The sequence below is a fragment of the Drosophila mojavensis genome, unplaced genomic scaffold (genome assembly GCF_018153725.1).
Source record: "Drosophila mojavensis isolate 15081-1352.22 unplaced genomic scaffold, ASM1815372v1 contig_81, whole genome shotgun sequence".
Taxonomy (NCBI): Eukaryota; Metazoa; Arthropoda; class Insecta; order Diptera; family Drosophilidae; genus Drosophila; species Drosophila mojavensis.
This window is the reverse complement of record NW_025318907.1, coordinates 3,885,671-4,029,304: the sequence shown is the minus strand read 5'-3', so window position 1 is coordinate 4,029,304 and position 143,634 is coordinate 3,885,671. Positions and strand designations below refer to the sequence as shown.

General features: G+C 35.7%; 13 protein-coding genes, 2 long non-coding RNA genes and 9 other non-coding genes across 24 annotated transcripts; 10 read left to right on the top strand and 14 right to left on the bottom strand.

Annotated features, from left to right (window-relative positions):
• Window positions 1-1,823: 1,823 nt before the first annotated feature.
• On the bottom strand, window positions 1,824-8,044 carry LOC6580702 (general odorant-binding protein 56h). The gene is made up of 4 exons (XM_044011235.1): window positions 8,027-8,044; window positions 7,103-7,130; window positions 2,331-2,521; window positions 1,824-2,255 (listed from the first exon to the last, which is right to left on the bottom strand). The coding sequence occupies exons 1-4, from the start codon at window positions 8,042-8,044 to the stop codon at window positions 1,905-1,907; spliced, it is 588 nt and encodes a 195-aa protein (XP_043867170.1). The 3' UTR covers window positions 1,824-1,904.
• A 15,975-nt stretch (window positions 8,045-24,019) lies between these two features.
• Window positions 24,020-24,092, top strand: Trnar-acg. The gene has a single exon. It is a non-coding gene; the product is annotated as a tRNA-Arg (tRNA).
• Window positions 24,093-24,383: 291 nt separating this feature from the next.
• Window positions 24,384-24,456, bottom strand: Trnak-cuu. The gene has a single exon. It is a non-coding gene; the product is annotated as a tRNA-Lys (tRNA).
• A 3,292-nt stretch (window positions 24,457-27,748) lies between these two features.
• Window positions 27,749-28,191, bottom strand: LOC26527714. The gene is made up of 2 exons (XM_032730193.2): window positions 28,063-28,191; window positions 27,749-28,004 (listed from the first exon to the last, which is right to left on the bottom strand). Exons 1-2 carry the CDS (start codon window positions 28,162-28,164, stop codon window positions 27,795-27,797), a joined length of 312 nt encoding a protein of 103 aa, XP_032586084.1. The 5' UTR covers window positions 28,165-28,191; the 3' UTR covers window positions 27,749-27,794.
• A 130-nt stretch (window positions 28,192-28,321) lies between these two features.
• On the bottom strand, window positions 28,322-35,458 carry LOC116804144. Its single transcript, XM_044011273.1, has 3 exons — window positions 35,283-35,458; window positions 28,707-28,825; window positions 28,322-28,647 (listed from the first exon to the last, which is right to left on the bottom strand). The coding sequence occupies exons 1-3, from the start codon at window positions 35,308-35,310 to the stop codon at window positions 28,456-28,458; spliced, it is 339 nt and encodes a 112-aa protein (XP_043867208.1). The 5' UTR covers window positions 35,311-35,458; the 3' UTR covers window positions 28,322-28,455.
• LOC122757804 lies at window positions 28,938-29,462 on the bottom strand. The gene is made up of 2 exons (XR_006357975.1): window positions 29,362-29,462; window positions 28,938-29,300 (listed from the first exon to the last, which is right to left on the bottom strand). It is a non-coding gene; the product is annotated as an uncharacterized LOC122757804 (long non-coding RNA).
• A 23,554-nt stretch (window positions 35,459-59,012) lies between the features above and the next one.
• On the top strand, window positions 59,013-59,683 carry LOC6580699 (general odorant-binding protein 56h). The gene is made up of 2 exons (XM_002006468.4): window positions 59,013-59,122; window positions 59,181-59,683. Exons 1-2 carry the CDS (start codon window positions 59,066-59,068, stop codon window positions 59,529-59,531), a joined length of 408 nt encoding a protein of 135 aa, XP_002006504.1. The 5' UTR covers window positions 59,013-59,065; the 3' UTR covers window positions 59,532-59,683.
• Window positions 59,684-75,940: 16,257 nt separating this feature from the next.
• On the top strand, window positions 75,941-78,838 carry LOC6580698 (odorant receptor 56a). Its single transcript, XM_002006467.3, has 6 exons — window positions 75,941-76,253; window positions 76,828-77,258; window positions 77,309-77,524; window positions 77,639-77,740; window positions 78,522-78,674; window positions 78,736-78,838. The coding sequence occupies exons 1-6, from the start codon at window positions 75,947-75,949 to the stop codon at window positions 78,790-78,792; spliced, it is 1,266 nt and encodes a 421-aa protein (XP_002006503.3). The 5' UTR covers window positions 75,941-75,946; the 3' UTR covers window positions 78,793-78,838.
• Window positions 78,839-80,695: 1,857 nt separating this feature from the next.
• Window positions 80,696-80,767, bottom strand: Trnad-guc. Its single transcript has one exon. It is a non-coding gene; the product is annotated as a tRNA-Asp (tRNA).
• A 4,965-nt stretch (window positions 80,768-85,732) lies between these two features.
• Window positions 85,733-85,804, bottom strand: Trnae-uuc. Its single transcript has one exon. It is a non-coding gene; the product is annotated as a tRNA-Glu (tRNA).
• Window positions 85,805-86,161: 357 nt separating this feature from the next.
• On the bottom strand, window positions 86,162-86,233 carry Trnae-cuc. Its single transcript has one exon. It is a non-coding gene; the product is annotated as a tRNA-Glu (tRNA).
• A 409-nt stretch (window positions 86,234-86,642) lies between these two features.
• Trnae-cuc lies at window positions 86,643-86,714 on the top strand. Its single transcript has one exon. It is a non-coding gene; the product is annotated as a tRNA-Glu (tRNA).
• Window positions 86,715-86,940: 226 nt separating this feature from the next.
• Window positions 86,941-87,012, top strand: Trnae-uuc. The gene has a single exon. It is a non-coding gene; the product is annotated as a tRNA-Glu (tRNA).
• Window positions 87,013-87,173: 161 nt separating this feature from the next.
• On the bottom strand, window positions 87,174-87,245 carry Trnam-cau. The gene has a single exon. It is a non-coding gene; the product is annotated as a tRNA-Met (tRNA).
• A 4,600-nt stretch (window positions 87,246-91,845) lies between these two features.
• Window positions 91,846-91,919, bottom strand: Trnai-aau. Its single transcript has one exon. It is a non-coding gene; the product is annotated as a tRNA-Ile (tRNA).
• Window positions 91,920-92,954: 1,035 nt separating this feature from the next.
• LOC6580690 (thioredoxin, mitochondrial) lies at window positions 92,955-93,670 on the bottom strand. Its single transcript, XM_002006466.4, has 2 exons — window positions 93,356-93,670; window positions 92,955-93,286 (listed from the first exon to the last, which is right to left on the bottom strand). Exons 1-2 carry the CDS (start codon window positions 93,517-93,519, stop codon window positions 93,016-93,018), a joined length of 435 nt encoding a protein of 144 aa, XP_002006502.1. The 5' UTR covers window positions 93,520-93,670; the 3' UTR covers window positions 92,955-93,015.
• A 77-nt stretch (window positions 93,671-93,747) lies between these two features.
• On the bottom strand, window positions 93,748-94,400 carry LOC6580689 (general odorant-binding protein 56d). Its single transcript, XM_002006465.3, has 2 exons — window positions 94,297-94,400; window positions 93,748-94,099 (listed from the first exon to the last, which is right to left on the bottom strand). Exons 1-2 carry the CDS (start codon window positions 94,348-94,350, stop codon window positions 93,761-93,763), a joined length of 393 nt encoding a protein of 130 aa, XP_002006501.1. The 5' UTR covers window positions 94,351-94,400; the 3' UTR covers window positions 93,748-93,760.
• Window positions 94,401-110,142: 15,742 nt separating this feature from the next.
• Window positions 110,143-110,781, top strand: LOC6580688 (general odorant-binding protein 56d). The gene is made up of 2 exons (XM_002006464.4): window positions 110,143-110,245; window positions 110,305-110,781. The coding sequence occupies exons 1-2, from the start codon at window positions 110,195-110,197 to the stop codon at window positions 110,650-110,652; spliced, it is 399 nt and encodes a 132-aa protein (XP_002006500.1). The 5' UTR covers window positions 110,143-110,194; the 3' UTR covers window positions 110,653-110,781.
• A 3,685-nt stretch (window positions 110,782-114,466) lies between these two features.
• Window positions 114,467-115,438, top strand: LOC6580687. Its single transcript, XM_002006463.4, has 2 exons — window positions 114,467-114,595; window positions 114,662-115,438. Exons 1-2 carry the CDS (start codon window positions 114,530-114,532, stop codon window positions 115,397-115,399), a joined length of 804 nt encoding a protein of 267 aa, XP_002006499.2. The 5' UTR covers window positions 114,467-114,529; the 3' UTR covers window positions 115,400-115,438.
• An 862-nt stretch (window positions 115,439-116,300) lies between these two features.
• Window positions 116,301-116,923, top strand: LOC6580686 (general odorant-binding protein 56a). Its single transcript, XM_002006462.4, has 2 exons — window positions 116,301-116,403; window positions 116,462-116,923. Exons 1-2 carry the CDS (start codon window positions 116,344-116,346, stop codon window positions 116,816-116,818), a joined length of 417 nt encoding a protein of 138 aa, XP_002006498.1. The 5' UTR covers window positions 116,301-116,343; the 3' UTR covers window positions 116,819-116,923.
• An 839-nt stretch (window positions 116,924-117,762) lies between these two features.
• On the bottom strand, window positions 117,763-118,762 carry LOC6580685 (general odorant-binding protein 56a). Its single transcript, XM_002006461.4, has 2 exons — window positions 118,649-118,762; window positions 117,763-118,211 (listed from the first exon to the last, which is right to left on the bottom strand). The coding sequence occupies exons 1-2, from the start codon at window positions 118,706-118,708 to the stop codon at window positions 117,855-117,857; spliced, it is 417 nt and encodes a 138-aa protein (XP_002006497.1). The 5' UTR covers window positions 118,709-118,762; the 3' UTR covers window positions 117,763-117,854.
• Window positions 118,763-134,926: 16,164 nt separating this feature from the next.
• On the top strand, window positions 134,927-137,482 carry LOC6580682. Its single transcript, XM_002006458.4, has 9 exons — window positions 134,927-135,056; window positions 135,252-135,553; window positions 135,611-135,774; window positions 135,839-136,021; window positions 136,092-136,301; window positions 136,362-136,538; window positions 136,594-136,880; window positions 136,944-137,089; window positions 137,159-137,482. The coding sequence occupies exons 2-9, from the start codon at window positions 135,277-135,279 to the stop codon at window positions 137,431-137,433; spliced, it is 1,719 nt and encodes a 572-aa protein (XP_002006494.2). The 5' UTR covers window positions 134,927-135,056; window positions 135,252-135,276; the 3' UTR covers window positions 137,434-137,482.
• A 758-nt stretch (window positions 137,483-138,240) lies between these two features.
• On the top strand, window positions 138,241-140,916 carry LOC6580681. Its single transcript, XM_002006457.4, has 9 exons — window positions 138,241-138,647; window positions 138,714-138,877; window positions 138,935-139,117; window positions 139,177-139,386; window positions 139,446-139,622; window positions 139,716-139,999; window positions 140,061-140,206; window positions 140,271-140,533; window positions 140,596-140,916. Exons 1-9 carry the CDS (start codon window positions 138,371-138,373, stop codon window positions 140,608-140,610), a joined length of 1,719 nt encoding a protein of 572 aa, XP_002006493.2. The 5' UTR covers window positions 138,241-138,370; the 3' UTR covers window positions 140,611-140,916.
• LOC122757796 lies at window positions 140,915-141,973 on the bottom strand. Its single transcript, XR_006357953.1, has 2 exons — window positions 141,607-141,973; window positions 140,915-141,124 (listed from the first exon to the last, which is right to left on the bottom strand). It is a non-coding gene; the product is annotated as an uncharacterized LOC122757796 (long non-coding RNA).
• Window positions 141,974-143,634: the final 1,661 nt, after the last annotated feature.

The following is a 143,634-nucleotide window of genomic DNA, read 5'->3' as shown; positions in this document are numbered from 1 at the left end:
ATAACTGATATACTATATGATTCAGTTAATAGTAACTGAACATACTATTTACGTTTCCTTCTGCATAAAGCTTCTCTGTAGAGTATAGCTTCTTCAGATCGGCTTGAGTATATCCTCCTCAGAGAGTATATCAACAGCACCATCTCTACGCCAACAGCTTTATCTTTCGCTCTTTTTTTGCGTCTTGTTTTCAGTTTCAACAATATTCAAATTGAGTTTTCCAGTGCAGGCAACGACTGGAGTCATCCATCGTCAAAGTTTCTTTTTGTTCCTGTTGTCATTGTTGTTGTTGCCTGTATTTGTTAGTTGATAAAAGGCCAAGCCATTATATGCATGGCCAAGCTGCACAATTTCAAGTGCCGCCTCTGTCCAGGTTCCAAGTCGAAGGCAAAGTCGAAGGTGGTAGATGGGGGCAGGGGCTGGGGGGAGGGGTTCTTCACAACAAATTTCGTATGCATACGGCTGCTATGGCTACCGCCTGATGCGGGGTTTGGGCTTGTTCTTGGGTCGAACTTCAACTCCAACTACGACCCGGCCTTTCCTTTCAATTCTAAGTAGCTCAGCTCAGCTCGGCTCAGCCCAGCTCGAACTCTGCTCGAATCTCTTTTTTCTTTCAAATTGGAAACGCGCGTTCACTGTCCTTCAAAGAATTTCTTTTCTTCTTCAATTTTGCTGTTGTTGTTTTTGTTTTATTTCTTGTTTTTTTTTTTTCTTTTTTCTTTACACATACTACAAAATTTCGTTGTCTCATGTCGCCAGGGCTTGTCAACCTGCACCTTCCACAGCATCTCAACCCCATTGCAAGTGCAATGAACTGCTGCGCGCTCGCAGGCTGGCGGCGTTGATTTATGTTACATCTTCTATGATGACATTGGTCCAAGAGTTTCCCCACTCATTGCCTCTCTGCCTTTCAATCCAGTGCAGTCGCTTGTAACCATAAGCGCAGCTCATATGTTACGAACAGAGAGAGCGAGAGAGAGAGAGAGTGATAGGGAGAGAGAGGGGAGTGGCGCGCACACACGCACATGTGAAAATGATTTATTAGCGGTAATTGGTGTCACAATGTTCCAAAGAAGCTGAAAAGGATTGCCAGCCATATCCCATTGCCCATGGCCATGACCAGCTTCTTCAGCTACAGCTACAGCTACAGCTACGGCTACGGCTACAGCATCCCGCATTCCCACTTGGCTGCCTCCCCCACTCCACTCGCTGCGTTGTTTTAATTATCTTGATTTTAAACTTATTAAAATTGACAAATGATATTCGTAGACAACATCGCGCTGCTCTCTTGCAGGAAACAGGTTGTCAATGGCTGTTTCCTAGAACTCTCTGACTCTTGATAAATCACATTGAGCTATATGACATTGGGGACCATCATCATCTCAACTGTTCTGTATTCTGTGGGGCATTTTCCAAGAGCATTGGTCAGTGGAATTCATTGTGCTGTCATCTGACTAGGATGATGGAACACACCTTGTGCATCGAGCTGCCATGGTTGTTGCCCTGTCTCATAGCGATTTCAGATAATCAAATGCAAGATTAGAATCGGGTATGCCAAGCTATTCAGTTACAGATAGATCGTTATCTAACTTATTATTTTTCAAATTCTTTTCAAGGAAAGGCTCCACTAGAAAGAAAGAATGATTTCTTCTTAATAAAATGTTAATAAAAATTAAAATGATATATTAAGTTAACTTCTATTTCCATTCTAGTATCCAATTATGCCCAATCGTTCACTTTCACTTTGCATTCAAATTGCTTTCATAATTAATAAAATTAATTTTTCTACCCAACACCGAAATATTTAATGCCGCATACAAAAATCCAAATAACGAACATTTATTGAACATTTATAAAAGACCTCAGAGCAGGAGTGAATGTTTTGCATAGGGACAACTCCCTTTTTATTGGCCGCCCATGACGGCCTTGTGCTCCTTGAGGCACATGAAGACCTTGAATGCGGTGTCGCAATCGTTGGTGCCCTTCATGTCCTTGCAGGCGTTCACGCCGGATGTGATTTCGGCCATTTTGTCCTTCATTTGCGGCACATTCTTCAAGGTGTTCAGCAGGGCCTCCGAATTGAATTGGCCATTGACCAGGTGACCCTGTTTTTCCATCAGGCACTTGGAATAGCACTTGAGATTCTCATTGGCATTGCCGTTCATGCCGCTGCCCATGAACTCCTTCAGCTCGGCCTCCGTTAACTTCGTCTCATCCATGCACTGTTTCATTAGCTGCTGGAAATTCGGATTGCACTGCAAACAGAAAACAGCAAACAGCAGAAATCAAATGAAAGCTTCCACTGAACTCTGTTTGCCAGCTGGAATTACCTGGACAGCCGATATAGCGATGACTAGTAGAGTTGCTGCACACAGGATTGCCTTCATTTTGATCGAATGTGTTGCTCTAGCTGCGACGGTTCTGGATAAACTGACAGAACTCCGCTCTGCTTTTATAGGGCCCCATGAACAACAACTGAGCGCAATTAAGGCAATTAGAGTTTTTGCAACTAGTTCGCAATTTGATTACGCACAATGCATCACTTATGTCATAATCGAATTTAGCCATCAAACACCCTGTTGCTCGACATGTTAACAGGTATATCCATTGCACAGGTCATACAGTGCATTATATATTTATTTATTTATATATTTATATATTTGTATATATACATATATGTATATTCCTATCTTTACTATTTAATTTGGGTTGGGTTTTCTTATAATCCAAACTTTCTCTTAATAATAATAATGTATTTTACAAAAAAAATGAAAAAGTTTAGCGATTCATCAAATTTATTATTATTATAATTGTATTAATATTAATATTAATATTAATATTAATATTAATATTAATATTAATATTAATATTAATATTATTATTATTATTATTATTATTAGGAAAGCCTGCTGTAATAAAAATATATTTACAATGTGTGTATTAATATACTTATTATTATTTTATATTTTGCATTTGACATTAAGAATTGTTTGTCAATTGTATATTTAAAATTAACTCAAATCAAAAATTTATTTTAAATTATATATGTATATTTATAAAATATTGAAAATAAAAATATATTAGATATATAAAAAAAACCTTTTTATATTATTAAGTATATTTTTTCACATATTTAATTCATATATATTTAAAAATTTAATTTATTAAATTAAAACATATTTTTCAAATTATTTATTTTATTTTCTTAAATTTTTTATTTACATTTGTGAATAAGACTAAATGTATTTATATTTATGAATAAAATATTATAGTAAATATGTATATTATATATATGTATGATAATATGTTAGGATTTACAGGGTATTCTTTATCCCATATCATCCAAGTTAGTTATTTAACTTTGTAATTAGATTTTAGTTAAAACTAACAGCTGTATCTATCACGCAATGCATTTGTCGCCGACTGAAATTATAAAGCACAGGGTACACTCACACACACTCACACACACGCGCGCAACACATTAGCAAATCAATTATTTATTTATTGTTCTGTATTCGAGTGTCTGTGTGTAATTGTTGCTTTTGTTTAAGCCTTTGTCTGAATTATTCAACTAGACGAAAATTACAAATTTGTTGTGCGCGTTTTACACTTGACCAACAAATCCGCAGATAATTTCTAACCAACTGACAATTGCAGATTTTTCGGCCAAGGCCCTAATTAAATAATCACCAAATTATCAACGCCGCCCACCCCTCTCCGTCTGCCCCACCGTTATATAAAATGTGAATGAATTAACGAATTATTAGTTATGGTCAATTGTTGTGCCATAATTTGACAGCCATCAATATAAAAAGTCGATTTGCATTAAATTTTCGAGAGCAATTTTTTTAGGGTGACATTGTTATTAGTCTGACAATGAATAGAGTAAAATTAGAAAAAAAAATGCGCGAAGTTCTCAATCGACACGTGTCGATAATATTGGGTAGTCTAAAAAGTTTTTTCGTATTTTGCCAATAGATGTCGTTGGCGTCGTATATCTCCAGTGCTACCAATCACATTGTGTACACATTGTGGTGTTCGATTGGTAGCACTTTAAGCTTCGATTGCCAAAAAAAAAAAATGTAATTCAAAGAATTTGAAAAAAGTTACAGCTGTTCAAAAATGAGTGAAAATAAAGAAGAAATTCGCTATATTTTGAAATTTTTGTATAAAAAAGGGAAGAATGCCACGCAAGCCACTAATGAAATTTGTGATGTTTACGGTGACGATGCTCTATCAGTTCGTGTAGCACAACAATGGTTCGCACGCTTCCGTTCAGGAAATTTCGATGTGAAAGATGCACCTCGCTCTGGTCGACCAATCTTTGAAAAAGTCGATGAAATTATGGAAAGGATTGACCAAGACCGTCACATAAGCAGCCATGACATCGCAAATGAACTAAACATTCATCATCAAACGGTTCTGAACCATTTAGAAAAGGCTGGCTACAAAAAAAAGCTCGATGTATGGATACCACATGAATTGTCTGTGAAAAATTTATTGGACAGAATTAACATTTGCGATTCTTTGCTGAAACGAAATGAAATCGAACCATTTCTGAAGAGAATGGTAACAGGAGACGAAAAATGGATCAAATACGACAATAATGTGCGAAAAAGATCATGGTGCAAGAGTGGTGAAGCTCAACAAATGGTCGCAAAGCCAGGATTGACGGCTCGAAAGGTAATGCTGTGTGTTTGGTGGGATTGGAAAGGAATAATCCACTATGAGCTGCTTCAGCCTGGTCAAACGATTGATTCGACACTTTACTGTGGACAACTGATGAGATTGAAGCAAGCAATCGAAAAAAAACGGCCAGAACTGATCAACAGAAAGGGCATCGTATTCCATCAGGACAACGCCAGACCACACACATCTTTGATGACCCGGCAAACACTGAGAGAGCTTGGCTGGGAAGTTTTAATGCATCCACCATATAGCCCTGACCTTGCACCTTCGGACTACCATTTATTTCGGTCAATGCAGAACTCCCTTAACGGAGTAAAGTTGGCTTCAAGAGAAGCCTGTGAAAATCACTTGAAGCAGTTTTTCAAAGAGAAACCACGAAAGTTTTACACGAATGGAATTATGTCTCTAGTGGAAAAATGGCAAAAGGTGGTCGACCAAAATGGTGCATATTTGATTTAATAAAGTTTATTATAAATATTTAAAAATATGATTTGAAGTTTCATTACAAATACGAAAAGACTTTTTAGACTACCCAATATATCCAACAATATTTGTACATGTATAGAAATATTATGATATAATATAAAATCTACAATATGAAATATGTTTCTAATTTGGGTCGGGTATTACCGAATAGAGAATACTCATTAATAGCATTTTCCAATTTCCCACGACAGATCGAGATACTTTATACATATAAAAGAGTAAGTGGACGTCAAAACCAATCAACTCATTTCCTACTCTATTAAGGAGTATTATAAATTCAAGCATTTAATGTTTAATATATTTGCAACACATATATCTTTTAAGCATCTCAATAAATATTGTGTACATAATCTTTTATTCTGAATAAAACGATATTTATGCTTTTAATCTACGTCAATAAATCGCATCAAAGTGTTTTTGCCATGACAACCAAAAATTATCAATTAAATAGACAAAAAGTCGTAGGTCCCCCCTGAACTCTTGCATCGATAGCTATTGAATGAATACATAAATTGTCTAATACTTTTGGCCACATTCAAATCAATAGGCCAAACAATAAGTCGAGCCAAGTGCCTTTTGCAGGCGCCGATACGTTCGAAGTTCGAACTATGGCTGCGAAAGCAATGCTGACAGTGAAAATAATTTATGCCTTTGTTATAAAATGCGCACCTGCTCTGGGCTCTGTACTCTGGGCTCTGTACTCTTTACTCGGGGCTGTGGTCTGTGGCCCTTGCCACTTGTCACGCCCATTTGGCCGAAACTGGGGTGCAGCCCCTCTGCAGTTGTTGCTGCCGCCTGTAAGTTGGCTTTTTACCAGGCAGCAATAAGACAAACGCCATTAAAGCCAAGGAACTGGAACTGAAATGGAGCGGAGGAATGGAGGCAGAGCGGGAGGGAGAGCGAGAGACATGGACGTAGAGCAAGTTGGTTAAGCTGGCCAATGACTATGAGTAAGAGTCGTTGACAAAAAGGAGCAGAAGCTGAAGACAGGATGCGGCAGGAATTGGCAAAGTGCTACTGCTGCCTGGCTGCCAGGCTGACTGGCTGGCTGGCTGGCTGCTTGTCATTAGTCAGCCAAGGATAAGCAAAAGGACATGGCCATAAAAAGGGCAATGCGAACCGAGTGAGGCAACTAAAGGTGTGTCCTCTGAATGAATTGCTGAGTAACCAATAATGAAGTAAACTCTGCTCCAGCGTCCTGAATGTGTCATTGTGGCCAGAACGAAACTCAACCGAAGCACAATTCACTGTCAGTTGCATTGTTTTGACCTGATTTACATGCCGAACCCAGCTACAGGCCAATAGAACAGCCAAGAGACCGTTCAACGCAGAGCGAGAGCGAGAGCGCGAATGAGAGAGGCAAGGAGAAAAAGAGACATAGATAGGATAGTCTTGTGGACATTTATAAATTACAAAAGGACAACTGCTGCTACTGCTGCTTCTGTTTCTGCTGCCAGCCAGAGCTCACAGACGCCGATGACAGGGCCAAAACAAAGGCCAACGTTAATGAGCCAAGAGAATGGCGCGAGCCGTAACAAACGCTCCAGCTACAGCTCCAGTTCCAGCTAGAGCGTCAAATAGAAACGGTCGCAAATTGTAAGAAAGCAGAAACTGTGTCACAATGTTTTGACACAGAGCTAAAGGAAGCACAAGGATAAAGCCAGCGGGAGACGGGGGAACAGCCAACAGACGGCAGACGGCAGCAGCAGGACTAGCTAGTTAAGGCAACAGACAAAGTTGATAAAATTAGATTTGTATGGTAAATAGTTTCGTGGCTTGGCAGCAGTTGCTGTCGCTTCCTGTTCTATTCTATTCTGTTCTCTTCCTTTCTCTTCTCCTCTGTCCTGTTCTGTTCCACTTCCTCGACCCAGGCCCGAAGAGTTTAATAAATGTATAAAATTAATTAGCCAGTTGAATGTTCATTAACAGCTGGCTAGACAACAAACAACTGACAACTGTATTAAGCTCCGCCCCTGCCCTAACCCCACGCCAAGCTCTTCTTTCACTCTTCTTCCAGTCGGCGCTTTTTGATGCTCGCAACGGGCTCTGCCAGCTGAAACCAAATTCCCCACTTAACACTCATAATTCAATTTTAATGTAAAAGTGTACAGAATAAAAACAAAAACAAAAACAAAATTAACCTCTCTCTGCTCTCCTTTTCCGACTGTATTTTTCACACCTATCGCGGCCTCGCCAGCCACCCGCTGTGTGTGTTTTAACCATAAAGTGAAAAAAATGGAAATAAAAACGGAAAGTGAAAAACTCCCTAAATGTTGACCTTTAACAAACGTCACTGTAGGAGCCTCATGTTGTGAGGGTTGCGTATTCATTTCTTCTTTCTTTCATTGTTATTATTATTATCATTGTTGCATTGGCTGGCTGCATTGGCAGCAAACAGCGCTGACCACAAAAGTGCCGGACAGCAGGAAATGAAATCAAAATTATTTTTGGGCATTGTGGTAGAGTAATTGGTTTTTCAGTCAAATTCCATTAAATACAGAAGACCAAATGCTGTTGCTGCTGCTGCTAGGAGGTGAGGGGAGGGGAGTGTGACGATGAAGGATATTGAACGGAAATAATATTAAAGCAGCATAGCTAATAGATTACAGAAGATGGGACCAGCTGAGAAGGAAGCGGCGACTGAATCAAAAATATTTGCGGTTTCTTCTGGAGAAGCTTAGTTTGTGCTTCGAATCTGAAAATAAATAAAGATGCATTTGTATGAAAATATGTATATGGAAGTAATTAAAATTATAATCAATATATTATAAAGCTATATAACATTCTTGATTAAATGAGGTGAATTTAATATTTATAATTACTTTATTTTATTTTAGATAATTTCATATACAAGAATATATATTTGCATAATTCAGTCAGTTAACAAATCTGATAGTAGACAAAAATCAGCAGCTTTTTTATAAGATTTCTAATAAATGTAAATATTTAAAAATAATGTTTTTTATAAATGTTATATATATATTTACAATTAATTTTAAGGAAATCATATATAGCCATCAGTATGTTTTCCTTAAAAGTGAGCCTATCCAATATCTAATATCTGATACCAAAATATTAGGGATTATCACAAAGGTTATGTTTATGTATGAGAGATCTGGACGTGCTCTCTTCACAAAATTTCCTATCCGAAATAAAGTATATAAATGCTTTAGTAAAAATGTTTTAAAAATGTTATAAATTATTTGTATAAATTAAATTTTTACATCATTAATTGTAAATTAAATTGTCTTTCTATACAGAAAATAGTCATTAGATTTTCCAATGACAACTGAGCTCAAAGTTCTAGTAAAAATGCTGATAAAAATTTAATTTATATAATTCACTGCCAACACTTTTCGCTATTGGCAGCTGTAATTGAAATTGGTTGATGGAATGGGTGTGCGTATGTATGTGTGCGTGTGTGTGCGCGTGTATGAGCATTTCACAGCACTTGAAGCTATTTGGCAGTCAAAGACACAAATACTCAAGAGGGCGCAAAAAGTACATATATATATATCGAGAAAGATTAAAAAGCGAACGAGCAGAGTTATTGAAATTAAACATCAAATGTCAGTAGCAGGCAAAGAGAAAAAAAAAATGAGGGAAGGCCAAGGCACGCACAAAAGCGCAAAAGTCCTGCCACATGCAACACAGCGAGATGGCGATAGTAAGAGAGATAGAGAGAGAGAGAGAGGGTGAGAGAGTAAAAGAGAGGGCGAGAGGAAAAAATGAAGAAAATGGCTGCCACTTGGCTGACAAGTTGCAAAAGAGCAAGCAATTTGAATTTGTGTGGAAATGGAGCGCTGCGAGAAGAGATGCTTCTTCTTCTTCTTCACTTTTTGCCAAAAATAAAGTCGATGCAAGGCGCCAGTATCGAAGACAATTGCCACAGCAAATGAAATCAAGCACGAGCAGCAGCAGCAGCAGCAGCAGCACGAGCAGGAGCAGGAGCTGTGGCTCCAAGGGGAGCAACTAAATACGACGACAAGGGCTGCGCGCACAAATACAATTTACATGCGTACGTGTGACAGGGCTGGCTGGCTGTCGGTCTGTCCGTCTGTCCGACTGTCTGACTGGCAGGCAACGCTCTATAACATGTCCTTAGGATATTTGTATGCAAACAGGCACAATGCTGCGCTGAAATCGATATGCGGGCGATGTCTGGAAAGAAGCTCAAGCCGTAGCTGCAGCTGGCTGCCGCGGCGCGTCGGCTCAAGCCGCATCCACTGATGCTCGCTGCCAGGCAGTTGACAGCCCTGTGCAGCGGCGCAATAAAATGAAAAATAGTGCGAAGACGAACGACAGGACGACGACGACGATGACGCCGCCGCCGCCGCCTGCAGCTAAAGGCCTGCGGCCAGAGCAATGAGGGCAGCAGGAGGCAGATTTCTGATATATCGATGCTAGGGTTGGGCAACTAAACTCTGATTTTCGGCCTGCTGTACATATATCAAATGCAAGATCTTTATTAGACAAGAGTAGTTCCAAACATCTTTTCATTGCCGAAATTTCGCAGTATGTGGGCAGGATTTATGAGTATGATATTTGATGCAATTCTAATGACGTGACAGTCCAGTGTTGCTAAACGAAAAACAAATATACGAATAGTTTTTAGAAATTGGTGATTGAATGGAGAGGTGTTTCGGATGTATTTTAAATTATTCTGTTAAAACAGTGATGGTAAAGGGATTACTATAGTGAAAGATAGTAAAAAATATATAGGACTATTTAATTAATTTAAACATTTTATGTATTTAGCCTGTAAAAAATATTTACAAGTACGACAAGCTACTGTTGGTTTTTAAATACAAAAAATATATATGAAATAAATATGTGCTATATTTGATAAAAATGTAAAATATATTACAAATGCATAAATTTAAATACTATAAAAACTACATTTATTTTCCAACATATTTTTCTGAATTAAGGAAACGAAGCGCCGAAGATAAATTATGTTTACCAACTCAAGAGAGTTTTTGCAAGACAATAGAGCTTTTGAGTATGCAGAATCAGTCCTTACAGCCTTAAATTGACAGCTAGAAATTTTGTTTTCATTCTTCCTAAATATCACATTTTTTAAAAATAAATTGTTTAATAAAATTTTATAAATACTTTATTAAAATTTTTAATGTCGAATTGAAACCAAATGATCTTATGTCTACTGCAAAATACTACATTATATTTGTACATTCACTCTCTGGCATTTGCTTCATATTACTGTTTAAACATATTTTATGATTATATATATTACTATACTACTGATGTTAAAAATTTTAGACATAAATCAAGATGTGGCCAAGTTTACACAGCTTTTACTAACATTTAGAGTAAGCAGTTTATGTGATTTTGTGCATCCAGCCCTGGTTACGCTCTACTGTTATTGCTGCATGGCAGTGTGTCGCGTTTGATTATATCCGAGCGCTGTTGCTTGATTTGTTTTGCACACATTACCAAAACTGGATTGTCTATGCCACGTACTGGCATATGCCTCGAGCCCCACTCGCCGGCAGTCAACAGTTGCCCCGCTGCAGGATGAGCGCGCACTCGAATATTCAATACCCAGTATATCGTAATACCCATTACCCTAAAATCTTGCCTCATTTTATGCTGGTGCGTCATGCGTTGCCTTTACTTGCCTTGTTCTTTTCAGTTTTCTTCTTCTTCTTTTTTTTTTTTTTTTTTTTTTTTTTTTTTTTGATTGTGCAACTTTGATAAGCAATCCTCCCCACAATTTGTGCGTGTGTCACCAGCAGCAGCAGGCAGATGTCTCTCCCGCCTAGTCCTCTCTTTCTCTATCTATTTCTATCTCTTTCTGTGTGCCTCTTTAGATAGTCATCAAATTAAGGACGAAGCAAATCAATGCATTGTAGTTGCCTCAGGGTCTGCTGCTCATTGTTTAGCCAAGCTAATTGCCAGTTTTTACCTTTATGGACAGGTGAAAATTGTTATGAAACTCCTTTGGCTGCTTGTCATCTTAACCCTTACGAGTGCACACACGCACACACACACACACTCGCACACACACACACGCATGTTCTTTAAATGCAAACGAAAAACTTTTAAAATATGCCAAAAGCCGAGCTGCCTGCGCACTTACATGTGCTGTAAAATATGTGGGGCTTGATCTCTCTGTGTCCGTGTGAGTGTGTGTGTGTGTGTGGATGTTTTCTTTTTTTACGGTAGCAAATTGGTTACAAACACAGCTGTCGACCCTTACGGGCCATAAACTAAAAGACAAAAGGTATTTGCTTCTTCATCTCCTTTTTTTTTTGTTCTTCATGTTCTACCTTGCCCCCAAAAATTACATTAGAGAGAGAACAGCAGAACACGTGACCCAGAGGTAAAAGAGGAAGCACAAACCGACAGAGTTTAAATAATGCGGCTTCGAAGTTATAAAATGTTTAGGTTTTTTTTTTTTTTTTTTTTTTTTCTTTCATGGGTGGTCAAAAGGTTCAAGTGGAATGCCAATGCAAATATCGTTGCCGGCCGTTACAAAAAGTTGTATAAATATTTACGTCTTACTGTCGCTATTGTTGCTGTTGTTGTTGTTGTTCTTGTTGCTGCTGACTGTTGACCACAAAAAGAACTGTAACTATGTGCGGTTGCCAATTGGAAGAGAGGAAGGGCGGGAGAGAGAGAGAGAGAGACAAGTTTGGGAGAGCTCTTGAGTATAGCTATCATTGAATTGTTTCTAGTTTATGCATAATTCAAGTGCAGGCTTGACCTACACAGAAGTGTCCGAGTTGTTTGTTGTTTCAAAAATATTTCCAAGACATATTTAAATGTTTGAGTATCCACAACAGCCTTTCAAAGTGTCTTTGAATATTCAAATATTCAGAAATACCTGCACAGAAAACTAAAATGAAACACTTGGGACTATTTTTGTTCTTTTAATATTTTAAGTTACTAAAAATGTGTAAGAGGAATAAGGGAAATTAAATAATTGATTACAAGATAAATAAATTGATTATAAATAATTTATACACATTGAACTATTTTCAAAAAAAAAAAAAAAAAAATGTTTTGAATATCAAAATAAATAAATATATTACTTTTAATTTATAATTTATGAATATTTTTTAAATTTTTATTTACAATTTTTTTTATTTTATTTTTTTTTAATATTTATCCTCAATTCCTTTAAATCCTTTGTACAATTCAAACATATTTTACTTAATTTAAACTGTTTATGTGATTTATCCAGTCTATTAAAAAGTTTTTAAAAATAATATTATTTTACCCAATAAATTCTTTAAAATATTTGTATAGGTATATCTTTAAAATTTAAAAAATATATATATAATTATGAACCCATTTTTCTCAAAATTTGGAGTTCATTTAAAAAACAAATATAATAAACTCATTATTATCATATGGGACTCCATTTAAAGTTGATATTCACTGATATTTTTGCACCTTTATTTCGAGTGCACTTCAGCTATAAATTGAGCTCTCTAAATCTCTGACAATATGCTGAATGTTTTGTAAGAATCCTTTTCAGGCAAAACATCAACATATTTCCTTAAATCTTGTCTTAATTTATAGCTCCAGCTTGCATTTCATGCACCACTCTTGATTGTCTGCTGTTGTATGCCTCTTGCTTCTTCTTTTTTCTCTCCAAAAACCAAACAAAACATAAATATTCACCATCAGCTGTAGAAAACTGGCACAACAAACTACACACACGCACACACACACACACACACACACACACACACACACACACAATAAACATTTATTTGTGCTGGGAACCGCCTCTTTGTCTGCCTGAATAAATATCTATATATATATATATATATACGGAACAGCAAGATATATTCCACTATATATATATGTATGTATGTATGTATATATGTACAAATATTCCACTGTTGAGCTGCCTTGAAGCTGATTACGATTGCGAATTGCAAATCGATGCCGAAGATATAAACGTAAAAACCGCACGGTAGGAAATTTGAATAAAATGCAATAAGACAAAGAAATCAAGACAAACACACTCACCCAGAGTCACACACACACACACACACACACACACACACACACTACACATACACATGCATGATAATTTGTAAACGTCGTCGCTGTTGTGTTGTCGGCACTTTGGGCATCTCAACCTGCCTTTCCTCGATACTACGATATATACATACATACATACATACATATATGCAAAGCTAGCAGACGCAGCTCGTGCGTGCAACTCGTGATGATGATACAGTAAAAATAACAACGAGCGCTAAACAACCTCAGCCACAAAATACATCAAAATGATGCGGTTAAAAACCAATGCAAAAAAACAAGTTCTCAAGTGGTTAAGAGGTGTCTGAGCTCTATTTGTGTGTGTGAGTGCATGTAGTTTTCCTCACACACACACACACACATATAGACGAACCTAGTCAGTGAGCTGTGCATCGTACAATGAACTACTATCGAAGTGCTTCGACTATTTTAAGTGGAGCCGTGTTCGTGGCAAAAAGTCAGACAAATGTGTTTAAAAATCAAAACAGAAAACTTGATTGGGAGCTTTGAAAGCTGGTAGGGAAATGCCAAGGGTTTACCAGGTTCATGGCAAGTGTGTGTGCGGGTGAGTGTGGATCTATGTATGTATGTAGTATTTATTTAAATCCTTGAATTGTGCTAATGTCTTAAAGACGTGGGTAAAATAAATTAGTAATAATTATTAGTGATATGAAATATTTGAGATATTCTTATATTGAATATATTCCATTACCAAAAATTAAAAAAAATCAATTTAGGTAATAAGAACTTCTTATTAAGAAGCATAAAAATTTAAAAGGGTATTTTAAATATTTCCATTAAGTTACGGCAAGTTAATAAACTTAATATTCGTATTCGTAGACAGCTTTAACATATAGCCAAATTGATTTAGGGAACTACGAAAAATTCCATATCATATGCACCCTCGCTCTCTCTATCTCTCTCTCTGCCCCACACTGTCTCTCACTCATCCTAACCCTCCCAGTCTCCTGCTCATCAGAGTACTAGACTACTACTTCACAAGAGTGGGCGTTACGAAACTTGGGAACATTAGGTTTATTACCACAATTGCAAGGGTGTATGCACAACTAATGGCAGTAGTTGTGCAGCGGTCCTTGAGGATGGGCAGGCGGTGCTCGAGGCTCGGGACTCGGGAACTGTTGGCAAATGCAACTGTCTGACCTTACGAGCTGTAAATTATGCATCTATGCATAATTTATAACTGGGACCCAAACCCCCCGAAACCCATATATAGACAGATGCACAGACAGACAATGATTAGAGCCCACACACACACACACACACACACACATAAAGGCACACACACATAGACAGACACATACCTATTATTAATATTGTAGTCCGGGTTGCACTGCCCAGTCGTGTGGACAATTGCAATTGCTTGGCAGTAATTTTCAATTTAATTATAGTAATACACACACACTCTCACACACACTTACTCATACACACACACACACTGTATAGCAGACACAGTCACTTGTCTAAGTGCAGATTTGAGCCCTTTTGCACTTAAGCCAAAGTTTTATGGCTTGACTTTGCCTTAAGGGCGAGCCGACGGCCCTCGTGCCTTAGAGGCTGAGCTGTGCTTAGTAATGAGCGCGTGACACGAACAACTAAAAGTTGCCACGATGGATTAGTGTTAAGGTTTATTAATAGATGATTCTTAAAACTAATTATATGCTTTGATTAAGTGTAGCTTGGCAGGACTTACTGCAATCTAAAAATCACTCTGAGTTAGATTATAGCGATTCTACAGTGCTAATAAGCGACTCGTTGGTTACATAATATAAAGTTCAGCAAAGTTTAGTATAACGTACGATAATTTTGAGGAATTAAATTATATATTTTTTTTAATCGAATATATAGAGCATAACTTATGAAATCTATATAAGTAACATAATATGTATATATGAGTTATATCAGAAGAATATTCTTTTCAAGTATTTACAATTGTAGTTATGGTAATCACCTCCATTAGTAAATAAAATAGAGTTAAATTCTAATTACCGTAAGCCAAGTAGATCCCCAAAAAATTCAAAATATATTTGTCTATACATGCTATATATAAATGCAAGTTGACTCGACCCAGTACAAGTTTTTCAGACACATCTGAGATATTTTTTATGTAATTCCATAGACTTGCAGAAGCGCTGAGAAGTTCGGTAGTAAAAGAAAATACGAGCAATACTCAACAAACCAACACGAATATATATCAATTGAGCTCTTACGAATCATGCAACAGTCCTTTCAGTTACCCACTCACGCGCCCATCTCTAATGGAATACGTTTGTGCGTTCTGAGGGACTGACCAGTGCGTAAATCAAATGCAAATGTCGTGTGCGTGTAACAGCATTGACAGCACTGTTCTGGCCATCCCCTCGAGCCAGCCTGTTGTTCTGTTTGTCCTGTCCGCCTGTCTGTCCGTCCGTCCGTTCGTCCGTTCGTCTAGCTGTCCGGCTTGCATTTCGCCATATTAATTATGCGGTAAGTGCGGTAGCTGCCACTTAAACGCTTGCATTCACAGTTATCTCTCATTACAGCCACCCGAAAACCCCCCAACCAATTGACTTTGATTGTAGTTTTTGACCTGGCCAAGTTTTCGTAGTTTTCATTTTCGCACGTAGCCCTAGACCCAGCACACACACACTCACATATACATACATCGCAAATGAGTAATCAAGCGGTTATAGAAGAAGAAGAAGCGGACAGTACATTGGTTTCTCTATCTCTCTCTCTCTGTCTCGCAAAATGATGATCACGTAGGCTGTACGTGCTGTTGATTTGATGGTCAGTTAATTATTATTTTTTCGTGTTTATAGAGCTCAGGCTCTGTACCTGGTCTGTATGTTGGCCATAATATGCATGCGATATACATCGCAAATCAGAGAGCGGGTTCGGGTTCGGGCTCGGGTTTGGCTTTTGGGTGAGTCAAGAATAGATTATGACTGGGCAAGCTTTATGAAGTGTCCCATAAAAGCGACATGGAGTGACTAACCAGATATAAGGCAGAGTGGAAACTATGCAATACAATAAAGCAGAAGATATATGACTAGTACGATGATGCGTGTGCGCATAAAAAACACCGAGTGAAGGAATATGATAAATAACAGTAACTATAAATTGCGCAGCAAATGAGATTCTTAGCGCTTCAGCTATTCAGTAGTTGTGGAACCTCAGAACTAACAGAAAATATTGTTTGCGAAAGTTTTTGTAAAACTTATTTAGTAAAAGGTTCTAAAGTTATCAATAAAATATCAGTATAAGATAGATTTGAATATACCCAATCGTATATAATATATTGAGAGCTAGTATATATAATTCTACCTAATCGACTATCCATCCAGATTAATGAATGTACAATATTGAAACGTATTATGTTATTTATCACAACATTTATTCTATTTCAATTCATATAAAACACCAAGAAATTGAAATATGTCACAAATTTAATTTTTTTGCAGATCATATTTCTCAACGAATTACGAATTGGCAAGAATAATTAGAAATTTTTACATTCGAGCACAAAAATTCTTCAATTCATTATATTTAGTAAATTAATATATATTGAACTAAAACTTTAAAAATTTCTTAGAGGAAAAAAACTGTCAAATGGAAATCAAAATAATGAATATTTAAAATATATTTTGCGGAATAAACAGATTAGATTTCTAAATATGTAGTTCGAATAGTGAATTATTCAGAATTCGAAATTTTAAAATATATGTCAATCGATATAAGAAACAGCAAAGTTTGAAGTATATTTACAAGCTGGACAGCAAACATTTTTAAACAGACTGCCAATCAGCGAAATTACATTACATCTAATTAAATAATAATACTAATTTAGCTATAAGTACAATATAGTATAAATTTCCATTACAATCCCGTATTTTTTCTAGCAAGCAATACAAAGTACATTGATAACTGAACGTGAATTACTTTAATATATTATCGATTATATAAGACGGAAAATTCGATGAAATGTGCTACCACAATGAATCTCTGGTTGCGCACAATCAGTCGACAGCACGCAGCCTGAGCCTGACTGAAATTGACCCTTAACCTGGCTGCGAGCGAAACACTTGCTTCATACTTATGATTAAGAAAGTTTTTTATGGGTCCGCAGTCCAAGTTTAATTTGGCCCCGCCCGTGTTTTGCGAGCCTAATACCACAAAATTCGCTGGGCCGCATCCGTTGTAATGAGATGGCTAAAGCCACCAACGCCAACCAGAGCATTTCCTATATTAATCAATTCTATATGGAGCGCGCGCGCGCACACAACACGCCGCTGGACCATAACAATCCCTAACTGGTTATCCTTGCAGCAGCCGCAGCAGCAGAAGCAACAAGAGCAACAGCAGCAACAAGAGCAACAACAAGTCAAAACTCATTTCGTGTTGCGACTTTTGATTATGATGATTATTACGCGTAATCGTTGATACATGTGCTACATGCAGCGCCATCGCCCCATTGCCACAGCCGCTTATTGATGAAGTACGAAGCTGACGCTGCCCCACGGCCAAAAAGAGACCTGGGACACCTGTGTGTATATTATTATTACACATGCCACATGAGGCATGAGGCATGAGGCATGAGGCATGAGGCATGAAGCATGTAGAGGGGAATATAACATATTCGATGTGTACGGAGCATTGAGCAAGGGCCTGAGCCTGGGCCGACGAATTAAAGCAAGATGCACACACGCTGTAAATGGCCACTAATGTGGAGGCCCAATCATATGAGCAGCGAAAACAACTGAAACAATGCGGGGCAGCTGTATAGAGACGGAGATGAAGTACGAAGAAGATTTGGAATTATACAATTAGGTAGACCTAGAATGGTTTGAAATTGAGTGTGACATTAATAAAGCTCAAAATAAATAAATAAAAAAAAAAATTATAATAGTAAACTAAAAATTTAAACCATAAAATTTATATATTTATTTATTAATTCTCTTATACAAATTTATAAAAATATTTCATAACTAAAATATATAATTGAGATGTTTATATAATATTTCCAAGATGTTTTGGCAACATCCACTATTCTATTAATATTCTAAACAATCAATATTCAATTAATTACATTTATTCACTCTAAAATTAATTATTAAAAAATAATTTAAAATTATATTAAAAAAAAAAAAAAATAAATAAATAAATAAATAATCAATGCACGAATTCGTATTCAATTTTCATGTGTAACTTCTTCGACTGCCTCTGGCTGTCTTTATTCAGCAATCAAATGATCATCAGAGCATATGTAAGAGCTATATAGCAACTCGATATATGTATACAGATAGACACTCAAGCTCAAGAGCAAACTCACTGAACGGCTGACGTAACAACAAGTTAACAAGATAATGACAGTAGCGGCAGCAGCGGACGAATAGGTTTTAGTTCACTTCAGTCTGTGCGCAGAGAGGTTGCAACTAAGTTGCCTACGTTGTGCCCCGCTCTGTTATTTAGCTGGGTGTGTTTGGTGTCTACATAAGTGAGTGTGTCTGTGTGTGTGCGTGTGTGTGTGTCCGCTTTGAGTGACGTGCCGTGCGCATAAGTGACTGATGGCCGGCGACGTCCAGCGCCCAGCCCCTTTCTTTATGTTGCCCCTGCTGCTGCCTCCTGCCCCTGCTCCAGCCACTCCTCCTTCAGCTGCTGCTGCTCTTGCTCTGGCTCTGGCTCTGGCTCTGACTGACCAAAGCCCATAATCAAGTATGCTAAAAAGACGCGCAACCGAAAAGGAAATTGAAATGAAATATGTACATACATAAGCGCCTTCATGTGTATGTGTGTGTGTGTTACCTGTACATAAATATATACGTATGTGTGCGTGTGCATTGTATCCCAAGGTAGGCTGCGACCATTCGCGTTTTACTCTTTCATGGTATTTCGCACCTGGAGCGGCGGCTGCGAACGGCGGCGCTCGTCTTGTTAAGCACAGCGTCGTTAACACTTAAGGTTGCTATACCCTCTACGCCAGTGGGGAAACAGGTATGACAGGGAGAGAGCGAAACATATGCAAATCAGTATATGATCTATGATAAACTAAATTTATAAGTATTAATTGACTTTTTCTGGTGCTTGAGCAGTAGATATCATAATATTATGTAGAAAAGAGGTTGGCTAAAAATCTCTTTCACTTAAAAGGTATGTTCTAGTCGAGCATACTCCACTTATCTGTTATAATAAATATCTAATATCAATAATACCTTGAACTTGAGAAAATATCAAATACAACTTAAATCTTCTTCAACTCTAGCTCATCTCATCCATCTAAATCGTATATCCTAGTCGCGCAGACTCCACTTAAACCACTCTTATCTGTCTTAAGACATATCCATAATAAATAAAACTTGAAACAAATTTCATTTCAAATCTTCCGAGTTCTTCAACTCTAGCAACTCTCTTCCATCCAGCCGGTATATCCTAGTCGAGCAGACTCCACCCAAAGCACTCTTACATGTAACTAATTGTTGTTGTTGCCATTGCTTTAGCTGCTTGTTTCCCGCTTCGTGAAGCTCTTGCATTGCCAACGAGCTCATTAGTTTCATAATTAGCTTTCGTTATGCTTTTCGTGTATTAATTAGAAGTTATTGCCCAGCTACACAGAGTGGAGGCGCCACGAATAGTTCCACACTCAACACCAAGCGGGCGAAAATAGCACTGGACACTCCTGGCCACGCCCACCAGTGCGCCCAATGTTGCACTTGCACGACTAATGCAACACAAAAAGTGGGAGTAAAAAACTGGCTTATCAAGAGCTCGTTTCCCTCACAATATAGTCAAGCTCTTTTTATAACAGATTACAGTTTTTTTTTTTCTTCCTCTCAGCTGCTCTTTTTATATATATACATATGTATGTGTGTGTATATATATAAATTTGTATACACACTGGCCAGCCACGACTAATGCGCAGATAATGATGCTGCGGCTTTGATCGATTTGATAACAATTTAATTTCGAGCGCACGCACAACGTTTTTTCTTGCTTTTCTCATTTTCTCAGGCGAGATTTGCGCGATGGATAATGCAAGATAATGCAATGCGGTGTGCAGGGCACGTAGACAGATTAGTTGATCAGAGCGAATTACATAGTCGGACGGAGTGTGGGAGTAAGCACTGAAGACACCGTGTGCACACATCTAGTTTTGGAAATGCTTATAGTCTTACATACATAGATGGAATTTTATCATTTAAATCAACATTTCAACTTGTAGAATATTGAAACTTAAAGCAATACAAATTTAAAGCAATAAAATATAAAATAAATAAAAAATTATATCACATACAATACAACAAAGCCATGCACAGACATTCATAGTATCGAGGACAAATGTCAAAAGTGACGTCACATTTGATAAACAGCGGCAGACTGCGTGGTGCGCACCTCTAGTTGACTCTCTCAATGCCAAACAAAGAGAATTGAGCAAAGAAATGTGTATATGTATGCATGTATGAATGGAAGTGGCACATTATCGCGGCGTCAAAGCAGACAGCCTGGCAACTTCACGAGAGTGTCCGAAAAGCGACCGAAAATTGAGCACAGGAACTGCTATAGAATCAAGAAAGAGTGTGAAGGAAGAGCGAAAATTCCATCTGCATACATATGTAAATGGAAGTGTGTGTGTGCGAATTCACGCAATGTAAAATACAAATACATATGTATGTCACTGTTGTTGGCTTCAGCTTACATTCCAGAGAGCGACATGTAGGCACATACATATGCACATGCATGCAAGTGTATGCGTACGTACGTGTGTCTATTGATGCGCTCGGCTGCTACAATATAAGAATTTTCTGCGTTTTACATTTCAATGAACTTAATATGTGTATTATTTCTTAATTATTTAATGCATGACAATTAATGATTTTATATGATTTATGAAATTTAAATTTAAACAGATAATTGATCTATTTATATATTCCAGAGACGTTTAGTTGTGCGTGCTTCATGTGCCTAATCGGCCAACAGAAATTGATTTTAAATGCACTCTCGCTATGCAATTTCAATGAATTTCAGTAATAACACTTGGAAACATTTGATGCAAATGTAATTGACACCAATATGCAATTAATATGCACTATAATTATCAGTTTTATTTTGTTAATTGGCGAATCAAATGCACTTGCTGCAATCGCTAGAGCGAAACAGTGTGACCAGAGTGCAGAAACCGATAATTATGCAAACAGGCAGATAATAAAGGCGTGGCAGCATTCCGAACAGTGGCTGCTATCGATCATCATTAAATGTGAATTGAGATTTAATACAAAATAAAATTACTACTGAAAAAATACCAATTGTTTGCCAGTTGGATTTCTTTTAACACATTTAATTTATTGCGTAATTTAAGCTTGTCGACTTTCATACGTTGTGCGCATTGTGAGCTGCAGCTCAAATGAAATCAAAGTTCACTTCAGTATTTTTGTATTCATTCTGTTGTTTGCTTGCACAATTGCTTGCGCACAACAAAAACCAAATCTCGCATAATAAACATACAATATATAAATGCAGCAAAAAAAAAAAAAAAAAAAAGAAATGAAGAAAAAAATGCTGAGTAAACCTTATTAAAAAGGGATAACGGCGCACGAGCTACGCTAATGACAATGCCTGCGAGGATGGCCCGAATGGAATGAATGAAAAGAATGGAAGGTTGGGTGTGATTGTGTGCATGCGTGTGTGTGCATGCGTGTGTGTGTGTTGGTTGTGCAAACACACACGTCACTCAGCCACGATTTCCTTCCGGGAACAGCACCGGGGCTTAACGCCGTTAATGACCAAGGAGAAGAGCGACCTCGCCCTTCCAATCAGAGTGAAGTCGTACGCTGCAACTGGATGGACTCGTTATGACGATTTTATTACGTGTGTATATGCCACAACAATTGATGCTGCAATGTCATACGTCAGCAGAAGGTGCGCCAAATGCGACCGAACAGGATAAACAATTGTTACACTAAACAACAGCGAATTGCGACCCACAACTCAAACTTATTCGAGAGGAGTTGAAGCCTGTTCACTGCGAGCGTAACTATTTTTCTAGTATTTAATACCAAGTCAGGTATTTTTGCTCAGCTTTATCCTTGTATTTAGCATGACTCGCTATTCTAACTAAGGCCTAACCCTGTTGCTTAGTGTTCGCTTTGTAAGTAAACGTAAAAAACTGCAGCATAATGTTTATTTGCCCGGACAATGAAAATTTATGTGTTGCTGCCGTCTGGGCAAGGCATTAAAAAAAACTTTTGCCCAAGATTTCATTTGCGCAAAAGGGTTGCACAATTCCCACTCAACTCTCAGCATTCCACTTGCTCCCAGCCCCTCGCACTCACTCACACTCGCACGCCACCCGCTGCGTGGAAGCTGGGACAAATCTGCGTGGCCAATGCAACTTAATTAAATTTCGAAATACTTTTTGCCCGAGTCTTAAGAATTATGCCTGCAAACTGTTTTTTCGCTGTTAATTACAAATTTCATACAACTCGAAAAAGTTCCAATTGCAATTTGTATTCATTTGCGAAGCCGCCATTAAATTTGTTTGGTAAAATTATAAATTAATGCGGGCGAGCGGCCGTCACAGCGGACACCTCCACCTGCCCCTCTGCCGCTCTGCCTCTGCTCAAGCATTCAGCTATTCAACCACATTATTTAAATGCATTTCCTTCGGCGCATTAATTTCCTAAGCTTTTTTGCATACCGAAATCCCCGTTGAATGTAATCCCATGAGCTTTAAAGTCACGTGTGTGCGCCCCCTGCCGGAGGGCAGCGGCGGCGGCGGCGGCGGCGAGACTGACGCGCAACAAAAGCCACTGTGACTGGTGACGGCGGCTGCGACGCCAGCGCAGGCAGCGCTGGCAGCGTTTCGTTTATTTGTTGTTGTATTTGCTTGTAATAAATGTATTTGTTTATCCCCGACGTCTCTAATTTTTACTGCATGTGAAAAATATTTCACAGCCAACAACAAAGCGAGACGAAACGCTCTATGGGCAGGGATGCCTGTTGGCTGGGGGCGTGGCAGGGGCAATGCTGCTCTATTTGTTGTTTATCCAGCGCAAGCTTTTGCGTAAAGTTTTTTTTTTTTTGTCAGTATTGTTCTGTATTTGTTGCTATACAAATTGTCCTGCGGCTGGGCAGAGGGCCAAAATTCTATACACTGGACCCGTTAGATATATATGTGAGTATGTATGTATATATGTGTGTGTTTAAATACAAATGTGCATATATATTTTATTACAGTCGGCGTATTTTTAGAGAAATATGTGTGGAAATATTTGCCTACAGTCTGTGTTTGTGTGTGTGTGTATGGGCTTTTGGGTATGTGTGAAGTATGTATTACAGAATGTGAATACATTACTGAAGGTCGCTTCAATACTTTCACGACTTTCACTTGGATATTTCGCCATGAATTGTCTACAAAAAATGCATAAAAATTAAGTTGAAAGTCTAAACTCCAATTCTTTGCGTATTTTTATGCTTAAATCTAAGCAATTTAAATTTTACAAAAATGAAAACAAATAGACAATTTACAATAACAAATCATATTAATAGAAAGTTCTTCATTTAATTATTTCAGTTTTCTTTCAGTTTAATTATTTGTAGTTATTTCGTTGCGTATCTTTAAAACTCAACCTGAATAATTTCTAAAAATAACTTAAAATAGAAGAACACAATTAATTTACGATTGGATATAAAGAAATTTATATAAATATTTACAGTGAAGATAAAAATAAACTCACAAAATGAATTAGAGAAAATAGATATTGAAACAAGTTCTTCAGCTCATTTAATTATGTTTTATAGCTTGAATTTATTTTAAAGCAGCGCGGTGGTTGTCGGTCCTGTGGCGCAATGGATAACGCGTCTGACTACGGATCAGAAGATTCCAGGTTCGACTCCTGGCAGGATCGGATCGTAATTTTTTTTTTTAATTTATTACAAATTTATAATAAGAATATAATTGTGAAACTAGCAAAAACAACCAAATCCAAAATCTAATATATATGAAATTGTATAATTAATACGCACTTGTCTTTTTTTAAGGGAAATTTTTATAATAATAAAGCATTAGTGGTCAATCACATGCCTTTTTAAAGGAAATATATGAGTTAAGAGTTTTTAAAAATTAGAATTATATGCATAAATATATAAATAAAAAAAAATAAAAAACACATAATAAAAAAATAAAAAAAATTTACTTTCGCCCAACGTGGGGCTCGAACCCACGACCCTGAGATTAAGAGTCTCATGCTCTACCGACTGAGCTAGCCGGGCACTTGGTAGCACGATCGCCAAAGCTGTATAAACGCGAACTCAGATATTCTGGCATACATTTTCAATTGAGATTTCTTTGATAAGTTATTTAGTTTGCTCGACATTGAAACTAATTTAGTCTTTGGGCATATTCAGATATTCTGGCATACATTTTCAATTGAGATTTCTTTGATAATTTATTTAATTTGCTCGACATTGAAACTATTTTAGTCTTTGGGCATATGATATTCTATTAAAAGTCAAAGTATTTCTTTGTAATAAACTTAGTTGCTTTACTACGAGAAAGTGAAATAGAAATATTAGCCTTATGGATCATTTAACGATATATTAAAAATATTGCTAACTGCAATTAACTAAAAGAGTAACATTCCTACGTCTCCAACATTCCAAAAAGAACACATACGACTGTATGTACATATGTAACTTCTCTAAACCGAATCAAAACGTGTTCATTCATAAAACTTTTAACAAATGAGTCTGCTCTGAGGTGCTCTGTAGATCAACAGACGCATACATTAGGTGCACACACAAAGGGAAGTACGACGAGTTAAATAGCCCAGCGGCATAAATTCCATTACGAGTCGGATTCTGTTCCGTTTTTCTCAGGGCAAAGCCTCTCAAAGAGGTGCCACAACGAGAACTACATACGAAACTTATGGAGGAACAAAAAAAAAAAAAAAAAAAACACTGTCTAAGAAAAAAGATAGAAATGGTTATTCATAATCATTTGTAACGCTTAATTGTTGTCTTTGCGGTTTACCTCATGGCTGTGCTTTGTGCTTTGTTTGCCCGACCGCAAATTGTTTTTAAATTCATTTCTCGCTCACTCCGGATTCTCGGATTCTTGTGCGTTTGCGGCAAATTACAAAAGCCAAATGGGTAGCCTGAGAATTTTTGATTATTGTCATTATATATTGGTAACAAGAAAGAGAAAGAGAGAACAAAATAAAACCAAACGAAAACCATTTGAGAATACGAGTATATTTCTGTGGAGTCATGTGTGAATCGCTTCATACTCGACTTATTTCCCACCATGGCCGTGAAATTTACGCCCCGACTCGATCAGCGCTCGTATACCCTGTACACTTCATTAATAAGAATTAATGAAGAAATATTCAATTTATCAGTTGTACTAAGGATCTGTCAGAGTGAGGGTTAGAAGGATGGAAGGTTTTTTTTACAGAGATCTATGAAATAGTGTAGGTAGATTACCTAGAATTTTAAGATTTTGAATTTGATCGAGATTTTGAATTTGATGCTGTAAATAAAAGTTTTGTTTTACATTCAATGAGCTAATTTATTTTAATATGAAAACTATTGATTGCTAAAAAAAAGTCATATACGTAGATAGATATTTCCGAACATCACGCTCTTCAGCTTATATATTCTTTAAAATTTAGATCTACATTTAAATGTATTTATTTATCAAATCCCTGTGGCAAGAGTTTCACTATTTATCTGCACTTTCATTAAAATTCTAATCCAAAATAATTTTGCTTAAACCCTTCGCTCCACACATAGCTTAAGAAAGGATATTACAAGCGCTCTGATTTATGGGCTGATATATTCCGTGGCTGCAGGGCGACTGTTGAGTCGCTTATGCCCGACGCAATATTTATTTTTGTTTGAAAATTTAAATCCGCACGCATTCAGATTTCTGCCTTTGCTCAAACTCCTGTTTGCCTTTTCCTGTTGCTGTTGCTGTTGCTGTTTTATTATCCTTTGCTGGCACTTTTTTATGAGTTAAGCCAGACGCGGCTTATCTATGTGACAATGCGGTAGGCACCCAAAGGGGCGGGGCAACCACCACGTGAGTGTAAGTGTGTGTGTGTGTGTGTGGCAATTGCTTTTATTGCCAGCCTACCAGGCGTCGCAGCTTTCATACCCAGCCCTGCCCTGCCACACTCCGTTTTACCCCCTCGCCAGTAAATTTCATTCATAAATAAATTAAATAAAAATATTTTTTCAAGCCGCAAGCCATGCAACAATAACAAATAAAAAAAAAAAAAAAAAAAAAATGCGAAAATGTTGAGCGGCAAGAAATCTGCATAATGAAGCGTAATACGCAAATGGATGCGAAGTTCCTGATTCGGAGTGAGGGCGGCGGCAACGAGCTGAGGCGCCCTCTATAGATCTCGCTGGTGGGATTGGAGGGTTAAGTGAGGTTTATAGCCCGCCACGCTCACAATTGAATGATTTAAGGTAAACAGCATAATTATGCAGAAAATCAAAAAGAGGCATGAGCAGTTACGGCTGATTTTCTATAGCTTTAAAGATGCCAAGAGACCAGCATGCAGAGTAGTTAAAAGAAAGAGAGAGAGAAATATCCGAACCATTACTTCCCAGAGAATTATACAAATATTTCAATTATTGGATCTTGTTGTTTGGGAGTTTTTCGACAAGTCTTTTTGACTTTTTGATTTGAAAAGATCTCTGCTTGCCTTGATACCCTCTCTTTTACTGTAAGCAAGCAGAGATATTCTTGAGTCGATTACAGACCAAAGATTCAAATTTTGCAATATGTTCTTGAATATCGTGACGGAGTGCACCGATAAATTCCATTATATTATATTACACTTATGATATATACATATATAAATTTATTTATTTTTTGAATACATATATATAATATTTTCTCTTTATTAACTGTTATTGAGGCTGCTCGGGCTTGTCAGCATTTTTCGTCTTTCCTTGAACTGAGATTTTAGTAGTTGGTATTGCTTCCTCAACTGGTCCGCTTTTTTTTTAAGTAAAGTGACTTTACTTTGCAGCCAATGTTCCTTCCTGCTGTCCACTTTGGCCAAGTATATATCAGCTTTGTCTATTTCCTAATCAACAATGGATAGTTACATAAAGAAAATATAGAAAGACTTCAACTAATACTCACATGTGCTGCTTTTGTTGTTTCCACAAAAATCATGGAGAATACAAATGACCAGACTATGAAATCCTTGAACATTTTATAGGTTCAATTCTTATAGACTTACGTAGTCGAAATTGCAAATAGAACTGAACAGCCGGGCTTGTTAAAAACCTTCTTATAATAGAGCATTTAAATTTTACTACCTGTAATCAGGTTGAACTAATTAATTCGAAAAGCCTTCTGAACAGTTGGAATCGCATCAGCCATAGATTCTGCAGAATGATATATGGAAACATATTGAAGGTTCTATATTTTATAGAGCTGAGCTAAATGCGAAATCGGAACTATAGATCTCTTGGAGTTTAGATAAAATGCTCTACACCACAATCGGATGAATTTAGCTGAGCTAGTTTATGGCTGAAATTGATGTGAATTTATAGGTTAATTTATTGTGTTTATGTTTGCATTGAGGTAGTTAATTCGCTTTACTCATTCTTGCCAGCTGTGCTCTTAGCCCTTTAATACGCTTGTTCGCATCGTTTAGCTTTGTTTTGAGAGAATTAATTTGCTTATTCATTTTGTCTGCTTTGTTTAAACGGCGTTCGTTTTTGTTCTTGGTTTCGTCTAGTTGCTCGAGGTACACTTGAATGGCACCCGTCGGCTTGGGTCTCAGTACTATAGCCATCTATGGAGAATTGATAACAAAATGAACTAATTACACAACGACTTAAACAACTACTCACTTCCTCTGCCTTGGCTGTTTCCATACAGATACAGCAGCAGACAATCGCCCAGACTACAAAATCAATCAACATTCTACGACTTTCGCGCTTATAGACCAGCATCTTTAAGGCTTCGAATAGAACTAAAAATGCTTTTGAAACGAGTTGCGATTGCAGAAAATTAACTGTCTAGAATAGAGCATTTAGAAATGGACTAATTGTAATGAAGTTGAACTAATTGATTTGAAAAATCATATGATAAGAATAAAAAATTTATATATTATACTTACATATATGTTTTATTGATATACATTGAAGGAATGGATTTTGGTGAGCTTATGGTAAGTTTATTCAATATTTAATTGCATATAATTGATTGGCCGAATTTTCTTTAATTAAACATTAATTTACTCCTTAAGTGAACGAGCTGTGTGGAAGCCGTTCATTTTCCCGTTGTTTTTGTTCTAGCATATAACGCAACCAGTTAACGCTCTTTTCCAATTTGTTTATATCATTTTGCAGCAAATTGATTTTGGTATGATAAGCACTTAGTTTCTTCCCATAGAACGATCCGCGTTTTCCTGTATAATCCATCGGAAAGGTAACCTTTATAAGCAGTATTGATGAAAGTATGAATAAATTTTTGAAATATTTCAACTACTCACATATGCATTATTTGTTTCTACAATGAGTATGGAGATTAAAACCGCCCAGGCTATGATAGCAATCGACGTTCTCCTACTTTCCTGCATGGGATCCAGCGTATTAAAAACTTCAAGTAGAACTAAATTGTTTGAAATGGTATTTTATTTACATAAGTTATTTTTTATTTAGTTATTTTTTCAAATTAATTATTGTTAAGGCTGAACTAATTGATTTGAAAAATATTGTATGCATCAATTTTCAACTTGATTATATTTTGATAAATTTCAAAATAAGAAAAGTTATATTTTAATTTGTTTCCAAATACATAGCACTTTTTGTCTTAGCTCGTATTTTGGAATAGATTCTGGAGTTTATGAATTTTATCAAACATTAATTCCTTGTTAACTAAAGTCGTAGCTGGGTGGGCGCGGTCTATGATCAGTCTTATTGTCATTCAGTAGATAAAGCAGAAAATTAATACTTTTTTGCATAGAATTTATGTCAGACTGAAGCAAAGTGATTTGTTTACTATATGCGCCTAATTTATCCCTTTGCTGCATAGCTTGTTCTGCTTTTTTGTTGACACTGGCTTTATAATTCATGGGATGGGTAACCTGTAGTAATCGGAAAATCGATGTAATATGAATTAATCAGAGACATATTCCAATAACTCACTCGTGCATTTAGTGTTTGTACAAAGATTATAGAGAACATAGTCAACCAGACCATTAAATCAATTGACATTCTCCTACGTTCCTGCATATGGACTAGCTTATTCAAGAATTGAAATATAACTAAACTATTAAGAAATAGCCTTGTTCAAAACACTTTATGCTCGTTCAAGAAGTGGAAAGGTATATACATTTTTTGGCTGTGTGTCTTGATGGAAGAAAAATAGGTACACTATGGGCGTGGCAAAGTGGAAAACAATAATAAATTTATCTACAACAAGATTTTGCAACCACATCTTTAAAATGCGAAAATTTAGTATGACTCCCTCTTCAGAAAGAGCCAGATTATGGAGTCTAGACCAGTATTATGCAGTCAGTAGAATTATTACTTGCTCTTTAATAGAGCATTGCGAAAGTGAATAATTGCAGCAAAGTTGAACCAATTGATTTGAAAAGCCTTTAATTTAATTTAAATAATAATTTCCTATTTAAACATGTGTTTGCAATTCATTTGATTATTTAAAAATTATATTAAATGCCATAATATCTTGAATTGCATGAATTAATTCCATGAATTCATTAATTTTATATTTTAAAAAATATATAATAATAATAGTAATTTAAGCTGTAATAATAACATTATTACCTTTTTTGAACTCAAATTTCAATTATATCATTCGTCACCTCCGACAAGTGTTCTCCCTCTCTCTCTCTCTATCTCTCCCTCTCTCTCTCTCTCTCTCTCTCTCTCTTCGCTTTCACTTCTTACTTTCAGGCACCCCAAAAGCAATGAAGATTTGTGGCATTAAGTTCAGCGGGCCAACTCAATGTTTTGCATCTGAAATATATTCCATTCCCTGTAAGGTCTCACTGCCCAATAGAATTCGATATGCCCATTGCTGTATCGTTCAGATTTCCCTGAGCCTCGGTGGCAGCATTTGTTTGGGGCGTGTTAAAAGTTAAAATAAATCAAAGACCCATAAATTTTGGGCTCTTTTGGCAATATGGGCAATTCGATACGTTCATCAAATGTAAAAGGGTTCAAGCGATGCGCGTTTGCTATCTATCAATAAATGTCTCTATATATGCCGGCCCGGAAACACCCACCCAACAAATAAATACATATGTACTTACATACATATATGTATATAGATATATTTTATCAACAGCATCAGACGACGCATACTTTGGCCCCTTTCAAATTTAGCACACTTGTCAGGCCAATGGAACAAACAAGCAAATGAAACTTGAAAAGGCTCACTGGAAATACTCTTTCAAAGGTATGCTTAAGTAAATTTGATATAAATACTATGAAAGTTATGAATTTTCTATAGAATGAAACTACGATAATAAAATATAAAAAATTAAATCGTAATAATAGTTAAATTTTTTTTATTTATGTTACATTTTTATTGGAAAATTCAAAATCAAATTTTGATTAGGAACTTAAATATTTTAACAAATATATTTATACACATATTATCGATTTGCTTGTCAGTGTATATTTAACACCTCCAGAATTGACAAAAATATAGCATATAATATTAATAATAATATGCTTTTAAGTAAATAAATTTTTGTAAATATCTATTTAGACTAAGTTACCAATTGGGTAGCGGTGCGCTAAACTGTAAATAAATACATTTTATAACAAAAAAAAAAAAAAAACAAATTAAATTACTTAAAACAAGTATCTTTATATATATTTAAATGAAAATAAATATATGAAATACATATATAAATAAATAATATAAGATATTTGTAATCATTGTCATCAATTAATTCAAAATCACTTGTTTTTTTATTATTTTAATATGTATTATTTATTTATATTCTTCCAATTCTTGATTCAACAGCCAAACAAAAATTGTAGGCTACACTCTTAAAAAAAATAAAATAAAATAAAAAAATTTCATATAATAAATGTTACATAATAGCTCAAAAAATCAAAGTACTCCTTCTCGATAAGACTGGCGCAGTGCCCCTTAGCCGACGCACCCAAACACAGAAGCCGCCAACTGGGCCGGCTTATGAAAAATATGGCGCAAAGGGGTTAAATGACGTATGCATTGCTGCTATATTTCTTTGCTTTGCTCTCTGGCGGGTCGCGGCGGCAGACTCTGATTTGCCTGCCGATGTCTCAGTTAGCAAAGTGAAGTGCCAAATTTATCAGCTGCCTGGACTGCGTTTGAGGCTTGCGACTGGCCAAAGGTTTGGCCCATAAGTCTTCGGCCAAAAATATGATCAATAACGGTCGCAGTAGAGTGCAGCTAAAAGCAAACAAATGTGGGGTCATTTACAGTTTTCAGTGTTGCTTAAGTCCAAAATATTAATCAAAAAGTCAATTGTAAAAGTGAGAAAGTCAAGTGAGTTGCAAAGTATTTAGGGTAGAGTGCTTTAAAGATATAGAAAAACGGAAAAACTCTATCGAGTAGTCAAAGATTAACTTAACTGTTATAGAAGAATATTTCAGGTTTATAGTGTTGGATTAGAATTCGTCGTCATTGAACTAATATGATGATAATTTATAGCATAGCCTAAACTTAAAGTTAAAATTCCTTAGATTCAGAATTTTTTGTAATTTAATTCCTCAACAAATTGTTTTCAGTGTATGTCAGCTATAAATAGGAATGCTATACCGATTAACCGTAAGTTAGATTGTAAATGTCCGTAGTTAGTCTGACGGATGGCCCCGAAATTGTCTGCAAATATTTCATTTAAATTATAAATAAGCAAAAGTTAAGTAAATAGCAAATGTGAATAACCTTTCGGACGAATGTGAATAGCCGTTTCTTGACGGGGTGGAGTGGAGTGGAGGCAGCAATAAAATATATTGTACGATTGTCTGATTATCAGAGCAACCGCAAAACAATTTAATACTAAAACCCAAACCACATGCTCTGGCACGCGCATCCAGTTCCCCTTTTGTGCGAAAACCCAAACTCTCGCGTACGGACGACCACATGCATGATAAATGCACAAAATCTGCAACAAAGTGTTGGAAACACGCACTTTCTGTGTGGTAGGGGTAGGCTATTCACATGGGGTAGGGCTACCTTCCCTCTCCCTCACTCCATCTCTCTCTCCCTTTCTCGCCCCTTGGGGTTTAGTATTACAAGCTGAGGCCGTGTGCGCTGCGCCCTTTGACAAATGGCACAAACGCATCGAGTTACAAGAGTTGTCGAGGCTCAAGATTCGAAGATTAGTATTGAAGTATTGTGCCAGGGTTGCCAAACAAATTTGTGTACTATCTGCCAGGTAGAGGTAGTAGAGGATGCAGCGGATGAAAACCTCAATAATGATAATAATAATATTATAATATCAGAAAAACCAGCTATAGAAATGCATATCGAACAATGCACAATGTGGCAAAAGGATAATGTCGAAAAGCCATTAATATGCCCGGAACATTAACATGCTGTTGTGACAGGCAGTCAAATAGGCATAGAATGGTTTCGGCCCGGTGGATGAATTATCAAACAAAACGGAAAAAGGTGCAGGAAATGCAAGCTGCAGTCCTCCAGCCGTTTGTCCTGTCAATGGACATGCAGCGCCTGTCGTCTGTCGTCTGTTCTCTGTCAGTGGGGGAACGTCATTTACATGGAATGCAATAGATCGATGCATTCTTAGAAGCCGTTGACATTCCAGCCGCATAAATCAACAGACACTCGGTCAGCGCGGCGAGGGGTTGCGGAGTAGCCGCTTGCCTAGCGTTTGAGACTTTTGTTATTACAGATTGCAAAAAGGAGTTGGAGTTTGAGCTGCAAATGATATTGATACGACTATAGGAACTCAAGTATTTAGTTCGTCAGTTCATGGAAATTTATGGAAACGAAGTGTTAAAGTCCTTTGACTAACAGTCAAGTAGATTGTGGAATAAAAATATTTTTAGAACGTATCATAAATGCAAATGTTAAACGGCTAGGCCGTTGGGATTTTTGAATATATGAGGGATAGATTAATGTATGTCTAAAAATGTAAAAAGTGAATGCAAACTTAACATTATAATTGTAAAGACAGCCGGTCTAAGCTACACTGGGCAATCCGTAAAGACTATCCTCAATTTATATAGGAATTCTTCTAGCTATGCCTTCACCAAAGATTGAAGATTGTGAAAGGTAACATATAAAGCATAGAGCAGAGCCGGCATGCTAGACATAGAAAAATATAAATAAATAAGAAAATACTAGTTAGAAATATAATAGTCATTTATAAAGAAAGACGCTATAAATAGCTTTTAAAGGAATTATTAAGAAATTTTTAAAAGTATTTGGCTTGAGTCCCTTTTTGGCGGTTTTCTAATGTTTCTCTACCTTTTACCTTCTGCTCTCTCTTTCTGTACTCCGCCCATGATTCTGTCTTTCTCTCTTTCTCTTTCTCTCTCTCTCTCTCTCTCTCTCTCTCTCCCTCTCCCTCTCTCTCTCTCTCTCTCTCTCTCCCTTCCACTTCACTCTCGAGTTCTACGCTCTCGTTCTATTCCCTTCTCTCTCACACTGCCTCATTTCTATCCTCATTTTAATCCTTCTCTTTTTCTTTCTCTTTCTTTGTATCTGACTGTGTTTCTCATTCTCTCCGATTTTTTATTTCTTACAGACTTTCACTCTTTCTTTGCATCTCTTGCAACTCCACACTCCCTCTCTCTATATGTATATCCCTAAAACTGCACTCACGACACATATAGACTTTAAACTAAGTTCTGTGATATTATCCTCATAATTCGAAGAGATACGCTTGCCATTAGCAAAGTCTGTTGCTTGTTGACCCGGGGATTAGCAATGTTTGCCAACTTTGAATCTCGGTTAAGTCCGCAATGCAGCCACAAAATCGCATAAGCACAAATAAGCTGCAGCTCGCGCTGTCTGAACCAACGCCATACGAAAATCCAATTTGATAAATAGAAACCAATAAATGCAATAAAAAGCAAGCGAAATGAGCTCTAACCAAATATTTTCGCATTTGCGCACAAATTTAGAGCACAAATTAGCAATATGCCCGAATTTATGAAATATGGGAAAAACGTGACAACAATAATACGATACGCAGCCCATCCGAAACCGACCCACACACCCGGAACATTAACCCCAGCAAACATTTGTTGCAACTGCCCTTCAAATGCCGAATGAAAGGCGAAAAAAAATTGAAAGCAGAGAAAAACTGAAGAACAGCTGAGTAACTAAAAATGAAGCCAATATAGAGCACAGCTATGATTACAATAAAAACTGGGCTCGGTCAGTGCCACAAAAAGGGCTGTATGCAGGGTGGCTAGCGCCTGGTAGTGGGAGGGTGAGGGGTAGGGGTAGAGGTAGGGGGTGCAGCAGGCGTTGCGAGTGTCATAAGTGCATAAAATGTTTTTGTGTTTGGCACAAAAGCGAAGCGAAAAGTTTAATTTTCTCCAGGGCGCACAACAGCGCCGGGTAACCAAATCCGTTTAGATCGAAAAAACATAAAGAACAACATTAAAAGGTGATGGCAAGCGGGGATAGATAGACTGGCAGATGCCCTGGAATTGTTGGAATATCTAAGGTGTGATCTAATAAATATTATATTATATTAAATTATATTAAATCATACTCATCATGCATCATGCATATGCATATATTTATAATTCTAGCAAGTGTTAAGTAATCCATATTTATCTCTTTAGACTTGAATATATTTTCGAAATTTATAAAATTTTAAATGCGAGTAAAAGGAGTGTATGTATTTTAAATAAAAAGTTTTTCTATGATTTTCATAGAAATAAAAAGCTTTTGCCAAAATATGTTTTAAAATATTAGATGTACAAGTTAAATACCAAATTTTCTTTAATCTAAGCATTCCTAAAGTCATTTAGCTCAAGAATATATTATTAATTCTGAGATTGCTCATAAGAATAAAATATGAGGTGAGAAAATTAAGTAAATTTTACATATGATATTTACTTACACATCTTAAAATCTCCAATCTCTGCCATACGCTCTTTACACACACTTCCTAGGGTATGCACAAAAATACAATAATAAATGTAACAAATGACGCACACGCTGTTCCACTGTGCGACTGCTCGGGTGGGTTCGCCATACGCAGCTCGGCACTCGGCACTGGGCCAGGGCCTGGGCGTTTGCAATTTTAGATGAAATGGCCGGCGGCGCTATATGAGAGCCAGATATCGTTCCTATATATGTATACACACACTTATTTGACTAATGTCTTTAATAAAAAATTACACACGTTGCAGACGAGAGAGAAAAGTGAAAAATTGGCAGGCCGGCAGTCGAGCCATGTAGAGCACATGCCTTATAAGAAGGGTAATGCGCACGCTGTAATACTTGCGGCTTACAAAAATTTAGCATTTCATTAGGCAGTCGTATAACCACCCCCGGCAATTGCCGTGCCACCCTATACTTTTAATATTTACTAATATTGACAATACTTAAAGAATTTTTTTTATACATATATATATTTTTTTGGCTCGCAAAGCTGAGGGCGGCCAATGGGCCATGGTAACCAGAAACTTTGACATATTTATAGTTGACAATGGTATAGGGGAAGGCAGGAGAACAAAAAAAAAAAAAAAAGCAAAAACAAGAATTTGTAAACCCAACCTTGACAATTGTAAAGTGGTGGATGGGAAGCATCTATGGCCGGGTTGGGAGTTGGTGGTGGCCCTGCTTTTGGGATTTACACAATATTTTTCAAGTGCTCGGTAAAGCGACCACCGCTCGGGTCCCCTGGTGACTTATTAAGGGTTGCATTTAGCGGGCTTTTCTGTCATTTTATATGCAAATTGGATTAAAAACGAAACGCGCCCGCCGTACACACAGCAACGCATTTCCACAATCCACAATCCATATCTGTCCAGTCGCATTTTCTGCTCCACGCGTTTACTAAATTAGCATTCATCTTATTGGCATATAATGCCATAAATAATGTTGCCGCTGCCGCATCGTATAGTGCGCATCGTCCTGTACAATTCCTCAATACGGTTTATTAACTGGGAAATGCTTTTGATGTCCACGATTTTCATTGCGCATTTCAGTTTAAAATTGTTGCCTGGCGGGTGGTTTTTGGGAACAAATCCCTAAGTCTATCAGGCGATTAGATTTCCTTTATTTATAAATTTGATTAGACGATGTGTTTTTGGTTGCTTAGCTATTGTCGTCCAATTATATATTGAATGATGGGTCTATATAGTTTGATAGACTTGATTTTGAAATATATTTTGAAATGGAAAACGGAATTAAAAATAATTATTAGTGTTCAAATGAAAACTAAAATAAATAGAATATTTATGCCTACACTCATAAAATATTCAGATGTAGACTAATTTTAATACAAATAATAATACTTATAAAAATACGAGTACTAATAATGATAATGCTGATTCTAATACTAATAAAAATACGAAATACTAAATTATATATATTCTAGCAATATTATTAATTACTAATACTAAACATAGTACTTAACTATTACTAATAATACTAATAATAATAATACTAATACTTACGCTCATAATAAATACCAATATTAATACTTAGTACATTCAAATACTAATACTAATAATTATATACGTAAAATCCTAATTGTAATACCAAAGCTAATACTCATAATAATGATACCTAATACTAATACTAATAATAATAATAATGCTGATACTTATACTCGTACCATGCATCATCAAAATGATAATATTAATATTACTACTAATAATAATACTAATGCTTAGAAAAATATACATTTTATTAACAATACTAATTTTTCAAATTTTAATACTAACTATAATAAATTGCTCTATTTTTTTGTTAAACTCTATAAAATATATATAGACAATGATAAAGCAGATATCCTTAACGACAAAACAATTTCGTTTATAAATAAACTCCGATCAGCTGTATAAATATGTCATTAAATCAGATTTGGAGCTGTAATTGGGGTGTTGGCTGTGTGAATAGAGCTGTTTTATACGCTATGAAAATATAGTTTTATCTACTTGATTATGGCCATCAGGGCGGCATATTATTAACTTAATTTAACAGTGGCACGTATCATGTTTATTTGGTATTGAACCATGGCACATTGACAGCAATTTGTGTGTACCTAAAAAATAATAGCATAACTATAAGAATAACAAATTTGACTATGTGAGTTTCACTCTCTATCTCTCTATATATGTATGTCTCTGTCTCTTTCTGTTCACTGTGGTTACCTATGGAGCTGCTTTCAGTTGGACTATTAAACTAATTTCCAGTTGTCATTGACAAGCACGCACACGTCCTGAACTAGGACTAGGGATTGGACTGAGGGTGGAGGGCTTGGGCTGGCGCTGGCGCTGAGACTCTGACCCCTCCCAGGCAAGCTGCTTCTCAAACAGGGCACAGTTACTGAGAGGCCTGTGCAGGAGAAAAACATTTCAACTATGTTAAACTTGGCTGCTGCTAGCCGACTCCAATCTACAACCTTGTAACATCCTGTAGCCCCCATTCACTCTGGATGCTGATGAATGCTGCTGATGTGTCGCAATTGCCTCTGCCTGCCAATTCCTCCGCCTGTCAGCCTTGACTTGCAAATGAAGTTGACTTTGTTGGCACGATGCTGCTGTGCTAGCTGCTACCGGTGTAGCTACCTGAGCTACCTGGGCTACCTGGGCCACCTGAGCTACCTATGCCTCGTAGGCATTTTTGGGGGGCCAGTGCCGATGCACAAATTCCATATTTACTGTCAATGTTAATTGCTCCGAATTGCACTAAAGTGTTGACTTTTGTGCCGCACAGGAAACTTGCGTTCCACATGCCGCACACACTCACGCACACACACACACGCAGATGCTGCTTGTTTGTGCCTCATAGCTGACTCATGACTGCTGCAATTTGGTCAACTATTTAATGACAAGCTTCGTACGTATCGGCCAGCGCTTCCAATTATGCAATTGTTTGCATTGGCCCCATTTCGAGTGGATATCTTTCGAAATGTTTTTACTAAAACGACATTCCAGCGGGAATTTTTTGTCATTTATGCAAAGCTTTCAACATACAAAATTGCCAGTTTTGCAGTGTTTCATTATTAACTTTTATTAGGGCCTGCGTCGAAGTTGTTGGAGCAAGTTTTGAGTTTCAGCTAATTGTTGTTTGCTTTATTTCATTCGATTGTCGATAAATTGTTATAGGTAGTGCGAAAGGTTTAATACTGAAATATTTAATTAACATGTTATGATTTTGCAATTTATGCTGTCTATATAATGCTCTAGTAAGTAATAATAAATATTTATTCTTGAAACAAAGAAAAATAAATATTCGTGGCTTCTGTTATTCCATTTATCAATAATTGATATGTATAATTTATATTAAATACTATTTATTATATTTTATTCATTTTAGTAATTATTTATTTTAGTAATTATTTATTAGAAACATATTTTGTTAAGCTAATAATAGTCTACTTAAATTATACAGCTTATGTAAATAAAACAAATAAATTATAACAATATTATATAAAATAAACTAAATATTTTTATATTATTTTTTATTTATTTACATTTTTATCTGTTTATTATAATAATAACTAGTGTATATGTGTGCTACATTCATCTAAATTTATTTACTTATTTTTTTTTAATTGATTTTTTTTTATATGTGTATATTTATTTGAATAATAAAATAATTAGGATTTTATTTATTTAATATGTACTGTATTTAATGATATTTATTTACTTTATTGTATTTATAATTAATTTTTATTTGTATTATGTGTAAAATTAAATAATAATTATTATACATAGTGCGTGCTACAGTTATTTAATTTTTTCACTATATATTTTTAATATTAGTTTTTTACTATTATTTTTTATATTTAAAAAATAAAGTCAATTGTTTTCTTAACCTTTCTACGCTCCATCTACAATCCCTTTCAAGATTCACACCCATAAGTATCAATTCAATTCCCATTTAATTAACCTACACATACACGTATATGTATTTAATCCCGTGGCCTTTGCCAACTCTCACTTTCAATGTATTTATTTGTTCAATTCCTTCTTCCTCTTTTTTTTCGCTGTCTTGAGCTGTCCCTACAGGACGTAAATAGACAATGGAGCAAATGATTTCTGGCAATTCACACTGAGCTGAGCTCGTTGCTCACTTACGAGCGATACTCTCGCCCGAGCATCATTTGCTACTTAAGGCGGCAACACATGTCGGCTTAAGCATCCTTTTCCTCTGGCTCAGGGCGCAGCTTGAGTTTCAGGTTCTGAGATTCAGAGACTCAGAGTTGGTTAAAGACATGTGGCGCACATTTTCATTGTCATTGTCATTGTCAGATGTCGCCTTAGTCTCGTCTTACGCGCTGTGTTAATTATACTAATTGCACTAAATCACTTGAAAATTTCTGTGCAGGCCCCGAGAAAGCAACAACAGCAACAACAACAACAGCAGGAATATAGTCAATGTGTCTCGTTAAAAAATAGCTGAAATTAGGGCGTGTAGCACTCCATCTCCAGGCTAGGCTCTGTGAGAAAATTTGTCGTAGGAAGCGTTGGTAATCCTAGCATTTCGGCATATTTTTCACTCTCTTTCGACTTTTTGTGTTTTTGCCTGGCATGTGGTACCTCAAAATAAATTACTAAATCTTAGCTGGGATAATACTTAAAAAGCAACGGCAACAAAAATCCAGCACATTTCTTTCTCTTGCTTCAAAAAATAAAATAATTAATGGTAGATGCCTCAGGACTAATGAAAACGCCTACAGTTTTTTGGAGGTGTTTAGAACACGGCTTTTGAGCGGCGGGTACTAAAGTATTGAGGGGATTTTAAATAAATTGTTAAAGTTCAAGAAAAGACTGTGGGAGACAGGGGAAATTTGACAGAAGTTTAGTTTCAATTTTACTTCGTCTATAACTCTCGTTATTCTCTGCGGGCTTCGGTTTGATATAAATTAAAAAAAAAGAAAATTATTTTATTATTAGACAACAAATGCTATATTAAAATGAGGAGAGAATTGAGGATATTTCATAAATAAATTGTTAAAGTTAAAGAAAAGACTGTGGGAGGCATAGGATATTTAACAGAAGTTAGACTTGTAGGTATGCTGCTTCTTCTATGAGTCCTGTAATTCTCAACCTATTTCAATTTGATATAAATTATTAAAATGTTATGTAGTACTGGATATGAATAAAATATGCAATTATCATTGTTATTAGACATCGAAAAGACTATAATAAATTTTTAAAATTTTTTTGGGATATCCATAATACTAAAATGTTTTATTAGATATCTTTTATTAGATATCTAATGCATAATGCTAAAATTAAAATGTAATTTACTATAAGCCACCTACAATATTATAAGCTGCAATAAATATTAGCTGAACTTGAGCAATTCAATATCTATTCATTGCTGAAGTATGAATTCCCATCAACATTGTGTTCGATAAATATCATTGATTGCTTGCTATGGAATACGTTCCCCTAAGTTCTTTGATTCTTATGCAAAAGCAAGTAATTATTATGCGTATCTAGCGATTCCAAAAGCAACCCTCTGGCCAGTGCTTGACGCTCATCTTGTGCAAATTCTTAAGGCCTACTTCAACTGGAGACGAACTTCCATTGTGCAGACAGCTCGCCTGTGGAGAACCACAACCCCTAGCGAGCATAGCAGATGTGTGTGCGTGTGTGTGTATGTATGTAGTGCCAGTCCAGCCAACCCATTATCCGTGACAGCGCGCCTACACGAGCAGTGCAACCTGTTTCCTGTGTCGTGAGATCTGGCACGCAGTGTGGGTCCATGTCGTGCATTTTCACAGAATTTATACCAATTTGTGCGCAACGTTAATAACAGTAAAAGGCCTATAACAATAACCCACATCAATACGGCGGCACGTAGTCGCCGCACGTGGTAGAGGCAAAAGGACTTGCCCCGCTGTGCGACAAACAAGGTGAGTAGGTAAGCCGGCGAATGCAATCAGCAGCAAGGCTGTCTATGGCTGTGCATGCACCACCCACACCACCCGCTCCACCCACATCAGCAGCAGCAACAGCAGCAGCATGGCATGCATGCAACCCTTACCGAGAACAGCCCCAGCCCCCTTAAACACCCCCAGCTTTCCTCTCCACAATGCGCATTGTAAGCCGGCAAACGCGTGTCCAAAACACACGCGCGGCATCTTTGACGGTCTCTGGAATCGGGCACGGGTTAGCTGTGCACAGCCGCATTTTTGGAGGCTGGGTATTTGGCAGTTGGGTACTGGGTACTGGGCCGCTCGCTGGATATCTGCGTACCCAGCACCCCTGCTCGCACTCATTATATTTGTGCATTGACTTTGCACATGCCCTGTAAGGCAGGCATCATCGTCTTTGCTCCTGCTGCTGCTGCTGCTATTTGCACAAGTGTTCCATCCTTTTGCGCTTTGAACAACAATAAAAGAGATTAATAGATGTGGGCATGGATTGTGGGTTGAATGGCGCGATGGTGGCTGCCTCGATGGCTGGGTACTGGCTGCCCAGTCGCATACTATGCACAATAATTGGTGCCTAAAAGGCTTGCATATTTGTCTGCCGGGGTAGCGCACAAAGGACTCTCGTCCGTGGCATTCGGCAACAATGATCGATCTGCAAAATATTTCAATTTAATGAATTGCGTGCACTGTGCGTAGCGAAAGGGTTGAGGCACAGTGGGATGAGATCGCTGCTTGTTGAGAGAGACTCTGTGCTATAAAATAATTAATTAAAGTAAAATGTAGAAAATTTGGATTATAATAAATTTTTAGTATTGGTAAACATTCAAAATATAATATATTTTATAAATAATTAATAAGAGGAAACACAAAACATATAATAAAATAAAATGGTAGAGGAAATTATCAAAAAAGAGAAAATGACCCAAACTAAAATATTAAATATATGTTCTTACTGTAAGAATAATAAATTAAATATATATTTTATATTATCCAAAATTAAATTAAAGAAATCTAATTAAATAAACATAGTATTCGTATTATATTTCTGAATCTTAAAATAAACTTAATAAAAGTCTTACTCATTATCAATTGATACAAATAAAATTAAATAATTGTATTTTTAATATAATTGTATATATAATATTATCAATATTATTATATTATATTAAATCAACAAAGAAAGTTTCGTATTATTTCCAAGCTTCCAAGTAGATCAGCATAAGGATTTTGTTGATAAATATTAATTAAAGTAAAAGCCGTTTATTATTTAAAATTAATATACTTAACTAATATTGAAATATATCAAAATATGAACTTGTATGATTTAAGTATTTATTATATAGTGACTCTGAAATAATTTTTTTCTGTCTATCCGCCAGAAATTAAATAAATTAATAATCAATTAGATTTAGAATTAGAATTATTGATCAGAATATTGAAGTTTGATTTACAGCTATATTAACTTTATATAAAATTTAATAAGATTTAATAAATTACTGCTCTTTTTGAACTATTAAAAATATCTATATAAAGCCGAGTTTGATTCTCTTACCCACTGTATGCTATGTAATCGGAGCCGCTGGCTACGTCCAAAGGTTGCTGTCTACGCATTAACTGTAACTTCAACACGCTTATCGCTTATCGCTATTAATGACCAAATATGCGGCTCAAGTACGCCGCTTATGAGTCGCTCATCACGTGGATAATGTTATCCAGCTCATCGTTGGTGGTTGCTTGTCAATCAACTTGATTCAGGGGGGCCAAAGGAAAAAGGGTTGCCTCTCCCGTTTGCGTATACGAAAAATGAAGCGAAAAGCCTCGAGTGCCTCTCGACGCTTAGCTCTGATAAGAAGATGCTGCAGGCACACAATGCGAGTCAATTTCCCTCTCCGCTCTCCGCTCTTCCACTTTATACAATTGTCAAATATGACAGTTAAATGTTGACGCTCGAGTGCGTGCGTAGCAAACATTTTTTTATTTTTTACCTGGCTAAACTCTACCTCGCTCCTTTTTTCTGCTATATATACATGAATATTTTTTTTAATTTCCAACTTTTTGGCCGCTTTCCCCGAATATTTTCCACTTTCCACCACTTGGCACATAATTTAGTCATTTCATTTGAAATGCTCGCTTGAGTTTTGCTCATTCTTTCGCATCTTTTGTTGTTGCTCTGCTCGTGAATGGGGTCCGCACTATGCGCGATCTGTCAAATGTCAAATGCATGTCAAAGGCAACATGTCAGAGCCATTTCGTACGCTTCAGATTGTGCTTCTTCTTCATATACAGACATATTTTTTAACATTTCAGTTTTGTGTGAATGTGTGTGTTTTTTTTTTTTTTTTTTTTTTTTTTTTTGGTTAGCGGTACAGGCGTTAAATGTATTGGACAGCGCTCTGTGCCCTGTCTGTCTGCCAGGTCTGCTGTGCTCTGCTCTGGTCTGGCATCGCCTGCCCTGGTCGGTGGGTAACTCTTGGCGTTTGGTTCGGCTCTCGACTGCGCTGGGGTGGGTCGATTGTCATTTTTTGCGTTGCGGCAATTTGCGGCTTTTGATTAAAAAATACACACACAGCACTCACACATTCACACTCTTGCACACTTGCACACACACACACACACACATACACACAGACACAGAGACACACTCCCAAAAACATGTCGAGGGAGTAATGCGACTGTTTTGTTCACCGCTCCTCAATGTGGCAGAGCAAATGGCTTTTGCCTCTCGCCTCCGAATGGCTTTTTGTTCTGCTCTGTTCTTGCTCTATGCGGCATGAATATTGGCGCGTAGTTTAATTTGCCCCATGACAACCTAGAAGAGCGAGAAATATAGCGCTCTGGGCTGATATAGAAATAGCAAAGTCCGTGGCAAATTAAGTAAAAAGCCTGAAACTTATTGAAATATTGAACAGCCATTGCATTTGGCAGGACAACAAATTTTGTATGAAACTAGGGCCATGAATTGCTACCCAAAAATAAATATGAAATGTTAAAAGTTATTGGCTCTATATAAATATAAAGTAAAGCCATGAGTGGGTGTAGGGGAGAGATATATGAAGATCTTTATCTTTTCCTCTGTTTTTGTGTCTTTCTGATTAATTTTAACTCTCGCACTCCCTCCACATTTGCTCTCTATTTTTCTCTCTCTCACTCCCTCAATTTTCATTCTTGCCCCTTCCATTTCAGTCAGTTTCACTCTATATCTCTCTCTATGTCTCCGTATTTCAAACTTTCCCTGTGTCTTTCTATCTCTATATCCCTGTCCTTCATCTCTCTAACTTTCTCTCCTTCTCTATACATATAGCTCCTTCCTCTCTCTCTCTCTCTCCCTCTCTATCTGTCTCTTCTCTTTTACTCTACCTCTCTATACTATTCTTAGCTATCTTAACAAAGTAATAGTATATCAAACTGACTAGACAGCAGCTAAAAAGCCATAGTTGAAAGCTAAATTAGTTTGAACGTTTATTATTGTATAATCGATATTATCTTATCTTTACTAACTTATATATTTATCTTAAGCTCTTTAAATTGAATGGATTTTAGAAAAATTATTAGTAACTTATTTGGGCATTTATTATTATTAGGAATAGCGTAAGTTTAAGTAATCTGCTAAGCTGGCATTGCCACCTACTCCAGCCTTTCTTCATTTACCGAAACTCACTTTAATTCAACCACCAGATCTACTAAGTAAAACGATTTCTTCCAAATAAGCAGTTCAATAGAACTCTCAGCCAACAAGGGGAAGGTAACCATAAATTCACCGACTACTCGTAACTCTCGATTCTAGTACCTCGATTCATATTTCCTTAAGCTGAAAGACCCTTCGAGGTCTCTTTCCAATTTCAACTACAACCAATTTCACTTAGTGCAGAGCCCACAAGGACTTTCGGAAATATTAATAAAGTGAGGCCTAACCATGTGATCATATTTTACATGCCATTTGCTTTTGTCATTGTCACCGCAGCTGTTATGATTTTTTTCCAGGCCCTTCCGTCAGAATTGTTAGGTCCTGTCAATGCTCTAATTGCTCCTACCACAGACCGTCCGTAACATTAATCACAAGAACTCAACTCGTCTATAAACAAAAAGAAGAGAAGCAATGGGAAATCACAGTCATTTGCTAAGCGATTGAGGGCCAGCACCAGGTCCGGGTCCAGACAAAACCTTCCCCCGTTCCACCCACTAACACCTCTCATCCCATTCCCATGGCAGCGTTTGAGTTATTGTCCGCTCTGGCTGGGCATCCTAGATGCATTCGAGTGTAACGCGAACTTCTCGATGTTAGTTTTTTTTTTTTTTTTGCAGGCCTTTAAGCGGACACCGCAATGAAACGAAACGGAATGGAATGGTATGGAATGTTGTCGCGTGCACCGCCGGAACTGACGCAGGAAGCGCCGTACATCAGGCGAACGCGTTGACAATGCACTCGGAGAGGTCGCCCGGAATAGACAAGGGCCAGAATATACGCAGCACAGTTATTGGGCTTGATAGATGGCTGACTGGCAGATGGTCTGCGGGGAAGTGGGGGGCCATGGGTCTTATAGGCATTGCGGCATTATTAGCTGTCAGTAAACGGAATTGTCGCGACGCGACTTCAACGCTCTTTTTCTTACTCTCGGCAACATTTTAACATAATTGGCCTTTATGACATAAAGGCCGCATACTACGAGTTATATGGGGTGGGCTGAGTAGCTCTGGCAATCACTTTTTACTACCCGCTAGCCAATTTTGTATCTGCAACTTTGCGCTTGAATGCATGCAACAGTAACAGTAACAACAACAACAATAACATCCCCCACACCTACACATATACACACACACAGTGAGAGACACAACAAGCTATTGCCGCACTACGCGGGCCACTTTGCGTGGCTGCACTTTTCCAAGTTAATTTCGCAAAGGCAGCAAAGAGAAAGTTGAAATGCAATCAAGCAAACTGAAATTAGACTATCAGAATACCCTGTAAATAAATATTGGCGCAAGCAAGTTGCCTGAAAATCAGTGTGAAATTAGGTAAGAAATTTTTGTTTAATACTATTAGTATATTATTTATTATTATTATATTAAAATTAAAGAATATTATGTATTATTAATTTAATATTATTAATATTAATATTAAATTTTAATAAATATTTATATATAAAGATGCATTCAGCTGGAAAATGTCGCAAAAGCTATAAAGAAGATCTTTGACATAGTAAAAAAAACTATTTTATCTCAAAATATATTATATATTTTTGTTGATATAAATTCCATAATCTTCTATAAAAATTAAACTCTGTAAATTAAAAAAAATTCTATATATACCATGATTTATTATAAAGTTTTAATAATTAATAAATGTTCATTAAACCTTAAATACTTTTCAATATCTCTTGTAAACTCCACACAGAAATAATCGTAAGTCAAAACCCAACTTACCAAATATTATATCTAAATAGTTCACTCTATAAATATTTGCTTCAAATTCAGCCAATTCTTGTTAACAATATACCCCATAGAGACATTTTACATATCCAGTTAATAGCATGAAAGAAAAGTATGTATATTTGCCTCTTCTTTTGCGCAGAAAATGGCTTGGAAAATATTTTTCAATCACTTTAATTGTGAGCAGCAGGAGGCAGCGCTTCAGATACATCAAATTGCATTGGTATATGTTAGGGTATTGGTTAGCTCGGGCATATGTTGTTGTTATTGCTGTTGTTGTTCTGTCGGGCAGGCTGACAGGCCCGATTTGATACCCTGCCACAGTCCTGACCTCACCCCGCCCCGCTCCCCGTCAGCCTTTTCCTTTTCCATAAACAATCTCCGGCAAGAGCAATGCAAATTTAATGTTGTCAAGCTGTCGTATCATACTGAAATATGCGCATGACTCGCTACCTACCCTGCACTGCCCCCTGCCCTGCCCTCTCCCCCTGCCATATGAGAGCCCCCAAAGGCATGGGGACAATGTTATTGGGGTTGCGTATTCGTACTAGTCATATGTCCAACCACCCAAGACGTAATACGAAACGAGGCGGCAGTCACGCCTTATAGCATGCATGGCACTTACTTAGAGCCGTGGTGGAGATAAACGGGGGGGTTAAGACCCGAGTATAGCTTACTTATTTTAAGATAAAGCCGGCAAGTAACAAAGTCTGAAAAAAAGGGTACAAATTTCCTGTGCTTCCGTTTCGCCTGTCTGACATTGCTGACAGTGGAGAGTGTCAACCCAGGGGCGGGAGCTGAGGCCCCCTTACCTCAATGCATATGAATACGGGTTATTATCGCCTGCAATATGGCCAGACCCCCTTCTCTCCAGCTCCGACTCCAACTCCAACTCCCGGCTTATATAACTGCCGGGCATTTGTAATAAAACTCAAGCGCATAATTGTTTGCCATATTTCTAAACCTGTGGCAGGGGCAACGGCTCCCAATTGCATACTTTTCGGGGGGGAAACATGCCCTCCATCCCCTAACCCTCTAGGCCAATTTATGAGCAGGTGGAATTTTTAAGTAGTGCATGTCGTACTCGGGTTGTTCTCGTAGTTGCGCTGATTTTCGAGCTGATTGCTTTAGAATTTTTGATGAAGCTGCGTTTTTACACACATACATATATATACACACACATACACACACACTCACACGGACCACTTCTACGCGTTCAGATTTGGAAACTAGGCAACAACCATTGCAGCCGGTGCTAATAATTATGGAAGGTGTGAAGCGCTTATGCTTCTCTGAGCAATTTTCAAAGGGTTAAAATTATTTTACAGCCCTAAACTCAGTTACTTCTATAGGCATTTGGCTTGAACTTAATTTAGGAATAGTGTGTTGTATATAAAATATAATTTCAAAAGTGTATTGCATGTGATAGTAGAAGTTAGTCTTATTAGTTTTCTTTCAGCTTGCTGTAATTACTCAAGTATTTATTATGCATAATTATTCCATCGTGCATGATTATTCCATTCCATTCCATTATTCCATCCAACTTGTTTAGTTGCTTATATACGACTTTTGAGCTATCCTTTAGAGGTGAAGTAAATTAATGAGTTAAGCTCTAAATAGAGATGTTGGGGTATCCTTTCTATGTCAACTCCGAACGAAATGCACGCAGTTCGAAAAGAGAAGCCTACAGGCCATCTTACTCTCTCAGCAACACCTGAGAGCACATTTAGCAACGGCTATGTTCGTATTTCTCTCTCATGGAGTGTCAATTGGAGTAATACCTCCACGACAGCTCTGCACCAGCTCTCAGCCTCATACTAAAACTATAGTACTTATATTAGTGGTACGATATATTTGTGTACTTGAACGATCGGACTTGTTTAGCAAAATAGATTAGAGCTCCGAAATCTATTAAACAGAACTCTAAATAATTATTATAGTTGAGATTTGGCTGAACTTACCGAAAACATCTTCTTCTTGAGACTTTCAACTAGGTACATATCAAAAGAGAGGAAGAGAGAGAGAAGTGCCTCCTGCTTAACTTTGGATGTAAGTAAGACTTTGAACACAAATTCATTTTAAGCTGAAGCTTAATTTAGAAATATTTCCTGTGTAAATTTGAAGGCCTGACTTCATCATCCTTCAATCCGTCCTCTGTCAGAGCTTTAATTCCGCCTTCCGCACTCACTTGCCACAGGATTGTCTCAATCAAAATTCTTAAGCTGCTGCATCTCACTTCCCACCTTAATTTACAAAGCTCTCCAGCTGCCACGCCCACAGCCATCTCAGCTCGACGCCTCGCAGCTACAGGGCAACATTGTGATGCTTATCCCTTTTTGCCAGCTTGTGCAATTATGAGCATATTTGACGCATGCCCAAGTTTCCTTTTTTACTTGCTTCTTTCCTCCCACGCTGTTCACTTACTTTTTTTTCGTAGCTTGCCTTGTTTGCAACTTACCTTTTTGCAAACTCAATCTGAGCCAATCAATGGCGTTACGCATACGCCGCGTAAGCCGCGTTGCCAACGCCTCGCTGCAAGTGCCAAGGCAACAAGTACAACGGCGTCTGCTCCAGCCAGACCAGAGCCGCAACCAAGCCCCTCCAGCACCCATGCTGGCCCACACCTTGCTATTCATTACGCTGATGTCGTTGCTGCCTGCACAAAGGCTCTGTCGACTCTGTCGTCTCTCTCGTCTGTGCGCCACGCCCCCCTCTTAACACTTGGGCTATTGCCGCCCACTTGTTTTTTTTTTTCGGGCAAGAGCTTGACAGCAGCCTTAGCAGCTGCTTTATATGCACATGGCGTATTCATCAAAGTGGTTTTTATATTACGTGATATTTTTGGTGCCTTTTCGCTTTATTTTCCATGCTTTTTCTTCTCTTTTTTTTTTTTTTTTTTTTTTTTTTTTTTGTTTGCGTCAAACAACAAAATTTTGTTGACAATATTTTCGCCTCTTTTATATCAGTCCCGCCTTCATTCTTTTTGTTTTGCCAAACTTTTCACACTTGTGGGCGTGTGCTCTCTAACGAAATCATAAATATTCAAAACACATTTCAAATTCCTTCAACTTTTTGCTTTTTGCAGTTATTTCGTCTTTTTCGACTTCCACTTCTTCTTCGCCTTCTTCTTGTTTGCAGCATAATTAGGTTTTAATCATCAAAATTAATGAAAATACTGTCAATATTTTTATGAGCTGCCACACATTGTCGTTGTGCTAGTTAGTCTGATCAATTCTGACAAATGAGGATGAATTTTGTGAAGCAATAAGACACAGAGCAGCAGCAGCAGCAGCAGGAGGAGGAGGACGGAAATTGTGGCCTGGCCGAGGAAACACGCCGAGCGAAAGTAATGAAAGTAATTTTCAGAAAGCTGACATACACTTCTGTCGGAAAAGTTGTAAATGCAATTGCTGCTTCTTATTAAATGAGCCAGAAATACCCTCGATATGTGCCAATTAGGCAACGGAAGCTGGAAAAATGTATGACAAAATTTGCCAATAAATAATCAAAGAATTGAACTGCAAATGTATTGAGAGATTGATTATATAGTCTAAATATATGAAATGAAGATTTTAAATTAGTTACAGCAAATTTTTTCAAATGAATAATATAGTCAACGGAATCTTGAGTCAAGTTCCATTGAATGTTAACGGTATTTATATATAGGATATTTAAGATAAATGTAATTAAAGCACGGACTACATCACCTCTGCAGACAGCTCCCAGCCTCTACAGAGTATTCCCCAATCCAAGCAGCCCTATTAAACGCTTTGGGCTGCGAATGCAGGAGACACTTCATCGGCTTGTGCGGCTGAGTGGCTTATCACCTGTTCCATGTGTCAGCAGAGCTGCCAGTTTCATGGCAACGGGTCCACAATGTATCAACCTTCAAATTGACTTTTATTTCGCTGCAGCTTTGAGGTCGCATCCATGCACACGGCCATATCAGACGGGGCAGACGATGAAGTCGCGGAGCAGCAGACTGAGGCTGAGGCTGAGGTCGCAGCTGGAAGCTGGCAGAGCTGCCAGAGCTGAAAGAGCACAGCGCGTGCGGTTTTTTGATTGAAATTGGAGATTGCGCCTGAGCTGTATTTGCAGTTGGCGACGGAAATTTGACTATGTCGCGATATGCGACCAGACAATTTAATACCCACCAAAAATGCCCGACGGCAGGATGAAAATGCGTTGGCTGCCGGGGGACCCAAGCTGCCAACCGCCAACTGCCAACTGCCAGCTGCCAAGTGACAAGTGTCAGGGCAACAAGAAATTAGTTTCGAATGATTTTGCATAGTCATAAGAATGAGATTATCTGGAATTCGTGAGCACGGCCAATATAGAAGTCATCCAAGAAATGCAATAAAAACCAAAGTGCTTTAACCAAGGAAAAGACGATTAGAGTTTTAATAACCTATTTGGAGCATTTAAAAGATCATAAAAAAGAGCTTTTGTAAGTATTGTTAAGATAACACCAAAAGCTAAAAGTATATTAAATTATTAGAAACGAGATATAGACTTAAATATGGCATAAAACAATATATAATAATTATTTATTTTGAATACAAAATGACAAAATAAATCAATAAAAAATATGTTATATAAAGTAAAATATTAAAATGGAGAATAGACTTGAAATGTAAAATTAAAATTCATACTATTTTGAATAAAATATATTATAGAGAAAATTCAGAATTATTTATTTTGAGTACAGCAAGCTAGAATAAAATGTAAAAGTGATATCAAATTAGAAAATATATATTTATACTCAAAATAAATTATTGTATTTAATCTTCCATAATTTGTACTTCATTTTCTTTATCATAATTTGATATATTTTTTACTTGTAATTCTTCTTGTAAGATAAAACTAAAAGTCAAAATTATATTAAAATATAATAAATGAAAGAAAATATATTGGAGGGGCGTTATAAAGTTAAACTTGTTTTAAATTAATTGCTTAAAATTAATAAATTAATACATGTTTTAAAATTGAAGTTTTTATGGAAAAAAACTATCTTAAGTTTAATTTGTATTATTACAAATATTCTGAATATTTAAGAATGCAAGAATACATTACATAATCAAAGAATTATCTTAGAACATATTTAATTTCTGCAAAAGTAAATCATTTTATAGATATTTCAAATATACAAATCTTTAGCCAAGCTACCATAACTACAATGTGTTCTTTGCTCATTGCAAACTCTTTTAACTCTTTTATTGCTGCTTTATGCGAAAAGTTCGCACACAGAGCTAATTTCTGTAATGCCCTGAGAACTATTTCCATAAATCTCTGACAGCCATCTAGGGCGCAGAGCCCACATTCCACACTTCGGCCCGCCTGCCCGTCCCCGTCCCCCTGCCCGGGCCCGTGAAATGCTCGGTGCAAACAAAGCGTACACTTTGTAAATTAATAATGCACGCAAGTAAATTAATTTAAAATCATATTTATAGCATTTTAGTTAATTAAATGCGCAAAAATGTGTCCACTCCGAGTGAGCGGCCCCCTCGGAGTGCCAGGGCCGGGGCCCAGGTGAAAGTGTCATCTGCACGAGTGTGTTGACTGTTCCCGTTGTTTTGTCTGGCGCAGTTTTTCCATAATACACGCACACACACACACATGCATAGCCACATAGATACACACCTCTTTTTCGCCTTGACTGCCGTTTGCCGCCTGCTTGCCGCGACATTTATGAACTTTATGAAGTCTGCTTCATAAATCATCTTACACACACGGCAGGGCAAACATTTTGCTTAGGCGAATTTAATGAAAAACCAAAAAAAGAGAAGGAATGAATGAATTCGAATACAAATCTCGGGGTCTAACTGAGCTTTAGATACCCTTATGAAAATTTATATGTAAATTAATAACCAATTTATTTTATTGATATATAATCAAATGGTTTTAATTTCATAATTATAATGGCGTGGAATTTAAAATTAAAATGTAATTAATAAACCAAGAATTAAAAAAAAGTAATTAAAAATGTCTTACTAAATAATGTACAGTTATTCTTTTATTTATATATTTCGCTAGTTCAAATTAAATTTAAAAATATAATTATACAAAATTAGAAAAATAACCAAAAATATTTTATTAAAATATATAAAATTATAATATTATATAATTGAAATAAAATAATCAAATTTCATTTTTACTACATCAGTTTTTTTTTCTTACCTTTTTTTTTTTTAATTTAATATTTGCAAATTTGCATTTTACTTTTATTTTATTTTATTATTAAATTTTCATTAATAAGATATTCGTAATGAAAGTTTTTTCATGCCATAGAAAAATATATTTTATATATATTTTAAATAAATATACTAATTTTATGTTTTCAAAATTAAAAAAAAAAATGTAAATATTGTTAATATATTTTAATTTCATCTTAATAATTTTATTTCTCTTTATATTATTGGTTAACAAAAATTGAAGGGTATTCCACTTGGTGCCTAACTTCACGCAAAGCATGAAGATTTTCGCTTAAGTTGTCCGCACGAAAGCGAAAGATGAAATCATGCGGTCGTTGCAGAGACGATTCGCTCTCTAGATGCTACAGCAAAGGTGAAAGGGGCGGGGAGTTAAATGCTGGAACAGGTGGATGCTGAATGGGTGGCTTGGCTGGCTGTCCAACTGCCAGCGCTGCGTTGCTCTATGCGGTTGCAACATGTGTGCCGCAAGCAGATTGCCACATGGCGCTGCCTGCCGCCAGACAACTAGCGACTTTGACTGTTTGTTTGCTTCGCATTTCTTCATGCTTTTATTATTATATATATATGTATATAAAAATGTGTGTTTTTTTTTTTCATATATCTGCACTCCGAAGTTGGATTATTATTTTGCGCTTATTTCTAATTTTTTGCGCATTATCTTGGCTTTGTTTTTATTTATATGCGTCGTGATTTATAAAATACATGTGGGCACATATATATGTGTGTGTGCGCTGCAAAGTTAATGTGGCGCATTATGGAGCCACATAGTTTCAGTTACGCTTGGATTATGCAAAATAATGCCCATCCGCCCAGCCCCATCGGAGTCAATAAACTGCACGAGACCCGGACGCATATAAAACAATTTGCCTACCAAGGGCCGAAACCATTTTGGACAGCAATTTAAAATTGTTTATAAAAATAAACCACCCAAACAAAAGCCGCCCCGCCCCCTAAACACATATGAGCAAAAAACTTGCATAGAGCTCGGGCCGCGGCCAAGATGCGGCCACAATAGCTCCCAGAGGTCGACATTAAATTCTGCTGCTTGGCCTATATAAAAATGAATGGAGGGAGGGATGCTGCTGGGGTGTGGGAGCTGCCGGCCAGCCTAACTACACCATGGGGACAGCAATTGATGATAGTCTAAGGCTAAAGATATGTGTGTAGCCAGAGCTAAGGCCACAGCGAATGCTGCAGGATATAAAAGGACTTAGTCGCATGTTAACGCAACGCCTACGCAAATCCATAACAACAGCAAGCCAAGCCTGCCCAAGCCAACCCAAGCCAAGTCATCCCCCCTCAGACGCTGCAATGCAGCTCTGGGCTCGGGGCTCTGCGTTGGTCTGGTCTGGTAATGCCTCCCCAAAGTCATCGTCCTGCTCCTGTCTAGCTTTCATTATGAAGTCATAAACGCACATGCAGCCAAGCCGACAAAAAATTTGGGGAATGCCGCGGGTTTCTTTTTCTTGAAATTGGAATGGTGGGAGTGCTGGAGCTTTACTTGTTTTTTTTTTTTTTTTTTTTTAGCACATGTAAAAATGCTTGTTATAAAAAAGGGCCAGCAGATGCGAGGACTGTAGAAGAGTGAATACGCTTACTGAGATAAATTTGATAATGATTGTCATTCAATCAGATTTGTAACTGTTTAGATCGATTGATGATAGAGCAGTAATCCGATTTAAAGTATTCGAAGTATATATATAATAATGTTTTTTTTTTTTATATATAAACTTTCGTCATGGTTTTATCTGTAAGAATCAAGAATCAACCCATATTGCAAAAAAAAAAAATAAAAATCCCAAAGGAATAAAGCTTATGGATGCTCAATTTTTCTTTTTATATGCAGAAATATGATTTCGTATGTATCTTGATACTTTCGTATTAAATCCAGATTATATACTTATGCTTAAAAGAGAGAGAGAATATTTGAATGATCACGAAGATTAGGGTCTGATAAAATATTTTCGAAAATAAAAACAAACAAAAAATTTTTTTTCGTAAATTATTTTATATTTATTGATTTGCCAATTCCTAGTTTGATTGGTATCATGTACTAATGAGAAAAAGTATTTAGTTTAAAGAACCTAGCAATGTCAATCTTTGTTAGGGTATATTCATATATATAAGAAGAAAAAAATTAAACAACGAGATGTGGACAATTTTCGGGCAGTGCCTCGAGCTTAAACTGTTATTACTAGTCGGCTGAGGGGCTGCTGTTTATGAGTTGTAAAGCCCTCAGTCAGACAATAGCCTCATCGAGGCTGCAACAGCATCAGCAACAACAACAGCAACACATGCCAACTAAGCCCCAGGACATATTACGTAGCCAGTGTGGAGCCATTGCCCGGTCTAGTTTGCTATTTTAAAGGGCCTTCAGGGCAAAGCGGGGCTCATGTACATGTGTCGAAGGGGAGGGCGGAGAGCGGTGAGAGGGGCGGCGATGAGGGGTGTTGGCATAGGTATTCACGTAGTTGTCAATGGTCTGTGGTAGCTTCTTATGCCTGGCTGCATTTTGTATTTATGTTCTTTTTTGCCGCCCATAATATGTGCCAGGCTTTTCACAGATCGGGCGCTAGAAACAGAGCGGGAGAGAGCAGGAGCGAGAGAGGGAGACAACGAGCGGGAACAGTAGGGGATTTGTGAATGCTTTGCTAGGTAAGCATTGTAAATTGTGCAAATTTCTGTGGCCTAACAACGACAGGCAACAACTCAATTTCCAAGCGACATAAAAGATATAGAAATAAATTTGCTTTATATACCTATAAAAAATATAAATTAAAATAGGTCACAGGGGTTTTAATACACATATTTAATGTTTTATTTCAGAATTTATATTGTGGAATATTTTACTTGAGGTTCTTTTAGAATATTCTTACATGGTCGCTTGTATTATAATAAAAATATATTTTATTTATAGAATTTCTTTGCTTCGAATGTTACTTTATTTTAATTATGAATCTCTGAAGTATTTAAAGCGGAATGAATTAATTTATTATTAATACTATATACTATATGTTTGTATATATTATTTTTTATATTTATTATCAAATACGAGAAAATGAAGAAACCATATATTATATTACACATTTTTTGGCCATTCTGCTGCTCAGGTATACAAGACCCACAACAACTAAGACGTTTCTTCACGCTCTTCATTTGATACCACATAAGTATTCACTTAATTTTATTAACTTGTCACTTGATGCCTATTAAAATTAACTAAAAATGCATGTGATAGAGTTTATTTGCCCGGCAATAATTATATGCTTCTAGGTTCGCAAACATTTCCAGCCCTAATAGGTAATTACAATGTTTCTACATATCCATTTTCATATGCAGCCACACCCACATTTTGCTGCCAGCGATTTTTGACCAAGCTTCGTTTTTAACTGCATATCGAGTTTCCTTCACTTGCTTCTGTAGCTTTTCAAGTATCTCTCCGGCCCCTTTCTGATGTAAGATGAGAAGCAATTGTTGAGCCAGCACTCCGTAACCCCCATCGATGCCAGCCCAGTTTTAATACCTTGGGGGTGTTAAACTAATTGAATGGCTCACTCTGCGAAAAGTTCGTTATCTCAAATTTCGCTCGAGCAATAGGAAGACGAGGCCACGCGTCAATTAAATTGAAGTGCATGTAAAATGTATTTTAAAAGCTTGGCCAATATTATTTTACTCTCCAATACATTTGATTCGTGTAAGAAATCGCGTGAACACCAAAGTCCAGAGAGCTGGCTCAGCACGTGCCTCGCAGCCAAAGAGCTTGTTAAGCATTCAATTTTATGGCATTACTTTAAGTTCCACTGCCCAAAAAGGCCAACAGCGCGAAGTAGATGTGTGATAGTTGATAGAATATAAAATACTCTGTGATAGAAAAAAAACGAGAGAACAAACTTCATTTGAATCAATTGTTAATTTTGCTTAAAAGTTTTTAGCTTTACTCTTTTTTAAAAATTTATTTATTCAACTTTTTTGCATAAACTACCCTTTTTACATACTTTACAGGGTACACAAAAAGTAGGTTTTCGTTGGACAGTTTACAACACATTTTTGGCATACTTCACACAATCTACTGATGAAGTCAACTGGAAAACTCGCATTGCTTTGATGTTCCGACAGCAATTGCAATATATATGTATGCGTGTATGTATGTGTGGGTGTTGTATTCACCACTAACTCACACCCTACACACACACACACCCACACAAGCACAAAGCATGCCATTCGTTAAATGTCCTTTGGCGCATTTCAAAGCCCAACTTCAAAGCCCGAAAATGACCTTTGTATGTGGCCAAAACTGCGGCCAGGTGGCCAACATCGTATTTCTCGGCCAAATATATAAAAGGTGCCCACTAAATAGTAATTTACTAAATTAGTTTGTTTTTCTAACTGGACCACAAAGCGAGAACGTGCGAAGGCAGCAAGCTCTCATCTCTTGCGGCATTGCATTGCAATTTTGCCTAATTACTCTAAAAGGATTTCAATTAGTGCCTGAAACTCATGTTAAACGCAATGCGAAAACCCTCTCAATACCGGCAAATTATTAATAATAATATTGCAAATAACTAACTAAATTATAATAAACACGACAACAGCAAATGCGAAGGCAATTAACACAAAATCGTCAAAATGCAATTAACGTTACATTAATGCAAAAATAATGAAGCGTCGCTCACAGAAAAGATAGAAATGGTGGGAAAAAATAGATAATTGTAATGTATGAATTATAACAATCAAACGTTTTTAATTAATATGCCCAAACGCTTTTTGCATGTTTATAAAATGTTTGCAAAAAGACAAAAACAAAATACATAAACCAACTGTAATCTAGATATTTAGTGGGAAAACACTAAACTGAAAAGCGTGCATTTTATTGCGGTTCAATGGACAGCCCCGGGGCATTTGACTGTAACAAATGTATTTCGGCAGAATATCTATTATTTGTAGATTTTAATCTTATAATTAAACTAATTTGGGCAATAATTAAAAATAAAATAAAATACATAAAACAAAAAATAAATTTGTTGAACAGACGATGAAATTGTTTTGCAATGAATTTGTAAAAAACTTTAATAAATTACAATAATATATAAAATATAAATATAATATAATTATAAAAGTACCGTATATTATATAGAATATATTATAAATCTAGAAATGAATGAAGAACTTTTTAATTTATATAATATATCAAATCTAAACGGTAGCCATAAAACGCATAAAATTGATCAATTCGAAAATTTCCAATTTAGCAATTGAAAAGAATTATTTTAAGAAAAGGATAGGGAAGAGAATGTTGAATATATAATAATACATAATATATATATATCATATAAAAAATATGAAAGTAATTAATTTTAAATTATGATATGATATGATAATATATTATACAAACAAAATAGAAAATATATACAAATATACTTTTTATAATGTAAGCCTTTGAAAAAGAAATATATAAAATTTATAAAAATATAAAATTTTAATATATTTTGTGTAACTCTAATATTTTGTAGACTTACAATTTATTGTAAATTGTTAAATTAAAGAAAAAAAATTAAATAAATTAATATAGCGTAAGATACTTTTTTTTTTATATAAATTTTATTTTATGCGTTTATAACGTGTACAGGTAGTAATATAAAGTTAATGGTTATTGGAGCATAATCAAATAATAATAGAATTTACAATGATAGACTTTCATTCTATTAACGAAACTTTAATCCCAGCTTAAGTTCTAGCTATAAAAAAAATTCTCCTACTCAAATAGAATACTAAAAGTTTATAAAAATTATTAAAATTCGCTGCCCTTTCTACAAATTGTATTTTAGTAACATAGGATCAAATCATGTTTTGTAATAACTTTACAAATTGTATTTAGTCAATTAGTCTAAGCCGACTTTGTCGCTTATCTGACACGCTTATCAAATGATTTCAACACTAATTACACTCGAGCATTACGACACACTCTGGCCATGGCAGTGACAATTGCAGCCACTGTACTCGTATGTGAAAACGAGCGTAACTAGCTCTAGATCCACATCATCATTTGAAGTAAAGCATGAAATGTGCAGTTAGAAAATTCGCTGAATGACTATAAAAGTGCAGTTCGAGCTAAGGGCAAATTAGTGTGATACAAACAAGCTCAGAATGAAGTCTAGATTTGCATGCATTTTGCTTTTCAGCTGCCTGATTAGCTATGTGATGGTAAGTTCGAATCGATTGAATGAAGCTTACAGATTAAATCTCATATATTTGAATTTAGGCTCAGAAGCCCGAAATGACCCAGCAGGTTGTGTCCAGCTGCATGACGGAGAATGGCGTTACGGAGCAAGAGCTGAATGGTCTGAAATCTGGTGAGGTGAAGCTGGAGGATGTCAAGGACAATGTGAAGTGTGCCTCGCAGTGCGTCATGGCCAAGCTGGGCTTCATGAATAGCAAAGGAGTGCTACAAGACGACAAGATAATGGAGTTCTTCAAGGACGGACCCATGAAGGGGCAGGCGGAAAAGGCTTTGGAAGCCTGCGGCAGTACCACCGGTGCCAATCCCTGTGACACGGCGTTCCAAATTATGGTCTGCTTAGAGAAGCACGTCAACGATCTGATGAAGGCATAAATGGAGCTGCAAGAGGGGAAGCCAGGGCATATATACATACATATATATATCTATCTTTATGTAGAATGTAATACAATAGTTTGGACATTCACAAAAACTAATATAAACACTGAATATCTACTTGAGCGGAGCAAATAAATTTCTTAAGCATGCTTTTATTAGTTTCAAATTTAATATGGAATTTTAGCAAAGCAAACTCTTTGAATATTTTCAGCATCGCTGTGGTTTCGCTTGCGTAATTGAGTTCCAGCAACTGCTCAACAGATGGCGCCACCATGAAAAACTTACAAGTTTTTCCTTTCCTTATATTCCCCAATAGCCCAGAAATTTAGTTCATTTACGCTGCAAATTTCTTCAATATTTTGTTGTAATTTTTAGTTTTTCTCTCTCTCTCCCCGCCGCTATCGACCAACAGATGGCACCACTTGCCACTTAAACAAGTTTCTTGGTTAATTTTTGATCATATTTTAAAAGCATCTGCAAAATGCTAACAATTTAATTATATATTTTGAACTCTTGGCACAAGACAAACGCAATACTCATAAAATCATAGCCACTGGCAACAATTTCAATCGAATTGGCAGGGTCGGGACAGTTCGATGGCTTTGCTGTTGTTGTTGTTCCTGTTGTTGTTGTTACTGTTATCGGAAGGCTAAGGGCATAAAAAGTTTTGTTGTTAAATAGACAACGCACTGCTCTGACAGCTTGCGGGTTGAGTGTGCGCCGCTCTATGGTCGTGTTCTATTATTATTGCGAAGAATTTTTAATTTGTGCATTGCGAAAATATTTATTGAAACCGAAAAAACGCCAAGAGGCACAAGAACTTGACTTCCAAAAGACGAGGATGTAGCAAAAACAAACAGGAAGCATGAAATTGTGAAGTTAAGTGTGCTTGGCTGAAAGTTAGGCTGTGAGAAAGTCTAGAATATGAATACCCTAAGACGAGTCAGATATATTGATTGGTCATAAATAAAGAAAAGTATTATATATAGAACAAGTACTTATCTTTATAATTGTTATATATTACTAAGTTGATAGATATATTTATTAATATAAACATTGTAGTGAATTTTAAACTATACCAAGCTCTTAAATATTAAACTAACTCATTATTAGTTAACATATATAGTAGAATTTTATTTTTTTTTTTATTTTTATATGCATACTAAAAACTTATAAGCCCTTTCTTAAGTTCTTCCTCAGTACAGGGTATCCAAAGGCCAAAGAAAAACAAAAATCGGAAAATGAAAGAAATTGCCGACTTGGCGATTCACTTGTTCACACACACATACACACAAACTTGAATATATATCTAGATGTACATATTTATATACAGAGAGAGAGACAGCTTTAATAGAACAAACTGCAGCTTAAAGTGCGTCTAAAAATACATATTCAAGTGTATTGCAATGTGGTGGCAACCCTTTTTTCTGCCAGCTACTAGGAGAGCTCTGTTTGTCAGTAATAGCCACTGAAACCTGGGCAAACAAATTGAATGAAATCAACTCGTTAAAAAGTAAATAACTCTGATGAATGGACTGGAGCACACAAAGCGCATACCTGAACTTTGCGCCCAGGTAGCCGCCAGGTAGGCGGGCAACGGACTCTGTCAGTCAATTGAAAATGAAATACAAATAAAAATGCAAACAACGGAACGACTGCCGCCTCCCCAAACGCATTGCCCACATACAAATGTTGGGCTAAGCAGACAGCCCAGCTCTGGACTGCCTGGATGGCTGCCTGGCTGCCTGGCTGGCAGGATATGCCGCTGACGACGTCTGGACTTGGCCGAGGAAATTAGTCGACGACACAGAGGCTCAGAGCACCAGAGCCGGTGGCGGTGGCAACTGCTTACAATGTGGCATCGCATATATACAAAAGAAATTGAAAATTGTGAAACGGGCTACAAGGAAATGGACTGTAAGCAGCCGCAAGGAAACAGGAGGCTCACAACTGCAACTCGCAGCTCGCAACTCGTTCGGTTGAGTATTCCGGGAAACTGAAAACTGGATTTGGCACCGAGCTTTTGCTCAACTGTATTTCGCATTCATCGATGAACTTTCAATAACAAAACTTTCCGTTTGCCGTTGATATTTTTTCCCCCTTCTTCGTTTTCTATTTGTTGGCCTTTTTTCTTAGCCGTATTCCATGCTCTGCTGTTTTTAAGTTTTCAAGGATATGACATTGAATTGCACTGGCAACTAGCTGAAGTGCCCCTGCAGTCGGGCAACCATATAAAAAGGGAAGAAACGAAGTTTTACCACCCACGTGAAGTGGTATTTGAAAAGTTTTTTTATTTTTTATTTTTTGCGCTCGAAAAGTTTTTATTACAAAAAATGAAAATGGCATAAGAACATATGGTTGATTAGTAGTAGTAGTAGGCGACAGGGTTTCTATGAAAGGATATTACAATATAAGTAAAGATTCCTAGAGGGGATAAGGTATGGTAAGGCTTTTCAATGAACTTAAGATTATATCTGCAGAAAACATTTCATATATGTATATATATAAATATTAATTTCAATAATTAATAAAAAAAAATAAATAGGAATGGGTGCAATAATTAAGTATAATAAAAACAAAATAAATATTTATGACTAAAACGAGAACTCTATATAATAATAATATATACAAGACATTAATTTTCTATAAGCCTGTTCACTTACTTCAATTATAATTCATAAAGAGCAATTAACTAGAACAAATATATAAGTAATTATATCCATCATAATGAATAGACTTATAATAATAATACAGCATACACATTCACTTGCCTTGCTTTCAAAGGACTCGAGCCTCATCAACTGATAGAGTGCTTCACTCAAAGTTTATGGCCATTGATTGACTAAGTGCTGAAACAAGTCTCAATTCCAGCTGCTAAGCAAATTCAAATGTAATTCATGCTGAAACTGAGTTCCTTCCACCCAATGCTTAGCAGCATAAATGCACAAACATTTAATCGCCCTTGACAGCTTTTGCATGTACACCTCATAAAGTTAATTACATTCCATAAGCGTTCAGTAAATAAATCGCATCATGCAGAAAATTCATACCCAGTTACGCACCTTGGCAACGCTTGGGTAGCAAACTTTTAGCAGCTGCTGTTGACAATTGCCAATTGGGGACCTTCCAGCTCGGAGAGAGAGAAAGAGAGAGAGCTGTATATGTAGGTATGTGTGTGTGTGTGTATGCTCTAGATGCAGTTCCTCAGAACTCACTCCATAGTTAATTAAAAGCTAAACAGTGAAGTTCTGACTGCTGCCACTACTACTGCTGCTGCTGCTGCTGTTGCTGGGGAATGCAAATGCAAATGCATAAGCGTTACCAACAGCTACGAAAGTCCCCTCCCGAAATCTCCTCAAACCAAATCCGTAAAACCTCCGAGCAAGTCAAAACCCATTCAACAACAGTTTCGCATAATTGTAAATTCAAGTGGAAATGAATGAATTTACGCTGAACTCGACAGAAAATACCAAACCAGCAAATGCGAATATGGTGCCCGTGCTCTCACTCTCTTTATCCCCTGATGGTGGAAAAGCGGAAAAGAGGTAACGGTAACGTTAACGGCAATGCCATTGCTAACGGTTACGTTCACCTCCCCCCAACCCCACCCACAGCAATATGGCGTCGCGTCGCTGCGAATCACGTTGCCTGCATATTTTCATTCATTCATTTCAACGTCAACGTCTGACGGCGACGACGACGACGACGACGACGACGGCGGCGACGACTACTCCCAAGTTATGGAATGCATAACGGTACGTTCTTCTTTTTCTGTAGCTCCCCTTCACATGGAGTACTATAAATTTGTCGAGAAATGTGTAACGCTTAACCAGAGGGCTAGGGCGAAATAAAGTTGATTTTTAATTAGAAAACTAAAATTGTGCTGCTCTAACTCTGAATAGTTGTCCTTGTGAACAGCGATCTCCTTGGGCATAGCTGCATTGATATTGGTACATATGCTTGTTTCAGATGATGTATAATAAAATGAATTAAATATCGTTAACTTGCCTCTAGCTAATGAAGTTATGAAATTTCGTAGAGATATTTCATTTGATTCTATCTTTAACATCTATCAAAAGGAGAATATTCCTAGTATTAGTTAACTTTTGAGTATTATAAAAGTATATTACGAAATTTTAATATATATTATTATTATACTTATATTATATTTCCCTATATTTTAGTATTATAATAAATTGATCTACTCAAAATATTGTTAACTCAAAGAATAATATTTAATAATAATAAATTTATATACACATATTCAGTCAAAATACTAAAGTATTTTACATAGATGTCATGGAACTCCGAATTATAAGTAATATATAGATTTCATAAATGAAGGAATTATAAATTTTTTTTATTAACAATTCACTTTAAGTGTATTCAAAATTCGACAAACCTAACTTTGCTATTATTATTTTTTTATTTTTTTTTTTTTTTACTATTTGTACGCATACATTCACATGTATATGTATATCCATAACGTCCAACACAACAGCATTTGAATGTTGTGCCTTGTCGCTGCTTTGCCCTTCAAGTATTTACGCCTTTATTTATTTAACATTTCAATTGCATATTTTCGCACAAAAGCGCGTATAGCTCCCCAGTGTCAATGGCTCTGAAAGGGTTCACATTCTGTGGTTTGGGTATTGCAAAGAAAGAAATTTCTTGAAATCTTGCACGTTTTTTCATAGGCGTGAGCTATGCGAAATGTCCAAAGACCAAAGCGTTGCACTCTACTACGTGTTGCAGTTGAATAAAGTGAACGAAAGGGTTGCTGCTACTGCTGCTGTTGCTGCTACCACAATGAGGGGCACCCAGGCATCAGAGCAGCAGTGCTAAAGAGTCTTCAAGACATTTGGCTAGCGATAAAGTGCCTGTCAAAATCAGCTGTAGACATTTCTAACATACTTCACACATATGCAGCACATACTAAATAAACCATCGAGATGAAAATTATTATTTCCAGTTTGCAAGGGATGACAACTTGTATATTAAGCTACATAAAGGGGGCTGCCATTGGGAATCGCTGAGTCTGCCATGATTGCATGAAATATGTAGTAAAGCTTGAGCCAAATCATATAAAGGAAATTCTTAAGCTATAAAAATGTGCGAAAAATTAATTGCGGTAGAAATTTTAATGCAATTTATCCGTTGATTAATTTGAATGTTATTAATATTCTTTTATACTGCTAATGATAAGTATAAATAGAATATATTGGACGTGTTAATCTGTAAATAAAATATATAAATATTGATAAGTAGAAAATAAATAATAAATATTATTAAATTGATAAAATTTAAAGAAATGTTTCAAAGAAAACGAAACTAAAACTTTTAAAATGATTAAGAAAATGTATTAATGATGAAATAATCTTTAAAAACGTGTTCAAAATGCTAAACAAGAATATTTTTAGGATTAAATAAAAACATATTACTTTTAAATATTTATAAAAATATTTCTATAATCTAAAGAATTAGACAGCATATATAAGTAGTAATAAATATAACTATAAATACTTAGAAAATCATTATATTTTATGTTTATGCGTATATGCATGTGTATGTATTTTCCAAATAAATATACAAAACATAGTAGTGTTCAAAAAGGAGGCCAAATATATCAAATATGATGTAGTTAAATAATCAATGTAGCAATACCTTTTATCAAACAAACACCTCTTGTACTTGAGGTCTTTGAAGCGCAGTTCAAACAAAGAATACACCCAAAAGGTAGAAGTAGTGTTTACCTCATATGCTTTGTGTCTAGAGCAGACAGCCCGATCCATTCCATTCTTTTATATGTTTCTAGACCATATATCATCTCGTTCCACATATTTGCGACAATTTCGTGTCGCGCCTAAAAGTATGCGACATCAAATGCGTTTTGAGCTTTTAGTTGAGTTTCTTTTGGGCTGCTGCTGGTGACATCGATTGTTATTGTTGGGCAAACAAAAGGCATTGGCATATCGAAATCCATATACATTTGCCTATCAGACGAGCGCCCCCCGAGCTAGCGGATAGCCACACATAAGTGTGAGTGTATCTAGTATCGAGTCTGTCTGCGTGTCATTCAAGATAAAGTAGCTCAAGATTGATGGTTGTCAACCTAAATGATACCTGATTGAGTGTGAGTGTGTGTGTGGCATATGTACACTGTATTGCCACACACACTGCTGCCCTTCCCAATTGCTGCCACCTTTAAGTGTCATTTTGTGTTCTCGACACGCATTTTTGTCAAGCGCTGCTCAACAAACTTTTCGAGCAAAAATTTTTGCACGCTTGATATGCTGACACTGAGTGTGATAAATGGTAACAAGTTTGTAGGCCAATTTGCTAACTACAGCTAACAGGCGCCACACACACACACACACACACACACACGGTCTTCTGCTATGCTCAATCAGCGTTCAGTTGCTTGGCTGCTGCTGGGCAACACTGCACTGCCACGCCCACAGCATAACAGCAACAACAACAAGAACAGGAGGCAGGCAGCGATCATCAATTGTGCTGCACAATTAGCCAGGCCGGGGTCACAGTCAGGCATTTTAGCCATCATCAGGCCGCATTGGCTGCGGGCCTATTTCACAGTTGACTTGACGCTGGCTTCGTCTTCCTAACGGTTTCTGCCTAGCTCTTGACTCTTAGCTTGGCTTCTTGACTTTGCGCTCGCAGCGTTTGTTGTAATTTTCGCGCCATCAATTTAAAAATTACTACCCGATCGGCTTAGCTGCAGCGAATTACATGCTACATTTGGCTAGCAACAACAACAACAACAACGATGACAACAACAACAGTAACGACTGCAGCTGGCTTAGAGTCCAACCAAATGGTCAACGGCTGCATCTTGGCCAGGTGAGCAGCGTTGTCTTTTTCTCTTTGCTTTTTCGTTTTCCTCTTTTTTTCCATTGCATTAAGTAGCGCAAATGTTATGCATTTTATGCAAAGTGCACTCAATCAACATTCTGCCCAAGTGTTGGTAAGCGACGCAATTATCGATAAATGGATAAATATGTATGCATCCACTTTACGTTTCGTTATGAGAACGAGTCGTGGGGAGCACAATTGATATTAGTTATAGCTGCAGTGATACGAGACAATTATAGATTTGTGATATATTATTGGTAACAATGGTGAAAAATAGCTGAATGAAGAAATTTATATAAGTGTATATAATATTGTGCAATGGTAAGCACTTGACTTTACATCTGCAGTCACATTGGAAGCAAATGAAAAGCAGAAAACCTCAAAAATAAATTAATGCCAGCTTTACAGATTATAAAATATTGTACAAAATAAGAAAGGAAAACATGACGAATTATAACAAATATGTATTAACAATATAGAGCAATTAAATGTCTTATTCTGTTGATCAGAGCTGTTTAGAGTACATAAATTTCTTCAATTACTCACGGTAAATAAAATACTCCAATTATATTTTTCCCATGGGCCCAGTAAAATTCCAGTGACTCTGTTTTCAATTGTATAATTATAAATAAATAATTAAATAACAAATTAAAAACTCCTTTTCTGTATTATACCTCATCTTTTGTAAATGTTTAGTACATTATGATTTTTTGGACGCAGCTCATATTTTTTGCTTGCTAGACATGAAATAATAATTTGTGTAAACATTTTTCTAGTTAAAAACTGTATTATGAGTTATTTTTGTTAGCGAGCGAAAAAAAAAATGAAAAGCTAAACAACTCTTCGCTCTAGCCACGGGCTGTAACTCCCCAAGTCTCAGTTTCATTCCTGGTAAAAGTCAGAATTTATGCTTTTTAGCGCTGCCAGCTAAGGGAGCGAAGGGTCAGCACACTCAGCATCAGGCTGCCCACCCCGCTCTAACCCCTTCGTATGCTCGTTTGCGAAATGGGAAGAGTATATTGGCTTCGTGCAATGGACGACTTACTCTTCGTGTCATTTTTCGCCTTGATGTTTGAAGTTTTTAGAGTAAACTATTAGAGTATTTTTTATATATTCTAAAAATATGATAACACATAATATAATATTATTATTGAAGTGATAATTCTTGAGGCAGACAAATAAATATAATTAAGTATACTATATTTTAAGATTATTTTAAAGCAAAGTCGAGTAAAAATATGTAGAAAATTCCTAATATATATTTCTCAACGCATGATAAATGAATTCTGATTAATTATATTAAATATTTATAGCACCGCTCTGGTATTAATCAGTCAGTTACGCCCTAGTGTAGCGCACTTACTTCATTTTCTTGCCGCTTTTGACCCCTTTGCGCAGTTGAACAAAAAACTGCATTCATCTGGATGCTGGCACAAACAGTGGCATGCCTCTTGGGATCGGGAATGGGCATAAGAATGGACAGGAGAACGGTATCCAGCTTGGTATGGTGGGATACTTGGACGCATACTTTGTGCTCGCGACTACTTTTTACTTTTCTTTAACATTATTTTGCACTTTTCAATTAAAAAGTGTGCTGTACGCTGTGCGCGACCCACGCAGCAGCAGCAGCAGCCGCAGTCGACGTCCAGGCATCAGGCACCAGCTATAAGGGCGAAAGTAACCCCAAAAGCTGATAAAACCAAGTTACCAGCTAGCCAGGCCATCCAGCCAGAAAGACAGGCAGTCGGACAGGCAGCGAGTCAGCCAGTAAACCAGCTGCCATAATTATAATTTCTTAATGCAAATAAAAACTCGCTGCTGATTTTTCACTCTCTTAATGTATGTGTGGGTGTGTGTTTTTGTTTGTGTGTGTGTGTGTGTGTGCGGCAGTCAGAATACCAACCACAATTTAAACATAATGGAATTTTACTTGGGCGCGTCGTTGTACGCTTATTCTTTCATTTGTCTAAATACTCTAACCGCAAAGGTACTTTAGATCGAGCTTGAACTTAAAGAAATGAGCTCTTATCAATATAGGATTGAGGTATGTATGTGTATGTGTATGTACCATAATAAAGCTTGAACTGATTTCTATTGCAAACATAAAGTAAAAAGTAAAAGAAATAATTCTTATTTATAAATATATAATATATATTGCCATTATATTTATACAACATCAAATTTATTTATTTGATTTAAATTAATATAAATATATAATTATTCGTATTTTCTAAGACATTTTATTATATCTCAACTTCTTTATATTTATTTAACCCATATTATTTTTAAAAATTATTTATACTTATATTAAATTGATATTTATTGTAATTATATTTATAAAAATGTGCCGTTTGTTTTTTTTTTTTTTTTTTTTTTTTTTTTTTTTGTATTTACAGTAGTACGGTAATATTTAACATAAATTAAATTCTACATACACGACAAAACTTAACTACGTCTTAAATTTAAAATATATATAATTTTTAAACGAATTTATTTATATTTTATATACACAAATATAAAAAATTATAAATCAATTAAATTTATTTTACATTTTTTATAACCTTTATGTCCATATTTTTATTTTAAGTTGGTATATTTTACAAACTGCCCTCGTAAAATGCCTTGTATACATTTTTGCCAATACATATTTTATTTTAAGGTACAAAAGCTGCGACTTTCTGTATTTTATAAGAATTTACATTGTTATTATTCGGTTTTAATACCCTGTAAAAATTTTTTAAAGGTCGTCATAAAATTAATTTAGAGCAGCCGCTTTTTGATTAAGTTTATGTGTGTGCTAAGTAAGAAAGCGAAACTTTAATGAATCCATATTGTAAATAATTTAATGACTTTTCCAAACTGTTACCAAAGATCGCCACAAAATTTGATATCGGCTAAAAAATTTCAATGAAAGATGCGGGCGAGAGAGAACAAATAAATGGCTTAATAGAAGAAATTATATTTATTATAGAAACCTATGTATAATATAATAATAATAATATAAAGTACATATAATATTTTATATAACAAACATGTTGTTATATATTTTTACGTTTTAAATGAAGCACGAACATATTTCGGGCATCCCACAGTCATATCACGAGGTCGTATATATATCGTTTACTTATAGAGCATATGTAACTGAAATGTTTAACACGCCTCCACTCATACTCTGTAAAAGTAGCCTAAAATTAATTTGATCATTCTAGTTTTGCAATCTAATCACCTATATATATATAGTACACTAGAGTAATTTACAGGGTACCATTTAGTCTACTACAATGCCTACTGACTTTTTTATTTTTTGCGTAAGGCCAAAGAGCAAGTGAGAAGGGTTAAAACGTGTATTGCTTGAACTGTTGCGCCCACAGACTCCCCCACCTTAAGCTATTTCCCCCCTCGTCCTCTGCGGACCCTACACCAAGTCCAGCTCCTTCTCGGCCCTACCACAGCCAGCTGGTGTCCTTTATGTCCTGGTCATTGTGGCCGCAGCTGCAGTGCAAATAAACATGCATAGTTTATGAATGAAATGAAAAGCGGCTGCTGAAGTTGGCCAATGCACAAATACTTATTTAAGCGCTTGGCTTTTCAACACGCTGCGCAATGGGCTTACATGGCGTATAATTAATATTAAATGTTATACTTATAAATTAAATAAAAATGTGAAAATGTGAGTGCAAAGAAAGCAAGCAAACAGAACACATACACACACACACACACACAGACAGGGAGAGAATAGCAAAAAAATGAAACTTTTGCCTCTTGTGCTAGCAGGATTGATGACTATGGCCGTCAAGTTTATTGCCAGCGACACGTATGTGTATGTGTGGGTGTGTGTGTGTGCCACCCTCTTGTTATAAATGTGTGTTTTGCCAAGTTTGACTCGGAGCTGAGCTAGCGCCAACTTCCGCTGTGCGGAAAAATGCTTTTGATTTGATTTTCACCAAATGTCAACTTGACGTCACGTCGCGACGCTGACGCTGACGCTAACGACGACGCCGACTGCGACGCCGGCGTCGACAATGTCGCCGCCTTTGTTGTGCCATTTCCAACTGCATGATTTATTGTTTTGATGAAATTGCGTGTAAACAATTTAGTGGCTGGTTGGCGCCCTGCCCCCGCCCCCAATTCCATACCTCTCCACTGCCTTTCTTCTGCTTCTGCTTCGGCTTGTGCTTCTACTTCTGCTTCTGCTGCTGCTTCCTGTTTGTCCCCGTTTCAATCCCCGTTTGCGCTTTAAGTTTATGAACTTTTGAAAGACTTGATTTAAGGTTAAATATAACAATATTTCATGGCCCGGAAGCACATAGACAAACTTATAAGTTGCTGTCAAATGAGCCCTAAAAATGAACTCGATTGAAGTCCTTGTTATGGCCACATGAGCTGAGTTTATCTGGGCAACTGCTCAGAGCTCTAACTACATAATAATATTTCTTATGGACTTTTTATGCTAATTCACTCACACGAGTTGAGAGTGAATATAGCGTAATGTCTTAATTAAGTATTTAATAGTGCTTCAAACTAAACATAAATCATTAAGAAAACTTTATTAAAGTGGAATATTTACTGTTCAGTGTGACTTATTACTAGGTAGGCGCTTGTCACTCAGAAGAAGCTCAGCTCAGATTGTTAGTTGAGCTTTAAAATTAAACAATCGATATTTAATATGAATTTGGAATAGACCTTTAACTATGCGAATAATCAGCAAAGCGCACCGTTAACGTTCTCTGTAAGTTTTGAATATTTTTTATAACATTCGAGCTGTAATACTATAATTTAATTTTATTGCGTTATTGCGTTTTGCTTTATTCTATTTAAAAATATTCCAAAATAAGCTTTTGCAACATTTCAACAGTTTTATTGTATTTTACTTATTTATTTATTTAGTGTTTTTTTTTTTTTTTTTGCAATTTTTTATCTTTTTTGTCTGTTGCAGTTTTTCAATACTCAAAGATTCCTTTACTGAAATCTCTTCTTCTTAATTTTCATTATTTTATTAGTCCTGACTGCTTGACTATATATTTTTTAAAATCTTTGTATTTATATATAATTTTATATTTTTTTAACCATTTGACTATGGGTTGGGGATAATAATATATCTCTTTACATAGTGGATTATGCAGATCAAATATCTTAAAATTCAATGCCTAATAAAATGGTTTGAATTTAAGCTTGACTTATAATAAAAAATTTTAATTTTAATTTTTTTTTTTAATTAATGTCAATTAGAAATATCTCTTCACTACATACAAATATTTTCTCTCCAAGTCCACAAAACTGAATAAGCTCGCCACTGCGAAATAAAAAGTCCACAGCCAAAACTTAATTACATTTCTCAAAACTTCAAAGAAGTGTGCTCAAGGTTGGTCCCACTGTTCTACAGTGTGACCGTTGCCCGCTTTGAGCTATGTACAAAAGCCAAAATGAACTTTTGGCCATGTATGTAGCAGTGCAATAAACGTGATTACAAAAAGTAACTCATCTTGTTGGTTTGTTTTAGCACAAAAGTTGCTTTGTGCACATTCCTTGGCGCTTTGGCCAAATGAAAATGAACTGAAAATGTGATATTGGAATTCCAATGGCTTGGCCAATACGGACAGCTGGCATTAAACAATTGCAAAGTTGCAAAGTCTTGACCACAAAGACCAGCCACACGCAGTCAGAGAGCTTAAAAACCACACACACAAACACATGCACACACACACACACACACACACACACGCACATGCAGTTGTCTTGGCCGAATCGAATGGTATTGCCCTTCTGGCCATAGGTAACACTTATCTGGGCCAAGTTATGTGGCACTTCAAGCAGTTGGCCAGTTCGCACTATCGCCTGCAATTTTGACTGGCAATAAATATGCCATAACAATAACTAAAACCAACTAATATCCGATAACTTTGGCTAAGGCCAAAGTGGAAATGTAGCGTGAAAAGCTGCAAGCCAATTGCGACAATAAACCAACCCCATCTCCCACTGTCACTCCCCCTATCACTTTCTCTCTCTCTCTCTCTCCTTTTGCATCAGCATCATTTTGCCAAACATGAAACAAATGCATAAGTAAATACCAGAAACGAGTGACTTTCAATATCCTTACAGGCTTATTGCTTACAGCAAATTTCACGCCAAAACCCAAGCAGAATGGCAAGTCGAGCAGGCGAAAGTCGAAGAGGAAGCCAATGCGAATGCATTTACACATTTGCAAACACAACACACACACACACACACGCACACACAGATAAATACCCACATAGCAGACAGTTGCAAACATGCAACATACAAATATGCGTACATCGACAGAGAGTGGAGACGCCCCAAGGGATCCGCCAAGGGATCTCTGCTGAGGCGGAGTCGGAGCATGGCTGTGAACGTCTGGAGCATGCGATGCGATACGATACGTTACGATACGATTCGGTTTCGGTCTGCTCCATTTCAGTTGGCAGGGCTATGTGAGAGTCATGTGTCTGAGTGCGTCGCTGCCTGGAACGCATTTACGTTTATTGCATTTGTAAATTATTCACACAAGGATATTAAATGCAAATTGTGAAATAGACGACACATACAAGCGCTCCCTCTCACTCGCCCATCTATATATATATATATGGCTACAATATCCGGCGCTAGCCCCCGCCCGACCCAATTCGAAAGCCAATCGAATAGCAAACCCAATGCATAGCGCCACGAATTACTCAAATGCTGCATATGATTGTCGCATTGACAATGCATTTTTGTTGCGCAAACGAGTGTGTGTGTGTGTGTGTGTGTGTGTCGCACTCTGTGTGCCGACTGCAAATGCAAAGAATCTCATTTCATATAAAGCCATTAACGACAACTCAGACAGCAGCAACAACCGAGCGCCTACAGCCCACTGAATTAAACACAATCGAGTTACGACTTTCAGCAGTCGGAGGAGTTGAAGGGAGTCGAAAGCAAAACGTCAAGTAGCTAGTTAGCAACCTGAGTATTTGATTAGACACTCAACAAATTGAGCGTTAGCCATCGGAGCCAGCTTTGAAGTCAGCAGAATCAGCATCGATTGTAAATGAATAGTATTTATAGCCTTGGATTACGTTTGAGCATCACAAGTCCTCAGTAAATGCTCAAGCAAGCAATAGCAGGTCCAATAGCTAGTTAGGTAACTTCAAATTTGATAAATTGAACTCGACACATTGAAAAGTTCTGCTTTGTATCGTGTGCAATTGGCATATTCAATAGAACTTCTAGTTGTTTGCACTCGCATCGTGATAATATAGAAGAAAGTTTCTTAACTTTCAATTGTATTTAGAATATACGCAATCAACTTCGATTTACATTATATAAAATACGACTTACCTGTTGCTCTAGCAACTAAACTTTTATGGAATTGCAACTCGGGGTTTCTTACCTCCGATATGACCTCAAGAAATAAGACTTAGACTCCTCAACATCGAGGCTGTTAATAGAGCAATCCCAAAATTTCAGTTTGGATTCAGACTACAACACGGCACTCCGGAACAGCTACACAGAGTTGTTAGTTTCATCCTAGAAGCCTTGGAAAAAAAAGGAGTATGCAGTCGCCGCCTTTTTAGACATAGAACAAGCCTTTGACAGACTTGGACTTCTTCATAAAGCTGAGCGCCTGTTTCCACCACAACTGTACGAGCTTATAAAGAGCTACATATTTCGAAGAGCGTACATTCCGAGTAACAGTTGATTGCTTCAAGTCCTCTGCTAAAACAATAGCAGCCGGAGTCCCTCAAGGCAGCGTCCTTGGCCTGCTCGTCCTACTCAATTTGAAAGGCACGTTACTTTGCTGCAACAGTCGTTCAGGTCCAAAGTGGCTAAGTTGTCTTGGCTGCTAGCAGATCGTAAGAAACTCTCTTTGGACCACAAGGTCAAGAAGAGGTATATCTTAGGAACTGATTTCGGGTTCAGAAAGGTTGGCTGGCGAAGCAAAAATAATAAATGTCTCAGTTAAAGATATAGCAAACCTCTTAATTTGTATCAAAGGGTATTATGACTATTAAAATTTTCATGCTACGGAATTATACATAAATCCGTTGTTTTACTAATTTAATAAGTTTTTAAATATTTATCTATATACTGTTAATTATGAAAAGTAGAGAAAAATAATGCAAAACGATTAGTCCATGAGATTGTGCACTCATTATTAAATTAACTTGATTTTGTTTAGCTATGAAATTCACGTTCTCTTTGTATTTATATCTCAAAACAACCCAGTTTCAACTGTCAATTCTTTAGGCAAGCTCTCAAATAGATGCTGTCCTTTGGAAATTGTTGTTCTTAACTTGGGGAAAATTAGATTTGCATGTTACGCTCGCTGGCACCTTTTTGGGCACAAACTTTGTCCACATGCTGCTGCTGCTCCTGCCGAACTAAGAACTAACTGAAGTATATCTAAACAAAAGTCTAATGTCAAATGGTTTTAGTGCACAGCATCTGCATGCGTGTTAAATTTCGTTAGTGAAATTTCAACTTTATGAACTTTTCCACAGCCCGTGTTTTCCGATCCTTCTTTTTCCACTACCGAGCATTGCCCTGTGGGGCCTGGGTTTGTTTTTTGTGTGTGACATGTTTTTGACAGTGTTTTCCATTTTGTTTATTTTATTTTATTTATTTTTTCCTGCTTTTTAGGCTAAAGGACACACAAGTTTATAAGCTAGCTAAAACTAAGGAGAGTAATGGGGGTGTTGCATGGAAAGTAGAATATCTCTCTGTATGAATAATTTCTAGGAAAGAAATTCTATTTCTATTCAGTAGTAATTGTATAAGATGTAAAGCTGAAACTCAATCTACGGAATGGATTATATATTTGAATAAAATGATTTATTTATATATTAATAAATAAAAACCACAAGGCTATACTTTAATATTTATTAATTATTATGCTCATACATAGCAATATATACTTTAGTATTTACTAATTATATATAACAAATTTGTGTTGAGTGCATTATAAAAATTTAATATACAAATAATATATAATATTTATTATTTAATATATGACATGCAAAATGTTATAAGAATTAAAATTACATAAACAAATATTGTCATTTTTAAACATTTATCAAGACCGTTTCGGTGGAAAATGCTCGACTAGAAAACTACCTAACCTTTTTGGGCTGAAAGGAATGTATGTATAGATAATAACTTTATATGTAGTTCAGGGTAACTTCTTGTCAGGCTAATACTTATTCAAAAATTGATTTTATTTAACTACATATATACATATGTAAAAAATTATGTATTCTTAAGTATTTATATATTATTAAAGAGACACATTACAATTGTATAATATTTAAATGTAAAGTTAGGTTCGATATGTAAATGCGATAATTGCATGTTTTGCCTGAGTCCTGTGGGGAGAACTGTAGCAGCTGTCAACCGAAATCGAGTTAAATAGCCGCTATTAACTGACAATTATCTACTATGCAATTTTCCTCACCTTATTTATTCAAATTGCAGTCCACTTAGCTCGCAGCAAACAGCCAAATACGAGGCTATAAAAAGCTCAAATGATGCCAACGCTTTTCACAGTCAAAATGTACAAGGTGAAGGAGCTGCAACTGACGCAGGATAGCTTCGATAATCCCATTTTCAGCCTGCACTTGCGCTGTTTTCGCTGGTATGGCTATGTGGCCTCCATTGAGCAGCGCCATCCGTGGCTCTCGCTGATCCGCTGCACCATCTTCACGGCCTCCATTTGGGTGAGCTGTGGGATGATGCTCTCGCGCCTCTTCTTCTCCCGCGGCTATGAGAGCATCAACGAAGACGCCACCAGCTGGGCAACTGCGGTACAATACTTCGCCGTCTCCATTGCCACGCTAAATGCCTATGTGCAGCGAGAGCGTAAGTAAGATATTTCACTCGGAGCTGTTTCAAGAATTTTCTCTCAAGAATCTCTATTATCTACACTAAATAAGTGATAAGTATCCATCGGATCGATTTTCTCAATTGCAAATCAAACTAAAGCATTTGTTTAAAAAATATCTTCTTGGGAACTACATTAAATTTAATTGATTTCATTATTTTGCATGCTTTGCTTAAACCTAGCCTTTTTCAATTACATAATTGAAATATTTTATTTTATTATATATTTTATATTTTTATATAAGTTCGATTTACACAAAATTTAAAATGATCAATATTTATCGAGTTTTTTCATAGGGATTTCGATTTATCGTGATTTTCGATTTAGATATTTCCTAATGAATCACTCGGGAAATTCTGTACAAGTAAACTAATTTTAGAATATTTCTTGAGAATCTATAGCAGAAGCCAGGAAGCAATCTTACGTATCTATCTCACACAGCTCTATTATAACTTCCTCTTTTTGAGTTTTTTCCCTTAAAAATTCTGTTAAATGTGTTTCTGATCAATCTATTACAATTATGTCTCTGTAACATCCCTTCACCACAACTAGGCGTCATCAGGATGCTGCGCACAGCTCATGCAGATCTGCAGCAATTGATAATCGAGTCCGATGCGCAGGAATTGAATTTGCTGCAAGACACTCAACGCTATGTGAGGACCATAACCTTTTTGCTCTGGGTGCCCTCGGTGGTGGCTGGCATGATGGCCTATTTGGATTGCATTTATCGCATCATCTTTTTGCCAAAGACCGTTTTCAACGTGGATGCGGTGCGACGGGGCGAGGCTCAGCCCATTTTGCTCTTCAAGCTCTTTCCCTTTAACGAGCTGTACGATCAGTTTATCGTTGGGTATCTGGGGCCGTGCTATGCCCTGGCCCTGGGCATTACCACAATTCCCCTCTGGCACACTTTCATCGCGTGCCTCATGAAGTATGTGACGCTCAGGCTGCAGGTGCTCAAAAAACGGACACTCGCCATGGATGTAAGTGTATTTACGTAGTAAGTACTTGTATATCATCTTATAATTTACAGATTAGACATCTAAAGCCGAATCTCGTGGATCATCACTTGAGTCCGAACGAACGAATTTATTGGCAAATGCAGCTCTGCAAATACTTTGTCCAGGAGCAGCTGAAAATACGTGAATTTGTCCGGCAAATCGAGCGGCTCATTCGCATACCTGTGATGGCCGACTTTATCATATTCTCTATACTCATTTGTTTTCTGTTCTTTGCGCTAAATGTGGGCGTAAGTATCGACGGGAACTATTATGATTTATTTGCAATCTGCTAGCTGACAACATAAGCTAATAAGATTCAAAAGGTAGGCTTGGGTAAATAATATGCTGTGACTTCTTTTCAGGTGCCCAGCACTATGGATTATTCCTTTATGTTTCTCTATTTGTTTGTCATGGCTGCGATCTTGTGGATCTATCATTGGCATGCGACTCTAATAGTTGAAAGCGTAGGTTGAAAAATATAAAAATAAAAATTATTTCTAGTGTACATTCAATTGATGTGCCTTAAAAGAACACAAACTTCATTTGAAAACAATTTTATCATATAAAAAAAATCATTTAATTTATTAATTATTTTAGAAATGCATTTAAATATATAAAAATAAATATTTATGAATTACGTTAGTTATTAAAGTAGTAGTTGAATTGTTTTAAAAATTTTATTGTTTTTAAAATTCGAATTCTTGAATTTTTTTTTTTTTTTTTTGCAATCATTATTTCTTTATTATTTTTGTTATTTGTTTTTTTTTTTTTTTATTTTATATTTTTCTGAAAAAAATATTATTTTTAATTGTAATACCACACTGCTTATAAACAGACTTCTTTTTGCATAATTTTCAGATTTTGTATGCATTCTGTTTTGTGGAATACTTTTAGGCAGGTTCTAAAAACATATTTATTTCTTATTGTTTATTTCTTATATTAGTTGCTTTGTGATTTAATTATAATTATATATTAAACTGTTTAAACGCTTTTAAGCACCTACTTCACACTTCTTAAATGAAGTTAATTCAAATTTGCATATCGAAATAACAGAGCAAAAGGCAAAGAGTCAACTTACTACTACCATTACAACTTTTTCATTGGCCATCCTCTTGACAATCAGAAATGCCTCCTTTAATGAATAGCTGACGATGCTTTCTATGTTCTTTCATTACAAATCGTTTTTGTTGTCCAATCAATCGAGCTGACATTCATTGGCCATGTTTAACCTTTTGTGAATTGCAGCAGAATGAATTGTGCTTTGCCTTTTATGATGTCGATTGGTACCAGTTTGGCCTACCTGTACAGAGGATGCTGCTGCTAATGATGATGCACACCCAGAGGCCATTGAAGATCCGCGCGCTGCTGGTCGAGCTGAATCTGAAAACCTTTCTCGATGTGAGTCTGGTGGCCAAGTAATTCAATGACTGCTTAACGAACTTTTTCACTCTATCTGCAGATTATGCGTGGCGCTTACAGCTATTTCAATTTGTTGCGTAGTACGAATTCGTATTAGATTTGCTTTACCACTCGCAGTGCGCTTTTCGCTCTGCACTAATCAAATGCCGTTGCGCTTGTCAACTCGTCGTTTGGCTAACATGACAGTTAACATGGCTTGCAATTCATTTGCAAGGGAGAACAAAAACGAGTTGATAGACGACGAGTTGGCAAAATGCTAAAACATTTTACAGCGCAAATAAACGTGATGCCTGCTACTCAAAAGCCAATGGCAGTAACAAGCAACATCATTTATCACTTTTGAGTTGCGTCTCTCAAAGCGAGTGTCAGGCGCATTGTGTTTGTGTTTCATTGTAGAAATATATATAGGTATACAGTATTCAGTATACATATATGTATGTAAGTATATAGCCAAAGATTTTTGCAGTTTTTACTTAGATGTAAGTATGCACATGACAAGCAGCCAGGCCAGCCAAAAACCCACCCGCCCACCGGCCAGCCAACCACCCACCCAATTTCAGCTGCCTTAATTCTAATTGTCTGGGGGGTTTCTCCAGTTACAGAATTTATGCGTCTGGTCTGCGTAATATCGGAAAACGGTCTGTCAAGCAACCACCACCAGGTCCAAAAAATAGAAACTAACCGAATCAACCGAATTGTTGTACCCTTGGGTGTATTTTTTAATAATATTAAGAGTATAGACAAAAGCAACCGCACTCAAAACAACAGTCAGCGAGCCAAGCCAACAAACAATAATAAACACGCATATTGTTTGCGGTTGTTGCTCGTCCCGGGGATTATATACACAAAGTGGCTAAATGGCTGATAAAGGCGAACACACAACACGCTGAAGTGTGTCTCACTGCCACACAGCGAGGCACACAGAGAAAAAATGCAGATACTAATGAGTATTAATGGGCTCAAGCCATGGCAGGTATCCCTGCACAAAGGGTGAGGGTGCATATGGGGTGCCAACTAACTACTCCTAACAAGCAACAGACACAAAAAAAGGGTTGCTCTACACACAGCTCAGATACGCATCTCTAAAAAGTGAGCTGTTGATGTGGAAACAAAAAAAAATGGAATGAAACAAAGGCATATTTGGCGACATTAATATACGAAAAAACAGCATGTACTTCAATATATATGTATGTTTCTCAGATTTTTTTCTAAAAATGGTAAACTTTATATAACACTTTATTTATTATCAAAAAAGAAAATTAATATGTTATTAGAATATTAAATGAAAATAATTAACATCAATTGACGAGACTCGCATTCGAACCCGAGTCTGAAGAATAAGGTAAATAAGACTCTTATTATAAGAGGCATTTAATTATTTTAAAATTTCCCGCAAATAATTATGATATCGCATTAGCCATTTGTCATGTTTGTAAATAAATATCTATGTAGAAAAGGCCTATTTCCTAACGTAAACTCTTGAATGATTGTAAAATACCATTCCAAAAAGTACCTTGAGAGATTAAATTCTTAAATTCTGGATCTGATCTTGACCTGAACACCTCCTCATTTTTAATGACTATATATCTTGTATACCTTTAAATATATTTTCTTTCCCCTACTTAAGTATACTATATTAAAATTAATATAATATAATATACTATAAATAAATAAATAAACTTCTGTTTAAATTAAGTTGTCTAAAAGTTAGCGGGAGACTAAGCTGTAAATATATATATTTTATATTCTCGTTTAAAAAAATGTTTAATTTTAAAATGAAAAATTAATTAAATTAAATTAAGCTAACACTAACATTATTAGCCAGAAAACATTTTACTAAAATAACTCACAGTCGGCTAGCAACAAAGATACGAATTATTCGAATTGCGCTGCAAATATATAGTGTATATACTAAAATATATAAGAATATATTTATATAAACATAATAAAATATTTAAAATAATATTTTAAAATAAAAAATAAAAAAAATTCCACAATCTCTCCCCGACGGGGAATTGAACCCCGGTCTCCCGCGTGACAGGCGGGGATACTAACCACTATACTATCGAGGATTGTTGAACACAACCGGCGAAAACTTGTATTTATACTCACCGCTGTGCTCGCTGTGTTAACTAGCAAATTCTGTTCATTTGATGCGTAGCACAGCGAGAATCTATAAATAGACTGGATGCGAACCATTCGCTCGTGTCCAATTGTTGCCATCTGTTGCGGACTATTTTTAGCAATATTGGCAAATTTTTTATGGTTTTCGCTGCGCTGCACGTTTTGCGATTATTTATGACATAACGCATAACGCTGGGAGTAATGGATGTTCATTAAACACAATGAATGTCATGCATACAGCTCCCCCTAGATACGCATACTACACATGTATGTGCAGTCAACCCTCTTCGAACTGCCAGCTCTTGAGCAAAACGCCATTAGTCACCCTATTTTTCAGTTTTGCCAAAGAATAAAAATTAAAATTGTTTGCCTTTGAACACGAATTTGCACACATGTAATGAATATTTATCATTACAAGTCAACATTTTTTGGAGTACAAAGGGAACTGAGTGCTGGGCGGAACCAAATATATATTTGACTAATAAAATTGCACTTCTACTATGCACATGTGTGTGCCTGCATTTATATGCATAGGAAATGGATTTTATAATGCATATATTTTAAATAAATTGAATACTGTTCAGCCCGATTGATAAATATTAATAATATGATAAACGAAATAGTACTTTAAAAATTAATTATAAATATAATTTTTATTTTTCAAATAAAATAATTCAGTAAATTATTGATAACAATTTTTTTTAAAGGTAATATCGATTTAAACATTAACTAAGAGAAATATATAGATAAAATAAATAATATATAATACAAATATTAATCTATTGATTACCATTAATGTTATCGCAAATTAATAAATACATAAAATAAAATCAGTCAAATTTAAAAGAATTTTTTGATTAAACCAAATTTATTTAGGTTTTGATTCGTTCTAATAATACAATACATTTAGAATTCTCAATTAACTTATGCTTATTTTTTCTACTATGAATTAAAATGTTTCTTTTATTTATTTTTTTTGTTTTTTTAATTAATATACTATGAATTGTATATTTTTTAAAATTATTTTTCTTTATTCATTTATTATTGCAGCTCTTTATTTATTACACTGCATTTTGCTCAACTTAACTAATTAGTCGGACAGAATGTAGGTATTATTTATTTAAGCCAAATTCTAAGCCTTTATTGGTTTGCCGACAGTCCAGATGATGACTATATTTATTTATTTATATATATTTTTGGAAAACAACAGTTGGTTATCTAAGGAATGTCTGCAAGTTTCACATGCAAAGTTCATAAATCAGTCCACATACTGCCTGCCCTCCTCCTCCACAGCCCCTAATAGTAAATAGAATAAAATTCTTGAAAATTCCTGGAAAAGAGCTGCCAACTATTTCAGTAGTGCAGCCCCCGGCTAAGTCTCGAATGCATCCATACACAACATTCGATCCAACTAAATATTTTACTGGCTACGTGTCTAATTCAAACTGTTTTTTTCTTTCTTTTCTTTCTGATTGCCACCCTTTGAAGAAGTTAAAGCAGAGGCGAGTGGGCGTGTTTAGGGGCGTTCATATGGGCGGGTCAGTTGACGCTATTGTTTTCATAAGTTGTTGTTGCTGTTGTTGTTGTTATTGCTGCTGCTGCAGTTGTTGTTTTGGCATGTTTATTGCACTGTCAACGGCAATGCATGAAAACTTTTAGTTAGCCAAGTTAGTAGCTGTTCCTCGAATGTTGGTGACAAACCCATCGCCCTCTCTGCCACTACCCCACCCTCTCTCTCTCTCTCTCTCTCTCTCTCTCTCTCTCTCTCTCTCTCTGCGTGCAAGTTTACAATTTTTTCCTTTCTCTATTACTTTTTTTTTCTTTTTTTTTTCAACATCGACCGTAACTGTTAATGTGTTTGAAGTCAAATTGTTTTCAGTCACGTGAGCGGCAACAACTGTGAACACACAACAACTTTATTCATGATTAATCAGTTGCATTTAAATATATATTACGAGTATTGCCCCCCTCCGTGGGGTCGGCAATGCAGCTAGCACGGCTCCTTCTTGGCTCGGATCCTGGCAGCTCGACTAATTTGTGCGTTGAGTTTTGTTTTTAGACAAGCTTCGCTGCACATTTGGGAACAACAGATGGGCTACCCCTGCCCCCCTCCCCTATGCTCGTTGGCTCGCTCCTCATCAGCATTGAATATTTAACTTTTATGCAACTACAACTTCATTCACTTTATGGCGCTGGTCAACAAATCGGCTTACATTAATTATATTTAATAACCAAACGCGTAACAAACAGCTGGTCAAGTTTTTTTTTTTTTTAATTTTCATTTTTAGCGTGTGTCGCTTTAACTGTGCCCCATAAATGTTTAATGGTCCAAACACTTAACGTGTGCCGTGAGTCAAAAACAACACGGTCAGAGTTCGTAGGTAAAGCGAAACCCAATTTCAGGACTCATTTTAGACAACTCAATGATGTTGTAAAAAAAGCAAATAAAACACGCGCACGAAAGTTACCAAATTGCAAAGATTATTTTTAGCAAATAAATTTCAATTTAATGCAAAATTAAAATTCAGTGTAAATTGAATAGAAGCTAATCTTGCCACAAAACTGATTCAAAACGAGCTAAACGCACATTAAATAGCTTATATTTTTCATCCACTTATTTACATTTACAATTTAAATTTACGAAAATAAATTTCTGCTTTCTTGCCTACATTTAAAAATTTTCATTAGATTTTTTGAGTTTTGATTATCCGGTCCCTGCTGGGAGCCCGCTTATATAAGGGGTTATTAACAAGAAAAATCTTGAGTAAAAAGAAAAAAAAACGCGAATAATGTAAGCTGTAAACTCCGATCAACCCCACGTAAACTCGCCAGTCAACATTATAGAATCATCCACGACCTTATCACGACTAATAAACCTACCAAATTTGGTTTGGTTCTTCCAAAGTTAAAAAACAGAAACCTAAAAAAATACAATCTATATCTGACAAATCCGATGTCGTTCGCATATACTCAACCAAACAAGAAAAAATCAAGTCATCGGATATTCCCATCTGGCATTACGCCACGCCAACTGCGAATAATAAGAATGAGATAAACAATTATTCACTTTTACATACTCAAGAAAAACATCTCCGCCATTTGTAACGCCAACATGCCCCACCATGTGGCAAATGCGCCCAGCCACATCTCACAACTATATGCTCCCAACCCAAAGACATTTCGGCTCAATTCGTTCTGTGCGGATATAGTAACTCTGCTAACTGGAAGGGATGAATAGGAGCACTCAACACAAGCAGTCATTACCACGCTAAAGCTACCATGACCACAAAGATCACTACAAGTCAAAATTCTTCCCACCTCATGAACACTGTCAAAATCACCCAATCAAACTTACAATCAATCAAGGTTCCTGAATTAAGTAACATTTCATACTACAAGAACCCATCTCTATTCAGACTATTCAATACTTTGATATTATAATTGATGATATATGATATTGTATATAAAAGTTTTATACAAATTCCATAAATAATAAGCAGGATTACGCATTCAATAATCAATCGCTCCCATATATAAACCTTCCAGCCGTTGCTAAATTTCAATTGGTTTTGGAGTATAATTTTGTTGACATTTTTATTTTTATATATATACATATATATATATATATTTTTTTTTGTTTTGTTTTTTTTTTTTTTTTTTTGTCTTTTTTTTTAAACGAAAAACAAAACCCCTTCCATTTGGCGACTTTGGATGCGCTTATTAATTTAATTTTCGTAGGCTCGCCATGCACTTGAAACCGCTTTGCGTCGCTGACCAAGGGACACTCACTACACATACAAACAAAAGCAGCCATATAGCACATTGGTTCACCCGCGTTGGTGGCTTACAAAAGCGCAGTCGCCCAATGCGAACAAAAATAAAATCACCCAAAAAGCCGAAAATAAAAAGCCCAAAAACCAAACTCGAAACTCGAACCACGTGGTGCCCGCTTTCATGCGCTTCGTTTAGCAAAGTGGATGTTAAGTGTAATGCGATTTTTATGTAAATTTTCGCCCAAAGAAAAAAAAATGAAGGAACACACGCCACAACCCACACTACTATAGACAACAGATTGAAGAGACAGAGCGACCGAGAGAGATGAGGCAACAGTTCTGATGACTCCCGTTGCCACGGCCACACGCCAGATTAAACTGGAGAAGCCGGATAATCAGCAGAAGTAGAACTTGACAGACGGATGAAATATACGAAATTCGCACTTGTGTCAAACTTGATTTTCCAAACAAATCTTAACAGATTTTATATATTTTAAATGGAAATATTTGTATAATTGACAATGAAATATAGAGCAAAATCAATAGAGTAATATATATTTATATAATACATATTACACAGCACATAATACATACTCGTACGCCGCAATGATAATCATAAGTGTAACGTGCTTTACACCCCCCTCACACATCATAAATACAATTTATAAGAGAAACTGTCACTCTCGTTTTTAGCATATTTTTAGAACAGAAATTGTCATTAGTTGAAGACCATCAGTACGACCGACAACTCTAGGCAGGAGCAACCCCGTCAGAGTCGTGGTATTAAATTATAATCACAAAGAATCATAATTTTGTATCATCAACTGGCCTTTTAGTATTTGGGTAGAACGTCAGTCTACCTCTACTAATGACAATCGTTTCGCCGCAACGTACAAGCAGTCTAATAGCCAGTTGTCAAAACACATTGAGAATTCTAAGGCACAAACCGTAAAAAAAAGAAACAAAACACGTTTTGATCATTGTTTCCATGACATCACCAAATTTATTTTGAAATAGCTAAATATACCAATTCTACATATGATCAAGTATTTTTGCAGACCCTTTAAAGATATTTTCTGTATTTAATGAATGAATATGAATATTAAATATTATTAACAAAAACAAAAACAAAAAATTTACTTCCCATACCGGGAATCGAACCCGGGCCTTCTGGGTGAAAGCCAGATATCCTAGCCACTAGACCATATGGGACACTTCTAGAAGAGTAGCCATTGCCGGTTTTGTTATATTTATATTTCCAAGAACACAACTTTAGATTTGCTTCACTTTTCATTATAGTTACAGTATAACTATATATATAATTTAGTTACAATGTTAACTTTACTTTAATAAACCATCAATATTTTAAATATAATGGAATTTCCAAAACAAGAATATTATCAAAAATAAATTAAACCAACTAATTTCATTCAAAACTGAGTGGCCATAGCAATAGCATAATAATTATTCTATACAATAAATTATTATAATAAAGTGTGAAAAAAAAAAAAATCAAAAAATCAAAAAAAAAAATAATAAAAAATAATGTCTCTGCGCTTTCAAGCAAACTTCCCATACCGGGAATTGAACCCGGGCCTTCCGGGTGAGAGCCGGATATCCTAACCACTAGACAATATGGGATGTGTCTTCACGACATCCAAATTCTCAATATATATTTACTAATACAGCACATTTTTCATGTATTATTAAATCAAACAGCAAAGCTTTGCTGATAACAAGTAATTTTTTTTTAATATATTAATTCCAAAAAACATACAAAGAACAACATTTGTATCTATATACAAAAACAAATATATATACTTATTTAATATATGGGTGCTCATGATTATTAGATAATTTCAATATTTAACCTAACGAAACTCTAGTTACTGTGTATAATTTAAAATTGTGATTTTCAATCACCATGGGCCTAACAATATAATTGCCTATGAAACAGAAGATCTGAATTGGATTAACCATCCAAGCAGAGTAGTTGCCAAAGTTTATGTTTATTATACTATATAACGAATTTTGCATTTTCAGAAGTACATCCCATATTGTCTAGTGGTTAGGATATCCGGCTCTCACCCGGAAGACCCGGGTTCAATTCCCGGTATGGGAAACAGTGGTTATCACATTTTTTTTTTAAATTATTTTTTTATTTTAGATTTTTAATTTAAATATGTGTTCACATGCATGTATGTATACACATATGCTACAAATGTATATTATTTCATGTGACACAATAGTTAAATGAATTTCTATTGGTTTTAGTTATGGCCTTCAAAATTGTGAGTCGCAAGCATTTGTTAATACTCAAATATGTTATTTGACAGCACCACCACCGGTCCCATATGGTCTAGTGGCTAGGATATCTGGCTTTCACCCAGAAGGCCCGGGTTCGATTCCCGGTATGGGAAGTTACTTTTTGTATATCATATATATTTTTTTAAATTTTAAATTATAAAAGTTATCAAATTATTCGGAGAATTTATAGCGTTCTCTGCAGGTTTGTATACAATTTTGTATGTAGATATAATAAAAAAAGAATTGGAAACTCATTTTCCAACCGACTGTATTCTAGCAGAGCAAGGTTTCGATCCTCGGACCTCTGGGTTATGGGCCCAGCACGCTTCCACTGCGCCACTCTGCTTGTTGTCGGGGTTTCTGCTAATGTGCAATAAAAGACAGCCAGCTGCTCAATACAGAACAGTTATTATGGTTATTGTATAGTATTTTTGTCTCTCTCGCACACACGCGCATCGCTGCTATGCTCATTCTCTGAGTTGTCGCTGGACCACGGATTCACGTGGATTACGTATTTACTTAGCTGTGGCCACACACAAGCGTTGACGACTCTTATCGCAACGTTGCATGCGGACGCTGCTTACACTCTCAACTATGCCCCTGTCCAACCTTCTTGTTCTTACTGCTGCTGCTACTACTGTGTCGACAATTTTCGCCTTTAGCACAAATATGACTTTAATAACCGCGTGTTCGTGTGTCGCGTGCAATTTCCTGTTGATTCTTTTACGTTTCTGTTTGCTCTGCTTGCAGCGGTAGCCCAAGTCAGCAAGTTGAATTTCAGGTGACTTTAAATATGCTAAAAATAGCTAGCATATACCAGCTGGGTTGACCAAATAATATTTTAAACTTAAATCTGAAAAGAATTTTACTATTTACAAATTCGTTTTTGAGTGTCGAAAATATTGATCAAATTATATGAATGAATGCGGGCCTGTAATTATATTGCAGAAATCATGTTTTTCGATTCAATGCAAATCAAAGCACTTTGCAAATAAAGTCATATTTTGCTATATTTGCATTCAAATTTTCTGTAATAACTATGGCTCAACTGCAGCGTAAATATGATTATTTGCTACCCAGTTGTTGTTTTCCATGAGGAGGTATGCGAAATCAAATTGACATATTTTGTCAATAAATTCCACATTTTAATTAATTTTCGCGCGCCACTTAAGAGGCAGCAGTACCGTTACTGCAGTGCACACACACGACGGACACGCCCAATGCCCATTTCAAATGGGAAAATGTTCAGAGACCGCAAACACTAAATTGCAAATAAATTTGTTTAAATATGCAATGGTAAAGCGTCAAGTGTGTGAGTGTGGATGCTTGTATTCGTATATATGTGTGTGTGTGTGTGTGTGTGTGTGTGTGAATGGAACTCCAAAGCTGCGGCATGCCACCTGCTGGGAGGGGATGCTGCGGTGCCTGCCTGCAGCAAGAGACATGAGACAAGAGACAACGTGCGCATCAAATTTTAATAGGAAAACCCCAAAAAGTTCAAGCCACAAAGTCCATTTCCATGGCACCCTTTACAACTCGCACAGTAACTCCTCGCTCGCATCCATCCCCCACCCCCCATTTCCCTCAGGCACTGTTGCTGCTGCAATCCCGTTGGCCTCGACATGCCTGATGTACGTTTCTGGTTTCGGCCACCAAGATGTTGCATTGACATTGAATATTGATGAAAATAAATCGAATTTCCGCCAGGCAGTAGAATTTTCCATGGCCAAAGCCGGACGATGCGATGGATCTGCCTGCCCAGCAGCTAAAAAGAAAAAAAAAATTGCCGAAAAAAAAAACTCTACAATATCTCCATATGTAGAGCTCCGTGTCTGTTTATATTGATTGCCAAATGGTTTGAGCCGGCAAAAAGGGTTCCGGCTGAATACATCTATCTGTTTGAGTGTCAAAATCCCACGATGTGTGTGCATGGGTTGAGTGTAGCTGCGTGCATGTGTGTGTGTGCTGCATTACGAGAAATTTGCGGTTTTAGAGATTCAAAGTTTTGCTAGAAGACAAATGAATGACAGTCAATATGGCTATAAAGCAGGAACGTGTTAAAGAGATAACATCGGAGAGTGATTGCAATACTATTGGAAAAATATATTTGGAATAATCTAGGAGGTACCTATATTATAACTATAGAAAAGTATTTCTTTGATTGAACGAGATCTAGTGATCAAAAATTCGTTCAATAAATTCTTAATAAAATGTTTTCAATATATTTGTAATCTTTATATGTTCAATAAAATTTATTTATTGATTTATATTGGTTATATTAAATGTGTTATAAAATATACAAAATTAATAATATGTAAATATTACTAGTTTTAATTTATTAATTCATTTATAATATTTATAAAGTTTGATATTTTTTTTTTATTCATGCAATTCGACATAGTTTTCAAATTAAATTTCTCGTCCATCCCAATATTTGTCAGTATAATAGTTTTCTACTATGTATAAATATATATTTTTTTTAGGTCTCAAATGATTTCTACTCATTTAAATATTTTACAAGAATTTAATTTCAAATTAAATAATACATATAATTATTATATGAATATTTGCACTTACTTCTTCAGGTTTTCAGTTAAATCTTAATATATAAAATTTCAATTTCAAATATCGCACAAATGTACACATTATATAAATATATATAATAAGTGCATAAATTTAATAACGGACTTCCACTCACTTCCTCAACTTTTCAGCCTTAATCTTAATACATCACGCTATATCTACCATCGGATATTTGTAACAAGCGCCAGCCTCCTGGTAATCAATGTGCAATCAATTCAAATTCAAAGCGAAGACTCATAAGCCCATCGTCAAGTGCCTGGCCTCATACATCATTTTTCGATGAAATTTTAAATCGTTGCGCAAACAGCTTTGCAGCAGCCCTTCACTGCCTCAGCCCTTCGTTCGTCCTCGTCCTCATCCTCTCCCTTGCCCTCGCCCTCACCCTCGCCCACAAATGCTGAAAATTGGCTTTTGATGTGATGCTGGGGCATAAAGCGGCGCAGTTAACACTTGATTTGTATTTAAAAATTATTGACCAATTCATGGCTGCTGATTAAGTTTGTGTTTGTGCTTGTCAAACGGTCAGGTGCAGATGTGGGTGGGCGTGGCACTGGCAAGGGATGAGGCGGAGTCGGAGGCTGTAAGCGCGTGTTTGTTTCAACATTGGCAACCGATTGATTTTTGCAGCCACAAGGCTATGGCCACGGCCACGGGAAATTGCATAAACGCCACACACAAACACACAGACAGACACGGACTCAGGCCCATATGAAAATCCAATTTTCCAGTGATTGATCATACAAAGAGAGAGAGAGAGAGAGAGAGAGAGAGAAAGAGCAAAAGAGACCGATAGAGAGAGAGAGAGGGAATAAGCTAGGGACAGAGCGTGGCTTGTGGTTGGAGGTAGTTAACCACACACATACACACACCAGCACACACACACGTGGCTATATGTCAAGTTGGTTTGTCTGCTGGACCATACGCAAAAATAATGTAATTAAAGCAATGTTTGCATAATAAAAATTAATATTTGTTGCATTTTGTGCGACGTGCACACTCGCACACCCTCAGTGAAAGGTCCAGTCATTGCATTTATGACTCCTGCTCTGTCCTCCTGCGTCTATCTGCTTAACTCCTTTACATGTTTACCTAGGTGGCGGCAGTGGCAGCGGCGTTGTCTGCCCAGCGCTTTATGCGGGCTGTCAAATTCAGACAGTTTGCACACATGATGTACAATCGCCCTCGTTGCCCTTTCCTAAAATCCCTTGTGGCGTTAAATTCTCCCTGCAAAATCCAGAGATTTGGACTCTATTGCAGCTGCTACTGCTACTACTACTCCTGCTGCTGCTGCTGCTCCTGTTGCTGCTCCTGCTCCTGTTGCTGCTCCTGCTGCTGCTGTCCAGAGCCCGTCTGTTTGTTCAAGTTTCGTTTCAGCAAATTATGTTCGAGCATATGGAGGGGATTTACATTGGTCCGGCAACTGTTAACAAACACTGGACAACACTGACAAACACTCACAACACTGGCGCAACAACACTGCTTCCTGCACACCGGAGGCAGAGTTGTTGTTGTCTGTGTTGATTGTCTGGGCTGTTGCATTCGACGTATGCAAATATTGAAATAAGTCTTAATTGAATACAAATACTCAATTACATTGCGGCACATCTATTTTGTGGGCCCGGCTCAAACAGTTTCTCTTCCATGCAAACACACACGCACAAAAGTAACTCCACTTCTTTGCAATTTTGTCAATTGTGCCACATTTTTGCTTTATAATTTCAATTTTGTTCATGGTCATAAGTGTCGTCGTCGTCGTTGTCGTCATCAGCCTCATCGTCTCCCCCTTTTTTCAATCAGCTAACAGAATGGTTATGGTAATGTATTTTGGCAGGCTGTGCGTGCGTTTGGTAAAAGGGTGAAGGATTAGTCTGTCATATTATGAATGCGGGCTCTATGCTAGACTGTTGTCTGCCGGTGGTCAGACAATTATTTTCAAAAGCAAGGACAGAGGCTACAGACTTTGTTTAATAGACCTACATGTATGCTGGTTAACCTGAACGGAAATGTTGAATTATGCTTTCAAAATGTCATTGGTTTAATATATGAATTAAATATTTATTTGTTTATAATTATAAAATGTATAATATTCTTATGGTATTTTGTTTTATTATTTATAATTTAATTACTTTTTATCTTCATTAAATATAAAATTAATTTGTAATTTTCCCTTTAATTTTTTTGTTTTACTTATCAGATATATTATATATTTTTGAAAGAAATAATAAGAATTCCTTTATTTATTTGAATCAAATTATATTTTAAATGGTATTAAAAAAGTGAGTGTAAAAAAAATATTAATAATTGAAAATATGTATGTCAATGTTTCAAGCACTTAAAAATAAATTTTACAAAAAATCTGATCATGGCCCATGGGGGGATCGAACCCGCGACCTTCGCGTTATTAGCACGACGCTCTAACCAGCTGAGCTAATGGGCCGATGTGAAGAGCTGCAGCTCAGAGCAGTACACGAAATGAGCGTGCAATGAAATATATTTCGATACACACATTTTATTGACCACATTTTATTTATAAATTATAATTATCTCTCTTTCTGCTTTAACGAGATAAGATTATTTTTAATTTATTTTACTGCTCGTTTATATTTAGTGAACATATTTTTGCTTTTTTTTCTGTTTTGTTGTGTGAAATAAATAAAAACGAAAAATTTGATAAGCAAATTTCGTTTCTGTTTCGTTTGCTATATATGACATAGTTTACTCAGTCTTCTTTTGTTTCTAATAATATAAATATATATAGCAAAATGCTATTTATATAGGAATTAATGTCAAAGTGTATCAAATATATGCATATACAAGTACAAATTAAAATAGAATATTTGATTATATAAATAATATACTAGCTAAATTATCTGCTCAGATTTCTTCAATTTAATTTAAGCTCGTGTCATTTGCGACAAACCGTTTTCAGTGTAGTTTCATTAGAGTCATTTGGGAGTACAAGGACTTAATACTTCATCAGCCATTGTTCTGTAGCATGACATGCATCTTGAAGCTATGCTCCGAAGCGAAACACAAACCCAAACCAAGTAACACGCATTTGACACTTCATTAAAAAGCAACATTACCAAAATCAATTAGAGTGTAGTCCCCTAAGCCCAGGACATAACCAGCAAAAGCAAATAGAGATGGATGGACAGAGTTGTAGATGGATATATAGATACAAACAGAGAGAGATAGAGAGAGAGTTGCACAGTATCTTTGTTGTTTTTGGCTAGCAAATAAACAAACAATTGAGCATACACGAGCTGCTACCCATTGTATTTGTTGTTGGCTCACCCAACTCTGACGCTGATTCACAAACTGTTTGAGAAACAGGCGAACAGAGTAGAGCCGAGACTATGTTTGCATTTTGAATTGCCGGCACCGATATTTGCACTGGTAAATCGCCAGACGGCAAACGGTAGACGGTAGACGGCAGACAATAGACGCTGCTGGTTAAAGTCCTAAAAAATTAATTAAAAACGTGTTTATTCATAGTTATTATCTGTGAATGCGTTAACATAAAAACCAAATCACTTTTTTACAAATATGCAATCGGGCGCACTCTCTTTGATAACCGTCGCTAACCAATTTCTGATCTGTTCTGATGGCTGCAGCCCCTCCAAGCGATTTAGCTCCTGGCCCTTGTGCATAATCAGTATCGACGGCACAGTACCCACATTATACGATAATGCCAGATCTGTCAATTCATCGATATCAATGCGCGCCATCTCCATATTGCCTCTCTGCTCATTTATAATACATTTGAGGCGGGGCATGAGAGCTTTACAGGGCGTACACCAACTAAACGACATTCGAATAAAACACTTGATCGATAGCTGGTATAGTTTAGTTTACGGTTATTGCACTGACCTGGCATAAAAATTTACTAAAACTGGTCTCTTTGAACGTCGCACTTTCTTTTCAAAGTCGCTCAAATTGGATACGTCAAATATGGTCCGGCTGGCAATTGTTTTGCGGGAATTCAACAAACTTTTCAGCAGTTTAATTTGTATGGAATTCCTGTTTAACGACATTTTAGCGGTAATTTTGATGATTTTTTATTTTATTTTCGGATTTTTTTCCAAAGTTATGTAGCCAAAAATTATAGGAAATGGGAAGAAAATTTTTCTGTAAATTTGTGAGAATTTTACGGTAGGTCGAACGAATAAAAACTGTTTTATAGAGAAACTTGAATTTATACTTGAGCGTAACACTAATAGAAAAGGTTACTTAGGAATATGCTTAAAGATTTATTTCAAACTACTTAGCTAAGCTCTAGGCCCAAGCCCGATTCCTATAGAAGCACCGATAGATCTGAAAGCCGGTGTCGCACTTATTGGCACCCTTGATCGACGCACAGGTGGCCAGAGCGGCCTTCACTTGATCCGCTCCGGCGGCGGGCGCCAGCTTCTGCAGCACCGCATCTCCGTTGATCTGACCCTCGACTATAAAGCCAGCCCTCTCCAAAAAGCAATTGGCATAGCATTTGACCTTATCGTCGGCATCTTCGAAGTTTCCATTGCGCAGCGCAATCGCCTGCTCCTTGGTGTTGCCCTCCTGCTGAGTGCATTGCATGGCATTTGCGCGAATCGTAGACCTTTGTTCAGCAGTTAACTAAGTTAAGATTAACGGGTTATATTCATATGAAATTCTTATTATAATATACTAAAATAAAATATTTATAAATATGCTACATATATTATAATTAAATATTATATATTATAATACATATATAATGTAACAAATAAATTACTTTTATATATTTTAATTATTTTTTATTTTTTAATATAAAATCATAATCATTTACTCACATCAGCTGCCAAGGCCATAGCTAGAAAGCCCATTAAAACTATTAGCAATTTCATTTTTAATATGAGTTTTTTATATATAGTCTATATATTTGTATATATTTATTATTTATCAATATATTGATAATACTTATATTGTAGAATATTTTCGTTGGCCTTTTGTATTCCTTCTGTCAACTGGTTTTGTTTTGCATTGCGCTTTTATATGATTTTTGCATTGATTTCTCGATTTTAATTTTGCTGTGGAATAAGCTTTTATGCACTTATTGAAAATTAATTTTGTCAACAATATAATTCCAAGAATTATGTTAATTCTTATAGTTTTTTGTTTCGTGATTATTTCCTGAAGATAATGAAACCTAGTTAATATAAAATTTCATTTATTTAAGAGTCTTTTTATTAAATTCAAAGTGGTTAAACCGGGTATAATGTTTCTTATATAACAGATGAAGTATACTCGAGCCTATGTAATATGTACTTCCGTCTGCTCAGCTCTCATCTTTGTCTTTGTGTGCTAAAGTAAAATACTTAATTTATTAAATATAAACCTCTTCTCATTAATGCACTCTGATATTTATCCGAACGCTGAGCTCCACAGTTGCCTTTCAGCTTTATTTATATACATACAATCTTTTATATTTTATTTATATGTTTTCTCGCGCATCTCTCAAATGTATAGACCCGTTTGCTCTATAACTACAAATACCTCTTGGTGTCTTGGCCAGCTTCCAGGCTAATTATGTGACCTACATGCCAAAGCTTCAATGAGATTGCTTTAAATTTGTTTGCCTTGGTCAGCAGCTACTTATGCCTCACATATACACATCCACACACTCACACACAAAATATATACTATATACACATATATATTTGGGTCACATTAGATCGCATAAGGCTGATAACATTAAGCAGGCACTTTCTTCATTTGGCCATGTTTGCTTGCTTGAAATGAATGATGAGCTCTCTGACTATGTGTGTGTGTGTGTGTGTGTGTGTTGTCTAAACATTTTTATGATTCAGGGTTAGAGATAGGATACATTGCTGTCATTCAGCTAGGCTTTACATAATCTACAGCCTTTCAGCAATTAGTTTTTGTTTTTGTGTGCCACAGATGATAAGTAGCCAAGTTTTGCAAAGAGTTTGCTTTCAGAGATGGATGGTTGGAAGGATGCTTGATTGACAGGCGTTTTGATAGAAAGTGGGTTAGGGTTGCCTAGGCAAAATCAAATTTAATGCAAATATCAGCAAAATATAGGCTGGCTTTAAAGACTGTATATGATACAGCCCATTCAGCTATCCTGCATGAATATGAACTACAAAATATTTGCATGCTGATAAGAAATTAGTTTTTTGTTATCATTTTCAAATTGTTACGAAAATAAATGAGTTTTTCCACACACAATCATAAACCATAAAATATAATATATATAACCATGCATATATATATATATGCGCTATGAGAGCTTGTCGCTTGTGGAGGCGGAGGAGGGGCCGGCAAATGTAATTAAAAAACTTTCCAACCGCATCAACATAAATGTATGGCGCATAAAATACTGTGCATTTGACAATTTTTGGTTGACATTTTCTCACTCTGGATGTGTATGTGTGTGTGTGTGTGTGTGTGGGCGTCATAGAAACCGCTAAAAAGTTGGGCGTGACGCATTGTATTTAGCCATTTTGCAGCTAAATTAAATGCTCGAAAAGTTATTATTGTTGTTCATAAATAAATGCCGGCTGGCTGGCTATTCATCGATGAGCGGGCGCTCATTTAATGTGTTAAATGCTTTTACGAGCCAACAAGCTCCTGCCCTGCACTCCTTCTATTTCTGTTGTTTTTGGTAATCGGGTATGCGCGGGTGGGGACCGTACGCAATTTCATTTATTTTAATTGAAGAGAACGGCTTGGCCTTTTGGGCTATTGCTGTGGCCATAAAGTGTGTCCAAAAACCGTTAAAGTGCTCTGAGCAGAGGTAAACGACTGTTAAATACCCTGTAGAGAGCTTTAAATAAATGAAGATTCCTGTGGATGAACTTAAATTGGTGTACATATTTTACGGGTAAAGATGAGCGACTGCTAGATACCCCTATAAAATATATAAATTTTCCATATATCTAAATATTTTGCATTTTGACATGAAGTTTATACCAAATTATTTTAATCTTAATGGACTACTGGATGCCCTGTATGTTCAAGTATCAACAAAGGCATTTATAAGGGAAGTATAATGTAACCTACAAATAAGTTCGATAAGTGTGTTCGGAAGATACCCTGTAAGAAAATTGAACTAACTTAAACAAATATATATAGTATATATCTATATAATACATATATAGTATATATCGATTCTAATGCGTATTTAAATATATGTGAAACCTTTCACTGCACGGAAATATAAAAGACGTTGGTGAAAATCCCATAGAAATACTGAAAATATATATATGAAAATATATACATATGATAAATAATTGTGTCTGTTATAGATAGTACTTATCTAGTACTTATAACGAACACATTCGTATAGATAAGTACTAAGAGCATCATGTTCATTTAAAATACATATATACCATAATTTAATGTTTGATATAATAATAAAATCAGGCTATAAATTTTGATCGGAAGCAGAAAAAAATTTATCTATAACAAGGTTTAGGTTATTGACTGAAAGATGCTCTGTAATGAAAAGTATTTACAGTTAAATATATGTTAATATTTCAAATAAATAAAAAAAAAATTTTTTTCTTCCCTGGATGACATCCTAACTACCCCATTAAATATCATACCTTGGTGTCTAATGAGTTTTATGTTATTTATGATCTCGAAATAGATTTCAGTGTGCTCAGACCTTTGCACAGTCTGGGAATGCCATTTCTTAAATACTCCGATAGCCAAAGAGTATTAAAAAACACATTTCGTTTAATTGCATTTAAATCGCAGGCCCAAACACGAACCCAAAAAACACCTTAATAGGCCATTAAGGTGCGCGTACCGCCCCCAATCTCAAAAAAGGTTTACTTGCAATATGTGCAGGCAATAAACGTTTAAAGTTCGCATTTAACTGCAAATGATAGCCCATAAATTCTCGAAAGGTAAATTTAATCAATTATTTCGGGACTCAATTGCAATATTGATAAAATATAGGCTATCTTTTACTGTCTAGCCATTCCCTTTAAAACCATTATATATATATATACATATACATATCTATAATATACATGTATCTATGTATATTTGTAATATCATATAAATAACTTGTATAGCAACAAAGTGGCGCCAGCTTCTGGCATCTTGTCTGTCCCCTCCGCTTGGAGGAATCCCACTTGCCCGCTAGCTCCATAATTTTCCATTAGCTTTATTATATACTCATTTGCGCAAATGTCTTATATCATTGTTATTAGTAAATCTTATGCCTATGATTATTGCCTTTCCAAGTCTGTGTGCGTGTGTCAGTGTGCTCTTGTGTGTATCTTCGATAAGCTCCCTCAAAAACAGCTCCATCAGACACATTTCCTTTGGGGATATGGCGCAAGGTTGTTGAACTCTGCCTTACGGTTTTTGGGGTCAGTTGGCAAAATGTGTTGATAGTGCAGCAAGCAAAATAAAATAGCCGCGAAATGGCATTACGAATGCCTACTTAGGGGTTGGCTGTGCCCTAAATGAAATTTCGTCTTATTTTATCTGATAATTTTGATATATATTTCGACGAATATATCATTAATAAAGTTCTTTATTGTATTATAAGATATTGACATAAATGGGGTATTTGTTTTTAGCGGTTTTTCAAAGAAATGTTATTATATTAAAAGGGGGTTGGTGGTTTGAAATATTAAAGGAGCTCTTTTCAAGGATAAATAAATATAAGAAATTTATGAAAATTGAATACAAAAATTTTTTTTTATTTTATTTTATTAGTATTATGTATTTATTTATTGGGTATCTCAATATAATGAATTACAATTAGAATTAGAAATGATTAAGTTCTCTTAACTTCCCGCATCGTTAATACTACAGCTGCGAAAAATAAAATAGCACCACTTGCAAACGCAAAGTTTAAGAAGTTCTCCTAGGTGCATTTATCAATGTATTGATCTAATTTTTTCTTGTATATAAGCAGAAAACAATTAATAATCGCAACAAGCAAGAATTATCCCAAAAATATTAATCGTTTTTATATAATTCAAAAAATTCTCAAAAAAGTCGTAAAAATGCCGAAAAAAATAATAGCACCACTAACCCTTTTCGAGTGAAAATCTATATTTTTCGCAGATTTGAATATCTTCAAAAGCACTAATTGATGAGATTTGTTGGTTATATATCTATTTTGATTAAAATATTTTCAGAATTTGTGAAAATTTTCAAAAAAATGGGTCGTGAAGAGCATTACACCACCGAACAACCCAAACTCATCAAAAAGTTGATTTCGGCTCAAAATTTTCACAGGAAAGTTGGTCATTTGATGGGTTGTTCAAATGAAATGATCCACAATGCATTAATCCATAAAAAAATTAATGAAAAGCGCGGATTGCGTTGAGTTCTGACCCAAAATCATGTCACTCGTCTCATTTACGAGAGTAAAAGGATCCTTTTAAGCCGGCTACTCAACTGAAAAGGGACCTAAACATATCAGCAATGGACCAAACAGTACGGAAATATTTAAGACATCTCGATTTGAACACTTTCCGTTCAAGAAAAGAACCATATTTGAATATAAAACACATTTCCAAACGGATGGCGTTTGCAAAAAAGTAGTCTCATACTAATACACTTGATCCGCTATGCTTAAGGGTTTTTTTTGTATATCTAGGACCGAATTCTAAGTTCTGTGGATGTCTCACGTAGGACCGCGATCCTTTTCCACTAAAAATTAGCATCTTACTTTCATTATTCAAAAGTATGTTTTTTCATTCCTTCGTAGACCAATTTTTGTGTTTCCCTTGCAAACGCCATCCGTTTGGAAATGTGTTTTATATTCAAATATGGTTCTTTTCTTGAACGGAAAGTGTTCAAATCGAGATGTCTTAAATATTTCCGTACTGTTTGGTCCATTGCTGATATGTTTAGGTCCCTTTTCAGTTGAGTAGCCGGCTTAAAAGGATCCTTTTACTCTCGTAAATGAGACGAGTGACATGATTTTGGGTCAGAACTCAACGCAATCCGCGCTTTTCATTAATTTTTTTTATGGATTAATGCATTGTGGATCATTTCATTTGAACAACCCATCAAATGACCAACTTTCCTGTGAAAATTTTGAGCCGAAATCAACTTTTTGATGAGTTTGGGTTGTTCGGTGGTGTAATGCTCTTCACGACCCATTTTTTTGAAAATTTTCACAAATTCTGAAAATATTTTAATCAAAATAGATATATAACCAACAAATCTCATCAATTAGTGCTTTTGAAGATATTCAAATCTGCGAAAAATATAGATTTTCACTCGAAAAGGGTTAGTGGTGCTATTATTTTTTTCGGCATTTTTACGACTTTTTTGAGAATTTTTTGAATTATATAAAAACGATTAATATTTTTGGGATAATTCTTGCTTGTTGCGATTATTAATTGTTTTCTGCTTATATACAAGAAAAAATTAGATCAATACATTGATAAATGCACCTAGGAGAACTTCTTAAACTTTGCGTTTGCAAGTGGTGCTATTTTATTTTTCGCAACTGTATATATAATAATTTTTAGTTTATTTTTGAATTTAATAATGCACTTTTATTATTTTTATTTTATTGACAATTTGAAAATAAAATGTAAAAACAAAATTAAAATATAAAAAAAATAAATAAAAATAAAACTTAATTATTTATATATAATTCGATTCAAAGCTCATAGAATTAGGTAGAAAATAAATTCAGAATGTGCTCAGCGACAAACTCAAATTGCAAAAGCTTGAATAATAACAATTTAAACACAACTCCAAAAAAGTTCAGATGCAAATGGAAAAGTTTCTGTTGCTTGTGTGTGTGTGTGTGTGTGTGTGTGTGTGTGTGTAGATGTGTGTGTTTCACACAGTCATTTCGTGGGTGAAACTGGTTTTCATTAATTTAATGACTGATATTTGCATATTTTTGTGCAGCTTTTCGTCAAATTAAAATACACGTGACAAAAACTTAACGTGAGAGAACTCATGAGTCTCGTCTCTTTGTTAAATAAATAATTTATCCATTTGTTGCACTCGCAAATAGATGTAGTGAATATGGAATGCTCTTTAAATTATGGTATTAAAACTAAACTTTGTTATATATTATAATATTACAACAAGCATAAAAGTCTTTAGTTCTAAAATGTAAAATTATTTTGAGTTAAATGTTTAAAATGAAAATTTAATAAAGTTGTATAAACATCTTATTCTTCTATCTATTGCAATTATTTACTGCCTGCATAAACGCTTTAAATAATTGGCCTACACCATTTAACATTTAATTAATAAAAGTGCAACGTAGAATAGCTTCAAGTATAATTTAGCAGTGTATACAAGTTGTGTTGCGTCTTTTGGCATTGAGTTAATTATATTAACAGCTTCCACAGAGCTGTTAGCATGAGCTAACACATTAGCTTTTAATTGGTATAGAAATATATTTTATAGCTTATAATCATAAAGTGCGCACAGCTTGATTTCATTCAACTCTTTCGGCATTCGGAATTTCGATAACTGTCGAAAGCTATGCGTAATCCGCATAGCTTATCATAAATTCCAAGCATAACTGAAGGCAAAAATTTGCTGCTTGTCGATCCAAAAGCAAATTAATACCAAAATGCGCATTGTTTCGGGCTTCCCTTTTAGAGACCCTTTCCCCACCTTCCCCCCTCCATATGAAACCCGCTGGCATTGCAGCTACAACCATTTTTGATTGCATTAGATATAATAAATAATTTTTGGGCTACGTTGGCAAAGCATCTTTCCTCTCTCTCTATCTCTGGCCTTCCCTCTCCCTTGCTGTTTTTGGCTGTGAAAACGTAAATAGAATATTTTATGCAATTTATTTTGTTTCGAATTGAAGTGTCGAAATATTCACTGGGTGTTGCTAATGCACTCGTGCGTTCCATGCAATTGGAATTATGATGGGAGCAGTTGGCCTCAACAACAACCAGATAAAGCACAGTTCGTGTGGCCAAAGACAAATTTGAGTGTGAATAAAACATTCTATTGTATTAAATAGAATTTATGAGTGGCTAGCTAAATGAAATTGTATAAGAGAATTTATGAAAAATATCTCTCTTATGTGGCTGCAGCGGAGCTCTGAATATTGAATATAAATTCTTTTTGTAAGAAAATCTTACAATCTTACATATTTCGATATCTGATATTTATGTATGCTTACTGCCTTTTCATGAAATATGAAGTCATGGATAAGTCTTCGGTAAGTGTTTGGTTAGTCTTGATTCAGTCAAAAATTTATGAATTTGTATATTTATCTGATTTAAATCTTCCTTACTTACTCATTTAAATTTTACTTGAAAGCAACACATAATAATCCTTAAATAAATGAATAATAAAATAATTTAGCTGCATAGTTTAACAAGTATAACAAAATAATTATTACATTTAGCCGATCCCGCACATAAATATTATATATATCCAATAAGTTAACGTAGATAGGGAAGTACTTAAAATTTTTAATTATTATTTTTTATTCTTATCTCGAAAATTTTTCATAATGGCGCATAATTCATGTTAATAGAATATTCTTGATTTTAAATGCATAGTAAATCTCCACTGAGCTAATATTTTGTGTTACTTTGTTTTAATAAAAAATGCATATATTAACATACATTTATTAACTTGCTGCCATTATATAACCTGCTCGAAGTATATTATAATTATTATATATGATAAAATTTCAATTATAATATATATACTATATACTATGTTTACATATACTATGTTTACATTTATTTAGCGTAGTAGTTAAAAATAATTTAGTTTACATATTATTAAATTTTACGTTTATATATATATATTTTATATATCTATTTTAAGCGCTGTATATGTTAGCAATGCTCACTTTCATTCACCTTTGACTATTTATTGATATCAAAGCCCATTAAACCCAACCAACCTTATCAAATGGGAATATGTAATCTATGCTATGATTCCATCCAGAACTAATTCACACAAATAGAGTTCAGTATTTAGTTGCACCTGCACTAGCCGAGAGCCACTTTAACTTTATTTTTCTGTATTTGGCGACAAAATAAAACGCATTTGCTGCCCAGCTCATTACACACTAAAAAGGCAATCGAGCATCAAATTACAAAGCAAATAAAATGCAAATAGCATTTCTTTCCACTTTGTTGAGATAATTTTCTTTTGTGCATGTATATATATTTTTTTCAAAATACGCTGCCTGAGATGGGTATAATGGCATTGTTGGATAAGTTGGAATACTAATCAGAATACATATATATGTATATGATACAAGAACATAATTGATTTTCAGCAGAAACAACAATCATGATATTTACTATAAATAAATTATAAAATGTAAATAAATTTTTGATGAATATAAAGAGCATTACTTGTACAGATTTCCTTGATAAAATCGTAATAAATTACTTTAAAATTAATTTTCATTATGCCTATAATTATATAATTAAGGCACAAATATAAATAAATAAAAAAATAATTTTTAGTTGCTATAACACAAACATAAATAATTAAATAATATATTTTATTTAATATAACAATAAAATTAATTCTCCCATCTTGTTGCTTCGATATGATTTTATTTTATAATTTATGCATCAAGCTTTTTTTTCCAAGATGGGAGAGCATACAAAGTGCGCTTTTGTATAGCCACAATTTTACTATTTTCCTTTTTTCCTGTTTTGGGTTAGCGTAGTCAGCTCCCAATTTCATGCAGCTGACCACGAGCGCTGTGCCTTGTAATTGCTAAGCTCCGGATTAAACAATTTCCACATTTAACATGGAGCATCTTTAACCTTTGCTACAATAAATTTCGGGGGCTCTCTGTCTCTGCTTCTTCTTCTTCTTTATTGTGAGCCCTGTGCAGGGGCTTAATTTTTGGCATTGCGATAAGAATTTTTAGCGACGCTGTCATTTTGGTTGGGCTTTGGCTTTTACGAGCCGGCGCTAAAGACGCATATACTTGTTTTTTTTTTTTTTTTTTTTTTCTGGTGGAGAATCAGGTTGTGCTTGTTGTCTGTCTAATTAGATGCTTTGCCTAATTAGTTGGTTTTATGTGAGGGCTCTTTATGCCTTTGGCTTACCTTTTTAGATGTCAGCCAAAGCACAGCGGCAGCAGCAGCGCTCCGCCCAGTCCAGGCCAAGCTTCTACTCTCCCCCCTCCCCTTGCGCTCGGCAGTGTGTAGGTGCCCTGTCGATATACTCGTATATGGAGAATGTTATAAACTTTAACGTTTATTAAAAAATTCCATGCACAAGCAAATATCCACAAGGACCAGGACAATAATGTGAACTAAAGCAGCGCATTTTCTGCTGATTTTTTCTGGCTGCGCCCGGCGCCCGGCGCCCATCCCGAAACCCCAACTTCTTTATCGAGCTGCGAAGTTTGCTTGTACGCTCTCTCTTAGATTTTTCAATTTCTTACAAAACGTTTACTGCATTCCTTCACCTGACTGTCTTTGATGCGTTATATAAGAAAGAAGAAGGGAGAGAAAAAGAAAAGGAAACGAAAACATCTCACAGTTTGTTCCTTATATGAAGTGGTCGTAACTGGCTCGAGGGTTCTCGGTCTCAGTCCTAGTCTCATTCTCGTTTGGCTCATCTGGAGTTTCTCTGCTAAACTAAACTGAGCTGAACCGAACCGAACTTGTCACAAAAGAATTCATTTTGTCGCGCTTGGAATTTTTGCGCAAAATATGCGCTGGGCTGCTGCTAGTGTGTGTGTGTATGTGTGTGTGTGTGCATCGCTTGCTTCCTAAACAATACTTTTTCTTTATTATTTGCTGGAATTCAATAAATATTACTAAAACACTTCGCAATCGGGCAAATCAACAGAATTCTCACATCATTTTCTTTTTGATATTGCCTTCGCTTCTGTTAATTTTCTATTTTTATAGGCATATTTTGTGACCCTTTTTTTAAGTGTCCTGCGAGTCCTTGGCGGCATTTTATGACGCGTTTTGTTACCAAAACAAAAATTTTCGGTAATATGCGCACATTTAATTGCCTAATTGTTTTGTTCTTGGTATTTTATTGCAATGCCTCCATCCACATTGTTTTTGTTTTTTTACGAGCGCACGCATTCGTTTTATGACTTAATTACTTAAATGCGTTTTATTTTGCATGCGGTTATAATCATAAACAAATTATAGAAGTGGAAATTATGATATCTCTCGTTCCCACTGCGGACCTGGCCATTCACCTTTTATGGCCGCCGATGAGATTTTTATCAGCCTCTGGGGCCGAGCGAGAGAAGCTTAAGTATATATAAATATTTATAAATTATAAAAATGAAAAAACTTTTGGTACTCTCCCGAATAATAATCAATAATCCTCATTCATGCTTGACTGTGTTTTCATTTACGGCTGCCATTGAACGGTTATGCAATTAAATTAAGTATACAAATAATTCTCGTTCTTCTTTTAGCAAAGGTCAGGCAATTATTATTGCCCTTATATTTCCAGGCCAATAACACATTGAAATTATTGACATATCAATATCATTAATTAACAAAAAAAAAAAAAAAATAGTATTTATGAAAATAGTATTTATGAAAATAGTAGAGCTAAATTTAGCTATGGATGAATATTCTATTCATAAATATGTGTTTAATGCCTAATGGGATTAATATTATATACATATTCGAATATGTTGCAATATCGATCATTGATAATAAAATGAAAATAATATTCTATTCACAAATTTAATGCCTAATGGGATTAATATGATATACATAAATGAAAATGTTTCAATGTCGATTATCGATAATAACATAAAATAATATACTATAATATAATATGTTTATATTTATTCTATATTTTATTTAATTTGGGCAGGCTCACTTTTAGTTGTCAGGGTTTAACTAATTATATAAAATGGAATAATTTTATTCTGTTTGACAATATTATTTCGTAACTTTCTTATTTTTATATTTCATATAAAAATTTGATAAGTGGATAAAATAATATATTTGAATTTAAATTTTTTTATTTTGAAATTTAAATAATTAATATTTTCACAAAATCTAGAAATATTTTAACTACTATTCGAATTATTTGGATATTAACTTATTAAATATACGGTAAATAAGAATACTAGTATATATATTTACATTTCTCTATATCACTGTATTTTCACTGTTAAAGGAAAGTTGAGCACATGTGAGGATTTTAATTTATAATATATTTTGTACTAGATTAATTGTACTCTTGCACTATTCGTGGTACTTTTGATACTCTAACTTTTTCCCGTAGCTAAAGCCATCCCCTTCTGAACGTTTCTTTAAAACTGTAGCCAAATTAAAAGTCCTCAAACGCATGTAGGTCACATTTCGAGTGAATTAAGCACATCCCACTTCAAAGCCCACTTTATCTTAGCATCAGCAAACGCAGAGCTCTGCCCTGCCCTGTCCTACCCTGTTCTCTGTTCTCTGTTCCTGGCCTTAATTATAATTTAAATTAACTGAATTTGCTTTATTTGATTTGGCTGCTTTAGTGTTTTAGTGGTTTGTTTGGCCCGTTGCTGACTTTGGCGCACATTTTCGCTCTAATTGCGTAGCCCCAAAAGCTGAGCTTCTGGCTTAGATAAGCCTTTTGCTGATGCTGATGGCCGGGCCCATTTGTGAATTTATTAGCCAGGTGCCTAGCCGCCCTTTCTCCCATTCAATTTTTTTTTTTTTTTTTTTGTGGGTTCGAGGCTCCCGAGTTTTTTGTGAAATTAATGCGGCAAATACTAATTAATTGCGCAGGTGTTGCAGCTGCTTTACCTGCTGTTCCTTGCTACTGTTGCTGTTGTTGTTGCTGCTGTATCTGTTGTTGCTGCACGGGATAAGCCTAATTGAATTTCTGTACGCATATTTTTTCTCTGTCCAACCCAGAGATCAAGCCCCATACAACGTGACAGTAATAAATGATATATAGGCCATTCGGTTATTAAAGCTTTGTTATATCTAAATTTTTAATTATATAGACAGAATTTCTGTAGTGTAAATACTGTTTGTTGCAAGAAAAGTTTTTTTTATAATATTTATAAATTTAAAAAATATAATTATTTGGTTTTGTTGGAAAAATATGCTTTTGTTTTTATTTATATAACTTTTATAATTAGTTTAAAGATACATATCTGTGTTTTGGTATTCCATTTTCTTATAATTCTCTGTGGATTAATTTAATATAAATGTAAAATTATATAAAATCAATTTATTTCTGCTATTGCATAATACTTAATTTTTGTTATTTTGTATTTATTATTTATAGCTTGAATAACAATTGTTTTAAATTTGTTAATATTAATATTAAATATTTTTATTACAAATCTAATTAAGTCAGGTATATTAAACATTATTGTATTTAATAGTACTACTAACAGCTCTTCCCATAATCATTTTCATGATATACATATATTATATTATATCCATGCATATTGTATAAATATTAGTAAATCATTCATGTTTATTATTTTTAAGTATTTCTAACCAGTTTCAGTTGCAAAATTAAATGATTATCTTTATTTAGTTCGGTTTTTGTATTATTCTCCTCTTAATGAACAAAATTTAAATTTATGATTCTTCCGTTTTTGTTATGTAATTGGTTTCTTCGTATTACTTTTAATTTTCATAGCTAATAAATTTTTTTTTGCATGACTTGCCATAAAGAAGCTAATAAAATTTGCATATGACTCTGAACGGTTGACGGTTGACTACAGGTAGTGCTCCCGTGTGTGTGTGTGTTTGGCTGGGTCTCATGGGTCGCATATTCTTTTGGTCATATCGCATTATAATGTCAACGTAATGTTGTCGTCAAATAGTTTTTCGCGTGACATTTGCATTTCAGTTTAGCCTGACAGCCCGAGTCGCGTCTCAGCCCCTCCCGGGTCCAATGACATTTCATTAGCTTTAGCAGGACTTTCTCCTCTCTCTCCCCATTCTCTCTCTCTCTCTTTCATTCTCTTTTTGTAACGTGTGCCATTGTTTTCATAGTCGTTTTATGTGCTGTTTATATTTTTATGGCATGCCATATAGTATTTAATATAGTGTATATGTATATGTATTTATATAAGGTAGATCTCGCTATTAGTCCCCAGTCCTTTGCCCTAACAGTCTATCATGTCTGCAATAAAAGAATTTTATTATTTTCTTATATGAAGTTATAAAACGTTGCCATTTCCATCATTTTATCTAGTTTGTTTTTTTCTTCTATATTTTATTTTTTTTCACAGAAACTTTTGTTGTTGCCTTTTGATACCCTCTTTTCATAAGGAAAATCGGGTGTCTTTTTAAATATGAGATAATATTTTTTCGGAAAGGATATATGTATTTAAATTAATTTCATATTTATTTCTAGAGTATGTTGAAAATAATTCAAAAATAATTGATATGTTTTCTATTTTGAAAATAATAAACAAAAAATATATAACAAAAAAATTAATAAACATTATTTATGCACTTTATAATAATGAAATATAATACAATTTTTTTTTCTGTTTTGTTTTGTTTTTTTTTTTTTATATTATATTTTGATATAAGAAATATTTATCAAATGATTTCGGCATTCTCTGCCTTTAATCTACTCAAAGTTCTTGAGGAACTTTCACAAAATGAAGAGAATTTTCGGTGCTTCATAGAGTATCAGCAGGGCAAATTGTTTACCTTTCTAATATATTTGTTTTTTAGCTACTTAAGTCACAGGTTCCTTCAAACTTTCTTTATACATACATATATATATATATCTGTTGTCTTTGGTTGTGGAAGGCGCGTTTCGTGTTTGTCGTTATTATTGTCAATAAATCTATGGCAGTTACAGCAACAACACGTTGACATTATGAATTTATTACTATTTAAATATTTTATATTTGTTATGGCTCTGGCAGGCGACGATGGCACCCAATAAGCAACGTTGCCAGAGTCCTCACATTTTGTCCTTCCCTTTATTTTAGTTTTATTATTGTTGAATTGTTTTTTTTTTTTTTTTCGTCTTCTTTTGGTTGGTTGGCGTGCGTAACTATTTATGAGTTTGTCTGGGTAAGTTTTTGGTTGCACTGTTAAAGGTAGTTTGAGTAGGTCATGAATTATCGATGCTGTCAGCAGTAAATATTTGTAATATATGCGATATAACGTTATTTGTTGCACGACTTGCTTGTAAAATACCCAAATAGAAAAAAAGAGAGAGATAAAACATCAACTTTGAACCATTCGGTTCCAGACACACTAAATACCCGTTGTAAAATGTTTTAATTGTTTTTTTTTAATTGTCAGACAGACAGAATTTTTATTTATTTATTTTTTTTTTGCTGGGCTTTTTGGCAAACCAGTTTCGGCATTTGGACTTTGGCATCAGACACCGATTCGAATTGAGATCAATCACACATATCGCTGGCCCCCTAGCCAGGTCAACTCATTATTAATCAATTTGAAACCGGTATGCTTAAATATATAACAGTTTGAAGACAGTTCAAGCGTATTTGTCGCATCTCATTTCGATTGGGTTAATTATGGAAATGTACCTAGACACATTGATCGAGTAGCTGCCATATAATTGGCACTGATTATTAGGTGGATATCATCAGATGATGGCTACCTTTGAGCTGTCATATATACGTGCACTGGAGTAGACAAGGCTGAAAGCTTAGCTCATCAAACAGCAATTATCATTAAACTGTGCACAGTTTATCTGTGGCAATCGATTTAATTGTGGAATTTTAAAATGACATCGCAATATTCAGATAATTAAACTGAAGCTAATTGGGAAAGTCTAAATGTTATTAAATGAAACGAGAATAATGTGAAATCTATAGTTTTCTTTCTCTTAATAGTTTCTGTCAACAACAGCTGTAGATTGATTATTGTCTTTATGATTATTTTCATAGTCATTGAATTTTAATGAGTATTGAAGGACATAAATAATAAAAAAGGAATATAAGAATTACTAGGGATAATGACAATTCAATTACTGAAGCATATTTCGCTATTCTTATACAAATCTTGTACTATTTTAAATTGTTTGGTCATGCACTAAAAATTATTTTAATTATTTTGATTCTAGACAAAAAACATTAATTTAATTAGAGCGACAATATAAATGCTTACACGTGCTATTTTTACTAAAATAAATGATTACAAAAAAAAAAAAAACTATTTTCATTTTTGTTTTTTAGTACATGCAATTATGTCTCATTAGTCGGGCTGATTGGACGAATTAGCCCTGAATAATGAGTAGAAAAATAATATCGAAAAAACTAAGTATCAAAACTTGCTGCATCGCTGAACTCAATGGCACTTCAAGTTACTTAAAATACACAACAAATTAACGTTAATGCTAACTTTACAAATTACAATAAACAATTAACAGTGGGCACTGCGAATAACAATAAACCTAGGTAAATCACTGGCAGCAATAGTTGCAAAGGTCGTCAGATTACAAAATAAAGTGCACAAAAAAATAATTATAAAATTAATAAAAACTAACAATCTTTATGGAGATAGAGAGAAGCGTTTAGAACGTGACGCATTGACAGCAGAAGCTGAGCATCATTAAAAAAGCGCGAATCAAATAAACTACTTCTACAAATTTTATTACTCTCTTGTGATCAGCCAGCTATAAACAGAGAGAAAGAGAGTGCGAGACAGAGAGAGAGGGAGACAAAATAATCTAGCCGAACCGAAAAGTGGGCAAAGTTCGCCAAGTCAAACGATATAAAAGCGTATCGCACGATGAATCAAACAAGCAGTGTAAAAAGCAGATACAACCAAATACATCATGAAATACCTTATCGTTCTCGTTGCCTGTGTGGCTCTGGTCGCTGCCGATGTAAGTGTTGCAGGCTATGGAGTTCTTATAACTACTATATATCTCTATATTCATTACAGGAATTGCAGCTGTCGGACGAGCAGAAGGCCCGTGCAAAGGCCAATGCTGGAGCCTGCATTGAGCAGGAGGGCGTCACCAAGGAGCAGGCTATGGCTCTGCGTGAGGGCAAATTCGAGAATGTGGATGAGAAGGTGAAGTGCTTTGCCAACTGCTTCCTGGAGAAGAGCGGCTTATTGGCCGATGGCCAGATCAAGTCCGATGTCGTGTTGGAGAAGCTGGGACCGATTGTGGGCGTCGACAAGGTCAAGGCTGCCCAGGAGAAGTGCGACTCGCTGAAGGGCTCCGATAAATGCGACACCGGCTTCCAATTGTATCAGTGCTACTATAAGCAGCGTACTCAGATCTAACTCAATCGAAATCCAGCTCCAAGTCTAACCTAACCTAAAGCATCTGTGAAGTATTAGCACGAAATTGAATAGCAACCGTTAATAAAATGAAACTGTAAATAAAATAAATTAATCAGAGCTTCCTAAAAATACATAGTATTTTAAATAATATAAAAAAGAAAACTATTTGAAATGATCCATTGAATAAGTATTCAGAGTCGATTGATTAAATTTGAAATTATCGCCTATCGATTGTAAAAAACTAGTGAGATATATGTATATACAATTATATATTAAATTTTAAATATATGCATACATATTCGATATACTTGAAATCTCTTTAAATATGGAACTAATTGCATGGCTAATGCGATAAATGAAGTTCATACTATAAAAGCAATATCTTCAAGCAAGCAAAGAACAGTTAGAATAAATTTATCAAAAGAGCAGCTGATTTTAAGAGTAAAAGCAATCATAATGAAATATATATTATTGTTCTTAAACTGCTTAATTTTAAGTTTAGCCTGTGTAAGCATTATAGATATATACACTATATACTACCGGCATATACAAATGAGAATTTAATTAATATTCTTTCCAGAATCCCAAGCTGCCGGCAGCTCTGAGGGACCAAGCAGCGCGAACATGCCTGCCATTGGGCTTTAGTAATATTCTGAATTATCGGTGTTTTCCCTACTGCTTCATGAACAATATGGGCTTCTTCATAAATGGACAGATTAGTACAGATACGGTGCTTCTAATAATGGCTCCCATAGCCGGCTTGGAAAAGGTTAAAGCTGCGCAAGCCAAATGCGATATTGAGCGATCCAGAGAAAAAAAATGTGATTTTGCCGTAAAATTAAGCAAGTGCTATGAGGATAACGATGTGATAATATTTGATGATTTGTCTTTTCTGTATTCGGATCTAGTAACATCATATTTTAAGAAAACAAATTCTACAAAGTAAGTGTTCCATCCGGCGATACCCTATACTAATTAGATAGTTTAATAAATTTTTGTATAAATGCATATAGCAAAAATATATTTAAATATTCATAATAATTAACTATTGAGAATGTTAAAATATAAATATATTTTCTAGTTGCATATGCCATGAAAGGAATGTTAATAATTTATTAAATTTCAATACAAACTAAATGCCATTTTGATAGGGTATATCATAATTTAATAAATAAATATTAAAGTTGAATAAAATAATATAAAAAATATTTATTTAAGTTATACTACATTATAAATAAACAACAAATATTATAGAAACATATAAATTAATAATTAATTAAAACAAAACAAACCATTTTAAGAAAAACTTCTTTAAATAAAGTTGAATAAAAATTGTAATAATAATCAAATCTATATTGAAATTAAAAAAAAAAAAATATATATATACAATTATTATAAGTAAACGCAGTAAAAAATTAGTAAAATACAAATAAATTAAGTTCTTCAGAATAAAATATTAATTTAAAAATATTAATAAAATTTGGCAAATTTATTAATTGAATTCTGAAATAAATAATTAAAATGATTTAAAATATAATTAATAAATGAAACCCTGTTCATTTTGACTAATAACTGATGCTGTTTCTATTTTAGAATTCAGTTGGAATATTTTAAAGAACATTTGCATAACAGTTGGGGATCATTAGATGCCAATTGTCAGACCCGCATCAGACGTTAAGTCCCTGCGTCCCTTAGGTATTTGCACGTTTATTCAAATGCATAAATATTGATGAGCGTCGCTTGAAAAACTTTCGATTTCGCTTCAGCCTTAGCTTTACCTTTCCTTATTTTTTTTATATTTTTATACAAAGTGCGACCCACACGACGTATGCGAAATGTTTGCTACAAATGAATAGGCACAAGTTAAGGGCTTGACCTTTTATTGTCGTTGTCGATGTTGTTGTTGTTGTTGTTGTTGCTCAAAAGCCAAAATCCAATTAACAAATCATTAAACATTCATTGAGCACGTGGCGCAATTGCAATTGCCAGTGGGTCAGTGAGGTGTGCGCAGAGTTTCGATTGGGGGATGTGTATGAAGAACACCTTTTATAGGGTTGTGAGCTGCGTGAATTCGTTAAGTTACTTTTAGCACTGAAAAGACAAATGTTTGGGGAATTTGGCGACCATTAGCTGGGCGCCAGCCAGCTGACTGGCTGACTGACTGACTGAAAGGCTGACTGATGGTCGGGCTTAGCTTGGCGTCTATAATTCATTTTGTCACTTCCTGGCAGTACGAACTGTGCTGTCACTTCCATTTAGCATCCGTTTCAGTTGCAGTTGTCTGCACAAAAGCCTTGGCATAATCACTGATGCGTTTACTAATGTCTATTAAAAAGCACCCTCTGCCACACCCACTCCGCCAAGACCGCCCATGCCTTCGATGCCGCCCACTCACCCCGCCTCCTGCCTGTCCGGCTAATGCATTTAAGTAGACAGCTCGTGGTTTCTGCGCTGGCGGCTTGTCAAAGAAACCCCAACACGCGTGCTCTGCGGACGCTGCCAAAGGGACAAACACATTGATGCTGCTCTAGCCTTTGTCTTGACAGACAGCAAGACATTGGACGGCTGGCGAGGGGCGGACGGATGGGCAGATAGACAGACTGGCACAGCGACAGCCAGGCTGAGCATTTCAGAGCGGGCAACTTTTCTTATTTCGCTTGTCCTGTTCGCCTTGTTAGTTGGCTCAATGAGTCTGCCCTGGCGTGGGGCTCCTGGATTGGCTGCCTGCGGTTCTCACATTAATGTAATTTAATTTTATAAAAACTCCGCTCGGGGGGTTGTTAGATACACTATATACATTGGCATTGTGGCATTGACAGTTCAGCTGTCTTTACTTTGATCTTAAAGACAAACATGTGTCTGCGACCAGGTCCTGTTGCCGTTTGCTGCTCCAGATAATCAGCCCACGTCTCTTGTCGAGTTCATCAATTAGGTATTGCTTTTAGGGCCAACACCACTAGCAGCCGAGACTTCAATGGACTGCGATTCGAGTTAATAAAAATCTCCGATTTGACGCATTACTTGAGTAATTGCCAAAAGCATCCATCGAGTTAAGTAATTGCTGGAAGAGTAAAAGAAAATATTTTTTTAAGAAAATATTTTATAAAGAAAAATTTCTCAAAATAAATAAAACTTATTGTTATAAAATATATGAAATTACTGTAAGTAATTAATATATATAAGTGTTTCCAGAACTCTTAAAATTCAATTTATTTTCCATCATCATCAGCTAACCTAACTTAATTTTTTAAATATATAGATTTTTAATTAATGGTATCGTTCAAGCATTTATTTCCTTCAAAAACTTCAAATTATTAATTATGTATAATTAAAATAGATTAAATTATAGTAATGCAAACCCAAATTATTGAGCTCCTTAACATTAATAATCGATGCTATTTTCATTGCAACAACAACAGTTTAATAGCATTTAGATCATTTGGGTGTACTTTTAGTTGTACAAATATACTCCATTATTTCAATGTGTCATATTTAAAGCATTACATAAACGTGGCTAATAATCTGTAGCCACGCACTGAGGCGTTTCCTTTTAAATGTTATTTATCTGCAAAAAGTAGCTGGACTCATCGCAGTCATTATAAATCATTATAAAATAAGATACACAAAATTTGAGCATTAAGCATGAAATAGTGATATTAAAAAATAATTTGCTGTACTTTCCGTTTCCGATCAGCGTCTGGTCAGGCGTGCGAATATTAAAGTTATTTATAGCTATTAAACACGAATTAAGCCCAACAATCTGTACCTTATATAAGGTTAAACAGTGCACACGTCAGTGTCATATATAGTTGAATACGTTTCCAAGTGCTCTAAAAAATTGGAAGGAAAATCAAATACCACTTCGCAATCATATTAAATGCATACTCGAGCCTCCCTATTGTTCTTGGCGCAGTGTCTGTGTCTGTGTCTGAATCCAGTTTGGGTAAGAGAAAAATTGATAGGACGGAGCTCTTAGCGTTGATCAGCTGCCATATTATCTTCTACCTAGGCACGGTCGGTCTCTGTGTCCCTGAACATGTCCTTGACGCGCAGCGTTTTGGATGAACAGACTGTGACAAGGCAGCAAGCGAAGCTCAGTCAGGACTTGCTGCAGTCATGCATGCGGGAGACGGAGATATCCATGTCGCAGTTGAAATTCTTTCGGCTTAGCCTGCTTTTCAACGACAACAACAACTCAGACAATGAGCTGGCCATTGCTCCCGTCGATGGGGAAGCTGAGCTGAATGCCGTCAATAATGCGCCTGAAATGGACTATGTCAGTGGGTCCCCCTATCTGGATATGAAGCGGAACGAGCCGTTGCAGTGCTTTGTGCGCTGCTTATATGAGAGTCTGGGCATTATGCACTACGACATGATGCTGGAGGAGGCCTTCAAAATGCAACTGGACAATCTGATGCAGCGCCTGAAGCCGGAGCTGAAGGAGTGCAAGAATATGAAAAGCAGGAATCGCTGCGAGGCTGCCTACAAACTGCACTTGTGCTACAATCATCTCAAGAATCTGGACACGGAGCAGCGACTGCGCGAGATGCTCGAACGTACCGAAACGAACAGTGATCTGCCAGACACCGAGGAGAACGAGACCGACAATGACAATGAAACTCAGAACGAGAATGAGAGCGACAATGAGAACATTGTGAGTGCAACGGACAAGGCCAATGAGATCATTGATGCCATGCAGCGTATTAGCGACGCAGCGGAGGCGGCAGCAGCAGCGGCAGAGGCCTAGATCCTATTGATATATTTATAAACTATATCATATTTTATATAAATATATATCCCGCACATATAAATAAATATATATGTGTATGTAATATGCAAAGGTAGTTTTTTATGGCAATATTGGTATGGCGTGGTTACAGGCATAGCTTGATATATTTTCATATTTTATTGTTATTTGTTATTGCATAGCTTTGGGCGACATTTGAATTGCGTTGAGCCTATGCTTAAAAGCGATAGCTATATACAATAAAAATAATAACAGAGTTGTCAAGCAAAAAGAATTGGTTACAGAATATAGATAACATGTTAATAACAGTGTTGTTATTCTTAAACAGAACATATAAAAGTTACTCAGCAGACTTTTAATAGAGTTCTCTATAATTGAAAAAAAAAAAAAACTATAAAACAATAAAAATAAATATGTAAATATTTTATTCTTTATATCAATGTAGCAGTTACTTAACATTTTAACTTTCACATATATAATATTATAGCATTACTTAAATTATGGTTTAACGTATTTTATAATATATGATAAAATATAACAAATATTATATTTAACATATTATATTTTAATATATATATTTTTTTTAAATACTACAGTTATTTAACAGTGGCGTAAAAATAACATTGTAAAAAAAAACATAAATTTTGAAATTTTAACTTTGAAATATATATACATATAGATCGATTAAAGAATAAAATTACATTTATTATTATTATATAAATATATATCACATAAGTCTCTAGTGGCGAAACAGATAATACAAGCGGGAAATACAAATTTAATGCTAGGCTAACAGCGTTAACTAGCACAAATTAAAATGAAATTTCAATTTAATAATTTAATTAAAATAATTTTCAACATTTCGGTCAATAACTCTGGGCTCTTGACTATTTAAACAGCATGAAATAGCTTCAAAAATATCAGTGTTCCAAGCTCGACGCGAAATGAAAGTTAACATTTTTGTGCAAGTCTTAATCGTATGCTCGTTTTACGAGCTGGCTGATGTAAGTTCGAAGTATAACAGCAGTATAGCATATTTTGATAAACGATTTTCTCTCACAGTCGCAGAGTGCTGCCGACTTGGCTGCCTATGCGAAAAAACAGCAGGAGTGCATCAAAGAGCTGAAAATTCCGGCTAACGAAGCGACTCAAATCACGGCCAACAAGGATGTGTCGAATCCGTCCGCTGCTTACAAATGCTATCACGACTGTCTATACAAGAAAATGGGTCTGATGGCCCCGGATGGTAAGGCAAATGATGAGAGAATTGTGAAATATGCCCAGGCTCGATTCAGTGCGCCGGTGGACAAGATCAAGACCAAGCTCACCGACTGCATGACTGGCGTGAAAAAGGTTCCAAATGCCTGCGAACATATCTACAACTTGGAGCTCTGCATGTCAAAGGCACTCACAGCTTAAATATATGGAGCAGGGGCCGAATGCACTTTGCATAAATGACAAGCGTACAGCGCGGCAATCACGCAGCGAAATCCGTTAAATAATAAAGTTATTTTACAATATTAACGCATTTGCCGCATAATCGTGGGTGGTTGGGGCACGTGCATTGTGCATTTAATTATGCAAATTGAAAATGGCAAATGAGCCAACATGCACCAACATGCACACACACGCACACAAACGCTTTTATCTACATAGTAGTTCTTGTATATGTACATATGTATGTAGCAATATGTATACATAATCCATTTAAGCTGCTGGCTTATGCCCAGTCCAGAGGCCAGCAAAGCTGCAATTAAGCTGTGACAAACTGTGACGTATTACAAAGAATACCCAACTGCACAGAGAAACAATATTTGGCCCTCAACTAGATGCGAAATTAATGAAATATTGTACAAAATAAAGACTTTCTTATTATAATGTAAGGCAAAAAAAAAAGTTTAATATCAGAAAGGTGCTAAGTTAACTATATAAAAAATTATATTCTAAATTAATAGCATAAACCCAATTTTTATTTTAGTATATATATACTATTCTTAGTATGTCTGTCTAGCCGTTTTCTTTAAATATTACCATAATTTATATCTATACTAGCTATAATATATGTAATAAATAGCTCTAATTCCTTTTCTTGAAATTATGAAATCCCTTCAATAACAAGCTAAAATATTTTAGCTTAGAGAGATTAGTGCGTCTATATATTGTAGAGTTTAGCTCATACATACCTAATTTTCTTAAAACCAATCTCAGTTGGTTTGCCTGACACACAAAACAAATGCATTTCACGAGCAGAGCTACATTTAGCTACCCCTGCAAAACCCACAGCATCAGCAGTGCTTTTCGCATGCAGCCCTATCCAGCTAGTTAACGTTATGCACCCTCACACACAAGTAGACGACGTTTTGTTTTATCTATTACGATATACAGTTATTATTATTGTTTTTCAATGCAAGCATAAATTAATTACAATTTGTCAGCATGTGAACAAAATGTTGCTTTAAGCCTTAATCTCGACGGGATTGAAGGATTCGAAGCATTGGTACAATTTGTTGGCCGTATCACATTTATTCTCGCCTTTGATGCCGCTGCATTTGGTAAGAGCCTGGCGGGTCTTCTCCTCGCCGATGATCGCGCCGAGCTTCTTCAGCACCACCTCCTCTTGAACAACGCCGTCCTTGAGTGTGCCCGTCTTCTCGTAGAAGCAGTTGGCAAAGCATTTCATGTTCTCGCTGGGGTTAGTGAAGTCCTTGGCCTTCACCCTGGCAATCTCCTCCTCGGTCAGTTTGACCTCCTCTGCACACTGTGCAACATGTTGCTTGATCAGTTTTTTCTGCTCGTCGGTGAGCTCAACGGGCTGCGGTTTAGAAATTGAGAAGTCGAATAAATTTAGCAATTGATTTTGATTAGAGCTGCCTAGGAGTAGGCAAGATGCGAGTACATTTTATCTATCATCATTTTCGATTATATTTTTTATTTTTCATTACATATTTTTTGTTGATTTTTTCCCGTATCACTTAGCCTTGTTAAGTGCCTTTTTGATTTATCTTTCTTAACAACAATTGCTTGTAATTTGTTTCATCATTAAGATCATGACACAGCTATACCTTAATAATATATATTACACTCTTTCTTCAAATCATTTTTATAATTACACATTTTTATTTTCATCTTTTTTACCTTCTCGTTCTTTCCATATCTGAATACAACATTTACTTCAGAATAATGTTTTTTTCCACTTAATTTTATTTTAAATTTTCGTATCTTTCGCTTAGAACTATAATATCTACTTACAGTTGCCACAGCCATAGCGACGAAGAGGGCGGTCAAAGCGATCACAAAAATGGGATTCATGTTTGTAGACTCAGTTGCGAATTGTTAGAACACTGAAGAAGTTCTGATGATTTCGGTGATATTGCGCTGGCTTTTTATAGTCGAATTTTTCGGTAGTCTAAGCCGGTTTTTATTTACTTTTTTCTGTATTTTTTTAATGGGCCCGCGGCTGTGATCTACCCAAGCTGTCACTTTTTTTGAGCAGTTTGTTTTATAACCATTTCATGTTCGTTTGGCATTACCCCAAGTACTTTCAGACAACTAGCCTGCGGGCGTGCTCTATGAAAGCAAACCTTCTTGAGTCTAGCTTTGGTTCATTAGAGGCGAACGATCGATTCAATTATGCATGCAGACTGGCAGAAGGGGCATTATTCAGATGTCTGAAGCATGGTATCCAGATCAATAAGTCTGCTTTTACCAATTCATGTTTGTTTCGTATTTGTTTTTAATTTTCTTCTCTTTTTCTTTATTTGTTACTTGCCTGGCAGCTGCTTAATCATTATCGCACTACTCAATCAGCGAGACCAAATGAAAACTTTGCACTTTGCCAAAACGCGGCCAGAGCTCGGACTGGCGGGGAGTGGGCGAGATATGTATCTGAAAGGCGCGGTGTAAGTCGTATTGAAAGTTGAGATGAGCGAGGAAAAGTCAAAGAGAACGAAGAAGTAGAAGTAGTAGCAGGAGCTGTAGCTGTAGCTGAAGTAAAAGACAGACGACGGCAAAGTTTTTTCATTTGAATCCTATTATTTCAACGTAGTTGTAATCTTATTATCCACGAGATGACAGCAAAATGACATTTAGAAAATTTCACGCTGTGTGAAATGTACAAAAACAACAAAAAAAGACACATACACGCACACCCACACACACAAACAAACGCAAACCAAAGCAAATACGGGAATGCAAGAAAGTCAGCAGAGCAATGCGTGTGGGTGTTGTTGCAGAAGAGCTCTGCCTGAGACCAAGAAAAAGAGTGAAATAGAGAGAGATAGAGAGAGATAGAGAGAGAAAGAGAGAGAGAAGATGTGGTAGCTGTCGCTGCTGCGTAATGCGGCTGCCACTTCTAGCTGCTGCTGCTGCTGCTCCTGCTCCTTCTTCATGTTTTCCACCAAGTTTTGCCCACACTCGTCTGCCTGTCGCTGGCTTCCTTTTAATTTCAATTCTGACATTTGTTTGTCTGCTGTCAAAATAAAGTAGCTTTTGCGCCAAAGAAATAAACCAAAAACAACAAAAAAACGAACAAAAAGATTGCGATTGAAAATTGCCAACAAGCAACCACCTAACCAGAGAGCCACCTAACCACCCAGCCACCCAGCCATCTAGTGCCTCCATCCACCCAAACGCCCGAACAGCCAAACAATAATAATAAACTAAAGCTGGTTTGACTTTGTGTAAATTCTTTGAAATCCTCACGTGGCAAATCTTAATTCAATTTGCCTGCGGTTCGCCAAACAAACTTCAAAATTTCTGAGTCGAAAGTCAGGCTGACAATGTGTATAGAAGGAGGCATACCAAATATACATATACATATAAATATATACACATATACATATGCAAGTGACATATGCTTACCGCAATTTTACAGTGCGTTAATTTAGAGGGGAATAAAACTTCAGCTAGGAGATTAGAAATCGATTAGTAATAAATAAGTAAAGTATCGTTAAAGAAAAATTTTAAATAAAATGAAGTAACATGAAAATAGAAATAACGAAAAATACCTCATTTGACAAAAGTAATATTAAATATACTACTAAAATATATATAATTAAAACAAAAATAAATAAATCAAAAATAGTAAATGTTTTTATTTCATATGCATCACTATTTATATACACAATATTAGAACAATCCGATATTCTTTTTAAATAATAACGGCAATAAAGATAAGAGCGATAAGATAAGATAAGGATAGAAGAAGAATAACTCAAGAGTTCGATAATGCAATATATGTATAACAGAGTCAGCTATCCTCTGTGAAAAATAAAATGTAGCATAAACTCTATATGATGATCAAACACAACATTAAATATTAAGACAATCAAACTAATTTTAATTCTGTTTTTCTAGCAGAGATTTTCTTAGAATTATGCTTAATAATAAATTCTAAAATATAAACTATCAGAAATTTTCCAATATTATATACATATATTTATAGCAAATTATTATATTTTATATCTATTCAATCTTACTATTATTTATATATGCATTAAATACAGAAATGTGTATGTTACGATATTTTTTGATTTTGCTTTTATTATTATTAGTATTATTATTATTATTATTATTATTTATTTTTTATTTTTTATTTTTTTGTTTTGTGATATGCATATTGTAAATAGTATATAAATATTGCCAGTTCAGTTAAAAAAAAAAAAACCCGCTATAGATTTACTAATATTATTATAACTTCATAAATTCCAGAAATAAGCCTTCTTATTTAGAAACTAGGCCTAATAATCTCATATTTTGTATTTAATACACTAAATGATCTACTATGCGCCTACTGTCTGAATTATGTGCAAAGCGCTGTGAATAGACTCTTAGAGTTCGAAACCCAGCTAGAAAATGAAAGAGCTCTGCAGAAGGGCAGGCGAGTTACTGAATGGCTTTTCTATAAGCTCTCACTCTCTCCCTCCTCATCCTACCCGCTCCCAGACTCTCTCTGTCTCGCTTGTTAAACAAACAGCAGCTGTCTATGTTGCTCCTCCCCTCAGCCTCTGGCCCGGCGAGCCAGCTCGCCTGCTAAGCTACGCTAGAAATTAAGTACAATTTTCATTTTAAATTAAGCTGCCAAGACCCCGCCGTCTGCTTATACAGCATTCGACGTCATTAATCACCACAGGAGCAACAGCAACAACAGTAACAACAAGAACAACAACAACATTAACAATTGCCAGTCTGGGCATTTGTCAGAGCCTTTTGGTTTTACTTCGGCTCTCAAGCATTTTCTAATCGTCCAAAAACTCAGCCGAAAAACTTGTGCAGCACATGTCAGAGGGTGCCACGCCTCCCCCAATCCCCGTCCGTGCTTTAACTATGTAAACTCAAACAATTTGGTGCCCACCTGTCTAACGAAAAAAAAGGGAGGAGGCCTGCCTCCCTTTGGAGAAAAATGGTCGCTAAATTTGCGTGAAAAGGCAAATAATTTGGAATTCCCGTGGGCTTCTAAATAAGTAAATTTAAATTGCATTTGTATGCGTTCAAAAATTTGCTACCTTTTTATTTATACCTATATTTTCCACTTCCATTTCACATATTTGTATTTTATTTTTATTATTTCGTGTGGTTCGGTGGGGTTTTTGTGTTTTTTTTTTTTCTCGCTGTTGGCACCACAACAAGTTTCTGCTGTTATAAATTTGCGTGTCAAAAGCGACGTGGTAAAGTTTTTTATTTTTCTCTGATGTACCGCATACGAATTCAAAGTTTCCAGAAACAGAAAAAGAGTGGGAGTGAAAAAGAGAGAGAGAGTGAGAATGGAGCCGAAGTATTCCCCATTAGTTCTCTCCACAGCTCTATCATGTGTTTGTGCAAATGTTAATGTCCTTATCAGCGCTTCAGCATTTTTACATGTGTCCCGTTTGAAATATGCGACGCTGTTTTTCTGGCGCTTTGCATGCGGTTGAGGCCAGTCCAGTTGAGTTTGGCGGTCTAATACCCTGTCTTAAGCCAGCGAGAAAATAAGCAAGCATGTTGGAGGCGGATAAGCTACAGGTATAGGAAAGATCAAGCTACTCAAGAACATATATTTTATTTATATAAATTATATTACATAAAGAGGCATAAATTATGTATTATGTTATAAAGAGGTTCAACGTACAAATTATTACTCTTTATTTAATTTAAATTATTGTTTATTAATGAACAGGGTATTATATTTTGCTTCAAATTTTATAAATAAATGTAAACTAAGTAATAATAATAAAAATAATTTTGCTTAACTTATTTTGTATTTACTTTTAAATTTTCTATATTTTTAACTTTACAATAATATTTTACTTTAGAGGCTCAGTACTTCAAACACCTTTAGATTTTAGATTTGATTGAACAGATTTAAAAAAAAAAATTATATTCAATTAAATTATTATTATCATAAATATGTATATATTTTTAAATTATGTATGTCTTAATGATTTGAGAATTTTCTAGCTCACCGGCGTGTTTAAATAAGTAAAGATTAATCAATTAAGTCATATTTATAAAAATAAAAAAATAAAAAAATATGATTTCAGGCTTTTATTCTTTTTACAGATATTCCAGAACACATTTCAATGTGAAATATTTTATAATTTTATTAATAATTAATTTAACCTAATTTTTTTTTTTTACTTTTTGGTTTCATAAAATGATTCAAATAAATTTATATGCGATATATTTTGAATTATTTTTTGCTTCTATTTTTACATTAAACAACTTTAACTATATTTATTAATTACTATTATATATATATTAAGTACATATACTATATATATTATTATGAATATAGCTTAAATTATACAAGTTCTCATAAATGAATATATAATGCATTAACGACAGCTTACTGTCAATCTTCCAGCTGTTTAACTTTTCCAGGGTATATGCAAAGGGTTTACCAATTGATATTCGTTCATTCTGGTAGTTTTTTGTGTGTTCGCTTCCGTTGCAGTTGATGTCAAGTGTCAAGTGTTGGACAGTTGAAGTTATTTATTATAACGACAATTACATAGAAGCCGACGTTTGTGGTGCTGGCTGGTCGGGTGCACCACCATGGCCATGGTGGTGCTGCATATGTTGTCAGAGCGTTTTGCCTTTTGTCAATAATTACATTTGTGTTAAATGTAAATTAGAAAATGCTACGAAAGTTGGCGTTGGCGAAAAAGCGAAAAGCGAAAAGAGAGAAAGGTGGCTATAATGTGTGCTTTAGTCCGACGGCGTTATGGCTGGACACGCCCACTCACACTTCCACGCACACCACACATACACACACACCCATACGGACCGTTCTCAAATGTAATAAAATTGCAAAGAAGTGGCTGGAGTCACGCCCACAATTTTTGCCCAAAAATCTCTTTAGCTCACATTTTCCTTTTGTATATTCTGCTGCTGCTAAAGCTTCTCACGCCGCCCCTCTAACACACCACTTCTAACGCACAGCACCACACCACCCCGCCCACTCCCTGCCTCTTTTTGTTGCTTTTCTGCATAGCGTAGAGAAAAATTTGCTAATGTAATGATGCTTAAAAGTGTTTCAAAGTATTTCTAACCATTTGGCATGTTTATTTTTATTTAAATGCCAACATGTGTGTGCGCGCGTGTCTATGTGTGTAACCGTCTGTGTGTGAGTGTGTTTTGTGTGTCTGTCTTTTGGGTATTTGCATTTCTCTTAGTGGGCGTTTGATTGAATTGAAAATGCTTGCCAAAAAATGTTCCTCCCATTTGGCCGCTGCCTTCGTCTTGGCTTTGGCGTTGCCATTGCCTTGGCGTCTTCTTTGTACTGCTGCTTTACTTAAGGGTTAAAGGAAGTCGCACATAATTTGCTAAATGGCTTTAAGTGTGAGCTCTGCCCCAGCGCTGATATCCGCAAGCCAGTAAAAGCAAACCAATGACACAACACAAGAGATTTCTATGCAAAGGACTTGTTACCAAAATTAGAATTTGATCAGAGCTTCTGTTTGTGAATTTGATTCATTTTTAAGTAATTGCCTGCGAAGTGCGGATTTGTTCTTCATAATCAAGGGAAATTGGAAAAATTACTATTTAAATAATATATTTTTCAATTAAATATATGCTTGTTAAGAGTAATTGATTTATTTTTAATAACATTTTTCTTATATACAATTTGTAAATGATTTTCTACTTAGTGTTGCTAGACTAGACTTATTTGATTACTTAGACGATTTCGAAGACAAGACGGCCAACATATTTAATTTTATTAATTAATTTTATTATAAGTTAAAAAAGTATTTAATTTTTAGAAAAAAAAAGCAGAAAGTATTTTAGTTATTTATGTATTTATTTATTTTTTACAAATAATATATATGCTATACCTATTTTAGCAATGGAATAAGTTGAGCTATACCCAAAACTATATTTCGAAATCTCTTAAACTTTGCCCTTGCTAAGTTTGAGTGATTCATTTAACTCAGTTGCTATCGTTTGCCCTTTTTTTGGTGTCTCTCTCTCTTAATTCTCATTTTTTATTGCGTGAGTTCAATGCCAGAAGTTTCAAGCTCAAGTGTTGTTAGTCTTTGCCATCGCCAGGTCTTTCTCACTTTTTTCGCTGTTGAGTGCATAATCTCCCTCTTTGAGTAGTTGTGTTCACATAATACCATATGCTCATATCCATATCCGTATCTAACGAGCGCACGATGCGCCACTACAGCCACTATAATATGCCAAATTAAAACTTTAACTAGCGCGCCGAGTGTTCTACAGCGAGCAAGTGCAACGCGACGCAGAGCAGCGCAGGAGCAGCAGCCAAAGCCGGCGACAGACTGTCATCATTATCATTAACAGACGCCACGGTTCGCACCTTCTGGTCGGGCAGTCGCATCCGCTGACGCTGAAGCTGACGCTGCTGTTGTGGCGCTTATTATTGTCGCTGAAGTGGCCCGCCATGAGCAGTCGCTGCTCCACTCATTCCGTGTCATCCAAGCCACCTCGCGCCTTCCTGCTTACTAAAACTGACAACGCCCGAGCGCTCGACAGAGGCGCAGCTTCCGTTGCAGTTTGTTTTTCCGATACCCATTGAAAATGATCAAGAGGGGTATAACGTTTTTACATTGCATACGTTCATTAATACAATAAATAGATTGGTTGAATTATTTCAATGCAGATATATAAAGGGATCTATAGACCTATATATAATGTTTATAAATGAGAAATTGATATATATATATAAAACTAATTGAAAATGTAAGCCCTTAAAATCGCCTTAAGCATTCCATTTATAGTCTATATATGGTCCATAGAATCCGTAAACATATGTAATGTTTTTCATCGCCCTTTTTACTTCTACATACAGAAACTAGGAAAGAATCTTGTCTCTTTTCTTATCTTATCTCTTATCTGCCTTTATTTGCGATTCTAAATTTATATTCGACTGTCTGATTGAATCTATCACGAAAAATTTAAGTGTCTTTCATTTCCTACATTTCTAAGTCTGAATACTGTAAGCCGAAGGAGCTTATCAGCTCTTATAGATACCTGCCTAAATGTTCCTTATATACGTCAAAGCTTGGTAGCAACAAATTTTGGTATTTTAGTTTCATTGAGCTATAGACAAATTAAATAAATTTCAGTTATTTCCACAAATTAATGAAGGCTCCATTTTTTTAACATTACTACTGCTGTCCATGAAGTATCTGTTAGTCGAGCACTCCTTACCAATGCAACCTCGTTTAGTCTGAACGTAGACGGCTTAGTTTTAAGTATCTCTATGTGTGTGTGTTTATTGGTGTGTTTTTATGAGCTGTTGGCATAAAAAAAAAAAAAAAAAAAAAAAAAAAAAAAACAAAATGCACGCGTTAATCTTTCTAACAAACCAAGGCCCTATGTCTCTATGACTGAGTATGTGTGTATGTGTTTATGAGTGCATGTGTGTGTGTCTCTGTGTGTGCTCGTGGCAAGGTTTATGTTGCAAATAACTTTGCTTGCACTTTGGCCTAACATAATTTATGCACTACTACGTTGCAGGCTGGCTCGCTGGCTGACTGGCTGGCAGGCATCCGTACTTAAGCAGTGGGCGTGGCAAGCCAACACACACACACACTCAACACTCGAAACACTCACATTTATAATTACATGCTTAGGATATGGCTGGCATTATAGCCCAAGCACTTTTCAACATAATGGAACTACCGAGCACATAATTAAATGCAACGTTCCAAATGAAGCGAATCGCAAGGTAAAATTAACAACCAGAAATTATGAAAAATGTTACAAAATAGTTAAATTTCAATTTAAGTTGAGGGTACTAGCTAAAAGCTTTTAATTTTGTTATAAAACATTATAGCACACGGTTTATGAATATGTTAAAACAACATTTTACTATTTATTTTAAGTCAGGTTGATAGAATATAAAAAATCTTGCATATTAAAATGTCAAAATATATATTAAACTTCGATCAGAAATGGAATGGCAATTCAGAGTGAGTCCGTTATCCATAAAAATAATAATTATATTCGATTTTGTTTTTAAATAAATGAGTTATGAGAAGAAAAGGTGATGCTCTGCTCTATATGAAATAACTTTAATTATATTTTAAATTAATATACAAAAATTAAAAGTAAGAAAATAGCAAGATACATAATTAAATCTAGATTTTTAGAGTTACTTAATTTCTTTCCTATTTTTATATTTATTATAATTATTATTATATGCAAATAATTAATTAATCATTTTGATTTAACTTAGGGATAAATTGTGTTAAAAGCATTTTAGAAATTTCAGAAGTCGACGTATGCTAAAATTATAGTTATTTTATTTTAAGCTGATTTTTAATTGATAGAATATACAAGGAAAATTTTCCTTCTCGTATCAAGTTTTGTTATTTTATTTTAAGCTGATTTTTAATTGATAGAATATACAAGGAAAATTTTCCTTCTCGTATCAAATTTTGATTTAATATCAGATAAAAATAAAGTTGTGAGCTGGGAAGAATCTCCTTTGCTCCATTTATATATATTTTAAAACTATAGACTAGGCTATGAGAAAATATTTTTTAGAGCTTGCTAAATTATTAATTTTATTATTAAATTTCGTTGGGATAAGTGGTGAAGAAAACTTTTCAAGTATTTTTAAGTTCTATTGCTGTGTGATAGCTGCTTTGACATTGAATATTTGACAGTTAATTTACTTTCAACAAAATCAGCTCATTAACCAAATTTGGTAGCCCTCATGTCAATCAATTCCATAAGAAGCTTTTCAATCACAAAGACATCTAATCAAGAGCATTAACAACTTAAGCCCATGAATAGCTAAAGCTTTACGCAATATGAACTTAACGCTAGCAAAATGCTGATTGCATTACCTCAAGTACCTTGAAATATTTCAGTGACAACATATTTGTGCATATTCGACTCTCGACTCGAGCCGACTCTACGCAGTTTATTCGTCTTTTATCGAGCATAACAATGACGACGATTTCTTATCAAGGGAGCCATGAATATTTTCTGAGCACCCAAACCTGAGAGCATGCGACAAAACACTAAATCGAAATTCGTTTGAAGTCGCACGTAATGCTCTCTGTTTATATTTCACTCGATGGGTTTTTCGGGCGCAGGCGTTGCTTAGTACAGTAAATGGCCGCTACGCTGGCGATTGGCGCCACTGTGCGAATCTCTCTCTCACTGAGAGACTTTTGGCTCTCTTGGCCAGCTGTTGACACGAGTTGAGGTCGTGTTTTTGCCGCCTCGGCGCCTTGAAGCGTGCTTCGGGTTTTTCCTTTTTAGATATATATGTATATGCACACATATATATATATATATATAGATATATATATATATATATTGTTTTTTTTTCTGTTTTATTTGGTTTTTCCTTCGCCAGGCTCGTTGCCTGTTGTCGTTCAAATGCTTTGGGTTTGGCCTGTGTGTGTCTGTGTGTGTGTGGGTGAAGAAGGGAAAGCATGTAGCGACAGTGTGCCTGTTGTTGCTGCTGCTTTTGTTGTTGCCTTCAATTCAATTTTTCGCCAGCTGTTGTGCTTAATTTGAACTTTAAGCATTTTCCTTTTGGCCAGCGTTGTTGTTGCGTTCCTTTTGGCTCGTCCTTTTCAGCGCATACGCTATTGTTGTTGCTGTTGCTGCCGCTGCCGCTGCTGCTGCTGCTGTTATTGCTGTTGTTGTTTTGGGCACTTCCGGCTTTAACGCTGCGGCGACAGTTCAATGCGTATGAAAAACCCATTGGCAGTGCCAACTAACTGGCCGTCTCCCCCATTGTAGGTCAGCCTTTTAACCGCTAATGAAGACTTATACCAAAATGAGCGCTACTTGTTACGGATTGCTCCCGACTTTCTGCTCTGCTCCTTTCGTTTCTGTTCGTCTCTTTTCGGCAGGCTAATGCACTTATTTATAGGTAGTATATTGTTGCGTTGGATTCCGTTTCAAATATAGCCAGTTGACAGTATAAATAATGTGTTCCTTTGCCAAAATTTATGGCACTTGTATGTCTTCTGGTCTGCTCCAACTTGACTGCTATAAATTAAAGCCGTGTGTGCCTGTGTGTGTGTGTGTGAGTGTGCACCGCGCCCACCCACCAATGTTCTGTGCAGAAATCGACACGCAAGGCCACACACACACGCACACACACTCAGTCAAACATATGTATAGATATAATTTATATACGCTTATATAAAAGTAACCGCCGTGTAAGCAGCTTTTGTGGTTTTAAAGTATTTAGGCATTGTGATTAGCCACTCATTAATTGTTGGAGCCACTTGATTTGACTAATAAACAGCTGTTTAACAGCCACTTTTACTTTGATACGTCTTCAACTCTTTCTCTCTTTCTTTATTATTGACACATTAAAACTAAATTGTAAGTTTATTGAATACGCCTAGGGATTGGCGCTTTCGCTCTATAAAATCGTGCAGCATACGCACGGCCTTGGTCCACGGCCGTGTCCGTGATGATGATGATGCGGCGGTCCGTGGTGATGCGGTGGGCCGTGGTGATGCGGTGGGCCGTGATGATGCGGTGGTCCAGGTCCATGTCCTCCATGATGTGGCCCGCCATGGCCATAGCCAGGTCCTCCATGCGGCGGTGGCATTGCGTTTCAACTGTCTAACTGAAGACTACACGTGCGGATCGTACTAGCTGCAGACGCTAACTAAAGCCCTCAGTTAGTATACTCTGATGGCACACTCAGTAGATATAGCCCGATAAGCACTATCTAATCTCAATTATACCATTTTGCTAATCAATATAAATATCAAATATTTGGGTGAACTACATGACATGACTAATAGCAATTAAGTAAGTAAATAAGAGCAAAATTTAGTCATACGCAGTTAAAATATTCGGAAAACCCTAAGATAGGAAAATATGATAAGAAATTTTAAACGAACAGCTGCATTCTTAAGGAAAAATAAATATAAATTTTAACGTCGAGCTATTATTGAATCAATTTAATAATAATTTTTTATTTTTATTTTATTTTTTTTTTTTAACATATTGAATATTATGTAAATTATGAGGTGCAAATATATTTTAAAATATTCTCTTTTCTTTTTTTGTATATTTAAAATATGAAAAAAATATATATTAAAAAATGTTTACAATGAATAATGTTTATAGAATGTATATATATTTAATATTTTATAAAAAGAATCGTTTCCGTATTTGCTTCGGTCTTTATATTTATTTATAGAAATTTTAAAAAATGAAAAAAATTAGAAACAATCATAAAAAAAATAGAAACAATTTTAAAATGATTTTTTGTTAATTATATATATTATTTGCCTTGATATTATTTACATTTTTAAATTATGAAAAACAATTACATATACATAGTAGAGATGTGTAAAACTTAATTGAGCATAAATAAATTATATTTGACAACACAGTGCCAAAAGAATTCACATACTAGATATTGCATCTTAGCGTGGTTGCGGGCACGGACCATGATGATGGGGCGGAGGGCAGCCGTAATGTGGTGGCGGCACATACTGAGGTGGGTGGTGTGGCGGTCCATGGTGGTGCGGCGGTGGGCTGTGATGATGTGGAGGAGGCCCATGATGATGTGGAGGAGATCCATGATGGTGCGGTGGGGGTCCATGGTGGTGCGGTGGGGGTCCATGGTGGTGCGGCGGCGGCGGTCCAGGGTGGTGCGACGGCGGATTGTGATGATGCATTGCAATTTGCAAATAATTTGTCTTCAATTAGTTCGAATTCTGTTCCCCAAAAGTTATTTTGCTCAACTGAATTTCGTTTGGCTAGGTGCAGAAGTTTTATATTATGCCAAATGTTAGTATTTTTTATAGTCTATAGATAAGTGTTATCTTATCTAGGCGTATATGTCATCCAAATCTTTTGTTTGCCTATTGAGCCAGCTAGTTCATAATATTTAATTTTTATTAGCAACGTTTTTAAAAAAGAAACGTTTGTCATGGAGGGCTCAGTGTCTTCTCTCTGTGTTGGAAATATTACCCCAAACGGGACTTTTTCAATGTGAATGATAAATGAAAACTACCAAAAGTAAACGACGCTTCGAACCGTTTTTAAATATTAGTCAAACGTTTTGATATTTGATTAAATATTTTTTAAATTCAGTTAAATTTTATTTAAATAAAATGCGTAAATCTAATGTGTATGATATCCTGGATGTCCTGGCGGTCCATGGTGATGAGGCTTTGGCGGCTGATGATGCGGCGGATGCGTTTGATGGCCATGTTCAGGCACATGTCCGGGGTGATGGCCGGGTCCATGTGGGCCATGGTGTCCTGGTGGGCTATGTGGTCCTGGCATTTCTTAAGCAACTTTAAGCAATTTAAATATTAAATAGTGCAATGTTCGTTCAGCTGCTTACAAGTCAACTCTATCGATTGGTTGAACTTCATTATATATTTATAAGAGGGCAAAGATTTTCCAAATGTCAGAGTTGGGAAAGTCCACAAAAGTTTGGTTTTTAGCTATGAACTTGTACAGATAAACTTTAAGGTAAATTTACAGGTGAAGTGGGTTGGCAATTATCATCGATTTATCAATGTTCTCATAATGCTTTAAATAGCTATAAAGACAAAAGCCCGACATATTTGCAAGTCTTTATATGACAGCTATATAATTAAATTTTCTATACACATATTATAATGATAATTTAAATTTATCTTCGCTTCCTCTATTTGATAGGTAACTTCCCCTAAGCATGCAGCACATATGCGTATCTAACAGCGATTGAGTGCGCATTCAGGACTTGTGCTCGCATGACCTAACCAAACTAACTAGCCAAACTATCGAAAAAGCAAACGAAAAATAGAAGAAAAAAAATTCGACCCACTTGTTAAACTCGCCAACTAAATAGGAGAAAAAAAACTTTGAAGGAATAAGTAGGAAAAAGTGGAAGAAACCAAAAAAGGGCAGCGGATTTGGCTTTTTGAATTCAATTAATTTTATCTGCATCAATTTAGCCTTTATAATCGCATCAGAGTGTGCCACATACTCAAAGCCAGCAGCACAAGAACGAGAACCAAACCGATAAAATCCCCCAAAAAAAAAAGTTTATATACATATATATATAAATGTATATATATATATATATATATGAAAACCCACTCGAATGGCTGTTGCTCGTAAAATGTATAAAGTCATTGCAAAAGCCAATTTGTATATCAGCGCAGGCAGTGCGATGGAGGCCCAACGATTATCAAAATGCGAATATGGCACAGAGTGCCAGCAAAACTTACTTAAAATGCCCTTAGCTCAGGGTTTGGGTCTCCCCGTGGGTTGAGTTCTTTGTGGGGTTGAGTTTGCCATACTCGAGTTCTAGTTCGAGTTCCAGCTCGAGCTCGGGCTTTGGCTCTGGCGTTTTCTTCATGGCAACAATTACATTTCACAGATTTACGTTTCGGGGCGCTTTGGTCGCGTGTGTTGCATGCTATTAGTGTGTGTCCTTTATTTGGCTTATGGAGCTTACATTACCGCCAACTTTCTGAGCAGTTGGGGTAACAGGGCACTGGCTTTCGACTGTCGCTGATGTGTGCCGTCTAAATATGAGAATGTTGTGTGAAAATGTTTAAAATCCACGCGAGCAAATCCTTAGCACGCCACTGGACGCTGACAGTGGCGTACGCACGCAGGGGATTGTCCGACATACAAAGTGCTTTTCCCAGACAAGTGAATGGAAATTAAGATATAAGGGAAATATATACTCATATAGTACAATTATATTACACTTGAGAAGGGCTTTCACAATATAATGCATTTTTGTAGGCCACTTCCTTGAAATATAAATATGCAACAATAGATTATACGTGATAGTCAAGAACATTGTCTATTATCTACTATCTTTTATCGTCTTTATTATTTATTATATGTCCTATTTTTTAACCTCAATATTTCATTTTCTATCTTAAATTTATTTCCTTTCTTTTTCCTATTATTTTCCACTCACTATCTTTTGTCTTTTATCTTCATCTCTCATAATTTATTTTCTTCTATATATAATTTATTTATTATTTAATAATATTTTTGCATATTTAATATATTTTTTTATATAACTTTATTATTAGTAGACTCAGTACAATTTTTTCTATATATAATTTATTTATTATTTAATAATATGTTTGCATATTTAATATATTTTTTGATATAACTTTATTATTAGTAGACTCAGTATAATTTTTTTATAATATTTATTTTAGAATTCATGCTTTGTTTTTGCAATAATAACAGAAGGACTTGAACTTATGCGTCGCTCTATACTTTTACTCATTCAGACCTATGAAACATACAATTTAAATACAATATGTTTTGATCTCCTAGGGCGAATACAGAAAGCACTTTAAATACAAAGATATATGTAAGTCTCCCGCTTGCTCTCTCTCTCTCTCACTCTCACTCTCTCTCCCTCTCTCTCACTCTCACTCTCTCTCCCTCTCTCTCCCTCTCTTAGGCCCCTTTTTCTAAACGAATTTCTGTCTACGCCTCTGGCCATGGCAAGCTGCGGTTAGACACTGTATAGGGAGTGGTTCGCGTCCACTTTTGCATACTAACACAATGGCGTGTGAGCAGCAGCAAAAACAACAACAACAATATAATATTAATGGAAAAAAAAACAGAGGAAGTAAATAGTGGAAAAGGCATAAATAATAGCAAATAATACGGCGACAATGCGCACAAATTTGCCGCTAAAGTGTAGTCATTGTCGGCCTCCACTTTAGCTGTGTGTGTGTGTGTGTGTGCGTGAGACAGCCAAAAAGTGGGCGGACCCCTTGGAGGGGTCTGGTCACACTCGAGTTGCCATTTTGCATGAATTCGCTATTTAAATTTATTATACATTAGATTTATGTGCGCGTTGAGTTGCCTACGCCTACGACTCTTAACACTTATCATTGGCCTTTTGTGGTCGCTCTTGTGGCTGAAATTTTACCATTAGAGCGATGGGGGGATGGGCGGCTCGCTGTATATAATCCCTAACTGAAACCTCTGCCGGGCTGTGTGTTTTAAGTGATTTCTTACACTTGGCTGAGCCACTGGGCATGCACAATTATGATTGTAAAGCCTATTGCTGGCACAGTGGCACGGTGGTTTCGGTGGCTCATGTGTGTGTTTGTGCCACTTCTGTCACATGAGTTGCGGTTTAGTATTACTCTCTTTCTTTCACTTGTGAGTGTGTAAGTGTGTGTGTGTTTTTTTTTTTCAGTATTATTAATAATAATATGTTTGGTTTGCATGGCAAGGTGCTTATTTGAAGTGTGACAGAATTCAAAGTTGAAACGGAAACGGAAACCGTGCACGCTTGTCCCATAACACGCAGTCCACACAGCTTGTAAAACGAATTGAGGTGCAATTATATTATTAACGTTAATCAAAGCTCGTTTATTTCAAAAGTTTACATTTATGGCTAAATAAATAATGCGATGGCAATCGGACAGAACTTTCCTATATGAAGTCATTCGAAAAATATAATAATATAATATAATAGGTATAAATTGAGAGATTGATGAATTACATTGTATGTATGTTATACAATATTTATATGTTGTTATACATATATTTGCAATACAAATTATTCCATGAAGTTTCATTAGACTCTATAAAAACTCTATATACAATTTTCTTCATAGGTAAAACTCAACCGATCTTTTCCGATTTCAATTTCAAAGTGTTCTATTCTGTTAATTTATGGCATAAATTGCTGTGAGGGGAAACTACGCTAAAAATGTCCGTTCCTACCAAAGTAACTGAGTAATAAAAATAGCAAATGAAATTATATTCTTATAGAATATGATTGGCTTGTTTGAAAATGTGTAAAATAATCTATAATAGAGTCATTATAATGAAGAATATGTAAAATCTATTTAGTTTTGATAAAGGTAGGATGTCATAGAAGGGAGTTTAGTCCAACGGTTAATATAACTCGAAAGAGCTAAAGGCGATTTGCCATTATCGAAATCATTTATACATTATTATTATTGTGATTTTCTTAAGTACTCAATAAAATATCCAAATATGATTTTGTTTGCTATTATAAGTAGGCATAGTTTTTGTTTTAGTTTTCTTCAAGTTTGATTTGATCGCTTTTGATTTATTCTCTTTTGATTTTGTTGTAGAGCAACAGCGCTGTTTTCTAATTCTTTATTTCATTATTTTGTTTTACTCACTTTTACGTTTCCTACATTTTTACGAATCTTTTCAAATTTATAGTACAAATTAATGAAAGTGCATTTTTAGCAAAGTAAGTAAATACTTTAATTAGGATTCGCGAATTGTCTTATTGATAATAACTTAAACTGAGTGTCTTTTATAAAAGTTTAATGGAATAGTACATAATACATGAGGTTTTTTTTTTATTAAAGTATTCAACTCTGATAAGATCTAGTCCATGAAATCAATTAAATTAATTCAATTATTTCGTTTGATTTTTTGTCAGCTTGATACCTCAAATTTCCTAAAACATGGCCTCAATTGTCGGATATGTGCCCCTCTTGGGAGAGGGAGAAGCTATGCCGGCATGGATGCACTTTGACTGGAGCGCTAAAGTGCAGCATGATATCTATAGAGATTGGGGCACTTACTACTCCAGTCGGCGTCGCGAGAACTTTGCACTTTACTACCTGACCCAAGCGCTGTTGCTGCAAAACGATGATTGGAGTACGATGTACAGACGTAGTTTAACCAGGGGCAAAGCAGCAGACATTCCGGCGGCATTACTAGATGCCATTACAGCTGAAGGTAAATCTAGATATTGAATTGACAGCAGGATATTCCACCCGTTTGAATATTCAATAGAAATGGCCTTAAATGATGTGGGACCCAATTGTCCGATTAATTTACAAATATGTGACTGTCTATTTAATCTCAACAAGTTCGAAGCGTGCAAAGGCACTCTGCATAACAATTTAAGGCGATTCATGGGTATTAAAGCCAAGAACTTTGAGAAGCGTCTCATCGTGGTAAGTTTGACAAAAAGCACGAAATCGTTTTAAGGATTCAAAAAGTGTATTCTCTTATCTACAGATTGACGATGTAATTCGAGACGTTACGGGCAAGGCTCTGTCTTTATTCTATCTGAGAAACCAGAAGCTGGTGCGACACGTGAGTGAATTGATCAGGGCGAGTGAAATTGTCGATGATCGTCCGAAGTGGAAGATATTGAAAGAACAAGGAAAATGTGATATACAAAGCATACCAGATGAAGAGGTTTGTACTTAACTATTATCATGTATATACCATTTTCATATCCATTTCATGCTCTTTCATGCACAAACAGGAAATATTTTTGTCTCCTTTGGAGATAGCTCGACGAAAGCGCGCCTTCAATGTTATCCATCAGACTTATTTGAATGAGTCGTGGTACGATGTTCTATTCCTGAAAAACTTACGCACAAATCCCAGTTTGCTGCTAAGGCAATGCAAGAATTCGAGACAGTTTCTTGAAACACTGGTTAATAAACAATATGATGTTGTTCGACGGTTCATAGTCAGTATTAAGCATAAAGTGTCTAAATATATAATAAATCAAATCCAATCCTCGTTATAGAAAATGATTCATAGCCGCAGTCCACTTTACTATGTGAGCTTCCTCAAGTTCAAGAATAAGAAAATGCTGGAAAAGAATAAGGAGGCATATCTGTTTCGCATTCAGTATCAGACGCATCGTAATATGATTCATGATTTACGTCAAATTCATAAACTGAGAAAGGAGAAGAAAGTCAAAGTATGTATATTTAACTAAAATCTGTTTGAATTATGCATATATACATATACCTTAGCAACTTTCCTCCTATGCTGAGAAAATCATGGGCGATTACTATGTGACGAAGACGAATCGTGTTATGTGCTGGAAGTTTGAGTTCTACAACGAGGTCTACAATAGCGTGGCCCTTGCACTTGCCGAGCAGTATTCGGCGCCCAAGGATATCAAAAAATCGAAAATAACATTGCTTGAAATGCTCCTGCTGCCAAAGGACAAATTCAAGGAAGCTACACCATTCGTGTTTGGCGATCGATCAACGTATACAGATGGTGATTATCAGGATCCGGTTGCAATAAGGTCAAGGTAAGATACAGTGGACTCTTAAACAGCTTCCATATAATAATGATAATAATATGCAATCCAAAGAAAACTTATATCTCGACTGGAGAAACGCATTCGATTCGCCAAATTTTCGATTGAGAAATGTTATCTATACCACCAGATAGGCGACATTCATTTGAGCCAATTACGTTACGACGAATGCTGCTTAAATGCGCGTAGAGCCATCAAAGGTGACTTTTATATTATAATATGCATTCATGTTTTATCAAATTCTATTAACATCTTCAATAATTTTACAGAAACACAAAACTGCAATAGCAATATCTGGAAGTTCCTTAGCATGCTGCTGATAATCAAGGCAAACGCCTTGCAGCAAAAGGTAGAGAAGACAAAGGAAGCTGCCGACGAGGCAATACCTGTTGCCGAACAGCTGAAATCACCAAGACTGATGAAATTTATAGATGCTTGCTATAATTTCGCTGTCGACGACTTCCGTCGCAAAGCAGCGTCATTAGCGGTCGCACGGGCCAGCCGAGCATCCCTAGGAGATTCTCTAGGTAATGAAGCGGAATAAATTTAATACCAAATAAACATATAATTGATTTTGCGCATACAATCAAAAATGCAAAATAATTTATTAAAAAAATATATATAAATAAATAAAATAAAAAAAAAAAATACAATAAAAATTTAAAAAATACAAAAAAAAAGATAATAATAAATATACAAAAATGTAAATCATATTGTTTTTTAATATTCTCTAGATTGCTTTGTGAAGCAATACAGATATGTATTATGTAACAGATGTGGCATCTAGCCAAAAGCCATACAACATAAACATTAAATTAATGATTTAAAAAAATTAAATTGCGTCTTGATATGCCTTGGTATATAATTCTTTTAGAAATTGGTCAAGTAGATTGCTTTATAGACGAAAAGAAGCCATTTATATTTATAAATATATATTGAAGTATACAGTACAAAGTAAACAGAATTCTATAAAATGGAAATTTATATAAAGATCAATCATTGAAACAGCATACTGATGGTCATATGTCTATAGATATTATTACCGAATCTAAAAAGACGACGCCCGAACAGATACAAAATTGAGAACGAGATTGCTCTAGATGAGTAATCAATACATTGATTACAACAAAAATTGTATATATGTTTATTAATATGAACAGTTCCAATAGATCTAATTATAAGGAAACTTTAAATACAATCCTATAAAAGCACAGAAACATTCTTGAAAAAGAAAATATCACAACATATAATTCCATCTTCACTTTAACAAATGACGGTATATTTTCATTTGAATTCAATCTAGAGCCCTTTGACTTGTCTTATCGATTACTTGACTTTGAACTACACTACGAATTAGCTTCAGTAACAACACACAAACAGAAGGAAACAGTTCAACACAGAAGAAAACATTTCTTAAAATTGTTTTTTTGTAGCTTTACAATTTTATAATTTTGCAAAGGATCTAACCATCAATAGCAAAAATGACATCAATTGTGGGCTATATCCCGTCCCCGACGCTAGATGGCGCGATACCGTTGTGGCACAAGTTCGATTGGAGCCCGGAAATTGAACATGATATCTATAGAGATTGGGGCACATACTACTTTAATAGACGTCGAGAGACTTTCGCCTTGTACTACTATACGAAGGCATTGGATATCGACAATTATGATTATATGACGCTCTATCGACGCAGTCAGGTGCAACGCAAGGCTGCACGCATCGAACAGGCCCTGACCGATGCACGATTGGCTGCCAGTAAGTAGAATATTTTCCTATAATTACTTGACACGAGGACGACTGTTGATTGTGTATTGATCACAGAAATCGGCATGGTGGCGCGTGGTCCGAACTGTCCCATCAATTTGCAAATTTGCGATGCGTTGTTCGAGCTGAACCAGTTCGAGAACAGTGCGATTGAACTGCACGATAATATACGAAGTTTCATTGGTGTGAAGGCCAAGAATTTTCAAACACGAGTCATGGTGGTAAGATATCACTGTACATAGGGATGTAACATATATACCATGTATGCGAGGTCTTAGGTCAACGATGTCATCAAAGATGTCACATCGCGTGCCATGTCCTTGTTCTTCATGAAAAATCGAAAACTCATTCAACGCGTCAGAGAGATTAACAAAGCGAAGGAGTTCGTTGACACGCGGCCCTTGTGGAAAATATTGAGGGATCAGAAAAAATGCGATGTGCTTAGTATACCCGAAATAATTGTAAGCCTAAATACGCTCTACTAAATACATCTATAAATAACTGTATGAAATGCCTTCAGGAAGAGATTTTGTCACCACTAGAAGTATCGCGCAGAGCGCGTGCCTTCAATGTGATACATCAAAACTATCTCAACGATTCGTGGTATGATGTTCTCTTCATGAAGAATCTGCGAAACAATCCGAGTTTACTTTTGGATCAATGCAAACGCTCTAAAAGCTTCCTGAAAACCCTGGCCTTCAAGCAGTACGAAATCATAAGGCAGTTTATAGTAGGTTTACTATCAAATAAGGCGTTAATCTGTTGTCACTCATAATTGATTTCACGCAGAAAATGTTGCAAAGTCGCAGTCCTCAGTATTATGTGAGCTTCTTGAAGTTCCCCGACAAGAAAATGTTGGAAAAGAATAGAGAGGCCTATCTATTCCGCATACAATATCAGACGCATCGTAATATGATTCACGATCTTCAGCATATACGAAAACTGCGAAAGGCCAAGGACCTAAAGGTTAGTATAATCACCTTATTATTTTATGTTGTATAATATATTATTTTATATTGTTTTATATTTTGTATGTCATATTTATATGATAATCTATAGGAGCTTGCCGCTTATGTTGAGAAAGTAATGGGCGATTATTATGTGACGAAAACGAACCGCGTTATGTGCTGGAAATTCGAGTTCCACAATGAGGTCTATAATACCTTGGCTTTGGCTCTTTGCGAACAATATCGCGTGCCAAAGAACTTTAAGGTAGCGCAGAGAGCCATGTTGAAATTGTTGATGCTGCCCGTCGATAAGGTGAAAGATATTGTGCCGTTCGTGTTCGGCGATCGGTCGACGTATCAGGAAGGGGACGAGGATGTCGAAGGACGAAAATGCCGGTGGGTAAAGCTCAAAATTTAATAAAAGACATTTTCTATCATATATGTCTATTATATACAGCAAAATGTCAGCGCGTCTGGAGAAACGAATGAGATTTTCCAAATTTTCGATAGAGAAATGTTATCTGTTCCATCAGATGGCTGCCAATCATTTGTCTCAGCTGCATTACGACGAGTGCTGCTTCAATGCACGCAGATCGATGAAGGGTGCGCATAGCTCATATTATATTATTATGTGTAAACATCGTTATTATTCATTGGTTCCCCTTAGAGAGTCAAAACTGTAACAGTCTTATCTGGAGGTTCCTGGGCGTCATACAAATGATCAAAGCAACAACTTTGCAGCATAAGATTGAGCGCACCAAAGATCTTCTAGAAGAAGCTCTGCCGATCGCCAAACAGCTCAAATCTCCACAACTCATCCGATTTATCGATGTTTGTCTATTATGCACTGACGACGAATACAGTCGCAAGATGAGCTCGATTGCCAGCCAGAGGGCCAGCAAGGCATCAACCATATTCTCTGGACAGGAAGTGGGTGAAATTTATTAACATATTTCAGCTAACGATACTTGAACAATACATTTTCTTTACAGATTGATATGGATTAAGAACTATTCTTAAGATGATTGAAAGTATAAATAATTATCAAGCATAAATAATTATTAACCTAATAGTAAATTACCACATAATGAAAATCATACAAGATTCAAAGAAATCAAACCATTTCGACAGAGGCACTTTGGGATTGAGGGATCGTTTCTATGACAAATTGAAAACAGATCAATGGATCCATAATAATTATATATCATTTTAAATCTTCATACCTCGGAAAATAGTTTGCATTTTACGGAAAATACAGAAGAAACCAATTAAAATTGGCTGTATTTTCTGTCACATTAAACACTTTAAAAATACGTGCCTTGCTTTTTATTCTTTATTTTAACTGAAATAAAACTGTGCTTTTGTGAGCCTAGGTGCCGACACAAGGTCAATTATAGGTCCTTGGACTCGTATGCATTTCCATTTCTAGTCCCGCTCAACCAAACAGATTTAGTTTATAGCCATGCTATCTTTGTGGCCGCCCATTAACTGGTCTCGTGTGATAACAGCTTTTATGTTAACCTACATTTAAAATGAAAAAAAAAAAAAACACACATATATAATATATATATGTATATATAGGAAAATTTACGTGAAAAACGCGTCGTCGTAAAATTTCTATCAACTCGATTAAATTATAACAAGTGGATTTTCATGTTTTTGTGTCGCATTTATGGCTTTTTATTGTGCTAATTTTATGCGCAGCCCGACTGAAAGGTAGCTCCTTGAGAAACACAGACTCGCACACACACACGAGCACACGCACACATGTATAGATAGGCACCTGCAATAATACTTGGCACACATTTAGTGGCAGCATTTAGTGGCACATTGCGGTGCCAACGTTGGCGCTGAAGTTCATCCTTAGGACATTGCCACGTTGCTGTTGTCGCAGTTGTTGTGTGTGAATGTGTATGTGCGTGTGTATGAGTGTGTGCGGCACCACACTTGGCAAACTCTTTGGCCTACCTGCTCGGCACGGCACGGCACAGCGCTGCTCTCACCTGTTAGCCTGCCAGTCAGCCAGACAGCCGCCCACTCGTGTGCCTTTTGTCTTATCAAACTTTGCCGCGCATGTGTTTATGCCACAAATGGCACTTTTGCGGCAGCGCATTTTATTTTTTTACTGCCACTTTTCGCCATTTTGCTTTATCATTTTTATATGCGCTGCCTTCTAGGCAGCTGGGCGTGGCTGAAGCTGGCGCTAAATTATATAAACATAAGTATATTACAGTCAGCCGCAAACTGCCCTCAGTATTTGCAGGCTCAACATTTCAGGCTAGCAGTTCTAACAAGCAATATTATTTTTAATTTTTTTTTTTTTACATTATATAGACTTTTTACTAGTACAACATTTGAATTTTAAATGAGAAGCTCTATGTTCGAAAATATATACTTGGTAAAAAGTCAATTATTACGCAAAAAATGTTTGTATGCGCTGAAGTTTAAGGAATACAAAATAATTTATTTTTAATTTTTTCTCACGAAATTTGTGTTGTGGAAATATATATTTTTTATTTTAAAAAACTTGTATATTCAGGTTGCATTATGAACACTATATTTTAATATAACATTTATTAATTTTAATATTAAAACATGTTATATATTTCCGATTAGTTTCCCTTTTATTATACCCTGAACCCATTGAAAATGGGAAATCAGGGTATAATGGTTTTGTGAAAAGTATGTAACAGGCAGAAGGAATCATCGCAGACCCCATAAAGTATATATATTCTTGATCAGGACGACGAGCTGAGTCGATATAGCCCTGTCCGTCTGTCCGTCCGTCCGTCCGTCCGTCCCTCCGTCCGTCCGTCCGTCCGTCCGTCCGTCCGTCCGTCCGTCCGTCCGTCCGTCCGTATGAGCAAAAGGATCTCAGAAGATATAAGAGCTAGAGAGCTGAAATTTGGCATGCATACTCGTGTATACCATAGGCAGTACGAGTTTGCTTTATTTTTTCGATAACTCATCCGATAACTTTTTTATCGAGAATAATCGAAAAATCGACTTTGTTTTTTCAGCCTAATTTGAACACTTTTAGACCTAGAGACTTCAAATTTGCGTTGTATATAAAGTTAATGGATACAAAGATTTTGTAATTTACAGATTTTGGATACCACGCCCCATTCGCCTCCAATTTGTAAAAAACGAATTTCAAGTACTAGAGACATGTGCTTTGGAATGTACACACATTTTAGCCATATGATTACGCTCTAAAAGTTTTATTAAGATCATACGTCTACAAAAGAAATTATTCAACAAATAAATTCTCATAATATTGACCACATTGCAGCGCAGCCCCAGCGCAGTCGCTGCTTACTGCGCAGTTAGCAGAGCGCGTGCTTATAAGTGCATGTGTATGTATGTATGAATAAAAGAAGTCCAGAATGATTAGAATATCAGCTTGGAGGGTTCAGGGTATCTCCTAGTCGAGCAGTCTCGACTGGAGCCTTCTTACTTGTTTTTATATTGTCATTTTGTAATATATGTTTATTATTATATATTAAACTGGATATTAAAAAAAAATTAAAATTAAAATAAATAACTATATTGGGGCCACGTACAATGTTTTTTTTTTTTTTTTTTTTTTTTTAATTCTTAATAGTCTTTATGTTATTTATATTATAAAATAAATAAGAAAATAGGAAAAAGAAATTAAATAAATAAATTTACACAAAAAATGTTTGCATTATTTTCTTTCTTATTTATTTTATTTTTTTATAATTTATTTTTAAATTCTTTTTTCATTCATATTCGTTTTTAAATATATTGTAAAAATACTGCTGTTAGTTTAACTTCTTAATTATATAAAATCTCTGGAATATAATTACTTAATTATTTTGGTTATATATTAATTTTAAACTCAAGTTCTCAATCTATAAAAGCACATAATTATAAGCAACAGATACATATATTTAATATATACACACATAATATAAGTTTTTCATTCAAGATCTCTATCTTAGCATTTCTCCTGCTTGTTATTCCGACTTGAGTCTATCTTTAGCTGCTTGAATAATTCCTTTGCTTAC

Excerpts from the sequence above, each read along its gene's own strand:
- LOC6580687 (XM_002006463.4), top strand. The coding sequence starts at position 114,530 with ATGCATACTCGAGCCTCCCTATTGTTCTTGGCGCAGTGTCTGTGTCTG. Across the intron at positions 114,596-114,661 it reads TGTGTCTGAATCCAGTTTGG|GCACGGTCGGTCTCTGTGTC; the intron begins GTAAGAGAAAAA and ends TCTTCTACCTAG.
- LOC6580681 (XM_002006457.4), top strand. The coding sequence starts at position 138,371 with ATGACATCAATTGTGGGCTATATCCCGTCCCCGACGCTAGATGGCGCG. Across the intron at positions 138,878-138,934 it reads TTCAAACACGAGTCATGGTG|GTCAACGATGTCATCAAAGA; the intron begins GTAAGATATCAC and ends GCGAGGTCTTAG. Across the intron at positions 139,623-139,715 it reads GAAAGGCCAAGGACCTAAAG|GAGCTTGCCGCTTATGTTGA; the intron begins GTTAGTATAATC and ends GATAATCTATAG.
- LOC26527714 (XM_032730193.2), bottom strand. The coding sequence starts at position 28,164 with ATGCTGGTCTATAAGCGCGAAAGTCGTAGAATGTTGATTGATTTTGTA. Across the intron at positions 28,005-28,062 it reads AAACAGCCAAGGCAGAGGAA|ATGGCTATAGTACTGAGACC; the intron begins GTGAGTAGTTGT and ends AATTCTCCATAG.
- LOC6580702 (XM_044011235.1), bottom strand. Across the intron at positions 2,522-7,102 it reads TGTTTGTTGTCTAGCCAGCT|ATTGCGAACTAGTTGCAAAA; the intron begins GTTAATGAACAT and ends GTGCGTAATCAA. Across the intron at positions 2,256-2,330 it reads TCGCTATATCGGCTGTCCAG|TGCAATCCGAATTTCCAGCA; the intron begins GTAATTCCAGCT and ends TTCTGTTTGCAG.
- LOC6580698 (XM_002006467.3), top strand. The coding sequence starts at position 75,947 with ATGTACAAGGTGAAGGAGCTGCAACTGACGCAGGATAGCTTCGATAAT. Across the intron at positions 77,259-77,308 it reads AACGGACACTCGCCATGGAT|ATTAGACATCTAAAGCCGAA; the intron begins GTAAGTGTATTT and ends TATAATTTACAG. Across the intron at positions 78,675-78,735 it reads ATCTGAAAACCTTTCTCGAT|ATTATGCGTGGCGCTTACAG; the intron begins GTGAGTCTGGTG and ends CTCTATCTGCAG.
- LOC6580690 (XM_002006466.4), bottom strand. The coding sequence starts at position 93,519 with ATGTCGTTAAACAGGAATTCCATACAAATTAAACTGCTGAAAAGTTTG. Across the intron at positions 93,287-93,355 it reads TTAGTAAATTTTTATGCCAG|TTGGTGTACGCCCTGTAAAG; the intron begins GTCAGTGCAATA and ends AATGTCGTTTAG.
- LOC6580688 (XM_002006464.4), top strand. The coding sequence starts at position 110,195 with ATGAAATACCTTATCGTTCTCGTTGCCTGTGTGGCTCTGGTCGCTGCC. Across the intron at positions 110,246-110,304 it reads TGGCTCTGGTCGCTGCCGAT|GAATTGCAGCTGTCGGACGA; the intron begins GTAAGTGTTGCA and ends TATTCATTACAG.
- LOC6580699 (XM_002006468.4), top strand. The coding sequence starts at position 59,066 with ATGAAGTCTAGATTTGCATGCATTTTGCTTTTCAGCTGCCTGATTAGC. Across the intron at positions 59,123-59,180 it reads GCCTGATTAGCTATGTGATG|GCTCAGAAGCCCGAAATGAC; the intron begins GTAAGTTCGAAT and ends ATTTGAATTTAG.
- LOC6580686 (XM_002006462.4), top strand. The coding sequence starts at position 116,344 with ATGAAAGTTAACATTTTTGTGCAAGTCTTAATCGTATGCTCGTTTTAC. Across the intron at positions 116,404-116,461 it reads CGTTTTACGAGCTGGCTGAT|TCGCAGAGTGCTGCCGACTT; the intron begins GTAAGTTCGAAG and ends TTTCTCTCACAG.
- LOC6580682 (XM_002006458.4), top strand. The coding sequence starts at position 135,277 with ATGGCCTCAATTGTCGGATATGTGCCCCTCTTGGGAGAGGGAGAAGCT. Across the intron at positions 135,554-135,610 it reads AGATGCCATTACAGCTGAAG|AAATGGCCTTAAATGATGTG; the intron begins GTAAATCTAGAT and ends AATATTCAATAG. Across the intron at positions 136,022-136,091 it reads AAAGCATACCAGATGAAGAG|GAAATATTTTTGTCTCCTTT; the intron begins GTTTGTACTTAA and ends ATGCACAAACAG.
- LOC6580689 (XM_002006465.3), bottom strand. The coding sequence starts at position 94,350 with ATGAAATTGCTAATAGTTTTAATGGGCTTTCTAGCTATGGCCTTGGCA. Across the intron at positions 94,100-94,296 it reads CTATGGCCTTGGCAGCTGAT|TTAACTGCTGAACAAAGGTC; the intron begins GTGAGTAAATGA and ends ATCTTAACTTAG.
- LOC116804144 (XM_044011273.1), bottom strand. The coding sequence starts at position 35,310 with ATGGCAGAGATTGGAGATTTTAAGATGT. Across the intron at positions 28,826-35,282 it reads GATTGGAGATTTTAAGATGT|TTCTACTTGAAGTTTTTAAT; the intron begins GTAAGTAAATAT and ends CAAACAATTTAG. Across the intron at positions 28,648-28,706 it reads TAGAAACAAATAATGCATAT|GTTACCTTTCCGATGGATTA; the intron begins GTGAGTAGTTGA and ends CTGCTTATAAAG.
- LOC6580685 (XM_002006461.4), bottom strand. The coding sequence starts at position 118,708 with ATGAATCCCATTTTTGTGATCGCTTTGACCGCCCTCTTCGTCGCTATG. Across the intron at positions 118,212-118,648 it reads TCGCTATGGCTGTGGCAACT|CCCGTTGAGCTCACCGACGA; the intron begins GTAAGTAGATAT and ends TCTAAACCGCAG.